Below are 144,179 nucleotides of genomic sequence, written 5' to 3'. Positions count from 1 at the left end.
GCTTCGGCTGGGGAGGGCGGGATATAAATAAAATTTATTATTATTATTATTATTAAACACATTGAGGTCTTCAAGGAGAGGCAGGCCAAATCCAACTAAATTCCCCTAAGGTTTGCAGACTTCTCTTAAAGGTGTTTTCAGATTTTTCCACATATTCTGAACAGCGGTCATTTCTTTTAGACCACGCTTTCCTTCAACTCTCCAGCCATACTCTTTACAAGATTTCCCTTTGGCAAATAGCACGGTATGTATGGTGAAATTTTTCTAACTTTTCAAAGAATGGTACAGACAACCAATTTCACCCGGAGTAGTTAGGCCATGTATGTGAGCTCAAAGCTAGCCCCTTTCCATTCAGCCTGCATTTAGCTGAACTAATCCATTTCATTGTCAGGTTTACAAGCGAGAAGACACTTCCATGTCTGGAAGGTTCTCATATAGAAGCCCACCACAGTCCCAAGTGATAACACATGTTCATCCCTGTCCTTAGGGAAGCACATTTATTATGTGATGTAGCTTGAAGCAGCCAGAAAATAAATGTAAATAAATACTTATGGCTTTGAAGTTCTGCTAATGATTAAGTAGTTTATCATGCACTGATGAGTTCTCTTCCAGCCAGCTTTCCTACGGCCAAACTGCACTGCTTCCTGTTCCCCTCTGCACCCTTGTGTTAATTACTTTGATTAACTACAGGAGAGACTTTATTAAATTTACTGATTCCACTGTCTATAAACCAATACCCTGTAATCCCTCTGCATCAATAACCAGCAGGAGACCTGGTAGCTACAAACTTTCTGAAAGAATCACACTTCTTATTTTTTGCTTGTGATGGATGAAATTTCTATCTATATAAGCCCAAAGCACATCTGAGTTCTGCTCGAAGGAGTTAAGTAAACTACACAAACCTTTGAAACTCAGAGGATTCCAATAAGACAACCAAGATGATAAATCTCACTTTGAACATCACTGTGATTGAGTGGAGGGGTCAAATACATTGCAAACTGATCCCTTAGATCAGTGGGTTTTTTCAAATCTACTCCCAGGAAATGCTTTCTGCAGTAATTTGTCTATGGAGGCACCCTGCCAAGTCTCTAACCCAACTCAATATTGCAAAATAAAAAGGAAACATTTAGCTATAGGAGTCCTGTGCCTTGCATATTCCCATACCCCCAGTGGACCCATGAAAGACTCACTCCTCTCACATCCCCTGCCAGGAGTTGGTCCCTCTCTCATGCCAGGGTTCCTTGTGGGAATTCCAGAAATCCTTAATTATTGCTTTTTTTAGATCGCGGACAGGGCACTGTGTGGGGAGGGGGCCAGAGTCAGGACAGTGCCCCTGCATAACTGATCAGTTTTGAAAGAACATATACTAAGTTCCAAGAGGCTTTCATGGAACTTTAGACCCTTGAACCACAGACCTGCATGGAGCGATGATGCCGCACCCTCAGTGCACTCGCCGAAACCCAGCGCCCCGGAAAATGCCATTGAATAAGCAGCTCGAAATAACTTGACCTCCAAGGAGGACCAACATACACTGCACAACTTGTCCCAAATCAGCCACAGGGTTTCAAGAGTAATAGGCTTTTCTGGTGTCTGGCACTGCTGGGTGCCTGCGGCAGCGCCATCCCATAATTAGATTTTTCACATGGAAAGTATTACAGGGTTCTGGCAACCAAAAGCATCTGCTAAAGTAGGAGATAGCCACCCTGTGGATGCTCATGGTCTTAATGGGCAAGCCTTTCCTCTTGAGGAAGACCAGGTATTTTAGAACATCAGATTCATCAGCGGAGTGCCTATGAGAGCAACAATGTGTGGCTCTAAAGCCTTCAAAAGATGACCATGCTCTTGTATAGGCCTGCAGTGTGGTGGGTGCAAGTGCCTGTAATACTCCCTCTGTTGTCCAGTTTCCCAAAGATCTTCCAGGAAGAGATCTGGTAGCTGGGCAGCCTCGGATGCCAGGCCACAAAAACATTCCATCTGGAAGCAAGACAAGGCATCCACGATGTCATTGTGACCTATTGACATGGGTTGTGGGCAATGAAATGGGTTGTTGCATATGAAACTTAAGGTGGAATTTGGAGATCATTTTTCCAATAAACAATAAAATAATGGAGGGACTTGTCTGGGGATGAAGGGTAGAACTAAGTCATTGGCTCCCTTCCCCCTTCGATGTTTAGAAAGATGTTTAGCACAATGAACATTTCAACAAAGATATTGTGAGAAATTGTATGAAATCATTTTGATAAACAGCATTGTCAAGAAAGAACGAATGGATGCTTAGTGGTATTTTCTGTGGAGGGCAGGTGTTTTGTTAAAAAAATGAAAACAAGGGTCTGATTCAGATGTTAGCCTTTTTCTCTCTTCTCTTCTCTTCTCTTTTTTTCAATGAAAGTAGAATGAAATTGTAGTTGAAACAAACGTAATACGGCCAGGGACAAGTTTGAAATGGTAATGAGAACAGAAAAGACAAAACATGCATCCTTTCCAGTGCCAAACACTTTAATGAGGATAAAACAAATTTAAGATTGTAATCTCAAGTTGCTTATTGGGTGCCAGCACTGATACTACAAAAATGTGCCAGTCCAGCACTTTATATCAAGCACAACAGTGTAGAAAATTGCTCATTTTGAAACATATTATCTATCTCCTGAGTCACCCAATCCAAATAACTCTGGGATGTAAATCTTTCCTTTCCTAGTTAATTGATTCTGATTTTGCATTACTGCTACCTCTCATCTGAAACAAATTAGTGGTTTATCAAGCTGTGACCGCATTACCAAGTCTACCATCACATAACCCGAGCTGGTATAGGAAGTAACAGACAGGGCTGGTTTCATTCAGCAGGAACCAAGGCATCAGCTGGAGTTGTAGCTATTTTCTGCCATTAACTTCAAAGATGATAAACTGAAGGACAGTTAGACAAAATTGAAACCCCATTATGTTGCCTGAGTATAGCCTTTGGAAAACAAAAAGCAAAAATCCTAGTGAGACATTCTTAACGCAAAATTCCCAACAAAAGAAAGAAATTCCTTCCAGTAGCACCTTAAAGACCAACTAAGTTTGTTATTGGTATGAACTTTCGTGTGCATGCACACTTCTTCAGATACCAACATGGCTACCTACCTGTAAAATTCCCAGTACTGGATATCTCCAGAGAAAGTATTGCTCAGTAGATTACGTGCGCTGCTTTCACCTGGAATACATCAAACTGGCACTAGATATTTAACTGGCACGGTTTGCTATAACAAAAGGGATCGCTAACCTGGATACTGAATCTTCTTAGCTTCTTCTTCTTCTTCAAAGAATATAAAATAGCATTTTTTTAAAACAAAACAAAACAATGAACAGTTACAAGATTACGAATAGAGAGCCAAAACCGTGCTGGTTTTACATTTTCTGAGTTTCTACAATTAGAAAAGTCATCCCCAGATGGGGATACAATGTATCCTATTCCCAAGGGTTCAAAGGCTGCCTGGAATTACTTGACAGTGAAGGAAAAGCACTATACAGAAACTCAGAAGCACCCCTTTCTTTATCACTTCACATTTCTAAAGGCTAAGCCCTGGCATTTACTCTGAATTAATTTCACAGGAGTACTATTGATTAGTTTACTGGAAGCTTTATGCCAGGGTCCACAAGCACTAGTTCAGGAAAGGCCTGATATACCGTAGTTTTCACACTGAGGTACCTATCCCTTGCTTACACACTAGAAAACATGAATGGCATTCATAAAACAAAAACAAAGGCAACCTTGTTGGTCCATAAAGGTGAGAAAGCCTCAGAAACTCTCAGTCAGTCAATGCCTTTATTAGGGCCAACCAAAGTGCAACGATACAGCTCACAAGCTAGAGAACTTGAAAGCTTTCACACTACTTTGAAACATTTTGGGTTGGTGCTAATAAAAAAAAGTTCATTTTGAAGAGTTTTTAAATATAAAAACATGCACACAGCTGTCTCATTTATAAAAGGAAAGATATGTCTTCTCTGTTAAGTGGTTTTTATTATAAAAGGTTCTTTTCCTTTTAAAAAATGCTCTAACGAAAAATTTCTTGTAAGTAAACTTATTTATGTCTGTAAACATCAAGCGATATAGAACTGTTATTAAAGCTGCGTTCTTGACCTTTTAGTTCTGTTGCAAGTACCGCTTTTCTGTGCATCTATGGTTAGATATTACAGTGAATGTCAACTTTGGAGTATGTCCAAAAAATATAAACATTCCTTCTCTCTTTGGCATACAGATATGAATGTTGAGCTGACACCATTATATTTAGGTGGCTGTTCATGTTCACCAGTGTATTTTGTAGTTTTTGGATGCTCACAAAATGCATCTGAGATTGTCAACATTTACCCACCTTTTGACCTTGCAATGTAACATATGGAAATCTGGAGCCAGTGCTATCAAGGGTCTTCATGTGCCTGAATCTTCTTGTGCCAAGGAAATATTCATCATTTGTTGATCATAGCAGCCAGGTGTTTATCTGACTTAGGCAGCATTCCTAGATACAGTGGTACTGCTGGTTAAGAACTTAATTAGTTCTGGAGGCCCGTTCTTAACCTGAAACTGTTCTTAACCTGAGGTATCACTTTAGCTAATGGGGCCTCCCACTGCCCCCGCGCCACCATTTCTGTTCTCATCCTGAAGTAGAGTTCTTAACCCGAGGTACTGTTTCTGGGTTAGCGGAGTCTGTAACCTGAAGCATCGTCTGTAACCCAAGGTACCACTGAAACTCCGACCAGTGTGGCAAAACCTCTGCTACCTTCAGAATCCAGCAGGTGATTTGGTCCTTCACATAAGGCTGATCAAGTTAGCTTATCAAGGTGGCCCTGTGCTGCATGTTTTGCAGAGGTGCAGCAGCTCAGCTGGCTAATTGACGGATTGGAAAGAATAGTAGAATCATAGAACTGTAGCCTTGGAAAGGACTCTGAGGAACATCTAGTCGTGTAATGCAGGAATATGTAGCTGGCCTGAACCCTGACCTTGGCCTTACCAGCACTATGCTAAAGAAAAGTAATCTTCAAAATTTACTTAGGTAGAAGGTCTGATTTGGAAAAATACTGAAGCTGTGCCAGCAGAGTACATTTGCGGTTGATTTCCAAAAGCGGTTGGAAGGTATTGAATCAGGGATAAATTAAGCCCAATAGCTTTTTCTCGTTCTTCCATTTTGTATGGAATACGGTTTCTTTACTATTCTTTCCCCACAGCAGAAAATCTGTAAGTAATTTCGAATGCTAGAGAGAAAAAATCAACTAAATAGATGGATAGCTTCACCCAGCAACTGCATTTAGTTATTGTTTGTACAGCAAAAGCAGATCTACAGTCCCATTTTCTTCTCTCCGTAAAGCTTTTTTGCCTTTCAGCACAGTCATTTACTGTAGTTTCCTTCAGCTAAACTCAAATCACCTCGCTTTATTGACTTTATCAGATGGCACTAAGTTTAAGATCTGCTAACTGAGCCATCAATGTTATTGTGTTGCATTTGACTCCATGGTGTCTGAGAGCTCCGCTAAAGAACATTTTCTTTTGGAACGCTACCAAAATTGTCATATGATGAAGGACACTGTGTTTAGTTCCTCTGACTATACCTAGGCAAGCACTAACCATCTTTTCCCTTCTTAATGCTATCTAGGTGATGTCTAAAAGGAAATAACATGTAGTTAGACAGCTCACTGCACTGATTTTTTTTTAAAAAAATCCTTCTAAGCCCATTTCTAGTTTACCTATCCAAATCATTTTACTTGGATGTTTTATGGCTTAAATAGCGGGTGGGCAGATTCAATAGTCTCAGTAGTCGCTTCGTTCTCCAGTGTTTCAAAGCAAGTGTTGCTACGTACTTTGAGTCTCATAGGGTGATGAGACTCTGTAATAAAGTCAGCACCATCCAGGGTTTCCCAGTTAAGGACAATACACACTGGCCCAGCCTGGGATGGGTGAATGTTTGCAAGCTGGCATGTCAGCAAAGAGGCAATGAGGGAGGGAACTCACATGGTGGATCAGGTCTTTGAGCAGCTGGGTAGACAGACCAGGCTATGAATCTTCACAGGGCCAAAAATCACACAACTGGGTCCTTGCACTAACTGATCACTACCGAGCTTGAAGATGCAGTGCTAACCTCCTGAGGACCAAATTTAGTGGCAGGGTAAAGAAGTGAATCTAAGAAAATGCTCTGCGAATTGAAAATACACTGCTGTTTCACATGTTTATGAGACATGGATGGCTCACTATTTACCAGCCAATGCAGATCCTCTATGCAGAATCCACACAGCAATTGTGCACAAGCACAAAGCAGCACTCAATCAAGCCCAGCTGCCCATGACATCAGTGAAGAATACTACTGTATTAAGGAACTGAGCATTTAGAAGACTCTCCAGAAAATGTTTATTCAGCCAGATAAACCATACATGGCTCCTTATCTCTCTTGGGAAACTACGGAAGATAAAATTCAGCAAGAGTAGAAGCAGCTCCTTGCAGGGTTCTCTCTTCTGTGCAGCTGTGGACTGTGTTGTCTGTCTTTGCAGCTGAAAGGTCTTGGCCGGGCATAGGCGAAACTGGCCCTCCAGATGTTTTGGGACTACAACTCCCATCATCCCTAGTTAACAGGACCAGTGGTCAGGGATGATGGGAGTTGTAGTCCCAAAACATCTGGAGGGCTGAGTTTGCCTATGCCTGGTCTTGACTGTCTTTGCAGCTGATCGCCCTGGGTATCCCACACTAGATCTAGCGGCTCTTACCAGTGACAATAAGGAAGGTATCCCTGACTGAGAATCTCCTGATGATTCCTATTTACAGTAAAGGCTTTCGTTAAAAAAAAAAGTTCCCATTGATTCAAATTAAGAACAGAAGCCTCCTCTCTCCTGCTAAGGTCAGGGGAAGTCTTTCCATTGATCTGATGTGTCGGAAGATCCCAAAGGGAGGTTAATTGAATATCTGCCTGGTGGAAGTTAGATAGGTGTGTTAATAATTAAGATCCTAGTTTTCAGTTAAAACCTCTCTCCTGTCTGTTAGCAGAAGCTTCGAAGAAATCTTGAGCACAATGTTCTGTATCTTATAATTGCTTGGGAAATATAATCACTGTTAACTTAAGCATTTTTCTTGTTTTGCTCCAGCTTCAAAGAGCCATTGTTGTGAGCACTGTTGTGCTCAGCTAATGCTATGCTTGCTAGGAAATCTAGACTGAATATAAATTAAGTCCTAAACATACTTACTAGGGGGAAGGCTGCACTGATATAATGGGACTTACTTCTGAGAAAATGATGCATGGTTCACATTAGTCTAAGTGCAAAACAACAGACATACAAGCCAATTAAATAATATAACAGCATACTAAAACCAAAGCAATCACCAAATCACAGCAACCAAAACAGCAGTGAGAGATAAAAAGATAAATATAGATAAATATATGTCTAGGGGGTGCACCTTTGCTCACATCACTCGCCAACCCCCTACCATGCCCTCATATTAACTTCCTAGAGCTTTCTCTTCCCACCCGACACAACCACTAAGCACTCATTTCAACTTCCCAACCCTATTCTTGATGCCACTTCTCTCTTCCATTCAATAGCCTCACATTGCACCCACTTTTACATTCAACATGACTACTTCTCGCCTTTTCTGTAAACCCCGCCCCCCCCCATTGTATACAGACCACTGCCATGGTAACTTCTTGCATCTTCCTCCTTCACATTGCAAATGCTAAGCAACCCTTTTATCTTCTGCCCAGTTACCTCTGTGCCATGATAAAAGGCATTGAGGGGGCCTGGCCCCCTTCCAAAAAATATTGAGGGGGTCAAAAACAATTTGGCCACCTAGAGGTAGTGTGCCTGCCCATCAGGATGTTAGATTTAAACCTCTCCATGCACCCCCAGAATTTTGTGTGTGTGTGTCTGTCTGTCTGTCTGTCTATCTACACACACCATTTTGCTAGCACTACCAAATTTGGTTGGATCTTGTGACATAAGGAGGAAGACACCAGACCTCCAAACAGAGGTTTAGCCACCCCTGACTTACACAATATTTTACATAAGCTTTTCCTTGTGGTTGAATCTATCAAAAGGGTTGCCCCACTTGCATAGTTTCAGTTTTCTTCTGTTGAGGTTATTCTAAATGCCTTTCCCCAATTGTGTCTCACAATTCCATTTTTCTAAGAACTCCAGGCATGCAATATTATGTTGCTGGGAAAATGTGCTAGCATTTCCCTTTCCACTCATCACCAGAATGCTCTATTGCATTCTGTGAAATGTAGCCATACATACGGTATGTTATGGGCACCTATTGGTTAGTGTCTGTGATGTCAGTGGTAATCAGCAGCACAACTTTCTCTTATGTATGTACGGTTTAGAGACCCTAAAAGCTGTGCAAATGTATCAGTGTTGTCAGCTATATTACAGTTTGCATGTGCAGAGGTTCTGGTCACAGGACCTGCTCAGAGGTCAGAGATAGGATCTGCTGCACAATCAGTGTGTGTCTATTGAACAATGTGCTGCAAATTATTAAGGCGGCAACTTCTGGCCCAGAACTTCTTGGTATCCTTCTGATTAGAAAATAATTATGTAGCCAAGTCCTCATAACTGTACTATTAGGAAAGAAAGTGCAGAAAAGGCCTCAGACTAATCAAGTTTCCTGTTTATGCAGAATGCTTGCCAATAAGCTATCTATCTATATCCTTTTTTAAAAAAAAATGTATAATTATCATTCCAAGGGAATTAAATCCAGCTGATTGACAAGAAAGAGGAAAGAAAACTTGACAAGGTATTTTTGCATTACAAATCTGAAGCCAGAAGCAAACAAGGTGTTGTGTTCCTGATATTTACTACTCATCTGTGATCATAAATCACATGTTTTAATTAGGGATTTATGCCAGTGATTTAGCAAAAACAAAAACACACACAAAACAGGCCAGAGAGTGTTTTCCTTCGAATGAGAAGGTTTGGAATAAGAAAACAAAACTAATAATGGCAAATAAAGGAAGAGCATAGAATTTCCATATGCCAGCCCTCAGCCCAGAGTAGCAATCCGGTTATGTCTGGCTGGGGTCAGTTGTTGTGTACCTGGGAATCCATTTGCCCAGCCACTTTTAACTGTTTTCTTTCCAGATCAGCAACATCTATCTGTGGTGCATGTATAGATAATATCCAGCTGTGTGGATGGTGTCCTTCATTGGCTTTCATTTGCCTAGGTTTGGCCCCTGACTACCACAAATCCATAATCTGCTAAGTCAGCCAAATGTATGGCAAGAAAATACCATCAGCAAAAGGATCAATGAAATATGTGGCAAGGTTAGCTTTGTTGCTTGCTATAAGAATGTAAGGTGAGACCTGCCGAATTAGACCATCTAGTCCAGCATTGTCCTCTCAGTAGCCAAAGAGATGCCTATGGAAAGCTCACAAGCAGGACCTATGGGCAGCTGCACTTTCTTCACTCATGTTCCCCAGAAACTGCTATCCAGAAGCACATTTGAAGTGGTGGTGGTGGTTGCTTTTTCAATCAAGTGGTATATAAATTTTATGGAAGAAAGAAAGAAATGACAATACTGGAGATAATGTAGCAATTAGGGCTATGCACAGCCCCCTCCATCTGCCCCATGGCCTCAACCTAGGGATCAGGGTGACCAGCCCTGGTCTGACCTGGGAACCACTCACCCCATCCTAGATACAGTTCTGAAGTAGTGTGCAGGCAGGGTTTTTGCTTACTTGGGATACTTTTTCAAAAATAAAAACCTAATTAAACATACAGCTGTGAGTGGGGCTGGGGAAGGAGGCATTGTACTCCACACACACACACACACACACACACACACCACACAAACACACTGTGAGGACAGGCCTAGTGAGTACAGCAACTCTTCCTCTTAGCTCTTGAGCCAATGAGGCAGTTGTGAGGACTGAAGGTCTACCCACAGTTGTTGAAGCCTCCTCCTCCCCCAGATCCTTTCTGAGAAACCTGAGACTCTAGGGATACAACTGTCTCTGCTCCACCCTCTTCATATTTCTTCTGGCTCTGGGAGACCAGAGTGGAGGGGAACTGGTCACAGCAGGAGGGGGAGACCCTTTTTCAGCAGCCTGTCTCAATTCTGCCTCTTGGCCTCCCTCTGCTCCAGCCTCTGTTTCTGACCCTGATTCTGAACTGCTCTCTGCCCCAGTGTCTTCCTGCTCACTAAGCCCTGTCACCTCTTCCACTACTCCTCTGCATTCAGTGAGTACATGACAAAGACAATGATCACGCTTCTGGCTCATGCATTCAGACACCACCACATATCCTCAAGATCTAGTGAAATATAATCATTCTGACCAGTCTCTTAGTCCTGGGCTCTGACATTCTTCTAAGAGTTCCATCAACCCTAAGAAACAAACACACTGCCACCTAGTGCTTTTCATCTCTAAATGTCCAAACGTGTTTTTTTTTAGTAAATAAAATTCATGCCAGTTTTACAGATGGTGAAATCGAGGGAAATTGTTCCTCTGGCTGTTTCCAGAGAATTGCTCTGAGATACAACAATAGCTCTTTTGTGGGTGACAGACGTCCTAAATCTGTGCCACTGGCACATACATTCCTCATGATGGCCCTGAGTCTAAATGGGCTGGGCAGGAACTGTGTGGGTGGAGAAGCTGCTAATCTAAACAGAGATGGTAGCACTAAACCCCCTGTAACAAGTGGGATATTTTATTTGAATTCTTTCCTCCCCTGTTTTCTGCTCAGTGTTACAATCTGCAGGAAATCAGCTGTCTAGGAGTGCTGTCCACCTCCAGGTGGTGCTGAACTGCAACTTCCATCATGACCAATGGCCAGGGATGATAGCAAAACCTGAAGGTCCACAGGTTAGACACCCCTGCTATAAAAGCATCCCAGCACTCACCTGGTTAGTTAATAGAAGAGTCAGTATGCTCAGGTCCCCACCAGGATAGTTATTAGAGGACATATGACCATTCATATTCCCATTAAATCTTCCCGTTAGAAACTTCCCTATGCTCCCTGTTCAGCACTTAATTTTATTACTATTGGATTTTCACACTACGCTTCATCCAACACAGTCCAAGATGCCTGCAGAGATGTCCCACATGTACACACATACAAAAAGCAACAAACAGATGCATCAGATCTGCTTTCCAGAGAGCTAATTTAGAGATTTTTCTTATCCCCCAGGACATTTCTCAAAAGAAGTAGAAGAATAATTTAGCTGCAGTGATCTGATTGTTTGCTCTGAGCTTCAGAACATTTAAGCAAATATAGCAGTAACATGAGGACGATACAGTTACTGAAACGGCAATTCCTGCCATCCAAGACACATTGTTGGGAGGATGCAAACAGGGCTGCTGCCTCCCATGTCATTCTTCTCCCAGCTTGCTCAAACAAAAACACCAGCAATCAGGAAATGATGCAATGGGACAGGCACAGCCGGGGAGTGTTGCAAATGCAAATCGCAGCAGTAGCAGAAAAGGCAAGCCTCTGGTGGGTCTGGGAGAGGTCCCAGAACGTTTTGTGAAAAGACTGCACAGGCACACAAAGAGACCAAATGAGATTCTAAGGGAGAGAAGGTGGTAGAGAAAGAAGAGAGGTTGCAAGGGAAGCCAGTGAAGGAAGGAAGAGTAAGAAACTAATTCTGGATTGGTAAACCCAGTGCTAAGGCAGAAAGAAAAGAGAGGAGGGTGGGGGATGGGAACCACCAGCTACAGAGAATAGCAAGGGGTGTGGGTAGAGGCAAATAAGCTAAACAGAGGGGTCCACTGATGACATGGGGTTCCAAATCCTAGTGGTAAGGGTCCTACCAGGATCTCTGTGAACTTCAGCTATCGTCTGAGGCTCTGAGGAGTCTTGGGACCTTAACAGCGAATTCTGACATGTGTTAAAAACACACATTTTACCTTTAGAATTTGACATATCTCCAACAATTAAAATTGTCCCAAGAGAGTGCACAAATTTTAAAAGCACCTTCTCTATATCCATTGGTTGTGCCATGGATTCTAACATGTTCCCCTTCAAGACACTCCTGTTCTCCATGACAGCACAGAAGATATGAACAAAGAACACCATGGCCCTTTGGTGGTAGGCATCCATCCAGCATGTCTTAACTAGCCTTAACTATTAGAGTCATCCCTTACCCAATTTTCAGCATACCGGTACCAGCAAGCCGAACCTTCTTACATTGCCTTCTGCACCTATGTACAATACTTGTGTGAGCTGAATTAAAACCACCTGTTACATCATTCTGAATCCAATTGTCACATCACCATGCTCCCTCAGTTGAGCTTGTCCAAAGAGGCAAGATTTCTGGGCTGGAATGTGGAGTGGGGAGAGGTGGCCTGTTCTGCCTTGCATAAGCAAGCTTTTGGATTCTACCTACCTAAAGATATTTAGCATTCGGCCCGAAGTCTCCCAAATTCAGCATGGACCATCCTCAAACTTCCATTTCCTACAAATCAGTCTGTTGAAACATTTGCTAACTATGAGCTGTAGAACCTACAAACACACCCCGATTTCCCATTATAATGGCATAATATGATTATATCCCTCAACACAGGGCTATAATAACAACAGAACACTCCAATGGCCTTTGCTATGCCTCTGATTCTTTTCAAAAGCTTGCATGCACTCATCCATAATCCTGAAGAGAATGTGCTCCATCCTCAGCAGTGCTCATAGAACTGTCAACAACCTTGGCTTCCTGCACTTGGTTTGACATCCAGCCGTGATGCTGACAAAAGCAGAAGCTAAAATACTTAAACTAAAAATCTGAGAGATGTTGTTGCTCAGTTGTTGACATTTTTTGTGATTAACTACTAGGATCCAGATCCTAAATGTGGCACTGTTTGGATATATTTCACATAAATATTGACACACTTCATTTTTTCTTATTTGAGTGCTGTTTATTTAATTTATTATTATTATTATTATTATTATTATTATTATTATTATTATTATGTACGCTACTAAACCCTGGCTTTTTTCAAACACATTCATTTCATTAGCAGCACACATTGTACACACTGTCCATTCCCATCACATATTGACTCAAAACAGCATGGTAGTTCGGTTGAATATTATTTATTACAGTGATCTAGGGAACTTAGAGGTCACAGAACCACCAAATAACACGTTCTCTTTTCCTCAAGGCAAGTAATTAGCCTTCCTATTGCCAAAGGGCTTCCTGGCTGCCCTGTCATTATTATCCGAAAGAAAGAAAGAAAGAAAGAAAGAAAGAAAGAAAGAAAGAAAGAGCACTCACACTTTACATTGTGGGCGTACTTTGCTGGATCGTGCCCAGTGCTACATTTCTCAGGGAACGTACTGGCAAACAGGGACTGGCTTGCCTCTCAGTTTTACTATTTGGAGGTTCACGCCCAGCCTCAGTAGTCCAGTTTCACTGCTGGGAGGTGGGGCCAGTCCCATTTATATAGGGGGTGGAGCCGACAATAGCCAGGCAGTTGGCTCAGGAGATTCACCCACGCTACTCTCCCTTAGTTTAATGTTTTCTTGTTTGCAGGTTAACTTTTTCTTCCTGTTTAGCGGACGCTGCTATGGTCTTTGACTGGTTGCTGTTGAAGGACCAGGAAGACATTTTCCTGCATTGGCAGGTTTTGGCTTCGCCATAGCAATTTGTCACAACTTTGGCGGTTTATGGCCTTAGGTGGAATCCTTTAGTCTTTTCTTCCCTATAATGGGCAGGGGGAGGGGGTTGACCTGGAGTCATTTTGCATACTGCTGTCCTTCAGCCCTGGCAGGCTTATTTGGCTGTGTTGGCAACAGTCCCAAGTAGTGCAAGTGGGAGGGAGCTCTCTAGCTAACCTCCCCCAGCTCCACCCATAATGCTTCAGCGTAATCCTAGATCCAGCCACCCGGCACCAACTCCTACAAGTGGTGGGCCAGAAAAATAATAATAAAGGGGAGAGCCATGGCTGTAGCAATAGTGGGGCCTGTAGGGAGGGGGACTGAGGCCCTGGCAACTGACAGGTGATGCTAGGTGCTGTTACCAGCTACTTTTGTTCCTTGTGTGGCTTTTCCAACCCATCCTAGAACCAAAGCACAAGGGCAGCTTCCTATTCCCACCAGCATCACCAGCCGGATCAAAGCTTCTTTCTTCTTTTCAGTCTAACTTCAGCTATATCCAGCTGAGAACTCACCTCTGTTTTAGAAGGCAGCATGGGATTAGGCAGCATTTATTTATTTATATACCACGATGCACCTTAAAAACTCAAATACAGTAGTAGAATATACACAGTAGTAGCAGTAGCAGTAGCAGAATCTACACAGCCTTCCTATAACCTTGAATCAAATTTCCCCATTGCAGCTCTCCCCCCCCCCCCGACAGGCAGAAGTTCTCCTGACAGGTTCTCTTCTCCATTCGTATAAATCCTCCAGCCTTCAAACGCAACTGTACCCAGCACACCCATGCTCCTAACAGAGAAGAAATTAGTCCAACAGATGTCATCAAGCAGGCCATCGAAACCTGAAGACACCACTGTTAAAGCTGCAGAGTCTAGGAGGAGCTCGCTGTGGTGGTTCACTGTTTCCAAAGTCCAGCAATCAATTAAACACATTTCTTCGTAAGCTGAGTGGTAGAGATGTTTCTTTCATTCTGTCTCCTCTCTTCATGCTTCCTGCATTTGTTATAACTTTATTTCGTTACTTTTGCTCTTTAATTACTCCTTAAGTGCCTTTTTATTCATGTTCCATTTAATACAATTATACCCAATGCTTTATTTTCAGTATCGATTAGAAGTATCTGTGTCTCGTACATAATGTAGCAATTCTCAGACGTTCTCCTTTCTTATTTCAAGTTTTCTAGATTGCATGCTTAATGAGCTCATCTTTCCCAGCTTGCTACATTGAATTTGAAAACACTTTGACACTCCTTCCCTTTTGTCAGATTACACCTCCAGTTATCTGTTACACCTCCAGTTATAGGTCCAGTCGTGGCCGACTCTGGGGTTGCGGTGCTCATCTTGCTTTAGTGGCCGAGGGAGCCGGCGTACAGCTTCCGGGTCATGTGGCCAGCATGACTAAGCCGCTTCTGGTGAACCAGAGCAGCGCACGGAAACGCTGTTTACCTTCCCGCCAGAGCGGTACCTATGTATCTACTTGCACTTTGATGTGCTTTTGAATTGCTAGGTTGGCAGGAGCAGGGACCGAGCAACGAGAGCTCACCCCATCACGGGGATTCGAACCGCCGACCTTCTGATCGGCAAGTCCTAGGCTCTGTGGTTTAACCCACAGCGCCACCAATGTCCCTTTTTAGGACGAGAAGCTTGGTATTCCAGCCATGGAATTTGGGCTGCATGCGATATCAACAATGTTTGAAGGAAATAAGCATATTTAGGGCAGAGAATAATGAATCAGAATACAAATCTTTAAGCATATGGAAAGTGGGGAAAGGGAGAGTAAGGACAAAAAAACTATTATCTATTGTTGCACGTCACCTCAGTCTCCAAATGGTGCAAGATTCCAGGGGTTCCAATTATGTTTACCCAGGGTCTGTGTTTCGTTTTGGAAATGAGGCACAGCAGAGACTGTTGTGTCTTTATTACATATGGTTTATTTACGCATATATGCAACCAGAGCCTACAATGGAGGGCTTCATAGCATTAATATTCCAAGAAGGTCTTCCTTCTTCCACAGCTGCAAGCTTAGATTCAAACTGACCTCAGCCACAGCTCTGACCCTCTCTTGCACTTGCTGCATTTTACAGACCGCCGCCTTTAGCAGACTGCAACCTTTTTTCCCTAGTTCACATCATGAGAAACTCCAATCCTGAACTGAACTCTAATACTTCAAAACTCTCCTTTAGCTTCCAGACTAACTCTGACTTGAGGGAGGAGCACCTCCCATTTGGCTTTCTTAATGGCTCATCTCCCAGGTGATTACTAGGCTGGCCTTCCTATTCCCGCAACTGAATCTGTACTGGATCCTGGAATTAAAAGGGGATCCAAGAATTCAGCCTAACCCCCCCCCCAAAAAAAACCCCTATATATTTGGGAAATTACTGTAGAATAGAGCAAAGCTGAGTAGTTTCCAAACTAAAGGAACATGTGAGCAAGAGCAAAATATATAAGCAATGAGTAAACATTCTCTTATCAATGATTAACAGAGAACTTTTAGGGTGCTTTAAATCAGGCCCTCCATTAACACCTTGGCCAAGCTGCCTGAGGCTGATGGGAGTCAAAGTCCAACAACCTCTGTAAAGCTGTATGGTCCACAGCTGTGTTTTAAACGTAAGGTGGCTTCCCTAAGAGTGAAAGTAGTGCTAGATAATGCATTCCTGTGGAACTTCCCAGCTCAATCAAGTTCCGATTTAGCTTAATAAAGAATCAAGAACTCTTCAAGACAGCCAGTGCCACCCTTCAGTCTTAATTGTGCTGATGTAATTCCACACAGTCACATCTTCTGGCACAAGTACAAACTTAGATTTAGACATTTGAAGGGAAAAGGCTGTCTCATTCAAAAGACTGCCTGAAAATAGCAGTTGATCAAACTGCACATTCTTAATTATTGACATTTTGCCATAAAATGTTAATTCATGCTGGGGGTATTTCAGACTTCAAAGCATTTGATATTCCTCCTTCCATAATGCAGCTAACCTCTTTCCAATCCAATCAATGGATTTTATTCAAGTGCAAGACATCAAAGCTTTGTCAACATTTGCCTTGTTTCACATTAATTTAAATCACAACCCACCACAAATTAGAATAATTTAGCCCTGGGCTGCAACCCTATACACACTTATCTGGGAGTGAGTCCATGGGAAACAGTGAGTTTTACTTCCAAGTAAGTTCTCTTCACATTTCCCCCACTCTCAAATCTGCATCTTTTCCAGGAATAGGTGATAGGCTGTAGGGATTCATATTCTCCCTCCCTCCCTCTGTTTTCTTTTCTCTATAAGGTGTTTCAGACAGGGGACATTCCCAACCCAATCTGGGCATGCAAGAGATGGAACCTGGAATTTTCTGCAAGCAAAGCAGATGCTCTGAGCTGTGACCGATTCACAAGGAATGCTCAGATAATTACCTCTGTTTGAATACAACACACTGAGGACAATATTTCTAGGCCATTAAATGGAAGCAGTCAGGCCTCAAGAAGGACTCAAGTCTTTAGCATAGAAACAGGACCAAGAGCTGATTCTCACACTATACACGGTCGGGTTCCCTTCAGGTGTTGCCCAGGAATGACCAGGGATAGTGGGAATTGAGGTAACACAAAATTTGTTGGGCACAACATTGGATGCCCGTGGCTTATAGTTTTCCAGATGATAAGCTTCAGCAGGCTCATTCAGACTTTCCACGTTGAGGGACTCTAGCTTGTCTGCTGAGGAATATCTGTGCTCTAAAAACAATTCATTTATGCTCTAGGGCAGTGGTTCTTAATTAGGTAAGTACTGTGGACCCCTTGTTTTTCAAAAACGAAGCCATGAACTCCCTACTTTTGAAAAATTTGATACCTCTTTGGTAGTTTTTGTAATGTGAATAGTGACACTGGCCCCCGGGTTGGTGGGGTCCACGGACCACCAATTGGGAACCACTGCTCTAGAGAGTTATTGCAGGATAGTGGCCAGGGCTGTTGGCTCTAGGGATAACTAGACGTAAAAGAGTACAACACTCTTTAATTAGTGATGCCCTCTCTGCTTCTACGTCTACTCTGGCAAAACTGTTACAAGGCCCGATAATCTCATCTACAACATCAGAGCCGTGGGGAAAGGAGAGAAGTGGAATCCATGTTGCACTACCAGGATTCCTTGAACTGGTTTCCGCTAATGGAACCGAGTACTTGAATCCATCCCCAGGGGTTCTTTCACCTGATCATTTCCTAATGGGATGTATGCTCTCATATGCCAACAGTGCCCTTCTGCATTCTACGTAGGACAACCAGGCCAGTCTCTACTCAAAAGGACACAAAACTGACATCAGAAATGGCAATCTCAACCAATGGGATAACATTTTGGCCTCTGAGAATACTCTATAACTGACTGTAAAGTGGCCATACGGGAACAAGGAACTTCCGAGGAAGACTGCAGTATGAAATCATGGAGTTACAGTTCATCAAGAGGTTCATGGTTATAACTTGTACAGTGGTACCTTGGTTCTCAAACTTAATTAGTTCTGGAAACCAAAGTGTTCCAAAACCAAGGCACGCTTTCCCATAGAAAGTGATGCAAAATAGATTAATCCGTTCCAAACTTTTAAAAACAACCCCTAAAACAGCAATTTAACATGAATTTTACTATCTAATGAGACCATTGGTCCATAAACTGAAAGCAATAATCAATATGCTGTACTATAAAATAAATAAGACAATATTGTAGATGATAAAAATTAAAATTATTTTTTTTTCTTACCTGCGCTGATAGTCATTGTTTGGATGGAGGGCTTTTATCCATTTCCGCAGTCACACAGTAGCTGAACTGGGTTCCACACAGTCTCAAAAACAAAAACGCAAAATAAATAGCAAAAAAAAAGCACCAAATTTAATCCATTCTGGAAGTCCATTTGACCTCCGAAATGTTCGAAAACCAAGGCACAGCTTCCGATTGGTGCAGGTGCCCCAGAAACAATAGCCGACAGCCGCATTGACATTCGGCTTCCAAAAAACGTTTGAAAACCAGAACCCTTACTTCTGGGTTTTTGGCATTTGAGAACCAAGGCATTTGAGAACCAAGGTACCACTGTAATCTGAATTGAGACGAACGAATTTTATCAACGCTACGTTTGTTACTTGACCTACCAATTCCATGAAGTCAGTGGGTTTGTGAATGGTGATTATAATGACAGCATTATTTTCACTGTCAGTACTTATCCACTTATCTGTCCAACCTCACTGTTTACAATATCTCTCTACCTCTGTGTATGTGTGCGCACACATGCGTGTGTGCACTCGCGCATCAGCACATACACACACAGATATCTGTAACTCAGTATAAAACTTGAAGAAGGCCGTAGTCCATGAAAGCATATGCCAAAATAAATGTGTTTGTCTTTAAGATTCTATATATTCATTGTAGGTTTTGTTAGAACAGAATAGTGCACCCACCTCTCTGGGAATTCAATAATCATATAGAAGAAAGGATTTCAGCAGGTGTAGTTTGTCATGCAAAATTTTTCTTTCCTGCACAGTTGGCCTGTCTTCTGCATCTGGCAACCCTACCGGGCCCTCACTTCTAAAAACCAATACTGCATCTCTTGAAAACACATCCCACAGCCTGAACTCACACATTGTAGGGGAAGGTTGGTAGCCATGGAAAATATGTCTTTCATGGAATCTTATGTGTCATTATCTTTTCTCATTTTTAAAAGGAAAAAAATATTTAGTCTTTATTGATTTTCACTTTACTTTGTATATCCAAACAGATGCCAGGTGTACACATTAACAACAGAGAAAACAAACACCTCTACAAAAAGAAAAAACCAGGAATCTTTTTAAAAAGGAAACAGGAATCCATACAGCTCAGAAGACAAGCAGCAGTGGTGTAAATGGGTGACACAAAAAATCCAATAAAAAGAAAGTGACGATAAAACCATCTGGGATTAAAACAAACAAACAAAGGAAACAGGACCTTTGGAATTACTTGTATAATGTGATGGAGGGGGCGCTTCTATTATTTCCTTTTGTCCTGATAAAACTAATAGATCATACAATGAATTTGTTCGCTTTTGAAAGACATTTTAAGAACCTACGCTTCTGTGTCCATTTCTCTACTAATTCTAGGTGCCCTACCTGGTGGTACCAATCTTTCAGTGATGCTCCCTTCAAATCCTTCCCAGGAGCACAGTTTTGGTTTATGTGAACAACCTGTAACAATCTGCAATATCAAATATACTTTCTTATCAGGGAAGCTTGCCTGGCGCCTTCATTACACAGCTTTAGGCACCAGGCAAAAACCAGGCGTTCATCTGATTAACATTCTATGGATTTTTGAATGTGTTTGTGGGAGGCAGATTATGGGTTTGTTGTTAATTATGTATTTTGTATTCTCATTTTGTATTTTTCTTTTGTGAATCACCCTGGGATCTTTGGATGAAGGGCAGTATACAAAATTAATAAATAATAAAATAATTATTTTAACTCACATGGGAAGGCCCGCCGAAGCCATAATATGATCAATCCTTTTAGCAGATTTCATGATAATAGCTTCATGCAAAGAAGTCAGTACATGATCTGTGATTTGCCATGTGGAAAACAGTCAGTCCTCTCAATTAAACTGACCCTGTGAATTGCCCCAAAATTTCATGCTGTGGAAATTTTAAGCTCTTGGTGTTTTGCCGAACAGATGGCAACATATTCCAATATACTACTCAGTAATTAGAAAATGGTTGAAGTTTATCCAGTTGAGAGAGAAAACAACATTAGGGAAAGAAAACCTCAACAATTTAGAAAATTGCAGGATTAAAAATAAACCTGAAATTCTATTTTAATGCTACTTTGGGAACTGGAACATCGAGCACATTTAATACAAACAAGCAAACGAGTTCCATGATTATTAGTGTCCTTATCACTGAAATAAAGACGATGGATTGGACTTGATGCCAAGGCTCACAGAAATGGTAGTTCCTCTCTTCTAGCAAGATGAGGGACTGCAGGTGGCAGAGGTGGTGAGAGGATCACCACAGTAATTCCAACTGGTAGGAAGTAAGATGGACAAATACTTAAAGACAAAGTCACAAATGCAGGCATTAAGTCAAAACTGGGAGTGTATCAATAGCTTGGTTCTCATCAGGGAGATGTGTAGCTCAGAATAAAGCGCAGGAGTAGGTTCTGATAGTGCCAAGGCATCATATGTTTCCCAGGCTGCTCGACAAACTTTGCTCCGCTCTGCTAAGTGGCAGACAGAAGGCTCATATGTTTGCTAGTACTTTGGTTGCACTCAAAGCACTGACCTTGTTGCTGTTCATGCAGCTCTGTCTCTGGTGTTAAGGTGTGCCAGGGACAAAGAGCATAGCCGTGCAAACCCAAGTATGTTTACTCTTAAACCTGTCCCATTGAGTTCAATGGGCCTCATGTCCAGATAAGTGTGTGTGTAGAATTGCAGTCTATGTGTCATAATCCAGTCATTATGAGGGTCAATTCTTCTTTCTTTCTTTCAAAATTTCTATTCTGCCCTTCCTTATAACTTTAAAACTGCAACATACATAGAACAGATTTTTGTAATGATAAATGGAAACCACTTGTTGAATTTATGAAATATAAATATGACATAAATATGGACGAATACAATACTTTTGAAAGGATGTGTCTCTTACTGTTTCTCTCATTTTCTCTTACACTCTCTCCTAATAGTAGTAGTATCCTAATTAGAAAAACAAATGGTGTTTGTGTTATTAGAGTGATTCAGTCGAAGATTGATGCTCTAAACTATTTGTGTGAAATCTAAGCATAGAGACCTTATGGGATGCACCGCTTTAACTCTCAGAGTCCAAACTAGCAGCAGCAGCAACAGCAATTTCATAGGGCTAGCAGCTGTCCATGTCTTGCACAATGGGCACCTTCACCTGCATCCTTTGCCAGTTCCTGCATCCTAATATTCCACTCAATTATCCTATGTCTTGATTGTTTGCTTGACCCAGCATCATATGAAAGCCACACATGGCCAGTGTCGTGGTTGGATACCTGTCAAAAGCTATAGAGCTCAGTTCCAGGGCCGCCGCCTCCTCCTCCTCTTGCCATTGTTGCCTGCTCACTTTCTCACTCAGCCAGTGGTGGGAACCAGGTCCAGGAGAAAAGTGAATGGGTGATGGCAGGTTGGAGGAGGTGGGGCTCACTGAAGGAATCTTACCTAACACTTCCCACAAATCATGGAGCCAGCACTAAAGCCAGATATAAGAGCATCAGAAGAGTCCTGCTAGATCAAGCCAAAAGGTCCAGCTAGTTCAGCATTCACAGTCGCCAACCAGAGGCCTATGGGAAGTCAACACAGTGGACCTAAGCCCTGCAGCAACTCCTCCCATTTGCACTTCCCAGCAACTGATATTCAGATACTTACTGCCTCCAACAGTGAGTATAGAACAGCCTATGTAGCTAGTAGCCATTGATGGCCTTATTCTCCATGTTTAATCCTCTTTTACAGCCCTCCAAGCCAATGCTACATATTGTGGGAGTGAGTTCCATGGTTTGAACTAAGCACTGTGTGTAGAAATACAGACCCTCCAAGTGTCCCTATTTTCCAGGGACATTCCAGATTTAGAGAGGGTCACCCCGGTTTCTGATTTGATCCCAGAGTGTCCCACTTTTCCTTAGGATGTCCCTATTTTCATTGGAGAAATGTTGGAGGGTATGGAGTTATCCGACCTCCGAGTCGCCTGAAGGCAATCCTGTATAGGGAAGTTGGTTTTTTAAATATTTAATGTTTTATTATGTTTTTATATATGTTGGAAGCTGCCCAGAATGGCTGGGGCAACCCAGTATGTGTGGGGTATAAATAGTAAAATTATCATTATGGAAGGGGCTGTCCCTATTTTCATGGGGGAAATGTTGGAGGGCATGGAAGTACCTTCCTTTTGTCTGCCTTGAAGCTTCCAGCAGTCAGCTTTCTTGGAAGGCCCTGGGTTGCAGCATTATGAGAGCAAGAGGAAAATGCTCACACACAATGGATGAGACCTTTCTCCTCAGGCTCTACCAGTACTCCAGGCATGTGCTTTTTCCTATTCAACGTCCTTCCCTACCTGTTTGAACCAGAGCAAAAGCTCTTTTCATATCCTAGCACGCTCTCAGCATTCCTACACTGGGACGCATTTCTAGGTGCTGTGCTTAATCCCAAGTGTATAACCTGGTACCTGTCCTAACACTGTCCCCTTTTCAGTGGCGTAGGAAGGGGGATGTGGGGGGTGCGGGTTGCCCCGGGTGTCATCAGTGGGAAGGGTGACAAAAAATAACTCCCACACCCACCGCACGCCCCTTCCTACGCCACAGCAGGAGCACTCTCCCCTCGAGTGATTTCCAGAAACCAGAAGCATTGCTCCATCTTTGCAGGCAGAATACAGCCTTTATGGCTAGTAGACTTCGACAGCCCTCTCTTCCATGAATCTGCCTAAGCTGCCTCCTCCTCTCCATCTTCCTCCCCTGCTCGTTTTGGCACAGTAAGTCTCTGCAGAGGAAAACCCTCTGCAGAAACCGGGAGAGTCCCGGCTCGGTCAGCCAGGCAGAGAGACAGGCTCCCCCTGGAGGTCAGGAAGGAGAGAGGGGATCTTCCTGCCAGGTTTGAGCCGCCTGGAAGGTTTCCAAGGCTTGATCTGGTTGAAATGGGCTGAAGCTGCTTGGGACAGGTTTCCATGAGGGCTGCTTTTCTGTACTCTCGGGGGCAGTGTGGGAGTGAGTTAATACTTTTTGCTGGGTCTGGGTTGCTCTGGGTTTTATGACTGCATGGTGGAAGCTGCCTTTGGAGGTCCGTTGCCCTAAAAAGTGGCTTTTGAATCTCTGCAATAAGCCAGAAACCCACCACCTGGCCCCATTTCTTCCTGTCTCCATAAGCGGGCTGCATTCCTCTCGCCACCACCAACATATGTCCAGCCACAGTCCAGCCGCTAGCTCCTATGGTAGGGGGGGAGGGCTTGGGGAATTGAGGGGGAAGAGTTTGGAGATCCACACTTAGGTAAGCATAAAGGCAGAGGCGTAACTAGGTGAGGCGGGGGGCACTGGGCCTACAGCGTGCCTGAGCCACATATCTCTCCTGAGGAGGCGGCGGTGGGCGGACTGCCTGCAAGCTCCACACTTCTTTTCCAAGGAGCGTGGGCCTTGCGTCTGCCCATTGCCTCATCCACCCTACAGCTGAGGGGGAGGCTTGGGAGAGGCTCCACGCAGTGCACCCTGCCTTGGCTTGCCCCGCCTCCATGGGTGGACCCTACAGCTGAGGGGGAGGCTTGGGAGAGGCTCCACGCAGTGCACCCTGCCTTGGCTTGCCCCGCCTCCATGGGTGGCTCACTCTGCCCCCGGCTGCAGGGCGCGCACTGCCCCGGGCACCTGAGCAGCTAGCTACGCCACTGCCCCTTCTCTTCCAAAAAGATTCCGTTGTGGTGCAAACTCAGCAGCAACACCAGGGAATCGAATTATTTGTCTGGGGTCTCCTTTCGCGACCTTTTCGTGACAAAGGCTATGCTCATTTGCAAAGGACTCTGGGCTCCTGCATGCTTAAAAGAGCAAAATATTCAATAATGATAAAGCATTGTTTTTTCGCAAGCTGCAGGTGACAGCAACACAGTTTCCCCTCCGGCCATGAATCCTAACTATCCAAAAGAGGAAGCGTTGATTTAAATCCATACAATATCATTTAAACTGTTGCAAGTTCCTCTCTGAGCGGCTAGTTGTTCCATTCTGTGTTTGGTTTTCAAGGCAGCTGATGATAAAACTAATGCCTCGGGAGATTCTTTTGTAATCGCTGCTTTTCTATAACTATTTCTTTCCCCACTTGCTTAAAGCCCGCGTTTCAGAGCCACTCTGCATGCAGACTCTCGAGGAGCCAGGTTCACTTCTAAGCCTCGGATTCAAAGGCTCGAGATAAAGAAGGTTGCAATGACCTGAGAGAACACACTATATTTCCCTCTAATTGCTTTTTGTGTGTGTGTGTGTGTGTGTGTGTGTGTGTGTGTGTGTGTGTGCTGTTCCTCTTCTCCTTGCCTCCCTCTCCCTCCTATCCGAATGTTTAGTGGCTGAGACCTGCTGGAATTTCAGGGCATGGAGATGCAGGAGGGCCAGAAGAGGAAAGTAATCACTTTCTGGCAAGGTTTTTGTCAAGGCTGCTTAAACCCCCAGAGGACTCTTAGTGGCAAAGGCTTGGCAAGGCGCATCAGACAGCATTGTCACTGCTGCAGTTAATTCAAGCCTGAAGCAGGGGCAGGCTTAGTGGGGGGAAGAGCAGGTGCTGGGTTTCACTCACACCTCCAGATTCACAATGAAGCGAGGACAAGGGGGTAAGAGGGGGCGGGGTGTGAGTGCCTGTGCCAAAATATGAATGACAAAAGAAAGAAAGAAACACAGAAAGGATTGCTGCGTTCCATACCGCTTCCTCTCAGTTTTTCAGCACTCAACACAGCCATCCTTTGAAATGCACACTTGTTGTGCATTTTTGCAGTGTGGATCCCCAACCAAATAGCATGTACAGAAATGCGTAGAATCATAGAACTTCAGAGCTGGAAGGGATCCTGAGGGATCATCTAGTCCAACCCCCTGCAATGCAGGAATATGCAGGTGTCCCACATGCGGACCAAACCTGAAACCTCGGTGTTATCAGCACCACGCCCTAAGCAACTGAGCTATCCGACAGCATACTGCTAGGGCAAACTGTGCATAAAAACGCATATATAGGTGAAAAAGACATTAAAAATGCATGGCATTGTGGGAAATGTGCATATAGGGCCAAAGCAGCTCTTTGTATTTCCACATCACATTTCCACATCCGCTTCCTGCACTCTCCCGGTTAAGCCTTGCTGCATCCATGTTTAATGGGGTAGGGAGGTTCTTCACACAGCAATGGGCTGTGCCTCCCCTCCCCTTGGAGGCACAGCTTGGGTGAGCTGCGAGGGGAGGCACTTTGGATGAACTATCTGGGGGAGGGGAAAGGAGATGGAGGAGGTGTAGATGGAGGGAAATTGTCAGGTGGTGGGGAGGACGGTTGGCAAAGGAGTAGACAGGGTTCATGAGTAGAGTGAGCAAGGACAGCAGTCCCTAGTGGGTAAAGGGCTAGGAGGGGTTGGTGAATGGAACAAACAAGGGTGGCAGCACCTGGTGTGTGTGTGTGTGTTGTAGTGAACCACAGGCAGCCAATGTAATGCAAAGAGCGGGATGTCAGCTGCTAAGAACAGAGTTCTTCACTGTTCGCTTCTCTCCTGCTCTTCCCCCATGACTTATTCCCAACGGCTGTGTAAATCTGTATGCGGAAATCTCTTGTAAAGCCACCCACTGCAGCCTAATTAATGGAACAGAAAAGTAGCCACATTTCAGTCTCTTCCCTAAGCAACCCAAGCAACCCTTATTAAATTACCCCTGACGGATAATTCTTCAGGTCTATTATGATGCCTCCTCTACAATATATAAAGCATGATGGCAACCTTTATGCTCAGCCATTAAATATATTAATTGATCGCCTAGCATTTACGCAATTACTCCATTAATTCTAAATAGCATATTGCAGACCTTCAAAGGAGGCGTCTTTTTTTTCTTCTTCTTCTTTTTTTAGGACCCTGAATTAGGGCGACAGTTAATCTTAAGTATCCTGGGACGACAAAATACGCTTTCTTCTACCTGAATCAATAATCCTTGCCCCTTCTGATCCCTCTTGTCTCATCCACCTTCAGAATATGATGCGACCTAGGAGGATTTTAAGCAGATGTAAGATCACAAACTACAGTGACTGGAGGCAGCCTAGCAGTGGTACATTTCTTTGGTTACAAAATGTTCTAGCTTATTCATAGCATAGCCACTTGGGTGCTGTTGAAAGCAGGCCTTGGACTTCTTAGCATCCTATACCCTTTTAAATGGGTTTGTAGGAGGGAAGTTATTGTTTTGCTGTTTCTGTTTTAACCATATATTTGTGCTTTTATCTTGCATTTTTATCTCATGAACTCCCCTGGGATATTTGGGTGAAGGGTGGTATATAAATCTAGTAAACAAACAAACAAACAAACAAATATTTTTTTAAAAAAATCACGGTGTCCCCTCCCCCACCACCACCACCGCCAAAAAAAGATTGTTGCATAGTGTGGTCTATAGTCAGAGAATACAGGAGTCATAGTTCAACAACATCTAGAGTAAACTCCATTGGCTACCCCAACTTAGGTAAATAGTATCATAGGTTTGCAGAGTTGGAAAGCACCAGAAGGGTCATCTAATCCAATGCTCTGCAATGCAAGAATCTTTTGCCCAATTTGGGGGCTTGAACCTACAACCCTGAAACTAAGAGCCTCGTGCTCTACTGACCGGAGCTAAAAGACAGGAAGTGATAGAGATCAAACAAGTTGAAGTGTATTTTTCCTCAAGAGATACACCACCATTGGGAATGAGAACTCACACCTTACACTGTGGGCGCCCTTTGCGGGATCGCGCATGGTGCCTCAGCCTCCTGGGGACCTACGGGCTGATTGGGCTGGCCTGCCTCTCAGTGCTATTCTTTGGAGGTTCCCGCCAAACCTCAGTTCGTGATTTAGCACTGCTGGAGGTGGGGCCAGTCGCATAAATAGGAGGCGGAGCCGGCAGCAGCCAGGCAGTCGGCTCTGGAGCTCCACCCACCCAACTGTCCCTTAGTTTGATGTTCCTTTTGCAGGTTAACTTCCTGTTTAGCGGTCTTTTGACTAGTTGCTGTTGAAGTGCCAGGAAGAAATTTTCCTGCATTGGCAGGTTTTGTCTTCCCCATAGCAATTCGTCACAACTTTGGCAGTTTAAGGCCTTGGGCAGAATCCTTTAGTCTTTTCTTCACTAAAATGGGGGGGGGGGTGAAGTGGTGACTCACCGTCGTGCACGTGGCAGCAATTCCAGGGTCCCCTCTTAAAGGGGTTGTAAATGGGTGCCACTGGCCATACACTGAAAACTTGTCAGTGAACTCTTCTGCATTGTGGGGATACGGGATGGGCTGCCTGCATACACACGCGTCTTGCAGTGCACCTCCCATATCCCATTCACCCTGAGGAGCCCCAGTTCCCCTGGCTGGGGGGCTGGGAGGGATACACGCCCAATGCCTAAGCCAAGGTTTGCCTACATTTGAAAGTTTCATAAAGTTGTGGCCAAATTTTACTTCCATAACACGTTGTCATGAGTCATTATTCATTCAGGTGGTCCCTGGGGCCGGGGGGGGCGCCACCTGGTCATGCAAACACTGGCCTGCAAGTGCTCCAACTGGAGAACAGCCTTTACCAAAGGTGTCATGGGTTCTGAAGACACTCAAACTCAGGACGAAAGGAAGAAATGCGCTAAGAGGAAGGCACGCTTGGCAAACCCTCACCATGATCAACTCCTGCCCGGAACCTATGTCCCCACTGTGGAAGGACGTGTGGATCCAGAATTGGCCTCCACAGTCATTTACTGTTAAAACCGTGTTTATGGAAGACAATCTTACTTGGCTATGAGTGATCGCCAAAGAAGAAGAAGAACTCCCATCAGCCTTAGCAAGGATGCTTAATGGCCAGAGATGATGGGAGTTGAAGTTCAGCAACATTTGGCAGGCCAAATGTTCCCCACAGCTGCCATAGATAATAGTGGAAGTGCTGCCTGCAGCAACTGGAGTGAAGATTGTGTGTTAAAAACCTCTAAGACAGCTTGCTTAGGTACTCCATAGCATGGTACCCTGGCTCAGTGATGGCAGAGTCCACCTTAAGAAGAGACTGGTTGAAGTGAGTGTTCCTAATAATGTCAATGAAATCGAGAGAAAGAATGATGGCAGAGGGTTGAATGGAGGGAAATGAAGTTATAGTTAATTCTTCCAGTGTGCAACATAAATGAAATGCCTCTTCAGAAATTTAATGGCAGCAGAGAACCACAAATGCGCAAAGGTGAAATAATCAGTCTGCATTTGTAACAGCTACCAAAGGGAAAAGGAAAGGAAAGGATGAAATGTAAAAGGATCCCTTTTCAGTTTTTTTAAAATGAACTGCATTACATATTTTAATGTCTGCATATCCCTTGGGGTTTGTATATTTCGGTCACATAGTTATCCAATTAAAATGAAAACTCAGTGTGTTATCCTTTAGGCGAGGACGGCTGCCAGCTGCAAAGTTTTATAAAGTCTTTAATCTTGTCCATAAATATTTAACAAGAATTGGTTGGTACACAAGCTGAAGAAAAGTACAAAATCAAAGGCAGGAGCTCGGAAATAACCCCTGCATTGTATGGGTGGAGGAAAAATTCTTAGCAATAATATTGCTCTTGTTTTTTAAAAGCAAATTAAAAATATTATTAATATGCATGCAGGGAATTTGCTAGGCTCGTATATTCTTTCCCCTTTGAGCTTACAGGCTGCTAGAAGCATTTGCAGAAGCTCATTTCCTGGAACAGATCTCCTACTGGTAAAAGTAGTTCAAGGATCATAGGCACATCCCTCAGTACTTGAGAACACCAGCACAAAAATTTAGACCTTTATCCATCGTGGCTGATCAAAGAAACCAGTGGGGAATAGTTGGCTAGCCTATTGGCCAAAATTGTTGAAGGATGGAATTCAACACAACTAAGAATCATAGAGTTGGAGTGCAGTGGTGGCCAAACTTGGCCCTCCAGCTGTTTTGAGACTACAATTCCCATCATCCCTAACCACTGGTCCTGTTAGCTAGGGATGATGGGTATTTGGCCACCACTGATCTAGTCCAACCCCCTGCAATGCAGGAATTTCAGCTAAAGCATCCATGACAGATGGCCATTCAACCTCTGCTTAAAAACCTCCAAGGAAGGAGAGTCCACAACCTGCTGAGGGAGACTGTTCCACTTAAGTGGCTTATATACAGCTCTCTGGCCAAGAACCCCTTAAACCAGAAATGGGGAACCAGATGTTACTGGATTCCAGCCGTCATCAGCTCTAGCCAACACCGTCAGCATTTGCACAATTGCTGAGAGTTGCAGTCCAACAAGGTCTGGAGAGTCCCAAGTTCCCCATCCCTGCCCTAGGCCAAAGGAGGAGAAGGAAAAGGAAGGTTGGAAGCTGTGCTGCACTTAAGGGAAGGGGAGAGTTAATTCACTGTGCCTGAATATGTCACAAGGAGTGTCAAACATTATGATAAACTCTTTACCAAGAGTTGTGTTTTTCCTGCCTCTCCCAGAGCTTTGTAATTAGGGGTTGGGTTTTATTTCAGTCCACGATGCTGCATTATATACCAGTGTCAATTTTGCACAGGAAAGCAGTGGGGAAGTCTGCCATTGCAAGAAAATGGCATCTGCAGTGAGCCGAAAAGGGTTGCCCTTCCTCTTCCAGAGCTGTATTCCAATTCCAATTGTCTGTTCTTATCTGCCCAGAAAGTCATTAATATTTCAAGACTAAGAAGGTCATAGAAGTTCTGGGCTGCAATGTGCAATCTCCTATTACATCAAAGAACAGATGCACCAGTGGCGTGCATTTGGGGGCCAAATGTTTTGAGATGTAATTTTAGAGTCCCTGCAAATATTACAAGCTGGCAGAAGGGTTTCTATTATAGCTGCATGCTTCAGAGTTATCAATAAAGACAAAAAGTTCAAGCAGGTTCACAATGGGAAATAGCATACTTGGATTCCATTAGATAAAGCGGAGAAAGAGCTAAAATTACCAGAGCTGACTTTGCTGCACTTTTAAATTGAAAATTTCAGCACCGCTTTGAAGCGGCTAGCAGGCGAGACTTGGGCTTCCACTCTGCTTTCCAGTTCTTTGTGTGACCTTGGGAAAGTCACTTGGGTGTGTGTGTGTTTTACACTTCTCTTCAAGGTTGAGGAAGACAACGTTTGACGTTTCACAAAGGTGTTTTAAGGTCAAGGGGATTCCTGGAAAAAATGACTTTTTAATGAACTTGCAGTTGCTGCATTCCACTACAGTGTCCTGTTCAACACACTCATACCCCACAAAATATTGGGCATCTGGCCTCCAGGAGGTAATACCGTATTTTTCGCTCTATAGGACACACTTTTCCCCCTCCAAAAATTAAGGGGAAATGTGTATGCGTCCTATTGAGCGAATGCAGCTCCTTGGCTTCAACGATAGCAATGCGAAACCCCCAAAGCACAGAGGGTGTTACTTTCGCTGAAGCCTGGAGAGCAAGAGGGGTCGGTGAGCACCGACCCCTCTCGCTCTCCAGGCTTCAGGGATAGATGCCTGAAGCCTTTGGAGCACTGCGGGAACTTTGGAGCGCAGCGGGTTCCTTTTGCTGAAGCCGGGAGAGCAAGACTCTTTGCTCTTTGGGGCTGGGGGGGAATAAGATTGTTTTTCTTGATTCCCCCCCTTAAAAACTAGGTGCGCCTTATGGTCCGGCGTGCCTTATGGCGTGAAAAATATGGTAAATTGCATTTTGATGATGATAATAATAATAATAATACAAAAAAGATATAAACAGATTTAATATGTGTTAAAATGTCAACACATCCGATGCAGCGGTGGGTGTGGAGGGAGGAGATTGTTCTGCTGGAACAGGCCCTGAAGGGGTCTTCACCTGCTCCCCTCTCTCCTAGAAGCCTTCCCATAGAGGAACTGATGGTAGATCATTGTGCTTTTTTGCAAGAGGCACAAAAGATGTTGGTGCTCCTGAATCTCCATCCTGGTGAACAAGCGTCAAACTTGGATGGAGATGCAGTAGAAGATCAACTCAATGAGTTCTGCGGATGGTCCTCTCTGGAGTGTTGGATGGTTGCGTCAACAGAGTCAGAACTAACATGGTGACAATGATGTATTGCAGGCAGTTGGTGCAATGGACGCTATTTGTGACAGGGGCTCATTGGCTAGCTCACCATAATAATGTGAAATATGGCCCGTATTAACAAAGCACCTTTTAATAAGTGATCGCTTCTCATTTATTTTAATCACCTCATCCATTTTAATCACCTGCGACCTGCCCTAAACTGTGTATGGGGGCAGCTGCTCAGTATACACACTACTTGTTGATTCAGTGCAAATCTTGTCTCTTAAATCCGAAAGCATTTCTTAAAACACCACAAACCTAAATCTAGAAATGTGATCAATAAACTGTGAACCAAACAGAAACAAGGGATCATTTGTCATATTTAAAAAGGGAACGGAAATGTAATATAAATGTAAAGCCAGAGGCCCATGTCTCTATTTCCAACCTGCTAGTTTCCCAAAATGTTTTCTATGGCAGCAGAAAATGTGAATGTTTTATTTTTATTATTACTACTGTTATTCAAAGAAACTGCTGCACTTAAGAACAATCACTTATTCCATGAAATATTTTGTTTTCTTATGCTATGCCAGAAATGATACAATATCAGGCATTTATATACTGCAATACTGTATATAATTCGGCTATAAAAGAAGACACGTCCAAATGTGTTTCTTTCCTTCCCTCTCCCCACATTTTAATTCGCTTTCTAGTTGAAACTTTTACCATTTGTGGAATGAAGGCAGGCATCTGGTTGTTGTCTTATAAACAGCTGGAAGGGAGAACCTAATTTAATTAACAATATTAAGTGAGGAGAAATGGAAAGAGCAAGAAAATTAGTCATGATTTGCCATCAACCCTTCCTTTAGATTTGCAGGAATGAGATTACATTTAGAATAAACAGCTGCGTCGTTGATCATCATCTCCAGTGTTCAAAATTATGAGCCTTTTAGATTCTCCTTTTTTGAGTCTGACAACAGAATTTAGTAAGGGCTACACATTGAGCAGACATGTACGACGTCGTAGTTGTGAATACATTTCCACTGAATGGAGACTCAAGGCTAAAACAACGTGTAATCACTGTTCAAAATCTAAATATCGCAGATCAAAAGCCACAAGTGACTGGAGATGCCAGGAAATGTATTTAGTTAATTGAGTTTATATCTGGCCCTCCCTTGGAGGCTCAGGGCAGGTAACACATTTTGCTATAAATAACGTAAACGAAAGTGAATAAACTGCAAATTACTCATCTCCATCTGACAACACAGGAGATGTGGTGTAGTGGTTAAGAGCGGTAGTCACGTAATCTGGTGAACCGGGTTCGCGTCTCCGCTCCTCCACATGCAGCTGCTGGGTGACCTTGGGCCAGTCACACTTCTCTGAAGTCTCTCAGCCTCACTCACCTCACAGAGTGTTTGTTGTGGGGGAGGAAGGGAAAGGAGATTGTTAGCCGCTTTGAGACTCCTGAAGGGGAGTGAAAGGCGGGATATCAAATCCAAACTCTTCTTCTTCTTCTACCACTTTCGAAGTATGCTTAGGGTAGCATTCCAGCAAATCTTCGGGGAAGCTTATTTATGCAATGCGAATGTGGAGCACTCCTGATACCTCATGGGTAGGGGAATACTTTCTAGCTGGTAGGCCAGATCCTTAAGTCACCTAAGTCCATGGGCCAGTTTGACAGGTAGGTGGGGGCTGCCCATCTGTCAGTCAGTGGAGATCACAATGGTGGCAGGTGAAGCCTTATCCTTTGCCTCAGGGGTCAGCAACCTTTTTCAGCCATGGGCCTGTCCTCCATTCTCAGACCATGTGGTGGGCCGACTATATATGGGGGTGGGGAATGAATGATTTCCTATGCCCCACAAATAACTCAGAGATGCATTTTAAATAAAAGCACACATTCTACTCATGTAGAAACATGCTGATTCCCGGACCGTCCGTGGGCCGGATTGAGAAGGCGATTGGACTGCATCCAGCCCCCTGGGCCTTAGGTTGCCTACCCCTGCTTTGCCTGCATATCTAAAATCAACCCACATCAGCAATGACACAGGGCTTTGTAGGTGGAACATAGGGAGCTGTCTTATGCTGAGTTATGCTGTTGGCACTTCCAGTTGCATACTGTCTGCACTGACTGGCAGCCCTGGAAATGCCATGGATTGAACCTGGGATTTTGTGTATGCAAAAACATGTGCTCTACCACCAAGCTACGAGCCTTTCCTGCTGAGCTTTGAGGCTCTGAAGCCTGGCCATGACACACCAGCCAGGACAGTTTTCCTTTTATATATTGCATGTTCATTGCAGCATCTGAGCCTACTCCAGCTGAGGAATCACACACCTCCTCCCCAAGCTAGTGAGCACCAACTGAGCTGTGGGTCCTTGCCTGCCTTAGCCTCCTAGAGCGTACCTCCTGCAATCCGAATAATTCAACCAAAATAAACAAAACCAGTGATGTCCATGCCATGAAGGGAATTGAACAGGAGTGATGGAGTTGCAGTCCAATAATATCTGGAAGGCCACAGGTTTCCCCAACCTCTAGAGTGAGTGTGAAATATTGAACAGAAGCAGTGGTCTCTTAAGGTATGGCTTTAATGTGTTGTGAATATGTAAGGCCTTGAGATATATTGCCCCTTTAGTGAAGACTTCAGATTTGGGGGGTGGGGTATTAATGGTTCTAGTTTTACAGCTATTTTGCTCATCATTCCATTTTGTGGAATGTGTCTTTTGTATTCTAATGTGCATGTACATTGTCCTGGGCTCCTCTGGTAGGAGGAGCAATTCGGAAATGTCATAAACAAACTGAATGATATGTCATAAGCATTTTGGTAAATATGGATTTGCCATATGGAAAACTAACGGAACCATCAGAAAACGTGGCGAAGGACACAAATGCCAAGAGCCGAGGTTTCTTGGTTGGAATTAGCTGCTTAAATGCCAAATACGTATTCTAAATGGATTGGGGGAGGGTAGGAGAGGGAAGGCTGATCTGATCTGAAGGAGAGTGCATAGTTGGCAGAGATGAAGACGTTGCAAGGAAGTGGAGGAGGGGAATACATAAAACGCAGCACTGATTTCATTTCCTCGCTTCATGTTACACATATATATCTCCTGATGAATATTTTCCCACATGGTCTTTCTAGAAACCAGGAAAGAATGGTATTTTAAATATTACTGCAAGCTAAGCTTGACCTTTAAATATTAGCATTTAAATATTAATGAAATAGCAGAAGGAAATCGGATTGACAGGTGTAATACAAGTCAGACAAAATAGCCCAGTAAAATTATATGCTGCTTTGAAGTTCCCATTAGTGATAACGAGGGATGTGCATATACTTCTGCATGCTGATCTGAAAATGTACTTGGGGGATAAAAAATCCAGGCTGAATAAATGAACAGGAAATTGACTTAGAAGTAATTATTCTTCCTCCATAACTTTTGGGGCAAAATTCTTTAAATTGCACAAGTTCCTTAATGCACATAAGTGGACCTGCTCTGCATTTTTTTTAAGGAAAAAGATTGGCTTCTTGTCACATTCATTTCCTAAAATACCATACTCAGAAGGTCCTTTTCATTTCACAAATTCAGTCAAATCTCCATCTTTCACATCACCCCAGCAAACTGTCCTGTTTCTTGTTAATAAATGAGCACCTCTGAAATATGCATGGATCTCAAGTATAGTTTGGCTTTAGTGTTAATAAGGGAGCAATCACTCTTGGTTCAATCCACCATACAGTTCAATGTGCTTAAATCCCACAGAAATCAATGGTACATAATTACAGTTAAGAGTGGCCTGAAATTACTCTCATTGGCTGCAGATGAGAAACAATAGGTTGAGAAAGAGAGTTTCATTATCTAACAGAGGTAAGCAATTTTTAAAATAATAATAATAAAAAATTGGGAGGTATCCGATTCAGATCTCACAAATTAACTTCCAGGCCCTGAGTCATTTGCTTGTCCAAGATGTTCATTTTCCATCTGTTAAATGCTCATAGACAGGGGTCACCAATGCAGCACCCACAGGCACCACTACCTTTTATAGTGCCTGAAAAAGGTCCCAGTAATCCACAATACATAGGGGACAGTTTGCTCTATCTTCCTAATTCTTGGTTGTGCTTGCTTGACTTCTACATTGTACACAGCCCCTTAAACATGACCACATTTCACTGAATGTAAAGGCTTTCAAAAGAGGAGAGATGCAAATAACTTTTCTCTGTGAGCAAGCACAGTGGTGGTGGATGTAGGTGTGTCTCTTGATGGGGGACCTGCTTTGAGGAATGGGCATGTCTGTTCCCGTTGTGATCCTGTATCTTTTTCTGTTCTTTTAGATGTGGCAGCCATTTTGTGCAAAGCCACATTCCCATGGCAGCCATTTTGTGACTGATGCCTATGGCACTTTCTCAAAAATCCAAATGTGCCCACTGGCCCCAAAGGGCTGGTGACCCCTTTTTGTTACGGATTTAATATTGCTTATTGGTTTATTTAATCTTAAAATTTCTGAACCACTAGACGGATCTCATGGCAATCGACAACAACATATAATAAAAACAAAATGTAATCCGTTCGTATGACAAGAAAAAAATAAAACAGCAACAGCTAAAATCCCCAAACAGACTACAGCCTGAGCAAATAAATAAGTCTTAGCCTGGCAGGGTAAAACACTGTAATCTTGACACAAGTGAAACCTCTCCTGGGTGCTTATTTTGGATTTTAGGTATGCATATGCCTCAGGCTTTAGTACTAAACCTTCTGCTCAGGCTCTCTGTGAGGATTTGAGAAAGGCTGTAATACACCTGAAAACCAAACCCCAGGCACAGAATAGTCCCTGTTGGCTTTAAATTCATGAACTGAGATGCTTTTGCTGAATCAGCGGACACTGAAATTGTGCAACATCTCCACAAATTAGATGGACCAGGTTGATCAGGTTATCTCGGGGCACATGCAAGTTTCATATGCCTCAATTTCATCCATAACGTGACACGTCTGAAATAACTTCCTTCATCCTCGCAATCTCTGTCATGGATTTATTTCTCTTGACTCACATTATTCCAGGCTCAGGATTATTATTTTTCTTTAATAAGTTGTCATCTCACCAATTGAAATGCTAGGTTCTTTTGGACTTTCTGCCTCCTGGTGTGCTATAAAATATTTATTCTGTTGCCATTGAGAAGATGTGTGCAGGTTTGGATCTCACTTAATTTTGTATTATTTAATGTCTTGAGGTTTTCCAGGGCATATCAGCTGCCTCCATTTCTAGCTTGCTGTTATTAAGGTCTCAAAGACTCAGTGAGTCCTGGAGGAAAGTATAACATGTCTGTTGCCTTCCCCGAACCTCCCAAAAAGTGAATTCCATCAAGAAATTATGTAATAATTACCAGCAATCTTTTACATCACCCTTCTGGTTAATGCACATTTATGAAGCATTTTGTGGGTATTGGGCACACTGTTGCTGTGCATATCAGGACTTCTGATTAATGCACTGGAACAGGGAACCTGGGTTCAAATCCTACACTGGTTTTATCTCAACAAAGTTCAAGTGGGAATACGCCTGGCTTTTTTTAAAAAAAGGAACCAGCTTTTCATATATATATTTTTTCTGAATGCTTTTCCTGAAGGCTTGCTGCTACTTAGTGTTAGGAAAATCTCCCTCAGGACTGCTGCTCATGGCATATTATGTATAGATATCTGGAAGGTTCCTTTCAGAAATGGATTTAAATATTAAGAAAGCCCTGATTTGTATAGGAATGTGGTTTGTTTAACCCACTGCAACAGCCAGTGTAGTGGTTAGTATGTCCAACTGCACATAGTTGAGTTCAAGTCTTCGCTTACCTATAAAGCAGCCTCTGTGATCTTAGATTAACCAAGTTGACATACTTAGAATCATAGAATCATAGAGTTGGAAGAGACCACAAGGGCCATCGAGTCCAACCCCCTGCCAAGCAGGAAACACCATCAGAGCACTCCTGACATATGGATGTCAAGCCTCTGCTTAAAGACCTCCAAAGAAGGAGACAACACCACTTCACAGAGTTGTTGTAAGAATAAAATAGAAGAACCTATGTATGCAATCCTGAACTTCTTGAAGGAAAGGTGGGGTATAAATGTGTATAATGAGAGCTTTGCCAATGAATGGAAATTGAAGCAGTGGATTCTTTGAATTATTATTACCATTATAACTTTTCATTTCTTTGCACTGAGAGAAACCATTATGTTAGTTCTTGGGGGACCCAATCCTGTCACTTTATTCCAATGTATCTGTTCTTCGGCGTTCTAGTACAGTTGACATGCCATTTCTTTTGCTGTAGTACACTGCAAAGGATGTGTCTTTGGTAGTAATTTTCCACCTATTATTATCATATATGTAGCATGAAGTGTATCTGCAAAACCTCCTCCTCAAATTTCATATCTATCAATAGCATGTCCAGAGACATTGCAAGAGCTTCCACGGTCTCACTATGGATCCATTTGAATGAGTTCAGAGACCTTCTGAAATCTGGTGGGTTTTGTAAAGCAGTTTGCAACCCCATTAACCCCTGTATCCCCAGATGTATCAGCAGCCTCTGCTTTCCTTAAGGTAACCCTTTCCCTCATTGACTTGCAACTGTGGTGGCTAGCCCCAGAATGACTACATCCTAAGTTGCTGCAGGAAAGCTTGCCCATGGCTTCATTGCTCTTTTCTTTACCTGCTACTCCTTCTCTGTCCTAACTCCCTTCATGCTTGAAACTCCGTCCAAATGTGCTATTCTCCATGCTTATAGCCTCTGGCTCCTTCAGCATATCTCCTTCTCCAGCAGAGCTGCCCTGTCTGGGCTCTTCCGGTCTGTTTAACTCACCTCTGCAGATGATCATCGGGCTGACAGCTTGAACTGAGCATTTCTGCCCCAGCCACTATTGACAGATATGCACAACCAAAGACCGATCCAATGTTCTTGGGGTCAAACTAGAGGTTCACATGGCATACAGCTGCTTATCTTGCTTTCCCCCCTTCAATAACCACAGGTGTGGGGAGCTTAATTCTTACAGCATGTGAAGTAAGGTGTCCCCATGTCTTTAGTCCAAGCCTTCCAGCCACACTGGAGAGAAGAGCCAGCCCAGTATATTTTGGCACCTGAGACAAACCACAAAATGGTGCATCCTCTCCACCAGGGAAGAAGGGGTAAGTTAAGATCTACCTCAGCAACAAGGGTGGGAGGAGGCCAGCAGCACCTCCTATTCGCCAAGAGGCCGCCGTAGAGTGGCATAGGAGTGTGCTGCCAAGGAGATGGTAGATCTAGCTTCCAAGGAGTGTGCTGCAATCATTCCTTGGAGGTCAGAATTGCTGCGCCTGTGAATTCTGCCACCTGAGGTATTCACCTCACCTTGCCTCATGGGTGACCTGGTCCTGCTGGGAAGATCTCCCTTTTGGGAGAATGATGTGATAAACCTCTGCACCATATGCTCTGCTCTCTCTCCCTATCTCCTGTCAATATTTATTTTTTGTTCCCTTCTCCTTTGGTCCGAGTAAAACCTATTAAGCAAGTGCACTTGCACACACAGACACTGAAGCTGTTACAATTTCACCTCTACCATTCTCCTCCTGCTCCCTTTCTCCCTTGCATACACATTTGTGCATATAACACAAGAATGGACTTTTAAGGCTGGGTGGTCAGGAGAGGATTAATGGAGTCAAAAGATTGAAGTTTGACAGACGTGGGGTGCTGGTCAGGACCTCACCCATGATGCAACAGCTACTGAGGGGGGGACTCCAGAACAGATTCAATGCTCTCCTCAGACCGCACATTGTGGGAGAACATTGTGATAGTTGTCCCTCATTACTGATTTTTTCTTCTTCTCATGGACTAACCTCTGATAAGATTCATGGCTCCTCAGAAACCTGTTCTTTCATAGAAGTTCTGAAGCCATGGAAAATTACTGTTTTAAGGGGACTGTCCAGATGGTTCTGAGTTTAGGGGCTGCATCTTCTGTTTCAGCTCTTTCAGTTGGGCAGGGTCTCCGCATGGCTAACAACTGCAGCTATGGAATCAAAGTGGGCCATGCAGCCTACATGAATGGCTCCGCTTGCTTTCTTCTCAGGAAGCTGCCTATGCAACAAACAGCCCACCCTCCCAAATCAGAGAAGCTGGATATATTTATTATTATGGTGTGTATATAGTGTGTGTGTGTGTGTGTGTGCGCACACACACACACACACACACACACACACACGAAATTTGTTGTGCCAGCGTGTAATACATAATAGAAGTGTCCTTTCCTACTGAACTGAACTAGACAGTTCATGAGCTTTTTTTCGACATAGTATTTGTATGATTTAATTTCTGGCTGGCTAGCTTTGTACTCTGTCTTGCACATCTTTTCTGAAGCCTGTTATCCCTTCAAATTCTGTAGAGTTACCCACCAGAACAAGAATTACTGAACAAGTTAAAGCTTCAGGTTGTATTCCCAGACCTGCCTGTCTCTCCATCCTGATTTTTTTTTAAAAAAAAATAATGTTATATATATTGCTCTCATCTATTAAAAAACAGTGCCATCTTCTGGTTTTGTCATTAAAGCACCTTTCTGTCAGAAAGAAGCGCCGCTTCAGTTAATGAATGTGTTTGATCTTGAAAGTTAAGCTTGCTTTGAACTTTTACAGGAAAATGCCATTGATAATAAAGCAGTGCACTGCTGAAAGTACATAGGCAGATTTATTATTGTTGTACTACATAGGTTAAGTTTAGGAGCAATGTTATTATAGTCATAGCTCTGCTCTGTACGGTTTTGACAAACTGAAGACACAGTTAGGTGAAAGTTACATAAGTGACTGAGCAGCAACATTACCCACCATAAGAGTCAAAAATTAATTTAGAAAACAGAGGGAGCTTAACATAAAGGGCAGAAACATTAACTAAACAGCTAAATTATGAAAGACTCATTCCCTGCTGCCAACACAATATCCACTGTTATTATATGGTGTCATGAGCCTTGGTTCTCTTGATTATTTTGAATGGGTCTACACTATCGCTGTGGTTCTGCTTAAATGAGCATCATGGTTTGGCTTAGATGAGCTCAGGGGGTTGACAAAAAGAGCCTTCCTGTTCCTTCCTGGACCCAGGCTTTGGAAGTTGATAATAATAATAATAATAATAATAATAATAATAATAATAATAATAATATATTATTTATACCCCGCCCATCTGGCTGGGTTTCCCCAGCTACTCTGGGCGGCTTCCAACAAAATATTAAAATACAATATTTTAAAAGCTTCCCTAAACATTAAGTTGGAAGGACCAGAGAAAGAATTTGGGGTGAGTTTGCTGAGAGAATCAAAGCTACACTAGATAGAGCCCGGATAAACCATGGTTTGATGTGGCTTAATGTGGGTTTTTTTATCCTACCCCCCCCCCAGTCCCACTCACTACTTTGAACACTCAGAACAAGCTGTTAGGGGGCCGGATGCTTAATCTTTTCTTTCCACATATTTACCTACTCTAAATTGTCTCCACTGAAGCTGTTATATTGAAGTGCCTCTTGGGTGTTTCCAGGGCCAATGAAAAGCAGACACAAAGGATACTGATGTACCTGGGTCCAAAGAGCCTAGAGGCGCCTGACTCTGAGCTTTTAGAATTAAAGTTCTGGAACAAAATGTGTCACCACCTTTCAATGCTTTTAGCCAATGAGTGAAGACAGAGCTACGGTTAAGGAAAATGTAAAGCCCTACAAGCCCAAGGGAAGACACACACACACACACACACACACACGTTTCAAAATGATCCAGGAAGACTAGGGGTCAGCAACCTTTTTCAGCAGGGGGCTGGTCCACTGTCCCTCAGACGTTGTGGGGGGCCGGACTATATTTTGGAGGGGGGAAATACAAAATGATCTTGGACAAAATGGACTGTTTCAAGAAGTGGCAGAGAGACATTTCTAGATTTGTCTGGCAGGGCAAGAAGCCCAGAATAAAATTTAAAATATTAACTGATGCAAAGGACAGAGGTGAATTTGCCCTGCCAGACCTTAAACTTTATTATGAATCAGCAGCATTTTGCTGGCTGAAAGAATGGCTGCTTCTTGAGAACACAGATATTTTGGATTTAGAAGGTTTCAATAATGTTTTTGGGTGGCATGCATATTTGTGGTATGACAAGGTTAAAGCACATAAAGCATTTAAAAACCATATTGTTAGGAAAGCATTGTTAAATGTCTGGATAAGATATAAGGACTTACTTGAAAATAAAACCCCAAGGTGGTTGTCACCGATGGAAGCAAAGGCTCAGAAAAAGCTCAATATGGAGGCCAAATGGCCAAAATATTGGGAAATTTTGGAACAAGAAGGAGACAAAATTGAAATTGCAGAGTTTTGAGAAATTAAAAGATAAAGTGCGAGACTGGCTTCATTACTATCAGATAATGGAGGCATACAATTTGGACAAGAAAATTGGCTTCCAGGTGGAAAAATCAAAATTAGAAACAGAACTGTTAGAACCTAAAACTAAGATTTTGTCAAAGATGTATAACTTGCTGTTGAAATGGAATACTCAGGATGAAACGGTGAAATCTGCTATGATTAAATGGGCACAAGATGTTGGTCATAACATTATGTTTGCTGACTGGGAACAGTTGTGGAAAGCTCCTTGGGGGCCAGAACTAAAAGGAAATATTGGGTCATTCAGTCTTCATAAGGCCTGAGAAGGTTGCTGAGACAACAGCTCACTATTGGAGAGTTCTTAGCACCCCTAGCTAGAGGGTGCTCTCCAAGGTGCTACTCAGTGGTCTTTTGCACTGCACTGCTCAAACGGGATTTCTGGACTCGCCTCACTTGGTGCCTGCTCTTCAAGGCCCAGCAACCTCACTTAGACCAGTGTTTCCCAACCGGTGTTCCGCGGCACACGAGTGTGCCGTGAGACGTTGCCTCGTGTGCCGCGAGATGCCTGGAGGGAGGCGGGCGAGTCGGGCGGCGAGAGGCGGGGCGGCGGCGGCGAGGAGAGGCCGCGCCTCCTGCTGCTGCCTGGCGCTCCTCCTCGCAGCCGGCAGCGCTGCCTGGGCGCCTCCGCGCGACTCTGCCTCGCTGGGTTTGGTCTCCCAGCAGAGACGGGTCACACGCGCACCTCCCTCCCTCCCTCAGCCTGCGCGGAGGGAGAGCCAGAGAGAGGCATCGCTCCTGCGTGGCGGGAGAGGGAGCAGCCGGAGCGATGCCCCAAACGAGCTGAATTCCGAGCGAGGGACTGAGGGGGGAGGGAAAAAACTTTCACTTTCGTGCGTCCCTCCCGGCGTGACGCTGCGCGCTGACGTCACGGGGCGGGGCTTTAATGGTGGTGTGCCGCGAGATTTTTTTTCAGTAAACAGGTGTGCCGTTGCCCAAAAAAGTTTGGGAAACACTGACTTAGACCATGGATTTCCCCAAACTCTACATGTTCAGCACACACCCCAGGTCCCCAACTCAAGGGAAGACAGGATGCCTGGTGGCTTTAGTTGTGAGTTTTGCAGAGGAGGCTACCCCATGCTTGTAGGCTCTCTGGATCAATTACTGCGTAGCAGGAACTTGAGTTTATCAGCTCTACATTTGTTAGCACAACACTCCTTCACAAAATGCTTCACCCACTGTTCATAACTACTGAAAGGAACAGCAGAAACACATTTGTCCCCATGTAACTTACCCGCCTTGCCCATGCTCTGTGACGTCCATAAATCTACAATATGTGCACTCGTGTGCACGCTCTCTGTAATACAACACAATCCAATGTTTTTTAATTGTAGGAGGAGACTAGTCTGTATGTTAGCTGAAACAAGCCAGACCCTATCAAGTTCTATGAAACTAAAGTTTGTGTGCAGCTCTTATTATGAGCTGCCCTGAAATCTTTGTTAGGGTGGCATATGAACACTGCTAAAAAACAGCATACCGTAAAAAGTCCCTGCACATTTCCCCCCCATGGGGTGAGAAACAGCTTTCCTGCCTTTGCAATGGGGGAGAAATTTATGAGCCCAGGGAAATATACTTGCATGCAATCAAAGACTTATGAGCAATCAAATGCTGATTTTGTCATCTGTCTTACTCCCACCCATAACACTCTAGCAGGTTGCCTTCCTTCTTATTTTTAAAGCTCCATGTATTATGCATACATTTGGTGGTGTTGGTTTTTTCAGTACTACCAATTTTGAATTTGGTTAAATACTGTTCTCGGTATACATGATGCAATGAAACCACAAATTCCAGCCCATGAGTGCTAGCTTTTGCCAGAAAAAATGGGAGAGCTATTGTCCTGTACAATCATCTGGTGGAAGGCTGTTCATACAGATGAAATATAAGCACACATCTATGGCAGCCCTCCAGTTCAGATTACATATGTTTTATACCTGTTTGGGTGCAACAATATGGGGTACAGCTAGGTGGTGGGAAATAAAGTGGCATCACAACTATTATATTCTAAAGTCCTGTTGAATATTGCTTTATATAAGTTGCTTAAGTTAAGTCTTTATTATGATTTATTTGGATTGGATTGCTATAAGATGTGTGATCTTGTATATGTTGTTGGGGTTTTTTGTTGTTGTTGTTTCTGCTTGTGAACCTCTTAGTGGTAATGTAGAAAGGTAGTATACAAATTAAAAGCAAAATGAAATGAAATGGAAAATCACCAGAGTACCATCTGATCCTATTCATGTTTATTCAGAAATAGGTCCCATTGAATATATGTATGTGTGCAGGACGGCAATCACAGAACACTAATGGTCTGGACTCTGGTCTGTGCCATCAATCTTGAAAAACACAGTGCTTTTAAGTCTCAGACAAAGGGGGAAAGCTATTGTGCTGACTAAGCCCGCACTGGATCTAGCCTTTGAACATTAGAAAAAGCTTCTGTAGATGAATAGATATACACCACAAATTGGCAAAATTAGTACAGTTTTGCTGGAACAAAGAACAGTAATTCTTTCATTAGGAGATTTGGAAATGAGTACAGGCACCGCATTCTAGGAAAGCCTTTTACCCCAAAGACAGTTGTATTATTAAGGATCATGTACCTGCCAAAACTGTAAATTATGAGTTGGTTGCTGATTCTGCAGCTTTTGATTAACCCTCTCATTATTCACTTGACCCAACTGCAACAGCACAGTCTGCACTAGGGGTGGTATCCTAATACGGGGGTGTTTAGCTGTTTACACACAGTGGAAGAAGGGGAGGCTTCACGGAGACAGTTTAAGAATACATTCCAAACAGAATCTGGTTTGAGGAATGCATGAGTCAAGTTGCAGGTCCGATATTTAAGGCAGGAGTAGCCAACATGGAACTCTCCAGATGTGCTTGGACTCGAACTCCCATCATCCATGATCGTGCGCTGGCTGGCACTAATGGGAACTGGAGTCCAAGGGCACATATCATTGGCTCTCACTGGCTAAAGAATGCAAACTTCCCCTCTTCCTGTTCTGGCATGGCAGCAGCTAGGGCTGGTTCACCCATGGGGCAAGGTGAAGTGTCGGCCTCAGGTGGCAGGATGCCTCAGGTGGCAAGATCCACAAGAGCATCACCTGCTGCTCCCACACTGGCAGCAACGGCTGTGTTGCACTCCTTGGAGGCCAGATCTGCTACCTCATCAGCAGCTTCCCCCACCCCCAGCGCTGCTTCCACAGTGGCTTCTTGGCAAATAGAAGTCATTGCTAGGGAGGAAATGGCAGGGGGTCTCCTGGGCTCTGCACCTTCCAGGCATGTTTCAGAGTATCCCACCCCCTGCAGAGACTGCTGTATTTGATTCCCATTTTTGGGTACAGTTGATTTGATTCCTGATGTAGATCTTCACTCACCCCTTCTTTCCCCAGGTTCCCAAATTCACCGCTGGGGGCAGCCTTCAAAGGCATACACATGACTCAAAAATGGCCTCTGTTGATGTGCCCTGTGTCCAGTACCAAAATGAGGTGTGAAATAGGTCAGTTCTTCCCCTCCCCACTCCCAAAACTGGATAGAATTAAATATAATGATGTGCACTGGCAACACAGATTATTAGGAAGGCAGAATGCAAAAGTGATGAATGGAGCAGGAAGCGCACAGGGCTTGCCCTTGATCTCCATTTGATATTTCAGTATTGAGCTGAAAGTGTGCTAAGTATGTGTACTATAGGCCCCTTGGCTGCAATGAATGAGTCCAACATTTTAAATAAATCTGGCATGTGCATGCCCTAAGAATGATAGCAGTTATCAACACAGAGGGCTTCCCCCAGAATAATGCCAGCCAGAGCTGTCACTGGAGATGTTTATCATTCAGAATAAATGGGTAACCTAATTTCCTAATGATTATAATTCATAGCATTTATTACCAGATGAGTGTGTGTGTGTGTGTATTTATATAATAGACCTCAATATCCTATACTGCATATCCTAGTAATTTTAAGCGTCTGCAAAAGAAGCATACATAAAAAGCCACTGGCTGTTGCAACACAGATTGTGAAATCTAATCCAAAGAAATGAAGGGCAGAACCCTTAAGGCAGTGGCTGGGGCTCTAATTAACTTTATCTCTTGCTACGTTCTGAGCTGCTGTTTAAACTGCCCAGAAGTGTAAGGAAGCTGCTGTTCAATCAAAGGAAATGAAGCTCCATTGTGAAGCCACAATCCTTTGCACATGCATACAGGGGCGCAGCAGGTTAGAATGTCTATTGATTTGCATAACTAGAATGAGGTGTGCTCCTATTTTAGCCAGTGGTGGGGAACCTCAGGTCCTGGGAGTGAATTAAGCACTCCAGGCCTCTCTATCTGGCACTCAGAACAAGGCCCAGGCAACGTCACTCCCAGGCCACACCCCTCATTCCCAGGCAACACTCCTTACCAGCCCTGCTTTACACCCTTGTTGTGTATTTCTGCCTGGCTGGAATGTGCCCTTGAACTTCGACAATCCTTCTTGCTTCCTTGGATGGGGGATAGTGTGTGTGTGTGTGTGTGTGTGTGTGTGTGTGTGTGTGTAGAAACAAACCTTCTGTACGAATATAACATTAGCATTCATTGGTTCTGCCCCTGCCCACTGCTGGCATGTGCCCGCCCCCTCACCCCAAAGATTGTCAAGAATGGAATGCAGCCCTCAGGCTGACATAGGTTTCCCCTCACTACTCCCTTTTACACAACCCCTTTTCAGTTATTCATTCTTTGTACGATGACTTTGTAGGATTTGTCTGCCTTGTAGCGCTAGGCGGGGTATAAAGAATAAATTGTTATTATTATAGGCTCCTTTTACAGCCATCTCATGGTAGGATTATTGCAGATACCATATTGGCCCGAATATAAGCCACACCAGAATATAATCTGCACCTTTAAAATGGGGGGGGGGAGAGGAAAAAAGTAAAAATTCCCTAATATAAGCTGCTCCATTCCTCGCTACTCCTGGGTGCATACTGGGCGCGGGGCATGTTGCATTGCCTGCGGCCTTTCCCCTTCCTTGCCCTCTCCCTTCCCAGCCTTGGGGGAGAGGACGGGGGACACCTGGAGCTGTTTGCCCCATGCTCCTGGCTGCATACCGTAAGGTCACGAATATAAGCCACACTTTAACTTTTCACGGTTGGAATTTGGGGGGAAAGTGAGGCTTATATTCAGGCCAATACAGTATTAAAATTGTGCAGCATGAAGCAACTGGATGCATAAAAACTTATTCCTTTTTGTGGGAAACATTGTCCAGACCCATTAAGTTTGATTAAAAACTTGACTTGCAGAACTTTCTTCAAAACAGTATGAAAAAAACAGTAAAATTAAACAGTTTCATAACAGTAAATCCAAACAGTTCCATAAGATCATGTGCATGTCCAGCACACACTCAGCATCTTAGAAATAACTTCAAACAGGATTGAGATCAAAACGCTGTCTCTTCCCCATTCTAACCTGAGGCTCCTGGAGTGAGCTCCATTATCACATCTTATTCCCACTTTGACTGGAAACAAAAGACCAAGGCAACTCCCTTCAAAGTGGAGTGTTTGCAATTCAATACCGTAATCACCTGATCTAAGGTTAAACACCAAGTCAGACCTAGCAGAGAACAACTATATAGTGGTAACCCTAACCCATGGAAAAATCCCCATGTTAAACACATTCAGGTATTCTCCATTTCAGTGTGAATTAAAGAATTATACTTAACAAATCTTTCCAGTTTTGTGTGTGTAAAGAGCTCTCCCTGTATACAGATGCGCAGATGGGGTTTCCTGTAGATGTTCTAATCAATGTACTTGGTTGCATGTTATTCCCTGTGCATTCATTCTACATGAAATGAATGACTGAAAAAGGCTTATGTGAAAGGGCTTAAGAGTAAGTACACTTGATTCTAGAATTCTCATAGGAAAACCAATAAATGTTCTCTGTCTTGTGTATTCCTCCATTTCGAACAGTTTATATGTCTGCATTAGTCATGTAAATAAGGTATAGGCGTCCCTGAACATCACTGTAAATAATTGTGGAATTGCAAAAGCAAATGTATATTAAAACATTGGGTGTCTGGCAACCTTAAATCTGAATTTCAAACAATATCTTTAAATAGAGTTTAGTAGCAACCTTTCTACCTTATCAGCAAATATAATTTCCAAGAGTCATTATTCTATCCAGTTATAGAAGAGAAAATATCTCCGGAAAGATTTCTGTAAGGGATAAACATTGGAATTCAAACTCATCAGTTTTGATTTGATAAATTGCTCTTGATTGGATTATTAACTGGCACACTTCTAATAAGCTAGAAAAATCAGGTCATGGGAGCAAAGTCAGATAAAGCTCCATCCCTGAAGACACTGGAACTTTCCTCCTGGTGGTCTGAAGAGACCAAATTTTGGTATGTTTACTCTCTCCCTGACAAACCAGGGTTGCTGCCATAACCAGCATTTGAAACAAATCCTGATTATGAATTATTAACCTGTTTAGTGTTAACATAGAATTAGAATTTACATGCAACACGAAATCATAAATTCAGGTAAACAGGGGAGGGGAAGGCATTTGTGCTGGAGAGGTCAGGAATATAAAAAGTAGCTATACATTTCAGGGGTGGACAATCAGCAAGTGACGGTTTGCAGTGAGCCAGTATGACAACTGCATTGGAAAAACATTTAGAACAGAAATTTAAGTAAGCTGTCCACAAAAGTATACCATGCGCCTGTCTTGACGTCAACATTCCCCAAGTTCATCATGTGCAGTTAACTAAGTAGACCAGTAGACCTAAAGGATCACCTTACCCCATAGTTGCCCACTTGACCACTTTGACGTGCAGAACTGGCACTTTTACAAGTGCCACATAATGTTCATTCTGCACTTGCAAGAAATCAATCTTAAAATGTAGCAGCATCTGCTCTCTGGAATTCCCTATACATTGCCATTAGGCAGGCGTTCAATGCATTGTGTTACGACAGCTGCTAGAAACTTTTCTGTTTATGCAAGTCTGCCTAGACATGTAATTTTATTGTGTGTATTTGTTTAAAAATGCTGGTTTTATTTTATAATTAATTATATAATAACAGAAATTATAAGTGCATAACAAACACAATTAGGGGGTGTACATCAAAGAAAAACTGTTGCCCACTGAGCATGATCAAGAGGAGAACCATTTTTATAAATCATAAGGTTCAGATTTCACATATTGATACAGGCAAAGAACTCACTACTACTTAAGTGAGGAGAAATTCTCCCCAAATGGCATGGAAATGTTCCAGGTTTTCAGATCATTTTGAGACTTTTATGTATTATTCTCTCCCCTCCTCACCTGGTCCCCCCCCCTCCCCTATGTGTGTTTGTTTCAAAAGTTTGATTTTATTGATAATTTCTTACATATATTTTATATTGCTTTATAAACTGCTTAGAAGTTTTTGTTGATTAAGCAGCATATAAATACTGTTAAATACTTGTTGATTTTATCCTGGTTTTAACACACTTGAGTCTTGGGGTACTGGCAAGCTGACAAATTAACAAAACAGGCTGAAAAAATACCAAGGGGATAAAATTCACCATCTAACAGAAATCACTGACATGTGTCAACTTAGATAAGATCTTCCAAAATATCATCATCCTTGGCCGTTGGCAAGTTTCCGCAGAAATTCTCGATGTGTTGACAGCCACAGGGGAAACTTCTCTACAGGGAATGTGCGCTGATAGGCCTATTGAGAGGACATTCTGAGGCAATCTCTGAAACTTTCTGGCAGCTTGTCTTGCAGCTTTGCTGGAGGGCCACTTTGAAAAAGAATCTGGAGTCTGCGCTGAGGCTTCAGGCCCCGCCCCAAAGCAACCTGCTTCCGAAGTGAATGGCTGCAGATACTGTTCATCACCTTGCACTTGCCTCTAGAGATGGCAGCTAGAAGGGGCTGGATGGTACCACTTAGGGGCTTAGTTTGGTCCAGGGGATGCCTGGCACTAGCACTCAGTCAAAAGATGCTGCATTAAGACAGGGGCAGCCAATATGGTGCCCTTGTGGACCACAGGGTGGGCAGGAAGGCCTCACCTGACCTCCAGTCACCTGCATCGCTGCTGCATAGCAGGATGGGGAGCAGCAAAATGGCAGCAAGGCTGGTGTGCTGCACAAGCAGAAGTGCCAGATTGGCATCTACACTGCACCAATCTTGTACCTTCCAGTTCTCCATCCTAATATGCTGCAGTGATGCAAGCATCCAGAGGTCAGGTGAGTACTGCTACCCTACCCCACTGCTACTCCCTCCACATATTGCTGGACTATAACTGTGATCATCAGCAATCGCTGGTCATGCTTGTGGGAGCTGGAATCTAACAGCATCTTGAAGGCATCTCATTGGCTATCTCTGCAGTAAGGCAGAAGCAAAAAAATGATCTCTTTATAAGCTTGACCCTACTGTGCTAAATTCTTGCAGCAAACTATTCACACGAACTTGTTCAACAGCAATGAAAGCAACACAACAATATAGTCACAAAAGTTTGGTGGCCCTTCTGGGATAGGGTTCACCTTTTTTGGGACGAAAACTGAAATTGGCCCAAAATCTTAAGCCAGCTGCACTCCCTCAACCTGAATTTAGCATGTGTCTATCTCGGTTTAGAAAAATATGAAGACATAGTGTAGTTGTTGGGGGTTTTCTGCATGTGTTTTAATAAGTGGTCTGGAGGGTTAGACATTACAGAAGGGTCAATTTCTTCAAGCCGACAAGGTTTACTGAATGGGCTTCCCAAGCCCTCCAAATAGAAGAGAGTCACTGCTGTAAGGCAGGCAAGGTTAAATTCGTTGACATCTTCCTGTGTTCCTTTGGGAAAGGATGCTTCAGCAAACTGTCAAGATTTAGAATCACAAATTGTGACAAGTGGTGCTTGAAATGTCTCTCTAAGCCAGATAGAATGAAGCCTGCATGAAGGATTTGCACCTCCAATTAGCGGCTTCTTACCTTCAGTGACAACTTGAAATGCATTCCCAAGGTTACTCTTACAAAGTTGTCACCTAACAAGCCTTACTCATTCCAGTCGTCCCAAACTTTTCTGAAGTCTCCCCTCCTGCCAAGAGAAAACATTTATGTTTTTCTTAAGCAATCTATAAACTCCAAGTACTTAGTACAAGTTTAAAACAGTTTTTAAAGCATTAATATATTTTAATCATTCATATATACTTTACCAAACAGAAATCAGAAAGCATGGGAAGAAAAATAAGCATGTATTTGGGTTTCATTAAAAAGAATCCGTTTTTTCTTCATTCCTGTACATTAAAACCATCGTCTTTCTGCATTGAGAAGTGGTAATATATAAAAGGTAGCAATAAATTATTCCGATTTCTAAGAACACATCACTGCTGTTGGCTAGTGACAATGAAAGTATTACAGAATAACTGTTCTGTTTGCACCACCTACTGTCCAAAAAAGTATGTGGAACATATTGGCTTGATAGGACTGATGGGAACTAAAAGAAGTGACATTAGAACAAAAGGTCACTCAGTGCCAACTGCTGAAAGAACAGCTGGAAAATTCAGTTACTTGACCAAGTGAAAAGTAGCTGCTCAACTCTCATCCCAGGAATGCAGCCAGAACTCCTAAATTGATAATCCGATTCAAAGCTGAAAAGCTCATGGTACAGGAGGTCTGTCTAGCACCAGTGAAACAGATCGGCCCTCTATCAAAAATATTGCAGTGAGACACCTCTACCACAGTGCCATGATTAGTGAATGTTTTGCAGCTACAGGCAGTTTTCCACACAACCTTGTGCAAATACTCAAGGCCAAAGCAAGACATGTACCTAGAATGCATGATCACCACTGCCAGCCCACATCTCTCAATAACATTGAGTTGAATCAAACCCATGACATCACTTGATAGCAGCCAAACAACTGGGTCAGTATTTAGGTAACTCTAGTGTCTGCCAGTGGCAGACTTGAGGCTTTAAAATTTCAGTAACACCCTGTGCTATACCAAAATTCAGTGCCCCCGCCTCTCTTGCCTTCTGTTGTTCATCATTGTTTCAGCACGCCCTGCAGTGCCCCAGTGTGGGCAAACCAGTCACGCTCCCCTAAATCCACCTTCGAGTCTGCAATATCCTTGCATGCACCATTTGCCCATATTTGCTAGAATAAAGATGCGTTTCTCGTATCCACAGCATGCATGCCTATATTTTGTGGTCCACTTTTCTGAGTGACTCACCTCTCTCACCATCCTCATTCTGCCCAGAATCCCTCTGTGCTGTTCTCTTCCAACTTCCACTCTATTTCCATGTATCCATGAGCTTTAGAGGGCAGCCCTCTGTTTTAAAGACTGGTTTAAAGAGAATAATGGTTTTTTTAAATAAGGAAAAAAGGGGGGAACCCTAAGAAGGGAGAGCAAGAGCCCTGAAGTTGCCTATCAATGCTTAGTCCCTAAACAACTGTGGAGTGATATACTCTACTTCTACTTACACTACAGTGGTGCCCCGCAAGACGAATGCCTCGCAAGACGAAAAACTCGCTAGACGAAAGGGTTTTGTGGTTTTTGAGCTGCTTTGCAAGACAAATTTCCCTATGGGCTTGCTTCGCAAGACGAAAACGTCTTGCAAGTTTGTTTCCTTTTTCTTAACACCGTTAATAAGTTGTGACTTAATAAGTTGTAGCCTTTTTTGAGGTTTTTGGTGATTTTTGAAGCTTTTCCAAAACTTTTCCGACACCGTGCTTCGCTAGACGAAAAAACTCGCGGAACGAATTAATTCCGTCTTGCGAGGCACCACTGTACAGTAGTTATTTCTAAATTTGATTCTGTACAGTATTCATAAACTGCAAATGTACATATGCACTTTTTATGGGAATTTGGGTCGTCTTTTTTATTGTGCTGCATTTCATGTATACTATCTAATGAGTTTTGCTTTGAAATCTGGAAATAGTTCTTAAAGAGACACAGTCCATACCACATTCTGTGATCTGTCACTGCCTGGTGCTTTTGAAGCCTCATTCCTTAACAAAACAGACAGCAATTTCTGCATGATTGGCCTGGACAAGAATCTCTTGCTAGCTACTGGCACATTATGCCATTTCACTCATTTCACTCATGCCATGCAGTTACAGGCTGATACCAAGTTGAAGAGGAATGCAGTCTAGTTTCGCTTTAAAGTGGTACCTCGGGTTACATACTCTTCAGGTTACATACGCTTCAGGTTACAGACTCCGCTAACCCAGAAATAGTGCTTCAGGTTAAGAACTTTGCTTCAGGATGAGAACAGAAATTGTGCTCTGGCGGCACGGCAGCAACGGGAGACCCCATTAGCTAAAGTGGTACCTCAGGTTAAGAACAGTTTCAGGTTAAGTACGGACCTCCAGAATGAATTAAGTATTTAACCCGAGGTACCACTGTATTTCTGTTTTCCACCTACCAAAACAAAAATCACCTTGCAAGTTTTTCCTAAGGATGGAGATTAATCTGGATAGCGGCTGCAATTTACACTTTCAAAATCGGAATCTAGCATGGTATGTTTCTTTGACCCTGAGGTCGGGGGTTCTTTAGCTGTGATTCCTGGACTGCAGGGGTTTGGACTAGAAGACTCTAGGGATCCCTTCCCCTCTACATTTCTATGAGCCTATGAAAAGCTTCCTCACTATTCTGTGATACTTTCATTTGGTCCTAAAAACCACAAAGTTCCCTTTGCTTTTTGAAAGAAAAAAATTGTTCATATAATAAACATAAATGATTCATTAGCCTGCATTAACTTTGCCCATGAATATTAAGAGCGCCTCCTGCCAGTATATGTGTGAACTTTGAACAATATTGTCCTTGAACCAGTTTACATACCTCTCTGGTGCTTTATGTGCATACTGGGGCCTGCTTTGCTACATAGCTGGGGCTTGAAGATAAGAAATTATACCTTGCAGAGGGGTAGCTGGGTTCATCTGCCTAGCATAATTTTTTGGTGGGTTAAAACCCACTTCATTAGATGCATTGAGTGTGATCTACGCTCACGGGGGCACAGAGAATAGAAATGTTAAGGTTAAAGGGCAACGAAATGCAAAAAGCGCCGTTCGATTGGAGCTCAAATTGCATGCAAAATGGCCGTTGGCAGCATCAGCAGCAGCATCAGACGGGGATGGCACAGGGCATCTTAGCATCGCTAAGCAAACCGGCCATGCCGTCTTGGCTCTGCAAAAGCATTCCAGTGCGTGTGTCTGTCTGCTCAGAAGTCAGTCCCGTTGAGTCCAACGAGGTTTGCTCCCAGGTAAGTGTGTCTGTAGCACCAGTGACTTGAGCGGACAGCTGCAGAATGTGGCTTTGCTCTCTGGCGACCTGCCCACCCCGTTTGGCTCAACTGCCATTGAAAGACGGAGCTCTGAGGCAGAGAAGCAGGGAGAACCCTGCTCGCTTTCACTTCCCAGCTGCCTGCGCTTCTTCCTCCGAGCCTCTAGAGGCCGCTGCAACCTGCCCCTTTTGGGCGGAAGGAGGAGAGCGAATGGGCACCGGAAGCTCTCGTGCGCCGGTCTCCGCCGCTTCCGGCTGCTCCTTCCTTTTTCCTGCCTCCCTTTCCCTCTGCGCACGTGGGGTCGGCGGTGGCGTTCGGTCTCCGTAGCCATGGCGGCCAATACCGGGAACCTGCCGATGCGGCTGCTGCGCAAGAAGCTCCATAAGCGCAACCTCAAGATTCGCCAGCGCAACTTGGCCCGGCAAGCGGCTGATGGCGCGATGGGCCCCGGGCCCTCCGGTAAGACGGCGGCCGGTGGGGAGACAGGGACACGGGCGCCACGAAGGGAAGCTAGAGGGAAGGAGAGGAGACCAGGGACGGGCTTTTTCTGTTTCATTTGTGCGTTGGTTTATTGGATTTCTACGCTGCCCTTCATCTGGAGGTCACAGGGCGGGTGGCTGTATAAAGATGCAAAAAAATACATAACAGTGTAACGAGCAAAAACAGCAACCTCCCCCCCCCCCCCAGTTTAAAAGGGTAATAGATTATTGAATTAGCCAAAGGCTTGGGAGAAGAGGAATATATTTGCGCCCGAAGGTGATACGTGGCTCCCTCCCACACACATTTTTTGCGCCCCTATCAGGTACAGGGGGCAACAGTGAGTGTCTTGTATTTAAGAACAGCCCGCTGGATCAGGCCCATTGCCCGGGTAAGTTCAGCATCCTGTTCTCAAGGTGGCTGACCAAGGGGCTGTGAGAAAGCAAGATTCGAACACAAGAGGGCTCTCCTGTGTTTGGGGGCAACTGGCATTCAGAAGTTTGGCTGCCTCTGACCATGGAGGCAGAGCATAGCCATCATGGTCAACGGAGGGAGAAGCAGATTCCTCCAGGAATTTGTCTAATCCTCTTTTAAGGACATATGGGTTGGTGACAGCCGCTGCCTCCTGTGGGAATGAGTTCCATAGTTTTAACTATGCACTGCATGAGGAAGTGCTTTCTTTTGTCTACCCTAAATCTTCCAACATTCAGTTTCATGTCATAAGAACATAGGAAGGCTGCCTTATATCGAGCCAGACCAGCTTGCTCAGTATTGTGTACACTGACTGACAATGGTTGTCTGGAGTTTCAGGCTAGAGTCTCTACCAACCCTACCTGGAGATGGTGTTGGGGACTGAACGCAGGGCCTTCTGCTTTCAAGGCAGATAGTTACTCTACCACCAACTTCCCCAAGTTCTTAGAGTTCTAGAGTTGTGAGAGAGGGAGAGAAACTCAATGCACTTCCTCCATGCCATGTGTAATTTTATAAACTCATGTCATGTCACTCACCTTTTCTCTAAACCAGACATATCCAACTCCTGAGAGACTGTGACCTACTCGCAGTATAAAAAAAAACTGGCAGTGATCTACCCATTGTCATTGGAGGCAGGAGGAGTGCATGGGGTGGATGGATTGCACAGAGTTTTTTAGCGGACAGCTCCGTAACTTTTTGTGCATGATAAGGATCCTGTGATCTACTAGGATCAGCCAGGGATCTACCGGTAGATTGTGATGGCACAAGTGCTGCAACCCTTGTAGAGGAGTCATTCCATCCCCTTGATTGTATTTGGTTGGCATTCTCCGAATCTTTTCCAGCTCTACAATATCCTTTCTAAAACATGTGCACACTTACTTTTTGTGAGCAAGAAGAGGTTGTCCATTGGGTCCAATAGAGAGAGTGTATGCACCAGTAGTAATTAACTAGAGGAGCTATGAATGTGATCTGGCTCTTAAAATTCATGTGTGAAGTTGTTGTTGTTTCTTAAATGGTATCAGACATTGCTTTGATTTATTATTGTTTGTCTTGTTAGGAGCAACAGTTGAGGGCATCGTGGAAGACTTTTCCAGCATCTCAGAAGCAGCAGCTGAAGAACAAAAAACAGAGGATGTGGAACAGACTATAGTAACACCAAACAATGGTGAGGCTGGAAACACACAGCCTGAGTTGAAAAAGAAGAAGAAAAAGAAGAAAAGAAAAATTGTGGCTGATACAGAAAATGGTATTATATCTCTTACTTTTATCCACTTGTAAAAATGCCTTGTATGGGGTACTCAGGTGCCCAACAGTTGCCTGTTAGGTGCTTGGGAACCACAGTGCAAGGGGATTGCCAGTCCTATGTTTGTAAGTTGCCTTGTGCAGTTTCAAAGTTTACCTTGTCTGGTTTCAAAGTTTAAAGAAGTAGCACCAGTGCCTTGCAAGTGTGAAGCTTCTTCAAAGGGCAGCACTGGGAGGGAGAAGCAGCTTCTGTTGAATGGAAACCTTTTCCACCTCCTAGAGCAAGGCGCACACTCATCAGCTGATGGGCAGTTGGGAATGCACCTTGTCACAGCAAAACAACAATCAAGCCCACTTTAAGATATGATTGCTCCTTTGAAGGCAGAGCCTTACCTCGTCTGCAGCTGATGTCATGTGTAGGGCAGATGGGGAGGCCTCGTAGGCTAAAACTGGTTCTCCATGATGTGGGAATGCGGCCAGTGGCTAATACCATAGTGCTGTCTTCTTACTTTCTGGGACTTTTTAGTTAGTCCATATTGGAAGAGCAGTAGATAAACTGGCTGTTCATCTGATTGAGCAACACAATTCTGCCTTCTCTGTTTTCTTCTTTGTTCTCTTCTGCTTTCTAGGTGACTACTCCACATAGTGCAGAACCAGCTTTTCCCTCCTTTTGCAGCTTAGATGCAGAAACTTTGGTGGTGGTTTATATGTGGCATAAGTACATTTTTGCCCATAGTTTAAATGCCAAAACCAGAGATCAACAATGTGGAATTTCCCCCCTAGCCCTTTCAATGAATGTACGAACTACACTGACTGCCGTATAGATTCTTGCTGCAAACTGCTAGTTCATATGTACATGTCCGGTATTGGCATTGATTGATTTCTGTGCATTCTGTATACACAGAAACTAAGAAAGCAAAAATGGAGGAAGAATGCACTGAGGAAGAAGAGACCTTTAATGGGGAGCCCAAAGAAGAAAGTAGTGAAAGTTTGGATGAGAAAGAAATGTCTGAAGATGCTGATGGACCTGCTTTGCCTCTAGGACTAACAGGCAAGCTCCTCAACCCCCCCCCCCCGTCTTTGTTCTGTTTCTTGTTTAGTGAGATTTTGTATATCAAAATGTTCAGATGGTACTGGGTTTTCTCTTTTTTAAAGCGAACGTTAAGTCAATTGGTAGTTTCACTTATTGTCTGTGCACTGACCCTTGGGAGTAAATTTCATTGAACTCAGTGAGATTTATTGGACTGGGCTCCAGGGCTCTGGATTTTGATTTCTGTTGATCTTGGAGATCAAGTTATCCTTGCTTTGGTACCCGGCTGCAGCACTAACCCCTTGTCAGCAGTGGCAAGGCTTGATGGAGCAGTGCAGCCCACGCTATGTTTGCGGCTCCAGCATTCACATTGGTTAAAGTGGAAGGTGGGGTGGGCAGGAGGGGTGTCCCTTTACGGTGCCAGTTCCCAGCCTGTGTATGATTGCATGTAGCATTGTAGCATTAAATTGTCCAGACATGTGGAACTTTCCCATGTCAATCTGCACAACTCAAGCCAAGAGATATTGGCAAGCAAATGGTACACATGCAGTAGGCCATGAGTAGGCAAACTCAGGCCTGGGGGCCAGATCCAGCCCAATCGCCTACTAAATCCAGCCCGCAGACGGTCCGGGAATCAGCGTGTTTTTACATGAGTAGAATGTGTCCTTTTATTTAAAATGCATCTCTGGGTTAATTGTGGGGCCTGCCTGGTGTTTTTACATGAGTAGAATGTGTGCTTTTATTTAAAATGCATCTCTGGGTTATTTGTGGGGCATAGGAATTCGTTCATTCCTTCCCCCAAATATAGTCTGGTCCCCCACAAGGTCTGAGGGACAGTGGACTGCCCCCCTACTGAAAAAGTTTGCTGACCCCTGCAGAGAACAACAACTACCAGACTTTTAGAAGACATCTGAAGGCAGCCCTGTTTAGGGAAGCTTTTAATGTTTGATGTATCATAGTATCTTAATATTCTTTTGGAAGCCGCCCAGAGTGGCTGGGGAAACCCAGCCAGATGGGCGGGGTATAAATAATAAATAATAATAATAATAATAATAATAATAATAATAATAATAATTATTATTATTATTATTATTATTATTATTATTATTATATGGGACTTGCAGTTGTGTAACTCCTTCAGGCATTGCTGCAGTGTGGCTTTCATATGTGGAAAAATTAAACCATCTCAGCAATACGCTAAGCTTATTTGGTGGTCCAGAGAAAGTTGTGTGTATTGAGGCTGGGAATGTGTGTGTACTGAGGCTGGATAAGTTAGCTGTCGTCAGAATTTTCCGTGGTGTGCAGAAATGAAATTTGATACTGAAAGACCAGCTTTGTTCTACTTTAATAAGGCTTTGTTGCTATTTATTTTGGCATGTTGTCAATGGAAACTGACCAAGATCATTTCTGCTTTCAGGTGCTTTTGAGGATACGTCATTTGCTTCCCTTAATGGCCTTGTCAGTGAGAACACGTTGAAAGGAATAGCTGACATGGGCTTTACACACATGACAGAAATTCAACATAAAAGTATTAAACCACTTGTGGAAGGCAGGTAAGAAATGACTTGTGGAAGGCAGGTGTGTTTTGTATGGACTCTTTTTTTTTTGGTAATCGTATCAATGGCAACTAGCCACAATAGCTGTGTTCCGCCTCCACAACTGGACGCAGCAATGCTTCTGAGCACCAGTTGCTGGAGATCACAGGAGGGGAGAGTGATCACGTGCTCAGATTCTGCATGTGGGTTTCCCTGAGGCATCTGGTTGGCCACTGAGAACAGAATGCTGGACTAGATGGCCCATTGGCCTGATCCGACAGGGCTCTTTGTATGTCCCTATGAATGCAAAGTAACTAAGGAGATAGCACTTCGATAGCCACAGAATGATTTCTCCTCTCCTCCCCACCCCACTTGCTGTTACTGGGGTTGCTATCTTGTGCATACTAGCCGGATAAGAGCCCAGTGAATACAGGGGTAATATTTAGCATGACTCCCAAACACACCATATGGAACAGGGAAATGCACATCTGTAAGCTTAAGGAGAGGAAGAGCAGGGCCTGTTTGCACAAGGAACAGTCTGATATGCAAATGGGGCATCACAATTGGATATCACCCCATGGGACTTAATTTGAATAATTGCTTATAGGATCAGGCTGCGTTTCTTTCTATCTCATTGCTGGGTTGTGAGCATTGTATTAAAGCATGCCACATTAAAATCAGTTAAGGTTGTGGTGGAAAATTAAAATAGTGACAGCTGAAAGTAGTCCCACTTATGTATTTTGGAAAATGATTTTCTGTGTCATGTGTAATGCAGTTTAGGCTGCAATCCTATACCTAGAAATAAGCTCCGTAGGACTTATTTTTGCCTAGGCATGCATAAACACAAACTCCAGGATTATTTTTAATGTTTAGCTTTAAAGCTATTCTTATTTGATTTTAAATTGTTTCAGCTTTCCTACTCGTAAATTCAGTTCTTTGTACTTACTCTATCTGCAGAGATATTCTAGCAGCAGCAAAAACCGGCAGTGGCAAAACTCTGGCATTTCTTATTCCAGCCATAGAACTCATCTACAAGTTAAAATTCATGCCCAGGAATGGTAAGATTTTCTGCATTGCATTCTCACTTGAAAGTCTGAAGATAATTTTGGGGATAATTGTTTGCCATTATGGTCTCCTTTTTGCATCTTTCCCTCTGCCCCCTTCCAGGAACGGGCGTCCTCATCCTTTCGCCTACTCGGGAACTTGCCATGCAGACCTATGGTGTCCTCAAAGAATTGATGACTCATCACGTCCACACTTATGGCCTGATAATGGGAGGCAGTAATAGATCTGCCGAGGCACAGAAACTTGCAAATGGCATTAACATCATTGTGGCAACTCCAGGCAGGCTTCTGGACCATATGCAGGTAGGAAGAGGAGTTTGTAGCTCAGGGCTTATTTTGTGTGCCTTGTGATAGCTGGTGACACTGTTTAAATGCCTTGCAGAATACTCCAGGGTTTATGTTCAAGAACCTGCAGTGCCTGGTGATCGATGAGGCAGATAGAATCTTAGAAGTGGGATTTGAGGAAGAAATGAAACAGATCATTAAGCTCCTACCAAGTAAGCCAAACATTCAAATTGTCCTCATTCTTTCTTTCTTGAGATGGCAGGGAGAGCGGCGGTCTCAAAACACTTTATTTTTATTTTTTGCAGTTCTTTCTCACTTCTTCTGCGTCTTTTGCGTTTTCATTTTAAGCACCGTACAGAATTTTAAATGGATGTGCCTTCCTTACAGCGGGCTGGATAGTAACATTTGCAGAGTAATCCCATGCATATTTACTTAGAAATTACCTCCACTGTGTTCAGTGGATCTTACTCCCAAATAGGCATATCTGCATCAACATTTGCAAATAAATAAATAAATAAATAAATAAATAAATAAATAAAGTTTTTGGTGTGCTTCTACTTCAAAACTGGACTGCTATGAAACTATTTGGCTCATAGTTGAAAAACCCCCGTGACTGGCTAATTTTAGAAATATCCAGGTTATACAAAGAGCAAGTGTGTTTCTCATAGCATTAGTGTGTTTTATTTCATTCAAGATCTGTTGCTGTAATCCATTCAGTTGAAGTTGCTTCCTTTTCTCCCTCTCAGAGCGTAGGCAGACCATGTTGTTCTCTGCTACACAAACCCGTAAAGTTGAAGACCTGGCCAAGATTTCTCTAAAAAAGGAGCCATTGTATGTTGGGGTTGATGACAATAAAGAGACAGCAACTGTAGATGGGCTTGAACAGGTAACTATCAAGTGGTGGTGGTGGTGGTGGAATAGAAAGATACATTAGCTTCTTAGCAGAGTTTGTTTCATTTTTACTGTCCTGGACACTCATTTTTCTGCTTTTATCAGATTTCACTTTCTCCAGGTGCCCTTTGTTTTTCATATTGTCCTGGTTCTCATGTAACTCTTAAGTTATGGTTTAATTCAATTGGCCCAATCCGGCTCAGTGCCTTAACCAGGGTTTATTCACCATGACTAGGCCACACTTTTAAACCATGGCTTGTTGTTGTTTCATAAGCTTTTATTGTTGACCACATATAGTTCCACAGACATGCATCTAGCACAGGTATAGGCAAACCCGGCCCTCCAGAGGTTTTGGGACTACAACTCCCATCATCCCTAGCTAACAGGACCAGTGGTCAGGGATGATGGGAATTGTAGTCCCAAAACATCTGGAGGGCCAGGTTTGCCTAGGCCTGATCTAGCATCTTCATTGTATAGCTTTCACCATATGCTGAAGCTGTAACTTCACTCTGGACTTTGGACAGTTAATGCCTTTTGTTTTGTGGGACCCAGCGCTTGCTGAATTTGTATTGTTCTGCTCTGGTTATAATGGTTTTGCTTGTGTTTTTTTAATTCTACTGTAGCATATATAATTGTATATTATATTGCTGTAGCCTGCCCTAGGATCTTAATAAATAAGTGCTACGTGCAAACCCAAACATTGAGATCTGCATCCAAGTTCAGGTTCAGCCAGTGTACATAAGGTTTCTAATTACAGCTTACAGCGGATCGCTTTTTTCCAATATTCATGTATCTTCCATAACAAACCTGATTCCTATGCACCTGCAGTGGCATAATTACAGCTACGTGCAGCTTTGAAATAGTGTGGATTCCATGCTGCTGCCTGAAGATATTAATTGTCTACTATCTCACTTGGAATGGTCTTATACCAGATTTAGATTGGGCTTAGGTTTGTTAAATTTGTATATTGCTTCCTAATAAAGTCTCAAAACAATTTGCAATTAGGATAAAGAAGATAAAAACACAGTCACATGAAAGGCAGGTGCTGCCCAAGCGATGGGGGGGGGCAGGAATCATCTTTGCTTGGCACCAAGTGACTAGCCTTAAAACGTCATTCCTACAAAAACTGCAGGAATATATGAAAATTAGTTGGGGTGAACTTTAATTGTACTCATGCAGATTCTCTTTATAGTCCTTTTTTGTAAGGAAAATAGAATTTAAGGGGCTTAAAAGTAAAACCCACATTTCACTGAAATCTTTATTCAGGTGGCCTGACATTTTCTAAGACCATAATTTTTGAACATGTTCACTGGAAAATCCCACTGAATTTAGTTGGATTGCTGGCAATTGTGCATAGGATGGAACTGTAAGAAAACGTAACTGTTTTCTATGATGGGATGTCTTTCTTCCTGCAGCCCCCAGTCTTCTACAGAGGGTTATCCAACCCTCCGGAGCAGATTTTGCCATCACAGGGGGCAGTGGGGAGTTGCAGAAGGAAGGGGAATCCATTCTGGCAGTGGTGCCCTTTCTACTGGCAGATGAATAGCATTGGAATCGGATTTGTTTGTTTTTAAAACTCCTTTTTGATCCCTTTCCTTTAGTCAATGGGAATGAACCACACACCTTCACTTATGGTCAAGTAAGAGATTAGGAAAGGGGTTATCAGAACACAATTCTTTGGGTGCATTTTGGTAGAGTATGCTTCTGTTTGGAAGTTGTTAGAAATAGCACTGTAGAAGGCTATATGTACATAAAACCATTTTTCCAATCATTTTTAGGGTTACGTAGTGTGCCCTTCAGAAAAGAGGTTCCTCCTGCTTTTCACTTTCCTTAAGAAGAATCGGAAGAAAAAACTGATGGTGTTCTTCTCTTCATGTATGTCTGTGAAGTACCATTATGAACTTCTTAACTACATTGATCTCCCAGTCCTGGCCATTCACGTAAGTATATGTTTTGGAAATGACAATCTACTTTAAAACTGGCAGTGTTTATCCATGACTGTTTTGATCACTCATGATTTATTTTGGGTTAATATACATAAAGCTGATAATCTGATAAACCAGAATCTAGCAGTAATCCGTCACTTGTGAGTTATCGCGTGCTCCCTTTACACTGGCTGCGTTCAGAGGTAATGCGAAGCTGTGAAGTATTATTTGTTTAACTGTCCATGAGATGCATGCTGATACATGCCGCTCGAGTACTCCCACAATCTATTGCTAAGGTTCGTTCTTGGCTTCCCTGCTCATTCATGGTTTCTTTGAGAGAAAGAAACCAAAAGGGCTGGTTTAAGCAGTGCTAAGCCAGCTGCTCCATAGTTTGTTTCCCTGCTCACCTAAAGGAAGGTGCTGGTGTCCAGTTAAATGAACCATGTTTTAAGCAAACCAATAGCTTAGCGGTCATTATGATGTGATCAATGTTATAAGCCAGACTTTCTCAACTTGTGGGTCCCCAGATGTTGTTGAACTACAACTCCTATCACCCCTAGGTAGCAAGGCCAGAGCTCAGGGGTGATGGGAGTTGTAGTCCAACAACATCTGGGGATCCACAGGTTGAGAACCACTGTAAGGCATTTTGACAGTGTTCAACCAGTACATTTACAAAAACTTTGGCCAGCTAAGTGCCATCTTTAACTGACAGCTGATCTCAGACTTATGGGACTTCTAGGGCACACTGTGAATAATTTCAATAGTCCCTCTTTTTGGCAAGAAATTGACCCTGCTCTATGCTATCATGAGACCCCTTTTGCATCTGCAGCTGGGCGTTTTGAGCCGACTTGCAAGCTTGAATAATGCATGTAGCTTTGAAGTTACTGTAAATTGCAGGTGGCCTTTTATGAAGCCTGAGAGTGCATAACAAGAATGTCAGCATCTCAGCAAGATTTCAGCAATGGAGTCATAAATTAACCTTTAAATGTCATCAGCGGAACCTTTCTCTTAAACCTGCCTTTAAAATGCTTATGTGAAGAACTCGGTTTTGTCAGCAAGGTTGAAGTTGTTTGTTAGAATGTTGTTAGCTGACAGTTAACCATTTTAAGTGTGTGTGCATTAATGTAGTAAAGTGATTTCCCCCCCAGTGCCCCTACTGTGGAAGAAGCAGAGCACCCTTTGTTTCTTCTTAAATTAACACAAAAATGACTATTCAGGTAGAATTTACTAAATTAACTGCAATACTGTGCACTTTTTAGAAAGCAAAAAAAAAAAAGTTTTTCATTCTCTCCCATAATCGGACTTTTTTCTGTTTTGTTTATGTTTTTGTTTATGTTTATGTTTACAACTGATGCAGTTCATATTCTGCCAGTTTACCTAACCTGGAAGGGCCTGAGTATTTCCAGTGAAATGTGTCATTGCAACAAAACTTCAGGGCAGATTTGTGCAACAGTTTAACAGCCATTCAATGGCAGAGTTTTTTTATTTGTGGTAGAACCCATTCCTGTGTATAGGTTTTCCTATAACCTCTCTGGAATACAACTCCCATTAGCACGCCATGCTGGCTGAGACTAATGGGAATTGTAGTCTAAAACATTTGGAGGGCACTAGGTTGGTTAAGGATGTTTTATTGTATGAGCTGCTGCTGGTTTTCTTTACACCCCAAAACGGGTTCACCAAAAAAGGTGTACCATAGATTTATGCGGGGTCAGGGAGAGGAGAATGCAGACTTAACCATGTGTTATTGGACAACGTCTCTAACCATCTACCTGGAGATTTTTATAGTTCAATACTTTTTGAGTTATTTCCCCACTGAAGTAGAAAGTGTGATATACAACATAAATCAGTCTTGAACTGCTACTCTCAATGGCTATGCTCTGCCTCCCATGTTGGAGTGTGTCTCTGAATGCCAGTTTCTGGGAATCGCAAGTGAGGAAAGTACTCTTGCACTCTGGTCTCTCTCACAGTCTTCCTACTGTAAGGTAAAGGGACCCCTGACCATTAGGTCCAGTCGTGACCGATTCTGGGGTTGCGGCGCTCATCTGGCTTTATTGGCTGAGGGAGCCGGCGTACAGCTTCCAGGTCATGTTGCCAGCATGACTAAGCCGCTTCTGACGAACCAGAGCAGCACACGGAAACACCGCTTACCTTCCCGCCGGAGCGGTACCTATTTATCTACTTGCACTTTGACATGCTTTCGAACTGCAAGGTTGGCAGGAGCTGGGACTGAGCAACGGGAGCTCACCCCGTCGCAGGGATTCGAACCACCGACCTTCTGTTCGGCAAGTCCTAGGCTCTGTGGTTTAACCCACAGCGTCACCCGTGTCCCTCTTCCTACTGTAGGCTGCTCTTCTTGCATTTTCTCATAAAAAGCAGTAATTGCTGCCTTTTTCCATGCTGGACATTTCTTCTGATTTTATGTGGTGGCTAAAAGTGTAAACTGACAGCCAGCAATTCTCTGATCTAAATCTTGCCTTAGGCATGGATTTGCTGGAGTGTTTTTTTGCAAACTGCAGAGCCTTGGCATACTGGCTGCAATATGGGGATAGTAATGCAGGCCTTTTTTTACAGGATTCTTGTAAGAATTAAAAAGCACTATTTATTTCGCCGTGCATAATATATCACAGGTTATTTCCCACACAGTGGTGGTTCTGACACTTGTTCACACCTAGTTATGGCTTTGTAATGGATTTGGGGTTTGTTTGGCAGTATAATTTTTGACATAATTCTGATATATTTGTAGCCAGGTTGCTATTCATGCAGTGTGATGCATGTACATTATAGGGATGTGTTGGCTTTCAGGCTCTCTCTGGAGAATCCCATAGTTGCTTATGAACCTCATCATGGACATCTCACTTTCTTCTAGGGCAAGCAGAAGCAAACGAAGCGCACAACGACATTTTTCCAGTTCTGCAATGCCGATTCTGGAATACTCTTGTGCACAGATGTAGCTGCTCGAGGGCTGGACATTCCGGAGGTTGACTGGATTGTTCAGTATGACCCACCAGATGATCCAAAGGTAGTACAATTTCCTGAAAGATGTATGTTTTCAGAGGCGCTGTGGATTTAACCCACCTAAGAAATTCCCCGGTGTTCCTGAAACTAAATGAGACCGCAAATCTTAATATATTTATTTATGCATATTTATAACATGCACTTATAATATAGCAAGGTGGCATACGGCGTATAAGAATAAAAACAGAGCATCAATAAAATCCCTGCTAAGCTTGACTTCACAATTTAACATTTAAATTTTATCCATTACATTTCCTCCAAGGAGCGCAAGATGGCATGCATACGTTTCTGTCCCATACAGTGATTATACCCAATTTTGTTTTGCTTCTGCAGGGTTTCTGTATCCTGTACGTTCAGACTGTTTTCTGAGACCCTTCAGAATGTTTTTTTTCCCTTTTGGGGGGAAGTTATTTGCACAAGATTGCTCTTCTAAGGAAACTTAAAAAAAAAAGATAAAGGAACTGGAAAATCTGGTATATAGTGAGCAGAGAGCACCATTCTGCATATGGCAGAGCTCCTCACTCCTCTGTGTCTACTCAGCTGTTCTTTTCCTTCCCTCCATCGTCAAATCCCTATGCTGAACCAAAGATCTGCTTAAGTATCAAAAGTCACAATGCTAGTACCAATAGTTATTGGCATGTGGGGTGGCTTGCATCAGCGCAGAAACAGCAGCATCCCAGGAAGAGAGAGGCCAGACTTTCACGCTGCCTTCCAGTTAAATTGCTTGTTGCTGCATGATCAGTTTGCTGAAACATGCATGTAGCTTTCAGGATTGGAGCAGGATCCATGCTGCAGGTGTTTGCCTTCCGGTATGTGGAGACCAGTAACAGGGGGATGACCAGGGTGGGAGCAGATCTAGCTAGCATGTTCCTTTCCTCACACAGGCAATTCTATAATGGTGGGCATGGAATGCCTGAATAAGGCAAGAGTATTGGAATCATAGCTGGCTCCAGCGATGTTCAAGAGCAAGTTAGAGTGGCATTTAGGTGAGACATTGGGAGCCCAGAAGGAAAGAGCTAGTTAATGTGCTGCTGGCTGCCTGAGCATGCAAATGGTGACACTAATGAGGAGCAGCAAGAAATAAAGATCATGGGCAGTGGTGGGTCCAGGGTGTTGGGACCTTAGCAGCAGCCAGAAGATGCTAACTTCCAGCTGTGTCGGCTCCAACCAAGAAGAGTCAAGCTTCCAAACTCCTCCCCCCCCCCAAAAAAAAACCCCACAATGCTTTATTTTTCCCATTGTGTATACTTTTCCAAAGCATCCATGCTTTTCCTCTTTTTTTTACTAATTTATTTTGTCAAATCTAAGTCCATAACTGAAGTAAATAAGAATTTCATTTGGGGAATAGGAGACTTTTATGTAAGTTTAGTTGCGGATCTGTTTATGTATGAGCGCCCTTTGCTGTGCCTCTGTTTACTGTAAAAAAAATGTTAGTTACTCTTGCATTGTTTCTTTTTAAAAAGGAATACATTCACCGTGTTGGTAGGACTGCCCGGGGTATAAATGGAAGAGGACATGCTCTGCTGATTTTACGTCCGGAAGAACTGGGTTTCTTGCGTTACCTAAAGCAAGCTAGGGTAAGTCAGTGTGGAGCACTGCAGCTAAGCCTTAATGATTAATCAAATAATTTCTACCTGCCTTAATTGCCTAAAGAGTGTTTAACTAAATAACCTTAGTAGAATTGCAGAGCGGCTGCTGTAATGAAACTGCATAATTTAGAAGAAGCTTTCCATCATATGCATGTGGAGTTTAAGGGAGTAGAGAAAATATGGATGCACTGCTTTGATATCCTGGTTCTTGGTCCCATCGCATATCCAGCAAACAGAATCAGCTTCTAATTCCCATGATGCCAAGGATGGTCATAAGTTGTCAATAAAATTGTTTGTTTTGTATGTTTTGCATAGAATGGTGAGGGCTTTGATGGAGGCAATACCACCATGAAGATGTCAGGGCAGTGCTTCTGCATATATTGGTGGTAGCCCACAGGGGGTTCATATAAGCTTGTTTTCCCACCATAAAATGACTCACAAACACATCTTTTGCAGGAATTATGCAAATACAGAAACTTCCATGACGCATTTGCACAGGAATGCATCAGAGTAATTGTCCCCTGTTGGGTATAGAAATGTGAAATGTCTTTGGTTATGAGGGTGTTTCAGAATGCAATTACAAAACAGCTGCTCATGCTGTGTATGAACTTCCATTCCTCTTTGAAACATTTTTGTGTTGAAATCGCTCTCTGGATTTCTGTCATTACCAAAAAAAACCCCTGCTTTATTTACACTAATTTAGCAAGTGCAGAAGAATGGGATTTGGGGTGAGCCTCCATATGTTCTAGACAGCTGCTATTTGTTTTTAGTGACAGTTCTCTGAACTGATGTTTGAGCAGCACCTGCCTTTTCTGTATCTTCTGCATATAATGTAACAGTTTTCTTAATTATTCTTTTAGGTACCATTAAATGAATTTGAATTTTCTTGGTCCAAAATTTCTGACATCCAATCTCAGGTAAAATAAAAATAAAAGCGTTTCTGCCACTTGCATTCTTCAGCTTGCTTCACCTATTTCTTTGGAAAAATTTGTACCCCACATATCTAGGTAGCTAAAAATAAATACAAAAAGCAATCTAATGAATAAATCATAATAGAAGAACACACAGTGCACAAATTTGAAGCTATTGTGAGGTGTGAGTGAAACTAAATCTGGATGAATTTTAATCCTGCTACATTTAAAGTAACCGTAGCAACCTACTTATAAAACGAACATAGCACAGTGTGTGTCTTACGTATGTTGAGGCACCTGAGTGCCTTATGGTCTTTCTTATTAGTGTTTATTTGTAGCCTTTCAGAATATTTATACGTCCTCATGGAAGGATTTCTAATAGAAAAGAGAGTAAAATAATAACAGTTCCCACAGGGCAGTTGACAGTATATGGCCTGAGGGACTCAGGGCAGGCAGAGGAATGGGCCATAGCTGGAACAGACCCTGATGTTGTTTTGCACTTCCTCCCACAAGAATTTCACTACGAAGGATAAAATGACAGCATGTGAGTGTAAACTGAGTTGACTGCAAGATGTTATTATCAGAGAGGTTGACATTGGGGCGTGGTTTTAGAAGCCTTTCCTCTATGGCATTATATATTTTTTAAAAACCTGGAAGTGGAAACATGCTGTGTATATTTTTAGCAGTAGGTAAGATGGAGACCAGGATATATTTTTTTCAGAGACCTGGTAAAAAGTCCCACTGTAGAATGTGGAGTTTTCACAATTTGTTCTATGAAGGAAATTTATACCTAATTTTCAAATTCTATAGCCACATATTTTTGTTTAAAAAAAAGTAAAAGAACAGTATTTCTTGATAATGAGCTTGCATTGTTAACTTTGAAAACTACAATTTGATAAATGTGTGTACTATTCCAACTCTATTGCTCTATTCTTCCAAATGATAAATGTCAATGTCAGTTACCTGCAAAATGTTCAATTTCCTCATTTATTAGATGACTGTATAATTGAACGTTCCTTCTGCCTTTGTAATTTTCAGCTGGAAAAATTGATCGAGAAGAACTACTTTCTTCACAAATCTGCCCAAGAAGCTTACAAAGCCTATATAAGAGCTTATGATTCCCATTCTCTGAAACAGATCTACAACGTCAATAACTTGGATCTGCTCAAGGTTGCACTCTCTTTTGGCTTCAAGGTCCCACCATTTGTGGACCTTAGTATCCTTTTGTTGCAAAGTATTTCTTCCCCTTTCTATGATTCAGATGTGTTGGGGTCGACTGTTCACTTGTCAGTAAACCAGTTTGTGGGCTGGTAGTAGATCTGGTTCAATGGCAGTTTCGGAAATTCAGAACTGCAGGTGTAGATTTTAAACATGACATTTTCATGTGTAAAAGAAGGTGGAGGGCATGAGCTTTCAGCGGGTAGTGATAGCACTACTCTTAAGGAGGGCCTGCCAGGGCAAATGATTATGGTCTGCTTTTGTTGTTTCATTCCATCTTCTTTGCATCCTAAAATGCCCATTGACTTTGTGTTTACATGGACCAGTTATTCTATCCTTTGGAACACAACTGCTTCAGTCACAAGCTTGACATAATAATGGTATCTAATAGAGGGCTAACTTTGCTCTCCGTAGAAAAACTTAATTGGAAAACTCTGAGCGATGGCAGTCACTAGATAAATTTCTACAGGTGTTTTCTTCTCCCTTGCCACACTTGCAACCTAGTTTTGAAAATGTACTGCTAATGCTATGATTCCACCCCCCCCAAAAAAAAGAGGCCTTGGTGCCATCCTTAGAATATTAATAGCTTAAGCTAATTACATATTTATGCACTTGCATTCCTTGACACCATTTTCTCAGATGTAAACAGCAGCCACGGGAAGAGATTGCAAAAAAGAGGTGGCGGTGGAGGGTTTGGCTATCAGAAATCAAAGAACGTCCAGAAATCCAAAATCTTCAAGCACATTAACAAGAAACAATCAGATAGCAGGCAGTTTTCCCGCTGAGATGCTTGTTCCGTGTTCACAGAAATGGCTTTTGATCCTTCACTTAATTACTCTGTTCTCTGCAAAGCAAGGTGCATTAAGTATAGAATTTGGTATAGACTTTGAAGCACACACTTTTAGGACACAGTCCAGTCCTCTGTGATCATTGTACCTATGCGTGGAAGATTCCTTTTAGCTTTTCCCACTTCTTCCAGCCTATGCTCACATGAATTGGCTGCAGTTCTCTTACCCGGGAAAATAGAATGCCTCTTCCTGTTTCCCCTAATCCCCTCTGCAGTGCAGGATATTAGTATTCTTGATATACGTCTTGGCTGACCCTTTGCGGGTCCTCCGGGAGCTAACACTGTGGCTACAATGGATTGGAGCTCAAGTCTCTATCCACTGATACTATGTGGCACTTTTAAAAGGGTGCTCTATTTTCTTCCATGGACTCCCAAGTGATTTGGCATCTCTCGGAATTTTTAGGCTGTATGTACACAGATTTTGCAAGAGGTGATTAATACAATTCTTTTTTATGTACTCTTTAAGTTTTTGTACTCAGAGACTCTTCCTTGTGTTTTCTTACAAAGTAAACGTAGGTTGTCTGCCTGCTATGCCACATGGCTGTTCAGAAGCTCTTTAGAGGTTTGACAGCCCACTGGGGCCATGCTTAGAAATTGTAGGTGATTATTCCCCCCACCCCACCCGGTCCCAAGTGGCAATTCCTTTTTCCTCCAAAGCTTCAAAAGCCTTTTTGTAACTTTTGGAAGTATAAAGGATGTTTGAAGAAGAGAGAACCTTTATCCGAGACGTATATAAAGTGATATCTTACCTTGAATTGAAAGCTTTGAAGAAGTTTAGGGGTATTGCACTCTGTATGAATTTTTGAATTGAGTTTAAATGGTTAGAATTCAAAAGGTCAACTAAAATTATATATCACCATGTCACACGAATAAATGCCTTTAGAGTTCTGGGCACATAGCACACTTCTCAGGCTATTGGTTCTGCCACCAAAGCGGATTCTTTCCTTTTTAGTCCCTTTTGGAATAGGCTTCAGGCCCTGCAGCCGTGTTCCATTAGGGCATCCAGCTTGTGCATTTTAACTGCATGACCTGCCTTTTTCACGTGGCAGCAGGAGAGCAACATCAGAAGCAGCGAGGTACTTGTGAATCCAAGTGGTTGTGTTTGCAGTAACACTGAAAGCCAGGTTTCCTACTGATGAGTTGCTGATATAGTAATATATGTTGTGTTGGAACAAGCAACTGGCAGTTGTCCTACCCACACTCTCACAACTGGAATGTCAGTTTTGAAGGCTCGCCCAAATGCTCCGGAGGGTTGTGGGAACCCGTGATCTGGAGTTGGGGTAACATTCCATTCTGCAAGGAGAAATCCCTGGACTGCGAGGACATTTGCTGTAGAGCTATGTTGAATTCCACCCTTGGGATGGAATTCAACAAGGCGCTAAGTGGAGGAACAGGGTCTGGCCATGCAAGAAGACTTCCACCTTCTCTTCCCCCCTGTGCCCTCAAACCTATTCTGGTGGCTCCCCCAACCCAGATTTAAGTTGGGGTGGGGGGAGAATCCTGCTGAGTAAGCGAACCTCGTTCCAGTCACACAACTTAGTTGACACCTGCCCTCCTGGAGCCAGTTGGCTTATGATGCTATTTTTGAATTTTGTCAAATCTCAGAAGACCGCTGAGTCTTCTGAGGGATGCTCAGTTGTTAGAGATCTAATACAGCAATAGCTACCTGTGTGGGAGATGGCTGGAATAGCAACAGAGGATGTATGGCTGCTCAGAGAGCTTGTTCCAGGTAAGAAAACTTGGAGAGTATCTCCAGGCAAACTGGCAGAGCAGTTCTGCAGAGTTAGGTTGTTCCCCCTCTCAACACCTCTCCCTGCCTCAAACAAATGGGCTAGGAATACTCAAGGGCTTCATTTGCAAGGCTGAGCTACTGTAAAAATGTCTTCCTGTAGTCTCCTATTTGGAAGACTTGACTCCATAGATTCACAGATGCCTCTCGCTTGATTGTGCAGATGCATTTGACTTCACCTCTGCTTTTACTTACGGGATGATTTACAAAACTCTGAAAATAGTTTCATGAGTCCCAGGGGACTTTTGGCTTTTACTGAACGGCATCTTTCCTCGTGCTGCATGGCAAGCTGCTTTTGAAATGGAAACTCTTACATTGAGGGTTTCGGCTGCGATTCAGTTGTTTGAAGAAGAAAAGGGAAAGGGTCCACTGGGCAATCGTAAGTCTTAAGCAGCTCTTTGAATCCCACTTAATGTATACAGTAGCTTGCAGATAGGATAACAGCTTAGTCTGTTGAGCTCTGGCTCTCATATGAGTAGTATCACAGGAAGTTGTAAATACTATAAAAATGGACTGGAAATGTAAGGTTTCCTGTGCACTTTTCCCATAATCAATCTTATGGGTATTTAATAGACCTCGGCCATCGCGCACTCAAGGCTTGTCTCATAAAGGTGACTGATGGTTTGCACACTAATACTGTATTTCTTGAGGAATTGCCTCCCACTCAGAAAACCTTGACGAGGAAATTGGACGTCGTAAGCCGGTTAAAGGGAGGTTATCAAAATGGCTGTGGGGAGATTTTAAAAACAACCCCACTATAGACTCATAAAAGAAAACACAGTTGCTTTGCTGAAGCTTCCCATAATAGGAATTGAATAAGCCAGGCATGATGCAGGCACATCTTATAGAATGCTATGGTCCTGTGCTGCTTTGTGCAGATATAGAATAGCAATTACTTTCAAAATCATTCAAGATGAAGTGATACAGATGGGAGATTTATTGACCATGCAGCCAGAGTTTATCAAGTTGGATACTCTATGCCTCTCTATGGTTTCACAATAGTAACTGGGGGGAGGGGGGGGTTTAAGGCCATTTCAGATTACCATGACGCACAGATTGATAGTTCACTTTTCCAGATGAGCTAAATTACCATTTTGGGAGGTCTGCTTATGTCGATGGCTTGCACCATCTGAAACATTTCTTTAACCGCTCCCCACCAAAAAACCCTATTAAAATGTACTTCTTATGGGTGCATCCAAACAAACAAGAATTTGAAAAGATCTACCACTCACTTGTTGGGTTAGTGCAGTTTTCATCATATTCTGTAATGTGAAATTCGTACTTAAATTCTACTTGCATGCTTTCATGTGAAAAAGGCATGTTATTAGAATTGTAGAGTTGGGAAATTCTATTGAACCATAGAATTGTGAAGTTGGAAGGGACCCTGAGGGTCATCTAACCCAATCCTTTGCAATGCAAAAATATCAATATTTGGGCCCCTATCCAATTTGAAAACCATATCAGACCCTGCTTAGCTTTTCAAATGTGCTAGCAGTTTTTATTGCTGTGCCACTAAAAGAATACAAACCTTTGTGACTAATTTGGTTTGAAATGTCAGGCTCATCCCTTTTCCTCCTGTTCCACTTGGTTGTTCCACTTGATTATTGGAGCCTGTTCCCTATTCTCTTCACTGCTATTTTTGTAGCTGCACATCCACTTGTTAAGCACAGGTCTATTTTTAATGACTTTCAGGGGAAGCTAAACTTCATCCCAGAAGTTAGTTATCCTATGAAGAATTCTTGGGGTTCCCTCATCCCTCCAGTTAGAAAAGTTACATCTTGAAATTTCTGTTAGCAACGACTCTCTAAGAAATACTTCCCTCTCATGTCACGTGTGAGAGTGAGCCATTCACTTGAGTAGTTGTGACGTGAACTGGAGCTGACTCAAAGAGTGTAAGAACTGGCTCTGTTTTCACGGGATACAAGATATCGCAATACCTTGGTGGAAGCAGCCAAGTTCAACAGGCCCTTTATCATGCTGTCTAGGTTATCTGATTGCATTTTGCAGAGGCACTACCAACAGGAGAGAGATTTCTGGTCATATTCAATGTGCTAAGGAGATGGTTTGGTCAGCAGAAGCATTTCTGCTTGTCCAACAGAAAGGTCTCCCCCCGCCGTCCTCCACCCATTGTGCTGGGGTTTCTCCCAGTGTTTCCTTCTATCACCTCCTCATGCTTCAGTCACTGGACTCCTCCTAACCATAGTGGCAAAATGGCAGGAGTCAGAATTATTCTTCCTACTGATTTAATTACATTTCTGTCATTTTGAATGAAATGTGTTGCAATAGTTTCTATAACCATATACTGCTGCATGTGCTGGTCAGTTACACACCTCTAATACACATGCGCTCTGTGCCTGTTGTAGTTCTTCATTAAGCTGAATTCTGTGACTTATACAGTGTGCAAATTGGCATAAATGCATTACAGGCTTGTTAATATTTAGAGAGTCAAAAACTCAGAAAACACCTAAAGAATTATTGATCCACCTTTTTGGGATTTCAGCAGCTGTTGCCTAAGTAGATTTTTTTGTTAGCCATAAGAGCTGGTGGCTTTCTGTTGCTTTTTGCTTTAAAAGAAATCTGATATATTCATGAAGCAGAATTATGTGCCTACTACCTCACACAGTCTTGAGGAATATGCACCACGCACACAGATTCTGACAGTGGTCGAGAGATCCTGACCTGAGGCTGAGGAGCTGACTACATGTTGAGATGCTCTGGAAAGCTATGCTTTGAGAATCAGCACAACCTTCAAAGGCAATTTTGGCTAAGAACTCTGCTGTGCAGGTGATTGGAACACTGTTTCAAGGCTGGAACACAAGGAAACACTTTGCATGTTGTACAAGTAAGATACTTCCTATTGGCTAATACAGGGGTAGTCAACCTTTTTATACCTACTGCCCAATAATGCATCTTTCTTGATGGTAAAATTCCCTTACTGCCCACCAGTGCTCAATGGAAGGAGGATTCAGCTTGTGCCGTAGAACCCCCTACCGCCCACCAAGTCCCCATTCCTCAATTGATACTGTGAAAAGCACCAGATAGGAGCCAAGCTAGATTGAAAATTAGATCGCAATCTTCTTTGGGCAGGAATATTTGGTTGTTACTCTTAAGTACTGTGTCTCTCTAATGTTGCAGTGTCTCATCCAGTCTAATAATAATAATAATAATAATAATAATAATAATAATAGCAGCAGTTGGAATTTCCTTATACCAATCTTTAATTAACATCACTGATTTGAAGCCTAAGATGGGCACTATCCTGTCCACATATCCCAACTGAGTTTTCCATGGCCTTGTCTCCTTTGAGGCTTCCTTTCTAATACTGGAGGTCTGTATCTCTGGTCTAGATTTCCACTCCATTCTGTTGTTTCTGTGAGACGTGAATAGCTGGCGGCAGTAAACCCAAGCCTTGCACCACTGGGAGCAATATTGGCTGAGAGAGATTAATCCTTTGGCGCATGACTTTTCCGAAGGAGATCCAGTCATGTCCTATTTTTTTTTGCCCCCACCTTGTCTTCATCTGCTGGATCCTTTTCAGCCTCACCTTGTAATGCCGCCTCTCCTAGATGACAGGGCTGCCATAGTGCTTCCTTCCAAGCCAGCTCTCTCCTGATATAACCAAGTCTGAAACACACTTTGCTCCTCTTGCACCTGCCTTTCCTCCCATTTTCCTCTACGGCTCTTTTGCACAACCTGTATTCAGTGGTGTGGGTTGTTGCTGTTTGGCCTCAGGTTATTTGTAATCATAAAACAGTTGGGCAATTGTTTTCAGCCAAAGATCCATTGGTGGGAGAGTGCACATGCCAGTAGCGAGCACGGCTGGAAGCAAAAGTGGGTGGGACAATTAATGTAATTTCTACCTATGTATGGTAGGCTAGGGACACAGGTGGCACCATGGGTTAAACTACAGCGCCTAGGACTTGCCGATCAGAAGGTCAGCGGTTCAAATCCCCATGACTGGGTGAGCTTCTGTTGCTTGGTCTCTGCTCCTGCCAACATAGCAGTTTGAAAGCACGTGAAGTGGAAATAGATAAATAGGTACTACTCCAGCGGGAAGGTAAATGGTGTTTCCGTGCGCTGCTCTGGTTCGCAAGAAGTGGCTTTGCCATGCTGGCCACATGACCCGGAAGCTGTACGCCGGCTCCCTCGGCCAATAAAGCAAGATGAGCGCCGCAACCCCAGAGTCGGCCACGACTGGACCTAATGGTCAGGGGTCCCTTTACCTTTACCTATGGTAGGCTAGTTTCCAGGGAAGCAGGAGTCAGTATCATAGTTCTAGGACACCTTTCAAGCAGGCAAAAGTGCCTGAGGTCATGAAATTAGGCTGGTGAGAGTTCATGGCCTGCTGTGGCCTGGGGACAATTCCAAGAGATACATTTGGCCCCCAAAGACTGAGGTTGCAATTGGCAAAGGGTTCTATTATGATGCTAACAACATTTAAATAGTGCTTGTCACATTAGTCTCATTTTGCATCCCCCAAAACCCATCTATAATGCTGAGGAGTTGGGTATGTACACTCCTGAGATATTTGTTACACGGCTGATAAGCTTGAATGTTCTTTCTCTCCAGAACGATAGCGTTAGCAAAACTTTCTCTGATTAGAAGCAAACGGAGCTCTGCAGAGTCATCAGTTTGATGAGAATAGCCTGTTGTGCACTGATGGCTTTTTAAAGAAAATTCCCGGGGGGGGGGGTTAACAAACCCTTGTATCTGGCCTCAACAGCAGAAAATGGGCTGCTTAATCGTATCCTTAAACTATGCGGAGTTCCACTTAAGTGAATGGGCACCAAGAGAAAGCCTTGGCTCATGAAGAAAGCTATTCCGCCCTCCCCCAAACTTATATTCTCATTGTCTCAACATGCTGGAAAGTTTTACACTACCTATAAAAGCCTTGAAGGGTAGTTTTCTGGTTGTATATGCACTATACCTTTAAAGCACATTCCACCCCCACAGAATTCTGGGCACTGTAGTTTATCCCTCAAGAGTTACAGTGCCCAGCAACCTTTAACGAACTGAAGTACCCAGAACTCTTTTGAGTGGGGTGGTGGTGTTTCAAACATATTTTAAAGGCATAGTGTGTAGGCCCTTGAAGCTACCACCTTGCTGAAGCTGAGCTTGTCACTGCAAGGAACATGTGTGCCATTTCGGGCACCATGGGGGAAGAAAGGCAGGACATGAATAAAAACAAAATATATTTATTACATTTATAAACATTTCTCACCAAGTAGCTCAGGATGGTGTACACCAGGCTTCCTCAACCTCACCCCTCCAGATGCTTTGAGACTACAATCCCTGGCCACTGGTCCTGCTAGCTAGGGATCATGGGAGTTGTAGGCCAAAAACATCTGGAGGGCTGAGGTTGAGGAAGCCTGGTGTACATGGTTCGACCCCTCATTTAATCCTCACAAAAATTCCATGAGGTAGGTTACACTGTGAGGTCGTGACTGGTCCAAGGTCACCCAGTGAGCTTCATGGGTCACTCCAGGTCTCTCATCAGCCCCAGCCAACATGGCCAACGCTGATGCATGATGGGAGTTGTAATCGAAAGGCACCTAAAGGGCCACAGGTTCCCCATCACAGATTTAATTCATTTCCCATTCTTCCATAGCTGAACTGGAAAATAAACAAGGGACAAGGAGGAAATGTTCATTGGTTTGTTCATTTTGTGTGTCACCCTTCATTTGTAGATCTTGAGGAAGTTCACAACATAGAAATACTAAATGAAAAAGAAAGAAAATGAAATGCATAATAAAAAAGAACAAATGAGCCACAAACAAGTAACCATCTCTTCTCTCCCCCCCCCCTTATTTGTTATTTGTTAGAGAATTTATAAACTGCTTCCCAAGAAATGTTTCCAAAGTGGTGCATGGCCACTTTTTAATTTAGAAAAATACCCACAAACCTATATAGCAAAAATGAAATAAAGAAAACAATATTAAAATGAGGTGCTATAAAGCGGTATCTTCAACAGATTTGCTGATCTTCTTCTAGTGCATGAAGGTCAGCGTAATGATCTTCAGAGGGCAGAAATTGGAGATTAAGAAGGCAAAGATAAAACCCCAGTGAAAAATATTGACTTGGTTGATGAACTGCATGATTTTATCATGATTTGAAGTATTTCCCCCACAAAGCTTTGCAGGTTGGGTTCTGAAAGTGAGAAAAGGAGCAATCCCATAAGTTCTCGAACTACGTGGCAAATAATATCTCAAACCAATGATTCCTTATTTTAATATTACTTCAGTACCTTTCACAGAATTTCAATAAATGGTGGAACATCTCATAAGTCGGTTCTCAGCCTTCCCAATGTGTTATATGCATTTTGTATCTATGTTACCTTCTTTGCCCTAGCACTACATTTTCACACGCACCAACTCACAAAAGGAGTTTTTTTTTTAAATGAAGGTACCCATTTTTCATATATATTTTTCTCATGAACTGATGCTATCTCTGTCATGCCTCTCCCCATTATCTAGAGAAACATGGGTTCCGCAGAAGGCATGCTCCTGCTCTTTTGCCTTCACTGTTCATTCTTAACACTTCCCACTTTTCAACAAAAGAAATGATAAACAGTAATGAAAAAGTCGATTATATCAGCTGCCAAGGCACCAGGCTCCTTTGGACAGACCGGAAATTGAAGTGAGGATGTTCCACAGATTATTGCTTCAGCCACTGCAGAGAAAAAGCGAATTCAAACTGTAATTCTCCTGTGCCTAATAAGAGGCAACATTTTGCATAATAGTAATTGCATATGCAATGCGAACAACTTATTTCCTCCCTTCTTTTTCTTAATTGCTTTGTGGAAGAAGTAGGACCCACCTCTCTGTATTTCCCCCTCCTTCCATTTCCATTAAGTGGGCCAATTTGCTTTTCCATTACTTATAATTTATGAAAATCTGGACCTCATCTAGATCTGTCTTCTCTCTCTCAAAATTACAGCCTTGCTCTTGAGATGCTGAAGCCGGTTGCCATAGCAACTGCAGCATGATTATCTATGACGATAAACGCAACTTTCTCAAAGGACATTAAACAGTTCTTACCGAGAAGAAAATAACAGTGTCCTGTGAGATGGCCTCTTGCGTAGAAAACCAATTGGGAGACTGAGGGAGAGGTGACTTCCACAGATGCAATTACTTCATCCCACTCACTACAGCTAGTGCTGTTGCTCCTGTCTCAAAAGTCAGCCCTATTAAAACTGTTCTTGCCTTTGTTGTTGCTATCTGTCCCTCTAATAACCAACTCCGGTGGTTGAATGCCAACCAAGTTGGAGTGAAAACGGGGCTGCTGAAAAACAAGATGGAGGAATCAGCATCTTGTGAACATGAGGTATGCAGAAGTACAGGACAGCTTTTAAAAAAAAAACCACACACACCATACACCACCACCAGAAGCAGGAAACTCTTTCCCCATATAAGTCCTATTGCCTTGCTGTCTTCACAGCTTTTGATGGCAATGGGTTTTACAAGTTTTGCGTCACCATGGTGGAACCTCTTCCCGCAAGAAGAAGAAGAAATAAAAGGAAAATAATCTCTCTTCATTGTGTGTGTGTGTGTGTGTGTGTGTGTGTGTGTGAAGGTGCATTGTCTAGCAGGCATTGGGTTGAGAAAAAGACTGCTTCATATGTCTTTGGGGTCTTGCTAGTTTTGAGAATTATTTCTTTGTAATGGAATTATTTCTTTTGTAATGGAACTTTTTTGAAAAGCAGCATAAATATTTAAATGTGAAAAGTGGTGATAACAGAGTGGCTCTGGCAGTTCAAAAGTGGATTGTTTGGATTATTATGAATTACTAAAAATCAGCTATATTTGTGGAAGTGACTTAACCTAGCCCTGCTTTCACCTATGGTCCTGCCAATGTTGTTGGCCTCCAGTTGTCATTAGCCCTCCATTAGTAGTCATTAGGATGGGTAATGGCCGGGTAGGTGGGAATTGTAGTTGGATTCTAATGGGTTATTGAATATTGCTTTATTTTATATAATTTGTTTATTTTAAAGTTATTGTAACTTTTTATATTGGGTCAGATTGTTACTATTAATGCTTGATGTTTTATTATTATTTTTATATGTGTTGGAAGCCACCCAGAATGGCTGGGGCAACCCAGCCAGGTGGGCAGGGTATAAATAAAATTATAAATTTATTTATTTATTTATTTATTTTCCAATGACATTTAAAAGCTCACAGGTTCCCAATTCCTGGATTAAAGACACTCCATGGAGTTCCCACCGTAACAGGTGAAATTACTTCTAATGTTGTTGGCATCTGTCCATCTCAGGAGACAATGGAGGAGTGTGTCTTGGGGGGGGGGGTGAAGTCAAGCTGTTAGAAGGTTGCAGAACCTGCTGCGGCTGTAGAGACTAATATGGGAGAGACATGTTTTGTTGCAGCTGGGGCAGATTAAGGCATCCAGTTTTTGTAGATCAGCATGGGATTGCACTGCAAATCTCCCTAGGAAGGAAGCATAGGTATAGCCAGGATTTATGTAGGGGGCGGGACAGGCTTTATGTTGGAGGCAGAACCTCAGTTAGTTTAGTATTTTTTATGGATTTCCTTAATTTATAATCAAGGAAATTTGGTCCCCTGCCACCCCCGGCTATGGACCCAATGGTCAGGGGTCCCTTTACCTTAAGCAAGCTATAGCTTGGGGCCCCAAGTGGGGCCCCCAAAACAATTTAAAGGGAAAAAAAACCTGGATGTACATTTCCAAAATATGAGATAAAAAACTAATAAAATAAAACCTACATACAGCAACAGTGTTTTGTGTTGTGCAGGCTCCTATGATGTAAGTAATGGGCCCCGCCTGCTAGCCTGCTCCCTCAAATATCACTGGTTTGCTCATTTCTATATTAATTACTTTGATAAAATACATGCTTTGTTATGTGCAAATGGATTTAGATACCTATTAGGTTCATAAATTACCATACAGCATATATTCAACACAAAAAACCAGCGGCAATTTGTTGTTGACAAACTGGACAGCTAGACATATAAAGGGCCCCATTAACTTTAGTAGCTTAGGGCCTCATCAAACCTAAATCCGACCTTGCGTACCCCCGGGGTAGAGAAAGCAAGGCGCGCGCGGCAAGCAGCAGCACGTGGCGCTGGCAGCGGGAGCGGCCTTTCCGAAGGGGGCGGAGCGAGCAGCTGCTGCGCTTTGCGCGGCTCGGCTGCCGGCCACCTGCCCGCCGGCGGGAGTTTCCCAAGCACTTCGGAGGAGCGAGGTGCGTTGATTGGACCCGCCGCCTCCTCCGCCCGCTCCCTTTTCGCTCAGTTTGGCGCGCCGGGAGCTCTATGCGGGCGGCGGCGGCGAGCGGCTGCTCTTCCCGCCAAGCCGGCCATGCCGCTGAACGGCTCCTCCTCAGGCGCCGGAGGAGCCAACCGCACCTCGTCCTCAGACGGCGGCGAGCCGCTGTCCCTCTTCCGCCTGCTGGTGCTCAGCCTGCTGGCGCTGCTGACTGTGGCCACGCTGGTGTGGAACCTGCTGGTGCTGGCCACCATCGTGCGCGTGAGGGCTTTCCACCGCGCGCCGCACAACCTGGTGGCGTCCACGGCGGCGGCCGACGCGCTGGTGGCGGCGCTGGTGATGCCTCTCAGCCTGGCCAAGGAGCTGTCGGGGGGCGGGCGGCGCTGGCGCCTGGGCCGGGCGCTGTGCCACGCGTGGGTCTGCCTCGACGTGCTCTGCTGCACGGCCAGCATCTGGAGCGTGGCCGCCATCGCCCTCGACCGCTACTGGTCCGTCTCCAGGCACCTGCGCTACACCCCGCGCGCGCGCCGCCGAGCCTCGGGCGCCCTCATCGGCGTGGCGTGGGCGCTGGGCGCGCTCCTGGCGCTGCTGCCGCTGTTGCTCGGCTGGGGAGGCAGTTCGTACAGCGCCGAGCAGCAGCGCTGCCAGGTCAGCCCCGAGCCCGCCTACGCCGTCTTCTCCACGGGGGGCGCTTTCTACCTGCCCCTGGGCGTCGTGCTCTTCGTCTACTGGAAGATCTACAAGGCGGCCAAGTTCCGCGTCGGAGGCAGGAACGCCGTCGCGCCCCTCCCAGAAACGGGGCAGGTAAAGCACCGCCGAGGGGGGGGCGAGGATTAGTGTGCAGGGAGGACGGGGGTGCGACGTGGTATGTGAGGCTGCGTTGGAATCCGACTCCCCCGCAACGCCTCTTTCTGGTCTGTCAGGGGTTGGGCTAGATGACCCGTGGGGTCCCTCCCAACTTTTGGGCGGGGTTCGCGCGCACAGCGGGTGGGGGAACGTGATATGCGAGGCTTCGTTGGAATCTGGCTCCCCCGCAACGCCACCCTCGGATCTGTCAGGGGGTGGGCTAATGACCCTCCAACTCTGTGGGAAGCGGGGAGTCGCGCGCAGCATACACAGAAGGCCCAGCATACACAGTAGGGGTGGTTGAGCAATAGGGCAATAAGGGCGAACGGTGGGTCGGAGAAGTTTAACAAGCATGAATCTCAATCTGCGTTTCACCAGCAGGCATCCAAACAATTCAAGGTTTGATTGTTGAACTTGGCCGTTGAGCAGGTGTAGACAGCATTTGCTGCAAGCCAGGGTTATTTCGAACCAGCGCAGTTCAGACTTTGGTTTCAAAGCTCCGGGATTTTAGATCTTTTCAAAAGCAACTGAAGCTGGGAAGGAGAGGCATTCATTCGCCCTTTGGAAAAGTTGCTTCAAGCAGCCTGAAACGTCTATGCAGCCTTGAATGAAAACTTCTTTCTTTCTTTTGGAATCAAGTTTTGAAACTTGCAAGCTGAAAGATGTAAGCTGGAAATTTGCAGCTGGACGCAGCTGGAAATTCAGGGGGCCACAGTGAAAAGGGGAGGAAGTGCGTTTATGCGGAGCTTTTGCTTAGCTTCTTGAGTGTGAAGAGTAGGTTTTCCAAGCCTGCTTGGAAGTTCTGCGCTCTGCTGCGGGGAGTGTCTACCTCTGGTGTGGGGTCAGGAGAAAGTTACTCAGTGTTATTTATGCTCCGGGGTTAGCTCTAACCTTGGGAAGAGTTTATAGAACAGCTGTAGGGACTTCTGGATGTATTAGAAACAGCAAAAGTGAACATCAGGACAGAAAGGTTCAGCTAGGAATAGCTAGAGGATGAGAGTGGAGTGGCACATCTGAGATGGAAAGTAGAATAATGCAGGCATTAGACAGCCAGTGTGGCAGGATGAATGGGGAGGTGCAAAATTACACAGCTGGTTTGAAATCTGTTTTCATCTTATGTGTTCCTTTTTTTGTGTGTGTGCAGCCTCAAAAGCTGATGCTCATTGTGTGAAGAAAGAAACCATTGTAAATACAAGTATTTGGTGTACAGTGCTTCTAAGGTTTTACAATGCTTTAAGATGAGGCAAATAATAAATGCTTTCCATTGTTTTATCCTTTAGCACAACCAAAGCGGAAAAAGGTTAATATTTTTATTTATACAATGCGGCCCAATTATGTACATGTTTACACAGAAGGAAGCCCACACCATGTTCAATTAAATTGAGTTTGCTGTCGTCTTCATCTGCAATCCTAAACACACAGTGCCATTGAAGGCAGTAGAAATAAATTTATGAGTTAAGTATTATGCTGTTTAGGATTACGCTGTTAATCCTCAAGATTCTTTAATAGTGTCTGTGTCCCCTTTCATTTTTTTGATGGGGTGCTTTTTATTATAAACAATCTTGGGACTCATTCTTTGGTAGGAAGGGAATTACAGTGGGACCTTGGTTTACGAACTTAATCCATCCCGGAAGTCCATTCTTAAACCGAAACCATTCTTAAACCAAGGCGCACTTTCCCTAATGAGGCCTCCCACCGCTGGTGCCCTTCCACCGTCCGGCTTCTGTTCTTAGACCGAGGTAAAGTTTGCAAACCAGGACACTACTTCCAGTTTTGCGGAGTTCGTAAACAGGGCTGTTCTTAAATCAAAGTACCACTGTATCAATATCGCTGGCATGCACACATCTCCCCCAGCTCTCTGCACTGTTTTGGTGTATTACAGAATGGTTTAACTATGTATTGAATTATTCTGTCACGCATACTTGCTTGTGGCAAAGAGTTTGGAAATGAAGTCTTTCTCTTAGAGTCATCATTTGTCTGTCCATCTATGCATCAGCAGCTACATAACCAAATCCACCTGTGTGCATTTCTTAACTCACAGCCACTCGTGAAGATGAATTGTGGGGGAGGTAGAATATGCAGGAATGAACTTTGCATGTCACGTAAAGGAGATAAGAGAGGAGAGTGGGTGGTCAGGCCTGTTTATTACAGTCTCCTCTTTCCTAGCCAGCCAGGTGCTTCTAGAATGCCTACAAAGGGAGCTCACTTGCTGCATGGCTCTTTCGCTGCATTCCCTGAGCGCCTGGTATTCAAAGGCCTACTGCCTCTGAATAAGGAGGTTCTACTTAGCTATCATAAGGAATTGCTATTGATAGAATTGTAGAGTTGCAAGGGTGCAATGCAGAAATCTTTCACCCGATGTGAGGCTTGAACCCATGGCTCTGGGATTAAGAATCTCATGTTCTGCCGACTGAGCTATCCATATTAATATGTACTACCATTTCTCATGCTGGTCACAGTCTCCATACCATTGAAGTCAGCAACAAAAGTTTACATTGTCTGGGCTTGATCTTCAGTGCCTGTCGTTTCAGTTCATAAATGATCCCAGTTGATTTCCCTATAGCTTCCTTGCACGGCTTGATGTGAATGACTGTGACAGATTCCAGCTTTAATTCATTCAAGTGTGTCCAAAATCCATGGTAGCAATTTCCGGGGGGCGGGGGTTAGCCATGTTAGTTGGTTGCAGCAAAAAGAACAATGAGACTTGTAGCAAATTAAAGACTAACAAAATGTATAATTGCATGATAACTATAGTCCACTTCATAAGATGCATGAAGTGTTATCTTGAGCTACACACACACACACACACACACACACACACACACACACTAGTTTGTGAGGACAAGAAGATGGAATTGTTTCTTTCCGGGGGATGATGACTGTAAAACCGAGAGGATTTTTATCAGATTCTTTGTTTTGTTTTGTTTTTTGGCTTACTGGTATAATGATGCAGTTGTTATCAAGAACAGTTTTGGAAAACTCCCGCTGTTAATTACAAAACTCTCATTGCACTTTTCTGCATTACAGTCCCACCACTACATGGGCAGCCTAGAATAATACTGCATTCATGTGATAACATGGCTGTAGTCCACAAAAGCTTAACCTTCTGACTTTTTTAAAAATTGCATTTCCTATGTCATTGCCTCCATAATTTTCAAGTTTGCAATCATTTGCTTTTTTTGTAGGCAGAGAAAGAACTTTGATAGATACCATTTTTTGTGATATTAAAAACAAAATTTGTATAATGCTGTGTCTGGAAATAAGATACACAGACACAAGAGAATGTGTGCGCGCACACATACTGAAATTTGAGAGTGCAGTCCTTGGGATTAAGCCCCATTGAAAAATTAGTGGGACTTATTTCTGAGTAAACATGCACCACGTTACTAATGTTTTGGTAAACTGCAACTTGATGTGTTGGACAAAAATCTTCATTTCTTAAGGCAAATACTTAATAGTACTTGAAAAATACTTCTTATCATATTAAGCAAGGGCGGAGGGAATTGTGGATCGTAAACCCCAAGGGGCCCTTAGATCTTCATCATGTCACCATGTGGGAGGGGAAGGTGCAGCAAAGATAATGGTGCTGCCTTTATTAGATTAGTGTATTATCATGGTAAAGCTGTTGCGTGTTTTGCAACTTTCAATTTATCTGAATGTGTGAATTGGCACCTGAATATAACGGTTACATTTTGGGGAATGCACATACAGATCTAGTTGTTGCAAGCAACAGCAGGTTGCTACTCACATTTATGTCAAAGTAACCTCAGCTGAATTAAATGGGCCTTTCTTCTATGTAAATTTGGATAGGATTACAGCATAAGTCTCTTAGCATCCTTGATTAGGAAAGCGCTCCACTATCCCCAGTCCATTTTCCTTTCTTGATAGGCAAAAGGTCCTTATATACAGTCCCAACCCAAAATGAATTTCTTTATTTTAAGCCTGTCTTTTTATTTCATCGTGTGCACACCATTGTCTTGAAACCTTTCTTTCGTGCTTGGCTTTACAGTGGAGCAGTTTTAATTATAACTAACAATGCCAGCTACTAGTGCTACTGATGCTTCAAGTGAGCAGAGTGATAGTCACTGCACTCTCTTCCAGTGTAATCAAACTTGCCTGGGCAAGGACTACGAAGCTGGGTTCTTCATTTTCCTGGTATTCTGATATGATCTATGAAGGAGATTGATTAGTCACATTCCAGATAGAAATAGGTTATTGACATTCTGCACATTTTTGGAAATATGTTTGTTGGAGTTCTTTATTCTCTGTGTCCTTGTTTCAATATTGAAATAAAACATAGAAGGAATGGACAAGCGATAAGAAACATTGAGCCAATGTTATCTTTTTGGGAAAGGAAGAGGTGTTGTGCAGAGTTAACAAGACTTGGGGTACCTGCAAGCTATCGCTATTTCACAGGAGTGGCTCAAGCACACATAGGAACTTTAGGCTTGCACGTTTTAAATGGATTAAGGAGTTCTATTGCCCTAGTGCAACAAATCCACTTAAAAAATAATAATCCCCAGACTTTCTACTGTTAGGAAAGTGACAGGGAAACACAATGAAAAGTGTTAGATGAACAATTGATTAATGGGGTGATGTATAAAAAGCCTGCCAGCAAATCAGGAATGCAGGACAAATGCTCATTGCAGCAAACAAATCGGAATGAATGCTCAATAAAGACAATATAATCTAATCTCCTGATTTGTGCAAGCAAATCATGATGAATGCTCAATAAACAGGTTGTCTGGTGGGGCCCCTAATCTTTGCACACAGGAAATCGATTCAGTTTTTTGTTTGTTTGTAACTGTGGCTTCAACCCTATATCTGCTTGGAGGAATGGGGGGGAGGCCCCCTTAAATTCAGTAGGCCTTGCACATGCAACAGAATTAGGACATAAAATGGACAATATATTTTGTTTTAATGTAGTCCCACTGCCATCAATGGGATCACTACAGGTAAGGTTGCTAGCAGGATAAGGTTTGCTAACATTCCTGGCAATTAATCATCTGAAGGGACAAGCCTTTTATGTTAGGATCAAAGTAGACCAGGGTGCTCAGTTCTGGTTGCCAGGACTTTTGATGCAGGTAGAAGCAAATACAAAGGAGAGGAGGCTGCAGAAAAGGGTCCAGGATGACAGGAAACACCTGAAGCAGCAGGAAGGAGAACAAATCAGTGAGGCAGACTATATTTACTGCATGTCCTGGAGGCAGTAAAGTCTGAAGTGAAACTGGCAGGTATACTCCCAGCCCCACTTACCAATTTCTGTTACTATAGCAATTTCGGTTTTTTCCCTGTGCAAGTTCAACAGAGAAGCATTTGCTTAGGCTACTAATATAGATCCAGGGCAAAGATCTGTAGTCATTGATTTATTGGTTGAGAATCATGAGAATAGTAATGCAGAGAGGAGGAAGAATAGGCAAATAAATGCCCTTCTATTTCCTAGCATAGGTTTCAGAGTCATGTCTCTCACTTGTAGGAAAAGACTGCACTATCCACCCTGATGACTGATAAGTTACTTTTTTTTTTTTATAAAATTTTTTATTGCGTTTCTTTCCATAGGTTAACAGATTAATTTACATAGCAACATACAAGAAACATATTTTTTTTAATATATGAAGAAAAGTAAAAAAAAAGAAGAAGATAAAAGTTAAATATCATCAAATTCACTTTCTTTTGGACCTCCTCACATCCTCTCAACATTGCTTTCATTATTCTAACCAGTGCAGCAATTTATTATCTTATTTCACATCTTATTGTACCTTTGAGTTTATTATGTTACCAATTTCGAAAGTTTGTAATTTGTTTTCAAGACTTTTAATAAACATAATATTTTGTTTCTAAATTATCTCGTTTTTTCATCATTACTTACTTTATCATTTACTTAGATGAATTGCAGAAGCATGACGTTTCTTAATCGTGCACAATCTTAACATTCAAACAACTTATAGTATTTTTGCAAATAGTCCTTAAATTTTTTCCAGTCTTCCTCCATTGTTTCTTCGCTCAGATCTCGGATTCTGCCAGTCATTTCTGCCAACTCCATGTAGTCCATCAGCTGCGTCTGCCAGTCCTCCAGTGTGGGTAGATCTGGTGTCTTCCAGAACTTTGCAATAAGAATCCTTGCTGCTGTGGTTGCATACATAAACAAGGTTCTATCCTTCTTTGGCACCTTCCGGTCCACCATGCCCAGAAGAAAGGCCTCTGGTTTCTTAGAAAAGGTATATTTGAATACCTTTTTCAGCTCATTATGTATCATTTCCCAGAAGGCCTTTACTTTCGGGCAGGTCCACCAGAGGTGAAAGAATGTCCCTTCTGCCTCCTTGCATTTCCAACACTTATTATCAGAAAGATGATATATTTTAGCCAACTTGACTGGGGTCATGTACCACCGGTATACCATTTTCATAATGTTCTCTTTCAAGGCACTACATGCCGTGAATTTCATATCGGTGTTCCATAACCTTTCCCAGTCCTCAGACATAATGTTGTGTCCTACATCCTGTGCCCATTTTATCATAGCAGATTTAACTGTCTCATCCTGTGTGTTCCATTTAAGCAGCAAGTCATACATCCTCGAAAGTACCTTAGTCTTTGGTTCTAGTAACTCCGTCTCCAGTTTCGATTTCTCCAACTGAAAACCCACTTTTTTATCCGTTTTAAATACCTCTTGAATTTGAGCATAATGTAACCAATCTCGCACCTTACTTTTTAATTTGTCCTGGCTTTGGAGCTTCCAGTTATCTCCAACTCTTTCAATCAATTCCCAATATTTTGGCCAGTAGGCCTCCATATTGGGCCTTTTTTTAGAGATCTTGGCTTCCACTGGTGATAACCACCTCGGGGACTGATAAGTTTCTTTTTGCTCACACTTAGCCTTTCTGGGGCTGCTACCCTCCTCTCATACTAAAGAGGTTCAAAACAGTCAGGCCCTTAGAGATGGAACCCTGAGTTGGGCAAAGCAACATTAAATGCCTATTAATTTCTCACTTCAGTGATAATGATTATGTTTTGTCCATTCCTTTGTAGTTGGATTACTGAATAAAGCTGAGGACAGACAGACAGAGCATTCTTTAGGCCTGGAGCAGTCCCAGAAAGAGCTGTACCTCATGTTGGGTCTCTGCTGTTTGTCAGTAAAGCCTCATACAAAGAGTAAGATCCAACAAAGGCTTCTCCTTACTATCCTGCTGCTTCCCCTACATGGGAGCATCTCCAGCTGATTTGGTGGGCTGAAGTGGGAGAAAGACCAGACGTCCCACTGCATGAGTGGATTTCTGTTGCACAAGCATGGGGAAGTCATTGGATGTCACCCGGAAGCCCTTAATTGGAGCTGGGTTCAGCACCAGAGCTTCTCCTCATTACTGTTCATCAACCACTATCAGGCAAGTCCTGCAGTGCTGCTGCTGGTGCTTGTGGTTGTTTTAGTTTTCCAGTAACATTTTCCAGCAATATTAGCCATTCAAAGAGCAAACAGATTGGGTCATTCCAGTGTTGTGTGTATGATTCAAGTCAGAGGGTGCAACATTTTGAGGCAGACTAGTGTATTCTTTTTTTGGAGGGGGACCCACAGGGAAGGGTTAATTGATAAAAAAAACAATCTTTCTGCTTTCTCCTGTTGATGTTAGCCTCTGCTAGATTAAACCACCCTGGGCTCTCATGTGATGACGGTCAGTTCAAAGACATCTAGCAGTGGAAGAACGGGATAGAATCCATCTTGTTCATTCTATGGTTTATTTATTTATTTTTAAAAAAATATTTATTAAAGTTTAAACATTACAGAGAGAAAAAAGAAAAGAAAAGAGAAACAAAAAAGAAATACAGTGGTACCTCGCAAGACGAATGCCTCGCAAGACAAAAAACTCGCTAGACGAAAGGTTTTTCCATTTTCGATTTGCCTCGCAAGACGAATTTCCCTATGGGCTTGCTTCGCAAGACGAAAACGTCTCGCGACTTTGTTTCCTTTGTCTAAAAACAAAGACATGTTTTGTTTATAAAGTTAATTTATTTTCCCTTCAATTTTTGAACTGCTCTTTACAGTATGTGTGACTTTAAAGAGCAGTTAATAAACTGTTGTTGTACCAAATTTGGCTTTGTTTGGACTTTTTTTGACCATAGGAACGCATTAATTGATTTTCAATGCATTCCTATGGGATTTCGTGATTCGCAAGACGAAAAATTCGCTAGACGACAAAACTTGCGGAACGAATTAATTTCGTCTTGCGGGGCACCACTGTACAAGCAATAAACAATTACAAAGCCTCAGAAACAAAAATAAATACAGTAATACAAAACATCAACAATACAAAAAAAAGCAAAAAAGAAAAAGCAAAAGCATTTAAGGAACCCAAAAAAAGAACAAACAAAAATAAAAAGAACCCCGTATTCTCATATCCTTATCTTTCATTTGCTTATTTCCTCGACTTCCTCACACCTCCTTTTTTGTATTCTAGTTCAATTAATTATTCCAGCAAGTTCTTTCCCTCTTTCTCAAATTTAGTTCCATAATTTATCTTAACACATTTTAGCCTTAAATTTACCCCTTTACCCAATATCAATCTATTCATACTTAATTCTTTATAGTATTTCTACTAAAGTCATGTAGCTTCTTTCCAGCATCCTTCTAACATTCATTAATTTTAGAATATTTCTGTAAATATACTTTAAATTTTTTCCAATCTTCTTCCACCGACTCTTCTCCCTGGTCTCGGATTCTACCAGTCATTTCCGCCAATTCCATGTAATCCATCAGCTTCATCTGCCATTCTTCCCTGGTAGGTAGGTCTTGTGTCTTCCAATGCTTAGCGATAAGTATTCTTGCTGCTGTTGTGGCATACATGAAAAAAACTCTGTCCTTCTTTGGCACCAACTGGCCCACCATGCCCAGGAGAAAGGCCTCTGGTTTCTTTATAAAGGTATATTTAAATACCTTTTTCATTTCATTATAGATCATCTCCCAGAATGCCTTAATCTTTGGGCATGTCCACCAAAGGTGAAAGAATGTACCTTCAATTTCATTACATTTCCAACATTTATTATCGGGCAAATGATAATTTTTTGCAAGCTTGACTGTTGTTGTTCATTCTATGGTTTATTCCATTAGTTATTGATGCTGCTGTAGTGCCCTGTCTGTGGGGTGTGTGTGTGTGTGCGCTTTGGACAGGGGGATACATTTCTATAGGTTAGAGGAGAGAGGGTCAGTTTTCCTTTGGCTCTCCCATCTAGCCAAACGTTGGATCACTCTAACAAAAGTGCCAAACAGTATGACTAGGATTTTAAAAAGCCCATTTATGTGCAGATGTTCACCTGGAGACATTGCCATTTTTGCTTTCCTTGTGTTGCGTCAGATGTTACTTTGCACTGCTTGAGAGCAAGGGGAATAGGTTTAGGGCAAAATGGCTTGAAAGGCATAAATCCATGCACAAGACCTCACCAGCCTTTGGATTCTGACTTATTTGAGGTAGTGACTTATTTGAGCAGTAGTTTGTGCTGTATGTTGCAGGAGTGAATAACGGGGCAACGTAGTTCTGTCCTGATCTTTATTTTTCTTGCCTCCCTCCACCCTAGCAGAAGTCTTGCAACACACACACACACACACACACACACACACACACACACACACACACTGGTTGAAGTCTAGAGTTTGGGCTTGGGCACAGCTGGTCTGTCATTTGAAAAGCAGTGAAGGGGTGTGTGTGTGTGTGTAGAAATCCTTTACTTAAACAAAACTGTCTTGGTAATAATTCCTGTTTGCTTTTATGTCAAGGTGAAAGAAGCTTCTCATCAGCCACAGATGGTGTTTACAGCTCGTCATGCGACTGTCACTTTCCAGACAGATGGAGAAACATGGAGAGAACAGAAAGAGAAGAAAGCGGCTATGATGGTTGGCATTTTAATTGGTGTGTTTGTACTTTGCTGGATTCCCTTCTTTGTCACAGAACTAATAAGCCCCCTCTGCTCCTGCACCATAGCACCAGTCTGGAAAAGCATCTTCCTCTGGCTTGGTTACTCCAACTCCTTCTTCAACCCTCTGATTTATACAGCTTTTAACAAAAACTACAACAATGCATTCAAGAACCTTTTTGTGAGGCAGAGGTAAAAATAGCAAATGGGGGGGCATGGCTGCCAGACCTATTGGATTGTACTAAGCTCACTTACACAAATTTTGTTTGCTAGGTAATTCCGTTTGCATATTTCGCTTGACTGTGGGAATTAAGCAATAAAAACGAGTTATATATCAGAAACATAGCCCATTACACACCCTCCATTGCAATGCAGCCCAGTTTTCTAGAGAAGAAATCCCTAACCATTGCAAAAGTCCTCCTGCCCAGTTGGCTGCAGCTCCCTATATGAAAAGGGAGCAAATAATTTCAAGAACCCCACTCCGATCACAATTAAGCCTGTGCAACAAGCTGTCCTGTGTTGCCTTGTAAAGGCTAGACCGTATTTTTAAAGTTGTTCTGCTCATTTGCCAACGGCCAGTTTTAGTGTCATCAATAACTTTTACTATGAAACATTTATGGCGGGCGTGGTAAGGCACCAAAAACAAGAATTCCAAGAGTTACAAGGCACTACAATACATAGATTGGAGGTAAGTAAAGTGTCAGCAACAAATAAAACCCCTAACAGTATTTGTTTGCTTTAGTAATTCTTCAGATATGAATCAGGATAAAGATCATTGACTGCTAAGATACAAGAATCATTGAACTTGGGTGGCTGAACTTTTAAAACTTTTAATCGCAGCAAAACTGAGCAAAAACAATTATGTGAAATGGCACAAGGAAGTGTTGGGTTAAGGTAGAGGATGGAGGCAATTTTCTGAAGACTACAGCAGGGGAGCACTGAAACTAAATTCCCAGCCACCAAGTCCAGAGCCTTACATTCAAATCAGTGGTTTTGGGGAAAATATAGATATGTGGAAACTTTCCTTTAGTAGCTGCAAATGACCCTATTAACTGGACTGGATTTGCCTCCATGCAGCCAGCATGTGTTTTATGTCTTAGCCCTGTTACCATAGTGCTAAATGCATTTTATGGGGAAAATCATAACTCTGAACATTGAATGGTAACTGGGGAGGACAGCGTATCGCTCTGCAAAGAGCGGAAAGCATATTGCATCAACTGATTTCCTTCAGAGTCATTTAGTGGTTACCACCATACTTTGGCAAACTCTTGGTGTTCTTTTCTTCCAGAAAAATATTAATGTGTATTTAATTAACAATAAGTGCAATCTTTTCTTGCAGCATCACACATATGTTTTACTATGCTGGGATAAATGTGGTAATGCTCTTTTACTCAGCTGCATGTTCAGCTATTACCTCAGTTTTAAGATCAATGCAAAGTTGGCATCAGGCTCTTTAAAATGAGTCTGATAGCTTAGTCAGTATAAAATAACTTAATTGTCAAATATATTTTAAACAACAGCATGCAATATATACTTTGGTGACATCAATGCAGACCGAATTCTCAAGCTTTAAACTATTGCCTAGAGGTTCCAGGCTACCTCAAGATCCTAGTCTCTCCAGGAGCAGAGACTGGGAGGTTTTTGTTTTGTTTGTTTTAAATCCATTTACTGGTACAGGAAGAAACATCTGCATCAGCTTGGTTTGAAAACTATGCCTATATCAAGTCCTCCCACCATTACCTGCTGCAGACTCTCAATATCCACATGTATTAAGCTGCTTGTTGGTCAGACAACCCTTCAAAAAGGCATATTACGCAATGTAGGGGACTGCAGGCAGGTGTGTCCCTATCGTATGAAGAATACAAAGAAACACAGAGATCTATTGTGTGATTAGAAGTGCTGTCTGCTTGTTTAGAGGGAACGTCTGATTCCCTTGCTTGTATTGTTTCGTACCCCACATACACCACCAGCCCATTGCAAAAGGAGCCCTACTGTCAACTTTGGAAGCAGGGGCGCTTGGATTCAGTAAAGGCATTTGCACTTTTTTCAGCCCATTTACCTCTGCAGTCTGGGACCCCTTTCAGTCTTCAGCTAGCACACGTGTTGTTTCTAGAGTGAACTCAGGATTTAGAAAATTCTAAAAGAGCTATCAGGTTCTGTCATTTGTGCTGAAGGTTTCTATGCTTTGGGCAGAATTTCAGATGCCAATGTTGTAGCTTGTCAGAGAAATGGGCAAAACATCAATATCTGCACTCATCCCTGTTAGTGAAGAAGTTTTTTTTATCATGAATAGAAGAAGAAAAAAGCTTAGAAAGCAAGTTAGTCAGCCAAACAAATTTGGAGCTTTTGATTTATACATATTTATTGTTTAACACATATGTTTTCTAGTGCACATGAAATGTTAACTAGTGCAAAGGTAAATCATTTACAAAACAGTGTCACTTTACTTTCTATGTGTGTGCATATATAAAAAGACAAATAATATATCTGAACTGCTATACTGCATTAAATCTCAAAAAGGAATACATCTAGTCATTGGGCTGGATCAGAATGAAAATGAATTCAATCATATAAATGAATTGCTGTCTGAAGTTCTTCAAGAACACTTGTCTTTCAGCTTGGATAAAAGCATTTCATTTTTGCGGCATTCCTGTTGATAAACAAAGAGAAGGAAGATTTTAAATATTAAACAAGACATGTCAGTTAAATGATGATACTAACAGTGCAAACCTGCATGGCTACAAAGAAGCAAGGGTAATTAAATTCAATGGGTCTTATTTCCAACTAAACATATAGGATTACAGCCCAAATCAGCTGTCTGTCTTTTAACACATGCTGTAGGTAATACGGAAGGCAAGGCAGGTGGAATTTACTGTTAAAGTGAAAAGGTGCTGGATGAGACTGGTCCGTATGAATTATGCTGGAAAATAAGAATATCTGAAAAAACCAGACGAATGCATCTGATTGTTCTTAGCCTTCTGCTACCAACTACATTACCTAGAATCATTCACACCAGCCCTTCTGAACCTCATGCCCTCTGTGTTTAGGAATAACAGAGATTATGTGAGTTGTAGCACCAAACATCTTGCAGGGTACCAGGTTGTGAACAGCTAATCTGCATTCTGCCCACAAACGTACAGCGCTAGATGACTGGGAGGGGATGGGGACGGGACACTGTGGCATCACAAAGTAGTGCTGAATCAGTGTGTGTGTTATTAAGCCACCATGTCATGGTCAGAGCTTTTGAGACAAAGTATCTCTGTGTGCGTGTTTTCTCTCTCTCTCTTCCCCCAACCACCACTGTCCCATTTACCTCTTTAAATTCTTTGACCGTTTTGAAGTAGAGTCTTTGTTTCTCCAGTAGCTCCAGATATTCGTCATTTAGCTGGTCCCTTCTCATTTTGTTTTCTTGCTTTTTCTTTTCCATCTGTTGGTAACAAGGGGAAAGTATTATGGTGCCTTGGAACGCGCAAGACCAAAAACAAAATACCAGATAAACAAAAAGTGCTCCCTGCATCTGCACTTGTTCCAACAATAGAAACATTTGGTAGTTTACAACTAGGAAAGAGCAGAAATATAGCAAAGGATTAAAAAGTGAAATCACTATGAAACCTTTAGTGCCACAAGTCAGTTATCTTGTGGTGAAGCTTATCCAACACCCCTTTGCTTAAAATCTCAAAAGTAAGTAACTCATGAGGCCCCACCTTCATGGTTTGCATTCATAAATGAAAATCATGACCAAGTGAAAATTTGCCTTTCTGCTCATGGGATGTTTCTTTCCTACACTACCTTGTTCAAGGATACCTACCTGCATTGTGGTTTCAACAGGTGTACTGACTCCCTACTGGACAACCCACTGTATATGGCCCACACTGGTGCTTTGTGCTAGAAGTGCTCGTCTCACCCCAATGGGATGAGTTTAAAAAATGGCAAGCAGGAAGGAAACACCTTCTACTTTGTTGAGTGAGAGTGGCTGTAGCAAAGAAGCTTGTTGGGTTTTTTAAAAAAAGGTTCAGCATTTTCCACCGGAGAACATCTACAAGGGGTCCTTTCAATGCAGAGATAGCAAGAAGATCAAACTTCCCTTGGGTTTATTTTTCCTTTTGCTATGCCATCCATTAGACTAGAGAAACTTTATAAGCTTGACTAATTAATTTAAATCCAAGTTTAATCTTTAGTCGGAGATGCTCTGTGCTCAGATACTGAACTGCCTTTGCCAGAGTCAAGCCAATTATCAAGTGCAGTAGTACTGCCTACCCTAAATAATAGTGACTTTCCTACACCTTAGGTTATCCCTTGTTCTATTCAGCACATCTTAGTTACAAATGATTAAATCTACAAACTGAGAATGGCCATTTATTTGAAAGAAGGATCTCTGTGAATGAAAGAAAAGGGAGTAATTTAAAGAATAATGCAAGGGAATTTTGGCAGATATGTGATCTGGGATAAGAACTGTGCATGTGTTTTAACGGGTGAAGGCTGCATGATGGAGGAACACAACACACACTTGATTATGTTCCAAGGCAATTGCTTTCAGGACCAAGTCTATGAATCCAAATCATTTCCATTGTGCTTGGCATAGAGATGCATCTTCAACCTGTGTGTTCTATTTCAATTGCTAGAATGTTGCAGTATGCTCACAGGGTAATAATGAGCATATTGTAACACCGCAGGAATGAAAGCATATTCCAGATGTTCTGTAGGTTTGTATTTCATTGCACAAATCATAAAGATTATATTGAGGTCTAAGAAGAAGCACCACCAAAACTTATGTGAAAATAATAAACTAACCTTCATTCGATTCTGTTTAATTCCTTCTACGATTTGTTCCATTTGCCGCAGAAACTGGTCTCGAGCACCAGAGGAAGCCATGGCTCTGAAATGAGAATGGGGTGCACATGGCACGAGGGCATTAGACAAAGGAGAATGGGTACCAAAGTCACTTGAGGAAAGAGTGAGAGTCCACGCAATATGTCTGCAGCCTAAATGGTAAATCATGGAAGTCAAACTTTGCTTGCAGTTGACAGAAAAGACAAACTTGGCCTCTTTGGATCCAGTGATGCTTATTCAATGCCCACGGATTTTGACAGAATTCTTAGGGCTAGCCTATTAAAGTGTGCCTTTGTCTGACAAAAGAAATAATAATTTAGGACTGTTTTCTATATTTCCCCTTCAAAAACAAGAAGCAGCATACTGTCATAGTTTCAGAGAAAAGGCACTGAAACAAGTATTACATGAACTATTTAGGAGCATAATGTGACACGCATAATTTCTTGAATGGGATACATGACTTAATTTTTTTTCTTAAGACCATTGAAACTTCTGGAAAGATTGTAAAGACATGTGACTGTTTCTTTAAATCAAGGGCTGGTCATCGTAAGGGAGGCGAAATGGCCAAGCTGTGTTAGTAAAGGCTGTACCCACAAAAAAGAAAGGACTACTTACTGCTGGAAGTTGTCATGAATTGAATTCAACAAGTTAACCTGGGAAAGAAAACACAAGGATGCATTTTTATGCAAAGTTTTCCATTTAAAAAAGCAAATGCCTTTTAAGCAATAGGGCTGGTTCAGAAAATGATGCGGCTTGGCTAATGCATGATCATACAGGCTTTGCTGCACTAAATTACTTGATTTGCAGTTTAATGTGTGTGAACCAACTCGTTCAAAAACATTGAATCTGAGGCCTCACTGGGTTACCACAAATTTCTTATTGTATTCACACATACTTTCAGACATGAAGTAATGAACATGCATTTAATGAACCAGTAATATGTTACCCTAAGAACAGTACTTGAAATACAACATTGTGAGGGTATTCAGAGCATTACACACAAACATGTGTTGGTAGGGAATTTAGATGACTTCAGACAAATTATGTGCCTATTAACTTTTATATTTTCAGGAGCATATATTCAATGTTTTGTGCTCCTCACAGCTAGCATATGTGTTCAAATAAATATTGGGCTGCTGCTATCCTATTTATCAAAACATTATCAAAGCCATCTCATAAGAAATTGAAGTACCATGTACAAAGGGATATGCAACCACAGAGTTACAAAACCCCAGTGAATTCTGGGCAGCAATGACTGTACTCTTGATTTTGTGTTTTGCCACACACCCCATGGCATCCGCTATTTGAAAAAGGGTGACAACCCTGGACTAAGCTGTAGACAAAACTTCTCCTTGCCTCACAGAGTGCTATTGCACATTTTTTGCTCCGCTAGCATTTTTCTTGCCTTGCATTAGCTGCTGAAAAGAACACAATCGGTTTCCTATTTGTGCAGCATAACAATGCAAACCACAGCAGGTCTTCCAAGAAACCATGGGTCTCCCCCTCCACCCCGCCCCTTTATAAATAACACTTGACACGAGACAACACATTGCCAAATTCAACAGGGCAATCAATCACATGCTTCACTTTATTCAAAGCAAAACCCTGCAGAACTGCTGCCTGTCAGAAGAATCAAAATCAGGATAGATGGACCAATTGTCTCAAGTCAGTTTGAAGGAAGGTTCATAATGTATTGACCTCTTTTTAGCAAAAGCCTTGAAGCAGTTGCATTCTGACATGATTACCTGAGGAGGCCCGCATTAGAATCCACTGCTTGATTTAATCCATGCACTTCAGACCAGCCCCCTATAATCAATCTCTGTGACCTCCATCCCCACTGAATTCTCCTCAGCTCATCCCATACCATTAATTAGGATCTGCTGGCCTTCTTGGAGGGCTGAAGCAGGAAATGGGAAAATCCTCTTTGGCTAGGAGAATCCCATTCAGGAGTCAACCTGGGGTTATTTTTATTTATTTGACAAGATTTATGTACACCACTTAACAAAAGAAACTGTAAGTGGGTTACAGGAATATGGCTTCCTTGTCCATGCATTCACACAAAAGCACACACATTCCTCCAGTTCACTTGTTTTTCTCCATGTTTGCTTTAGCCTTTGAAGACCACAACTTTTTGTGTAATCAGGCGCCAATAAGCAAATTTAGCAGAATCTAGCTGGCCCACAATTCCATGAAATCTCAATTCACCATTGGGGACAGAGGAAGCTGCCTTAGAGTCAGACTACTACAGTCAGACAATTGGTCTATCCAGCTCCGTATGGTCACCAACTGGCAGGGGGCTCTCTAGGACTGTAGGCAGGGTTTTCTCTCTGCCCTTCCTGGTGATGTTAGGAGGGACTGAGCTGCTGCATTCTGTGATCTTCTGCATGCAGAGCACATGCTCGATACCACTGAGCTCTTGATACACAGTCAGGCAGTATTTATCAATTTAACACTTGGCATTTTAAAAGACGACTTTTAAAATAACTACATTCTCAGCGCTGTCATAATCACGTCAAGGAAAGGAAAAGATAATGAATATTTTAACTGCACATCGGTTATAGAAATAATGCCTCTCATTAAGAGGCATCTCTGAATTTATGTCTGGTTTCGCTCTCATCAGTGGAGGGTGAGAGTAATATAATTACACCTTGCCATTTAAATTTTTGGCAAGAACTCCTATGTGGAGGAGACAGAGGAGACATTCTACCCACGCTGAGTTACATTAGAACTAATTAACGCTATATGGCACACAAAAGCATTGTGCAATTCTTAAAAAATAATAATCCTGTGAAGTGATGTCTCCCACTAATGATTTTCCCCCACTAAGAACCTGCTGGGGGAAGAACCTGCTGCCCTCCAGATGTCGTTGGACTCCAATTCCCATCAACCCCAGCCATCATGGCTAGTGGTCAGGGGAGATGGGACCTGTAGTTCAGCAACATCAAGGAGCGCCATGGGTTCCCCATCCACTCCTGCCTTAAGGAAAAACCTTTTACAGAACAGACAGAAGAAACCAAACAGGAACCCAAATATAGTCACCATAGTTCCCCTTATTGCAAAAATAACGGCTTATACTGCGGGTGGGGCTTTGTGGTCAGCTAGAACATCTGATCAAGCAGCTTACCTCTTTTTCCAAATACACCTTCTTATCATCCAGTGTGTTGTAGAGGGTAAAGAACTGCTTCGTTTCTTTGTGTGTTGCTGAAACTGCAAATGAAGGGAAGATTCTTATAGCGTGATCCCAGACATGCCTTCTTAAGTAAGTACAAGAGACTCCAGTAAGACTTACTCTGGTTAAGTGAGTATAAGGTTGCAACCTTAGGCTGCACTCCTAAACACAAGCTTCTGGAGAAGAAGTCCCAGTGTCACCTGCACTCAAAATTGGGTGACTGAGAAAGCTGGCTTTCATGATAATTTTTAACTTAAATAAGTTAACAGTGCACAACATGAAAGGTGTACAACGTTAAAGGTTAAAAGGTGAACCTGCTGTCATATGTAAGGCTGGTTCTCCACCTATTAAGGAGCAGAATCTCTCCATGGCTCCTATTAGCTCTGTAGAAAGAAATGTAAAGGCCTGAAAGCTAACAGAAGGATAAGACTTCCATTTGTGCACAGTAGCTTTCTCACACCCCTCCCTACACACCATACTCCCCTTCCTGTAAAACCACCCCAAAAACCCAGGGGACCTTTTGAGCTGCCATTTCATGGAAAAAACAACTGTCTCAAACATCCTCCAAGGGTAGGGAAACCCTTTAGGACTCCTCCATGAGCCTATTTGGATCCCAGCCAAAACCTGGAAATACAATTTTGCAAACATTCTTTTCAACTTTTCAACATTGTCATAGAAATCCAAGGAGGGAAAGAACACACTCCCAAGTACTCAGCCAACCTATAAAAGGCTGGCAATATATCTTAACATAAAACCAACATTCTGTGAATTGTAGCTCACATAAATTTATTGGGAGTGACAGTATTTCAGCTTGTAAAGCAAAAAGGGTTATTCTAAATGATTTGCAATGCTCATTTAGCGTAGATCAGGCAGGCAAAAGGTAGAATTCTCCTAAATCATCAATTCACTACATTAAGTGTGGCTGGGACAGTGATACAACGATGGTTCCGGTCTAAGGAGAGGTAATGTACTTTCTGACACAGAACACTCTTTATAGCCATTAATGGTACTGAATAGCCTGAAGAGGCAGAGCGGTAAAACCCATATATTATTTTGCTTTGGCTGCTGATAAAGCTTCAGTGCGCGTGCATGTATGTGCACCCCCCCAACAGATGTTTTGGAGAAAGGCCAATGAGAAATGACATTGCAGATGAGTACCCTATTCCGGGAAAAATTCAGAAGTATAATAAGCAGCCATGGAAACCACTTGTTCAATATAAAAGATCACATTGCTAATTTTGACGAGCACAAATTTGACATCCCTGTAACTATAAGAACTAGACATCTGTTTTTACAGAGACAATTAAAAACCCCTCACCATGGTTTGAGCAATTTTGGGGGGAGGTGGGTGGGATACAACAATCACAACATGTTCCATATGGCAAGAAATTGCCTACCTCTGGGAGTAAGACATTCAAGCCCTTGAATTACAGTGGTGCCTCGCAAGACGAAATTAATTCGTTCCGCAAGTTTTTTCTTCTTGCGAGTTTTTCGTCTTGCGAAGCACGGTTTCCCATAGGAATGCACTGAAAATCAATCAATGCGTTCCTATGGAGACCGTCCGGGGACAGAGGGGAAGCGCCGCTCTGTCCCCTCTTTTGAAGCAAGGGGCGGAGGGGAGAAGATCGCTTCTCCCCGTTGCCGCCCCTTGGTTCAAAAGGGGTCCGGGGAGAGAGGGGAAGGCGCGCAGATTGCGGGGCTGGCAACGGGGAGAAGCGATCTTCTCCCCGCCGCCCCTTGCTTCAAAAGAGGTCTGGGGACAGCGGGGAAGACGCGCTGCTCTTCCCCGCTATCCCCGGAGCTTGCGGGGCAAGCTTCGTTTTGCGAAGCAAGCCCATAGGGAAATTTGTCTTGCGAAGCAACTCAAAAATGAAAAAACCTTTCGTCTTGCGAGTTTTTCATCTCGCAAGGCGTTCGTCTTGCGGGGCACCACTGTATCTACAATCTGAGTCAAATTGTCAAATGCCCATGTGGGCTTGCTTACCAGTGGACCCCCCTAACCTTAACCTATCTCCCCAAAGAGGGTGCAGCAGGTAGACATGTCCTGCCCTGCAGATTTCACCTACTGTAAAGGAACACTTTCCCCACGATCTCTGGAAATGGCAGAGAGCCAGGCATACATAGAGGATCCAGAGCAGAAAGTTCCATTAAGGGAGGTATGTGGAAAAAACTAAGTGAACAACTGGGGCAGACAGAAAATGAGGGCCAAGGGCAATAGGAGTTGTTTACCTCTGGGTACCAGAAAACGACAGGTTCCTATGGAACGCAGTACCTCTGATTTTCTTCTTCTGTCACCTTTGTCATTCCCCCCTCGTTTTTTTGGACAGCCCACCCCATTTCTCCAAGAACAAAAATTTTCACCAGAGGACGAGCATTTGGGAAACAAGCAGGCTTTCGTTGGTGGACTCGTAATCTGGTGAACCGGGTTCGTGTCCCCGCTCCTCCACATGCATCTGCTGGGTGAACTTGGGCTAGTTACGCTTCTCTGAAGTATCTCAGCCTCACTCACCTCACAGAGTGTTAGTTGTGGGGGAGGCAGCGAAAGGAGATTGTGAGCCACTTTGAGACTCCTTAGGGTAGTGATAAAGCAGGATATCAAATCCAAACTCCTCCTTCTCCTCTTCTTCCTTAGGCTTACTTAAACCCCTAGCCAGTGCTCCATGAGCAGAAGAGCTGTTGCTGCTGAAGGGGTTTCCACTGAAGTAGTCAGCCACTAACAAGCAGATGAAGACTAGTTTGCATCAACCGCGTTACAAGTGCACTGGGATCATGGGCCTGGAGAAGGTTTCCTCACCTTGCACTGCATGCGTATGTACGAGCGTGCACCTATTTGTGTGCATGCACAGGCCCCACACACATTGTTTCTGAAGTGGAAGAACAGAAGGGATTGGAAACAAATATGAATGCTGTACATCACACATATTAACTGGTGTATTAGTGGGGAGGGCAGCCCTGACGTACCCATTGCATGTAGTGAGTTGGTTGTTGCTATTGCTTTTCCCCCTGCCTAGTGACATAAGGAACAGTGTCTTAATATATAGACTGTGGAACTAAGTGGCAGAACCAGCTACGAACATTCAAGAACCTACCCCCAAAGCGCCAAATCTTTGGCCCTGAGGGCATTTTAAAATCCATGTTTTGGAAAAACCCTGCCTGTCTGCGAAGGCGTACGATGTGAATGTCAAACAGCCAGTGATACAACAACATTAAACAAGAAGTGGTTGCCATGCTCCATAGGTTTATAGTGCTTAGCTGTGAGGAATGCATTTCTGCCTGATATACGTACCCTGCCCATAAAGTTCAATAAATCTTTTCTGGTACTGTGTTAACTCAGCTCTGCTGGGAACCTCATCAATCTTGCGTTGTAAAATTGCTATTTCTCTGTTTCGTCGGGCCTGAGGGGAGTTGAAAACAATATACAAAACAAAAACTGTGACTAGGTTTCTAAAAAACAAACTGACATTTAGAAACAACCTGATAACGGAATCAATTGCTGCCATGTGGACCCCCTGCCCTCTTGGCTCCACTGCGAAAGGTGACGTTTTCCAAATAATTACCCCCAAACTGGTATTTCCAACTTTTAAAACATCCATTACAGAAGAATCCGGGAGTCTCGCGTGAACCAGAAATTTACATTGCACAGGACAGGAACACATTTAGCAAATACATCTGCCAACCCAGCTAGACTTACGGTTTGGAAAACTCACCAGAAGCAGTCTGATCTTCTGCAGCTTCTCTCTCTCGGTTTTGTACTGCTGGTCTATAATTTTAGCGGGTTCCTAACATTGGAGACATAAAATAAAACTGATTTCCAGCTGACCAAATTCAGTCAAGACTATGATGACAAAGGGTCACTTATTCATACCGGGCCCAGAGTTTATACTGGTTCTGCACCAAAGTTAAAAACATACCGAGGGGAAGGGGTTCAAGAAAGCTATGTTCTGTCACATTTTACTGGATCCAACCAAACATGTTAACTTGTGCAACTACATATATAGCGTATTCACCTAAAAGCAAGCTGCCCAGAGAAGCAGAAGAACATTCCCCATCACGAGTCCATCCTGGGTAAAGTTGAATCTGTTCGGGCTCTGCTTGTTGTACAGCTGTTAAAAACACACACACTAGCAGGTGGAAGGACAGTGGGGTTTGGAGAAGCACACCAGTCAGAGTATCAGAAGACTATTCAACATAGTCCTCCTTGTGGAGAATAAAATCCTGGGTAAGCTATCCTGGAGTTCTGATTTGCTCCAGGAAAGCTCAAGTATCTTTTTGTTCATTATTTGGACATTCAGTAATGAGCTGCAAGTTTACAGACGGCTTGCTTTTTCCTGTTTAATACTAACCCCAGTTTGCCATGGCATCCGAATCGGCAGACCATGGTTAAGGCTTGTCCTCCAAACCAGAAATTAGAAGCCAAGGTCTGAAGTGGGTTTTTCTTGGAGTGCAATAACTCTGCAGTTTGATTTGGACACTACAACCAACTATGATTAGTGCAAAACAAAAGAGAAGTTTTCTGGAAGAGAGGATGGACTGCAAGGTTTTAAGAATCATCTGAATTGAGCAATCTTCTTGAAGGTGGAGTCCAAACTCAAGCCTCATGTACTTTTAAATTGGGCAACAATTTAGAGGTCCTCTAATGGAAAACACCTGCGTGCCACATCCATTGTTAAATGTCCACCATGTGTCCTGATGTTTCTTTTATTAAAATACACAGGCAAACAGAATCAGATTTGCTATTCAGTGTACATAAAAGAACAAACTACCCCCCTCCAAAAAATACATACACTTTTGGGAACTGACTGTGTTCCAAGTCCCAATTCTTGTGTATAAGAAATTGCCTTCGATAAGAAAGACATGAGTTCAAATATATAAAGTTTTGTTAAAGTGAAATGAAGTGTTCATTTTAAGTAACCAGAGAAAGTGAATCACATCAAAAGACACACACACACGTTAGCACCTTTAATTAACAGACTGGCAAAACAAAAAATTCAGGCAGCATTCCAAATGAGGGCAAACACTTCTAAATGGAGCAAAGGGACCGCAAGCATTTTAAAATTCTTAAAAAATATATATGGGAAGAAGATTCCAAAGCTCAGTAAGAATGCTTAAATATTTTCTGTTTACCTTCTCTTCTCCATTTCCAGCTGCTTCTGTTTTCAAACTTTCAATGTTTTGCTGGAGGCGTGCCATCTCTTCCTAGAACAGCAAGAAAATAATAATTGTTTCTTTTCATTAGGAATCAACGTGTGCTCTTTATGGAAACAGAAGCCAGAGACAGTGTTTTCTTTTCGTAAAATATGCATCAGAAAGAGCCCAAAAACGTATAGACATTCTGTGCTTAGGGCTCCAGAGGAGGTGAATGTTCTGCATTATGTAAAGTAGCACACTCTATTGTCAAGGGGGTGGGGGAGAGAGAGGGGAAAACACACAGTCTGACTCTTATGCAAATGAACCCAAGTCAGAAGGGCAAGGGAATAAGTTCGAGTTTTTTAAAAAAATCAAAATACAAGCACCACCATGACTACAGCATCTTGCACAAGCCCTACTGTCCCTAACCATTTCGAAAGCGCTTTTGCAGAAGCAACACTGAGCACACTGCATCCCATAATGAAAATAGCCACCCCAAAATATTAAGTTACAGGGGTTTAAAATTCAATTTGTATTCTTGCCCCATTCCATTTCTTTCCTCCTTTCTCATACAATTTACACATTTTATAACTCCTGATATTGATCACTTTTTCAAGGTACCTCGCAACAACCACTGATTATGGTTTCAGTCCAATTCACACATTACCTTGGCACCTAGGTGGTGGGAGCGCCACACAGCAATCTTAACAGATGTCAGTGTTAAGACACTGCAATGTTCATAGGTTCCCACTGCACACGTCCACCTGGGAACTGTGGAATGGGAACCAGCCAGGTGACCAAGGCAAATGGAATTTTTTTTTAAAAAAAGATTATATTCTGCTTTACTACAAGGTACCCAACAGCGGCTTAGCTAGACGTCTGGGGCATCACATGCGCCCTGCACCTGGGGGCGGGGTGAGCTGGGGCCTCAGCTGTAGGGCAGCTGAGCCTGAGGGGGAGGCGGTTGGCAGATGCCAGCCCCACGCTGCTGTTTCGGGCAGCAGGGAGCCTGCAGGCACCCGAGCCACTGCGTCACTCCCAGGAGACATGTGGCTCAGGTGCACTGTAGGCCACGCCCCGTGCTAAGTCTGGGCTCCCCTCCCATGATGTGGTGTTTAGTGCATTGTCGTGGTGTTTAGTGCGTCCCCCACTACACCTCTGGTCCTCATGTTGACACGGAGCCCCTAACCACATGGAAGTAGTTTTTCCAGTTACTGCGTTGCAAAAGCATTCCTAAGCAACAGGAATTAGCAAACATGGTCCATACATGCATTCTGCTGCATATACAAAGAAGCACAGGAGTACATCTGGATTATGGATCCTCAATCTGGATCCTTAAAAAGAATTGTGTGCAGGCACCGACTTGGAATGAAGCATCTAAAAAAACTTACTCTGCAATGTGCTCTAAATTCTTGCTCTTGGCTTTTGAGGTTCTCATTCATCGCCACCAGTGCCCGAAGCTTCTGCAATACACTAAATTAAAACAACAACAACAACAACACATTATTTACTCTCGAGCATTTAGAGACATTTATTCTAAGAAAAATGAAGCATTGGGGAGTGGGGAAAACAAAATATCTTAAAGAAGCAATTTAGGGCAGCAACAGAGGTGAATAAAACAAAGGTAGAATCTCACAGAAGAAACGTTCTCCTATATTGCTGCTCACAGTTTGGATGACTCCATTATCAATCGAGTGCACCTGTTTCTCATGGGTTAATTTTGAAGGAAAAAAGAGAGACCGGCAAATCTCAGGGTCTTCCAGTTTGAATATATACCATTTTCATGGAAGGATACAATGGACAGGATTCAATCAAACTTAAACATTTCTTAATACCCACTGATTTAAAAGGCAGAAACATTTTTATACTGCTCATCATAATGAAAAATTCCAGCTCATTACAGAATCTACATAAAAGCCAGTACATTAAAACAATAAAACACACAGGTGGATTTCAGTGTTGCACTAAGGAGATCGTTCTGTCAGTGCAAGCATTGCTACTTGCTCTCCCTTCCAGTACACTGCTGGGAGTAAGGCCTATTGAACCTAATGAGGCTTACTTACAAGTAGACCTGCACAGGACTGTGCTGCTAAGTCTCCCATCTGGAAGAAAATACGCTGACTTTCCTTAATAGGGTTATTTTAAGGCTCAGTGAGCAAACAGTAATTCTTAAAATAACCTTTTTTGATGCTGGGTGTTTTTGAACATTCAAGAAGTGCCAGATGTTTTTCCCAGCCCCTAATCCTTGAAAATCAATGCAAGTCTTAATTTGAAAATGATGTTTAACCAGCCCTGACTGTTGGTTCGGCTGATCAGAGTTGTAGTCAAAACCATACAGGGTCACCAAGCTGAGGAAGGCTGACAGAGTTTGCAAAATAAAGAACATTCTGCCATGAAAGGAAACATTTGGACTAGAATGTGTGTGTGTGTGTGTGTGTGTGTGCGTGCGCGCGCGCACACACACACACACACACACACACAAAATATAAACTATAGATACAAAGACCCCACCACCACCACCAGGGACTACTGCTGAATTAACACAATTCATTGCAAAGGGGACAGGGAAGGATGGAGAGGAACTAGACACATACTTTGAATCTGCTTGGGATTCCACTGTTTCTAAGGCTGCCAGCTCCTTGTCCAATTTTTCACTGTGATTCTTAACCTAAAGGATTGGAATTAATAACACATGGTGTGAAAATGTAATAAAAACCAATTTAACCCAAAAACAAAGCTTTAAGCAAAGCCCTCTAAGAATGATAGGGTTCTATTTAAAACTCTGGCAAGCACTACCTGTTTTTTCCTCAAATAGCACGACCAGTTGTTCTCATAAAGGCACCAGGAGTAGCTCACAGGGCCCTTGACCGTCACAATTGGATGTAACCCTTGGCATTAGTGTTGAGATGTGAGCCTAGGCTCGGTACAGTTCTGCTGTACCAGCGCAGTCTCCTCCAGCTGCCTACAGAGGTGAGTACTGGATTGCACACTTGCCTACCAGGATAGTGAATGGTCCCCTCTCATACCAACTTGTACAGGATTTGTTAAGGTCTCCCCCCCCTTTTTTTTTTTGCAAGGGATAAAACACTGGTACATCTTGTGCACAAGTTTCTTTCATCTTTCCTATTTCTTGCTGCAGTATCATTACAAGACAAAAGTCAATATGGCATTATGCTTGTCTGGGACAGATTTGGATAACCAGCAGGAGGCAGCTTTTACTAACGTAGCAGAACCTTCCCTAACAAGCAACAATGGAAAATGTGATATTCCGGGCTGCCTCTTACTCTTATTTGCATAGGTGCGGGTGCACATTGTTACAATTATTACAATTACAATTATTCAAGTTCATTTCGGTCCAGGTGGTCAAATGAAGAAGGTGACAGGGCTCTTATGCAACTGAGCAGAAGAATGAATTTCAGCAGGTGTAGCTTGAATTACATCCCAAAATTCTCTTCTACACAACAATTAGATGTAGAGGCCTCTTTTGCATCTGGCCAACACAGAGTTGACAGAGACCAGTCTAAGTAGAAGAGGGGAGGACAAAGGGAAGAACGAGCTTACCTCATTCAATTTCTTCTTAGCCTCACTACATCCTGCTTGCAGGTCAGCACATTTTGCCTGCAACTGTTTTCAAAAGAAGAACACAGGGGGAAAGTCAAGTTAAGTGATCACCAATCTGGTATTTTAATCAAAGGCAGCAACATTTCCTAACAATGGCATGCCTATACACACACCAAGAAACATGCTGGAACTATACTTAATGGTTCTTCTAATATCTACAGAAGCATTGCTCAGGCTGGATTGTAAAGAAAACTTATAAAAGTAGCAGTGAGAAACCTCAGAAACAAGGCTTTTGCTTATGAAACACCCCATCTGAGAAATAGGTCTATGCAAACCATATACACTGCATGGTGAACTGTAGCTATTCATAATAAAAAGGACAATATTTTACAACCTCTTTACCAAAAACATTTCATGCCCACTTCCCAGATTCATGTTTTATGTCCCGAGGAATCAATTAGCAATGCAGCAGGTGGATAACATTTGTTTTACAATGCCCCAGGCAAATTCTTTAAACCTAAACATGTTGGGCTGAATCAATCTTAATTTTGTGCACCTTTGAGGTTCTTTGCTTGTCCCTGCACTGGCAAATTTATTCCTGTCCTCTACAGTGCGGTGCTTTGTAAGAGTTTCTGATCGCATGGAGGTTTCAAGCAAACATGGGTAGAAGCTCCCTTCAGACTTCTCCCACTCAACACAGGAAAATTTGGAAGAAATAAGGCAGGGCTGGTGTCCACAAGGTGTCAGTGCTTCCAAGATGGATGAAATGTTTCCTGTTTCAGCATTAAGCGTGAACAGGGCCATAATTTTAACTATTTTCTCTTGCAGTATATTATTGTAAGTGTCTCTTATAGCTTCCTTTGGTTGCTTATCCATGGACAGAAAGAAAAAACAAAGGCTCTCCCTTCCAGTACACTGAGGTCTCTCCTGAGGTCTAAACTTACAGTAAATTTCCACTTTGAGAGTCTGGAAGCTTTTAGAAGCAAGTAATGTGTGAGAGATAAAGTTTACACCCATGTATTTATGTATATATCAACAAAGTTCTCTGGACAGCTATCAGCTGAACAAGAACGGAATGTAGCAGTTCCAGGATACCCCTTTTTTTTTTTGATCAAAACATCTGGATTTAGAAGAACAACAACAGATGAATTATACTGTGGGAGGAACTCTATTTACAGAATGCTCCACTGGAGGAAATTTGTGCATGAGATAGGCCTTTTTTGCTGGCTTTCACTTCCTGCAACAGGCCTGTACCCTCCAAAAACTGTTCTGGGCTTCAGGGGACTCTCGTCAACAATATGGAAGGTGGCACTTGGGACAGTTGGTGGAAATCAAGTGAAAATAATCCCCCCACCCTTCTTTGGTGGGAGCCTTTACTGGATCGTAGCTGACACTGCAGTTCATCTTTAAATAAAATTCACTGACATGATGCACAAATATTGGAAAAACATCAGGAAATATAACTCAGGAGAACACGTATATTAGAAAAAACCAGGTTGATTCTAGGAAATTGTATTCCATTTGGCTTCCTTAAAGTACAAAAGGGGGTGGGGAGGAATGGCAGATAGAACGGAACAGAAGGCAATTAAATCAGCGAATCCGCAAAGATTTTGACAGGCAAAACAATAATGTTAGCAGCAGCCAAGTGAGCACCAATGTAATGTTTACAGGAGCTAAGGACTGGATAGCTCAGTTGGTAAGAGCATGGTGCCACCAAATTCTCAGGTTCAATCTCCACATGGGACAGTTGCATATTCCTGCACTGCAGGGGGTTGGAGTAGAGCAGCCTTTCTCAACCTGTGGGTCCCCAGATGTTGTTGAACTACAACTCCCATCACCCCTAGCTAGCAAGGCCAGAGCTCAGGGATGATGGGAGTTGTAGTTCAACAACATCTGGGGACCCACGGGTTGAGAACCGCTGGACTAGAGGATCCTGATGGTCCCCCTTCCAACTCTTTTGATTCTATGATTTGTGGACCTTCCAGCATTTGGAAAAGAAAAAGAAAAAGAATCACAACTCCTTTGAAAGATTCTGTTAACGATGCAATTCTGTGCAGCTTTAAATGCCAACTATTTTTATTTATTTATTTCAGCAATTTATAGTACACTTAATCACGGTTGTCTCTGAGCAGTGTGCAGGAGTTCCAGTACAATACAGTAAGTCTAAAATGAGTTAAAACTATAATATCAGAATGTAATTTAAAAAACCTGCTGGAATTAAGAATCCCTAGTAGGCACTGGGAGTAGAACAGGGAGGGCACCTGTCTGACCTCAACATTTGATATTCTGACAGTGGAGAATTTAAATACTGCCTTTGCCTGTACATAAACACAGCTCACAGCTTTAATTCGGAATTGCTGGCAGTCAGTAAGCACCTGTTGCTTCCGTAGAGACAATCAAGGAAAGTGTGCAAACTTATGTACAAACCCTACAACTTATGTGCAAAAAATCCACGTAACCAATGCTTATTAAGACCCAGGTTACTCATGTTGTAATTCTCCTAAATGGATGCTGAAGTTATAATCTTCTCCGTAAGTGCAGAGTGGCAAAGTGGTTTACAAACCCTCAAAATAAGGGAACAACAACAACAAATCCCCACATACTTCATCCAGCTGCTTGGTTTTCTGTAAGATCTGTTTGTTTAAAGATGCCACCTTCCTTCTGTGCTGCTGGGCAGCTCCAAGTCTCTCTGGACGCTCCTCTGCAGAAAGTCCTGATTGCTAGAAAAAGATGGGGCGGGGAGAGGACACAATGAATGGAACACCCCCTCAGCACTTTGTCAGACGCACAGGAATCATTACTTGCCTAATCTGTGCATTAAGACTGCTCCATAAACCACTGGGCAGCCGCATACAAGTGTGCAGAGGTCTGGATGCTTGCATGTCCTGCATTACAGGGAGTAAGCAAGTGTGGAAGTTGGCAGAGCTCTTCTGGAGGCAGAAATGTGAGGGGAACTGGGCATGTTCCACTTTGACCTGCAAGGCTGACTCAACACATTTCCTCCATCCTAGAAAGAGATACGGTGCTGGGAGCAAAGGGCAGGTGGATAATACTGTTAAAATTCAACAGCACATCATTATATGGGGATGGGGTGAGAATTCGCAGCATTACTTTGAATTTCAGCACCAACTTCCCAGGACTGGACTGCAACGTTAAGTGTACTTAAGTCCCATTGAAACCAATGGGGCTGACTCTGTAGTGGGCGCTTACCGACGCCGAGCACCATGCCAAGTTTCCTACCTCTTTGTCTCTCACCCTCTTCGTAACTGGGAGCAATGTTCGCCTGGCACTGGGAATCTCCCCTGCCACTGATTGCCACTAGACTGACTTCAAAGTAAACACAGATAGACTATGCTGCAAGACTAATTCTCCCCGCACACATAGATTGACTGGAATTTAATTACTGTATTTAGCTGCTACCTCATTCTATGTTTTATGTTCATGGAAAAATACAACAAATGTGGAAGGCAGCAATCAAGATCATTTTGATCATGATTAATCTGATTATGATTATTCTTTCTGTAATGCTCCTTCACCCGCAGGAGTCCAGAGCAGTCTGGTATGGTAAAAGGTAAAGGTAAAGGACCCCTGGACGGTTAAGTCCAGTCAGTAAAATACAACAGTTATCCATTTAAAAATAACAACTTTTTTGCAGTTTTTGCTGCAAGCCACTGCTCCGTGATTTATTTTTCCTTTGTACTCATAAAAAACATTCTGTTGAAAGAAGGATATAACATCTGACCTGTTAAAACAAAGTTTTGAACAATATCATCTATTTGTGCTATTTACGAACTGAAACATGAGGTATAGCAAGTAGGGCTATGGAAGACATATGTTATAACACAACTGAAGCTTCTTGGCTCTTGCTTGAAATTGAAGTCCAAAAGGTTTCTACTAAAGTAATTTATTTTCAGAACCACACTAGACGTGTAGCAGTTTTAAGTGAGAGCCGACACATTCTGTTATCCTCAGATCATAAACATTTAGTTGAAAATTCTCTTGCATACTACAAAATTGCATTCACAGATGGATGGGAAAAACCCAGGAATTGTTTTTAAATTTGTCAATTAAAACATTCAGCAGTTGCTACGAACACCCACCTAAGTTCTTTTAAACTTGCCATTCATTTGTCAACTGAAGAGAAAAAGTAGCAGATCAATGAGGTGCCAGAAAATAGAAACAAAGTTATCTCTATTTCAGAAAAATAAGCATTTTAATTTTATTTTTTAAACTTATATACCACCCTTCATCTGAAGATCTCAGGGTGGACATTTATTTCCAAAATGGAAAAAAGACTATTTAATTTTTGTGGGAGCAGGTGGTTCTGCAATTTGTAAGGTACTTTATGTGCAAGGCACTTGACCCCCTGCCCTTATTTGCTCTCACAACTGTTCAACAACATCCCCATGCATGAAACTCTTTCCATTACCATAACACTGTTAAAGTTAACACAGTTAACTTATTAGTTATATACTGTCAAAAAGAATCCCAAAAGGAGTCCCCAAGTAGTTGGTATATTTAAATCAGGGGAAATAGCCAAGATGAGAATGGTAAAGCACTTTGAACATTTTAAAACTGCTACCAAAGTTAGAAACTATATTCTTTTCCCTAAGAGCCTCTCGATTCAGGCACAGATTCCAGATTCTAAGCCTAAACACTGCAACTGCATAATTCCCTCTCAATTCATGCAAGACTATGTGCATCTTTCTCCTTTTCCTCCCAAACACATCACTCATCTCTTTAGACCCAAGTACAACCAGGAAAGCCTGACCTTCCTGAATTTAAGACGTAATTAAGTGACTGCTCTATAGTAACCACTAAACTCAAGGGCACACAAACACACACCATTGCTTTAAGCAATCTTCATTGTGCACTGACAGGAAATCTATTATAAAAGCCCAAAATAGCCAAGCCAGATTTTCAAAAAAACCTACAACTAACAGAAAGGTAAGAGGAATGGGCTGAGGAAATAGATAAAAGGAGAAATCAGGATGGGAGGGTTTGTCTTCTTGCAAACAAAACACAGCTTGACTCCAACAACTATGGGTGAAATTCAAATAATGCACCCCATCAGTGGAAGCACCTGAGCAATGGGGTTTATCCTCCTCTGCTCCCTCAACTGGCCTGGGTGTGGGTGGGTGTCAGGAGGACCCCCAAAACAGCTCCCTGGTGGGGGGAAGGGAGAGGGAGAATTGCTCCATCTGGTCTGACTGAATGAGCAACATAATACAACATCAAATAGCTCCATATAATACAGCTGTAAAACTTCACAAACTGTTTCATGGCACGCGCACAAGGACATGGGAGAAACTACTCCTCTACAAAGTCATATGCAACTTTTAGCCACTTGTTTAGAAGACACAGAGACACAGGAATCTAACTGATTTTTATTGACGAGAACACAGATTTGTATGCCTTCACAAAGAAGCATTGGCAACACCAGCTAGCATCATTATTGTAGATATTGTTCTAAAGAATATATATTTTAAAACAGGAGCTGAAGTTTCGAAATTTGAAGACTTAATAGACAATTGCTCAGGTATGGTTTTCTTAAAACAGTTTAAAAAAAATCACCTACCTTTTCAGCATATTCTGATACTATCTGCTTGATCTCATCCGACTGAAGTCCAACTATCTGCCCTACAGTGCTTGCGGTCAGTCTGCCCTGAAAGTAGAACACAAGTCTTATGAAGGCACATGAGACAGCTTTTTGAAAAAGCAGGGCAGTTTGAATTGATGTAAATGCAATGTCTGTTTCCATGAAAAAGTGCCACTGTCCTCCATGAAAGCAGCAAGGCTTGGATGGAGAATAAGCAAGCAGAGCTGGCCAGGGCAGTAGGGAGATACTTGGAAGAGTGGGCATCAGCTAGCAAGCCTTTTTACCTTATCATAAAATCCATCTACAGGAATGGGAACAGGACAACATTTGCTACCTTAGCAAGGCTTCCATGGCAATGGCTCAGTTACATCAAGTCAGAGCACAGGAACTGCTGCTGCCTTGCTATCCTTGCTTAAAGTATATTTGAGAGATAAGGAGCATTTTGGACTCATATCCCAAGAATAGAAGAAAGGGCTGTGTATGTAGATGAGGCACCATGCACATGAGCCAGGTGGGAAGAGAATTCGGGTGACATCTGCTGGTCACTGAATGTAGGTAGCAGCAGCAGAAAGTTTGCATGTGTGCATAGAAGTGATAAGCATTACTATGAGTGAACGAAGACCTTGGCTTTGCTGAGGTATGTGTGCTGTGGGGTAGGGGAGCAGAAAAAAAATGTGTACAGGATGACAGTGGACTCTATTAGAACCGAGCCAAATGAGAAGGCTCTTCAAAGGTTCCACAGTCTTGGGAGACAGAAAAGATGTGCAAGAAGTACTTTTCTCTTACTGCTGGTGAGCAAATGAATCAGAAAGTCTTCAGCAAAGATATTAAGTTATGTGTTAACAGCCTGGTTTGTTCAGAAGCTGTTAAGCCAGGGTTCAGCAAACTTACCGCACCTCGGGGTGGTGTCTCCAGAGCCAATCGCGCGGCAGGCCGGAGGGCTCGGACGCGTGCGCACACGCTATTTCCAGCGCACTTCCGGGTCGGAGGAGCGCTGGAAATAGCTTGGGCACATGTGCACGGGCCTCCCCTGACCGGATGTGCACCGTAAATAATGCTTGCGCATGCGCACAAGCTATTTCCGGTGCTCCTCCGACCAGGAAGTCAGCAGCCGCACAGTGCAGTGCCAGTAAGAGCAGGCGGCGGCAGAGGGCCGGATAAACGAGTCCCTCGGGCCTTATCTGGCCCGCGGGCCTTAGGTCGGGACCCCTGCATTAAACCATAGTTTTGTAGTTTGGACAAAAAAGGGAACTGGGAGTTTTGGAAGTTTCCTCATTTGTTTCTTCTTTTCACAAAGCGAGGAGTGAAAAGGCTGTGAGCTTCCGTATCTTTGCTTAATAAGCAGAGATAACTCTCCTTATGCTTTTTGTAGGCAAGGACACAACCAACAAAGGCTAAACACCTTTTGAAAAAGACCACCTTTCAAGCTTAGTAGTCTTTTCCTTGTGTCAATTTACACTGCAAAATGTAAGGCCTCAGGCAGCCTGACTCCATTTAACCCTATTTCACGGGTTGTGATAGCTTTCAAGTCAATCTGCAGGTGCAGGAGGAAAGAACAGGGATGTGAATAACTTTAGTTGTACATACTGCAGAGTTTGCTTGATAGGTACAGAGTACAGCTAGGCAATGAGAAATATGCATCCTTTCCTTTCTTTCTCTACTGAATTGCAGTTCGCTCCAGTTTGAATTCATAGCCCCATGAAGAAGGGAACTTTCAGATATCAGAAATCAAGATTGAGTGATATCTGGAAAGAATTTTTTTTGGCCTGTGCTACCCTGTTAATAATACCAGAGTAGTGGCTGAAATAATACTTTTTTCCAAAAAAACTATGACTAACAAACAGAACTGCTTACCTCTTCTGTTCCCATTGCAGCCATCTCAGTCATCAATGTTTTAATACGAAGCTGATAAAAAATAAAAGTGCTGAGATCAGAACAGTTGTTTCAAAACATGTAGCACACGTTTTAATTTTTATTTATAGAAAAAATGTGACAAGGCTTGGAGGTTAGCAAAACAAAACAAATACACACACTTTCCCTCCCCTTTTCATACAAAATTCCTTCTCAACACTGTGATGGCAGCCTGGGAGCTACTGCAGACATGGCTCCTTAGTAAGAAAACAATGGATATACACCCCCCCCCCTTTTTGCTCACTTGTTTATTCACAAACAAACATAACACAAAATGCTGTGTAATAATCTGAAGTCTCTGCTCCTCTACTTTGGTGAAACACAAAGCAAAAGAAAACATCATTTTCTTTAGGCCCTCACAGCATCATTCTTCTTGGAACAGTCACACTTTACTTTATTTGAAAACATGTGCATATACCCAAGTTTATATACATGTGGTGCACCAGCTGTCAATAGCACTCACACATTTGAATGGCTGAGTTTCCGTATTCGATGCAGGGTTAATCCCATTTTAAGGCACCTCAAGACATTTAGAGGACAGCGGGACACAAATGCAATACATAAAATAAAGCTATCCACTGAAAGGCAAGTGCACCACTAAAGCCCTACCACATGCATTTTGTAGCACCAAACTCAATTTCAAGTAAGAGTGCATGTTGGTTCTGAGAATGCAAAATCTACAGATACAAAAAGGAAAGTGGGGGAAACCTCTATACCACCAGCTTCGTTTCATTTCGTGTATTAGGAAGTAGTAACCCTGAACTGAGCCTTGTCACAAATTATCAGATAATTCCACCTCTTCTGCAGCTTGGAGGTCATCTTCAGTGTAGGCATCAGCCTTCCCAGATGATGGAAGCCCAGCAGGCAGCACCATTTTCTTGTCTTCAACCTATTGAAGAAAAGGATGTTGTCTAACATTAAGAGGAAAAGGTGCATCTACAAAATCACAAGGCGGGGAGGGTGGGGAGAATTAAAAAAAAAAAAGGAAATGAACAACGTATGCTTTCAGAATATATTAAGGTAAGGCTCCAGAGAGCCTTTCATGGACACATTAAAACTACACTACAGTAATATTTCACACACAGCTATGTATCCAACACTGCTGCTCTGTTCATGCAGCAGACCTCTGCTTGTACAATTTAACTTCCCACCTCCTCTCCCCTGCAGCCCCTCCAGCACCCCCAAAATCTGCTCCAGCCCCCTGGAGCAGATTTTGGGGGTGCTGGAGGACTTTGAGAGCAGATTTTGGGCATGTGCAGGAGCTGAGAGGATGGAGGAAGTATTGCCACATGAGCAGAACTCCTTTTGCATAGCATCGGATGAAGCCCCGAAGAAGCACATAGTGGAAACAGTATCCTGAACAGGACCTCCTTTTCATCACAGTGGCTAAATTTTAACAAAAGCATTTGACAGTCTTAGGCTAAAAGCATGCAAGGTCAATAAGATATGATGAAGCATTGCAGCCATATTTTGTAGAAGTCAACAAAGGGAGTGAGATGCCGCTTTAGGAACGGCATTCTTGCTGCATGGAACTTTGGGGCCTCCCACAACATTGCAATGCATGTACATTTCTGCAAGCGGAAAATAAGCTCCATTGGCTTAATTAACTTCACTGGCAACTTTCTTGGGTGAAGTGCTCTTCGTTCTCTAATACTAATTTAACTCACATCCCCCACCAACCAGAGTGTAGCTTGAAATGTTAGGAAACATTTCTTTCCAACAGCGTGTGCTGAAAGTCTGCCAATCTGAAACTGCTTTGCAGGGCGCCACTGGGCTACATCATGCTTGCTAGCAGTTCCCAATAACAATAACAGAGGGGTTTTCTTTGTTTGTTTTCTGTTGCCTGTGAATTGCTAAACTGCATTATGCTGAGTTACTTTTGTTTTAGTTTTATTGCTAGCAATGGTTTTAATGTTTCCAGTGTGCCCCCCTGGGATCCTTGCATGCAGGGCTAATTACAAACATTGAAAAATAAAAACAAACAAAAATAAAGACTGCTGAGCCCCTTTGTCTGGAACAGGCAGTGACAAAAGTCAAACTGGCTCTGAATTTAACCCACAGTGAAAAGGATCATGAACAATTCTAGCAATGTTTCCCCACAATGTGTTGAATACAGCAGCATCAGGGTGGTGACCACAACACAGTAAGATTGGGTGGCCTAGAAAGAACAAGCAAACAAGTAGTTTTCAATATTATGGAAAATAATAATCAATTGCTGCATCACACTTCTATATACCGTATTTTTTGCACCATAACACTCACTTTTTTCCTCCTAGAAAGTAAGGGGAAATGTCTGTGCGTGTTATGGAGCGAATGCCTGCGGGTGGCGGGTGGGATCTGCTGCAGTCGTGAGCAGAGGATCCATGGTTCCCCTTCCTTCCCTCCTCCGTGGTTACAAAGCATGGATCCACATGGATCCTCAGGATTTTTGCATTGGGCTACTCCAAACTCACTGTCAGATCACATGTCTGTGACCACAGCATGAACCACAAAAATCATATATCCACTATTTCGTTTAGAATATTTTTTTTCTTGTTTTCCTCCTCTAAAAACTACGTGCGTGTTATGGTCTGGTGCGTGTTATAGAGCGAAAAATACGGTATATATAAAAACCTGCTTTGGTGTCTAGCATTTTTGTCCAACACATACTTTTTCAGCTGGATTCCAGATGAGGAAACAAGCTTACCTTCTCAATTTTCCCTTGTCTGCTGAAACCATACCTCCTAGAAAAAGTAAAAAGGGAGGGGGAAGCAAATCAGAATATGCAGCTGGATTCACTTTCATTGCAGAAGATGTGCTTTTGCAAACATGCCAAGACCAGCTCTCAGTGCTTTTTAGAAAAACAACAGCAGCCGCAGCAGCAGTTTGGGGTTAGTTATATTCACCATTTTATTCTGAGTGTACATTTTGTAATTTATATGCCATTAACAAGTAAACCATTTTTCCTGTTGCAACACTGCAATTCATCATCAAAGTCTTCCCAGTGCATTCTAAACCTCTGCAGTACAGCAGGTTTCAGGGGGGCTGAAAGCGGGTAAGGAGGGGGGTTGCCTTATCGTTAATGACAGTGGTGCTCCGAGGCTTGTCACTGAATTGCTAATGAAAGCCCGTTTTAATTCCAAGAACATTTCACTTTTGCCCCCCAAGGCATTAATCTGCCAGCCCTCCCTAGCTTTATTTGCTTTCTCTGAATATGCCCTTTCCACTGAAGTTCTAGTTTAAACATCTCCTTCTGCTGCAGCTGTATTTCACTCTCCCACTAGGGAGTAGTTCCACTGCACTCAGGCAACCAGGTTTTAATATGCTGCTACACAACCTATAAAGCAGAGGATACTGAGGAAGGCACGCTGTGCATGCCGTAAAGTCCCAGGTTCAGTCCTCGTCATCTCCAGGTTGATCTGGTGCAGGGGACCCAGTCTGAAAACCTGAACAGCCATTCCCAGCAAAAGGGAAAGTTGCAGGAAAAGGAGCTGGCTGGAGCAATTTTCTCTCCCATGAGAAAAGTTCACAACATTTGGAGCTTTTTAGGTCAGGGAAAAAGCTAAGTAAGGGGCAGGGCAGGAACTGACATGAGGGTTCGAACACCATGCACAATGTGGCAAAAGTGGGCATGGTGATAGAGTGAGTGTTCCCCTCTCTCTCATATAACACTAGACCCCAAGGTTGTCCTCCATTGAAGCTAACTGATGGATGGTCTACAGAAAGTCCTTCACAGTGCAGTTATAAACTGTGGCTACCAACTTTGATGGCTTTGAAAGGGGATTAGCCTTATGTTCTGTAGACTGCTATATACCAATGGCTGCTATATTTGTTGTAACTAACGAAGCCACGTAAAATCACTCTAGGCTCCATGATACTGCTGTGTTTAATCACTGCCGTCTGAGATCAGCTGGGTTCACGTGATAAAGGGAGTCCTTTAAAATATTTACATATAAAGGAGCAGCAGATCAGGGAGGTAACAGCTAGGAACCTATTTTCCTGGGGAGTATGCGAAAAGAGTGGAAGTTGGGATTTTTTCCCTATGCACTCTTCTCTCTCACCCCTTAGCCCCTAGAGAAAACTGTGACTTTTGCGCTGAGAAAAAAAGACAGTCCCCGTGAAGATTAATTTAACAATGCTGTTAAATACCAAATGTGGAAGACATGTTAATGTGAAAGATGCAAATTCAAGTGCCAAGAGCCAACTGGAAAGGGGGGGGGGGTCCACACCACATGTACACAGGAGGAATAATACTCACAAGAAATAACCAGTGATACTAAAGAGGGGGGAATAGGAAAACAAAAAGATGAAGAACTTGAAAAAGTGATCTGGCTTGCCATAGGGAGTAGAAGACACACTTAGGCCACAGTTTCAAACACACTTAGGCTTATTGTAAGTGTGCAAACCACCTGTATGACTAAAGAACTGCAGTGGAAAAGCTAGTGAATCAAAATGTCAATACATTTTATATTATAACCATTTCACCAGTTATTTGTGGCAAGCAACACATTGCTTTTGTGCTCTGTACACACTTACGATTATTCCAGGAGAGTAGCTATGGAAATCTGCTGTCACTAACCCAGAGTCTTTTGACACTTAAATGTGTTGTGGAGCAACATTTCCCCCCAAGAACGTGAGCAGACGGCATGATTAATTACATTACCATCCTGTCTTTCTTCCAAGCTCAAGATGGCATACGTGATTAGCACCCCCCACCCCCATCATGAACCTAGCATGGAGCATAGAGGGCTTTAGCCTTTTCCTTCCCAATCAGGATCAGGGCCCCTGCAACTCCATAGCCAACGAAGGCTCCATCTAAACATATGGGGCCTTTGCTAGTGGTGCAAACTGCAGCTAGTGAGAATGGGTGGCAAAAGATTAAAAGCTCCCCTACCCCTCACTGTACAGTTCCGGAATGGGTCCCCTAGCCTGATAATTTGCAAAAAAAGAGAAACAGCAGCAACAGCAAAGCTACACTATTAGCATCCCTTCTTAGTTGGCCCCTAGAAGACATTTAAGGTTCTCCTGCATCTGCCTACAGGGAAGAGAGAGCCACAGCATGCTGTCTTTCAGATCTTTTGTCTGCCATTATTGGAATCCTTCAGATGCCCCCAAGAAATCCTGGGTTCCCTGGAACACACTTTAACAAAATGAATATACCTGCCATATTCCAGAAGCGTAGCATGAACTTTAGACTCCTCGTCGACTAACTTTTCTGCTCCTGCTCGTCGCTGGTATTTCCTTTGTGGCTTGTAAACTTCCTGAAAGCCAACAAAATGAGAGCATAAACATGTGTCAAACTACAAATGGTCGGTAAGCAATCCAATGTCAACATTCTTTCTCCATAGAAACCTCCTACCTGGACCTTCTCAGGGCTTTTGTGGCTCCATAATACAACACAACACAGTCTGTCATAACATAATATCCTTCACTGGCTGCTCATTGACCTAGACTCACCCCTCCCCCTCCCTTTTGCACTTTCCTAGCTTATTATTACTATTATTAAGAACATGGCTACTCCAGAACATATGAATCTATTCAACCTGATCTCAGACATATCTGCAAGGAAAAAAAATACTATGCATAATTAAAGAGATGATTAATTCCGAGTCACTGCGGTTAGTGTTCATGCATTCCACTTCTAGCCTCTTATTGAATAATTATGCTTAATTACTACTCTCTTCATTATGGCTACTTTAGCCAGTCACATAGGAAAAGAAAATCGATTTAACATAATTGGGGTGGTGGTAAGAATGTGCAAGGAAAAAAAGTTGCTGAACTAAGTTCAAGGAAATCTCCCCCCCCTTTTTTTTTAAAAAAGCAATGCTTCAATACAGCCAAGTTGTTCTTGTGCACGGCTACAGTTAAAAAGAAAGAAGCATCAACGCCAGACACTCTTTGTTAAGAAGAAGTCTCAGAAAAAGCAGTGCCTTCAGATGACATTCCACACTTTCTTCCAGACACAATGACAAAGGCAGTTTACTCTCCCTGAGATACAGTGACAAACGAGATCATTGTTTCCACGACTTGGCTTCTCTACTCTGTTGACTCTGCCAGAGGAAGATATGTCAAGAGCTTTTTACCCTCCTTCCTTTTTTCTTTTAAAAATGTTTTGATCAATGTTGGCAGTTTTGCAAGTGGGAAATCTTTTTCAACTACAGCACATCAGTTGAGATGCAACGGAATCCATTCAAACTCCCGCGTTTCCGAATTCACAGCAGCGCAACGCTCTGTTTTGTGTGGCGTTTTAAAAGTGACATTGCGCCGGACAAAGGGAGACAAGGGAAGGAATACACAGAGCTGGTATTCAAAAGATGAGCACAATGGGATATCAATCTATCAAGCCTCCAAGAGCCACATGTCAACTCTAACTAAAATTAATATGGTATTATAATGGAGCAATGCAATCTAAAGGAACAGAGAAATAAAATCCTGTCACAGTAAACCCTCTGCAGGTTGGAAAGGAGCTGATTTATTGCACAACACTGTAAACATTTTCTTATGCGGTAGAGTTGCAATGATTATTTCGGCAGGTTTTTTTTTACATAAATAAACACACGTATTTATATATATATTCAATGGGGCTTATCCTCTAGTTAATATGTCCAGGAATGCAGCTTTAAAATCTTGTGTGTCTGACTCAGCTTGCACCCAACTCAAATACAGACTCTAACTAGGGCTGCCACTTGTACTAACCGAGCAGAGAGAGTCATTTGAGGGCTGTATATGCCAAAGTGCTGGGATTGTTGTTGGCATTCCGCAACTTGACCAGAAAATTCTCATTTAGTGTGCTACCAATGATGTGGGATGAAACATTTTCTAGCCCCCTCCCCACCGCCATGAACCCCAGGGGAGATCAATTTCTAAAAATGCATTCTTTTATAAAAACTAACTAGGAATGTAGTGAATGGATACCACAATGGATAAAACTGAGCACCTTTCAAGTTGCAATTCATTTGAAGAAAAGTTACTATCCCCAGGAAGCAGGTATGCAGATATATCATACAAACATGGTCTATGCATCTTTAAAAGGGAAGGGGGAGTAAATTAAAGCCAAAAGATATGCATAATCAAAATGACGCTAAATCCAATTATTATTTATTTGTAATCTGAAAACCCACACTGCTGAATGTCACACTTACAGAGATTTCACTAACTGCTTTCACAGACTTTTCTTTTCTTTGCATGAAGTCATCATCCTGCAAAGCAATTTAGATAGCTTTAAATACCGACATACAAACAGATTTAACCTCAACAGTGTCAACAAAGATTGGCCAGTTGTTGTGTCAACTTGTCCAAAGCTGTGATGTTAAAATGTACCAAAAAATACAACCAATCTTTCAGCAGAATACAAGTAATCAAGGGTCATGTACACACTTCAGAAGGCCCGACAGATTTTTAAAAATAAGTTTTAAGCTGGTGAAGAAAACTGACTAATGTAGGTTCCAGCCTAATCTCATGTTACACAGCTAGGAAACTACCAATGACAAAGTCCTATTCCAAGTTTGGGAACTCAAGGCTTTGTTTGATGACCATACCAAGCTTACCTGGCAGACTTCAGATAACAGGAAGGAATATATCAGGAGGCACACACCTTCAGGTAGCTGGGTATTAATTTGTTTACATATTTACATTATCATCATCAGTATTATTTTATTTATACCCTATCCATGTGGCTGGGTTTCCCCAGCCACTCTGGGTGGCTTACAGCATATCTAAAAACATAACAAAAACATCAAGCATTAAAAACCTCCCGATACAGGCCTGTCTTCAGATGTTTTCTAAAAGTTGTGTAATTCTTTATCACCTTGACATCTTAAGGGAGTACGTTCCACAGGGAGGGTGCTACTACTGTGAAGGCCCTCTGCCTGGTTCCCTGTAAGTTCGCTTCTCGCAATGAGAACACCAGCAGAAGATGCTTGGAATAGGACCTCGGGGGTGGAGATGCTCCTTCAGGAATACTGGGCCAAGGCTGTTTAAAAATTTAAAGGTCAGCACCAACGCTTTGAATTGTGTTCGGAAACGTACTGGGAACCAGTGAAGAGCCTTTAGGACTGGTGTTATATGGTCCTGGCGGCCTCTCCCAGTCACCAGTCTAGCGGACGCATTCTGGATTAATTGTAGTTTCTGAGTCACCTTCAAAGGTAGTCCAAACAGGAGATAACCAGGGCATGCACTACTCTGGAGAGACAGTCCATGGGCAGGCAGGGTCTCGGCCTGCATACCAGGTGGATCTGGTAGACAGCTGCCCTGGACACAGAATTGACCTGCGCCTCCATGGACAGCACTTTGAATTGGACATGGTAGCAAATAATCAGTGCAGACCTTTCTGTGGCAATCAATACCCAGTTGCCACATTTTGCACCCGCTATAATCTCTGAACTGCCTTCAAGGACAGCCCCTTGTAGACCATATTACAAAAGTCTAATTGGGAAATTACTAAAGCATGGATTACTGTGGTCAGATTACTTCAATCCAGGAATGGCTGTGGCTGAAGAACCAACCAGCGCTGGAAATAGGTACTCTGCACCTCCGCAGCAACTTTTAAAGGTGGGAACTAGGAATAGCCTTAGGCTACATAAACCACACTGAAGCTGCGATCCTACCTACTTTACCTAGGACTAAGCTCCACAATGCAATTTACATCTTAGACATATGGTGTTAATAGTAAAACATTAGCAGGAACTTGGCCCATCAGATAGAAAAATTCAGAGTATCTTCCCGCACTGACACCTTTAACATCACTTTCCATTTATCGACAAATGAGGCAGAGAAAGATGCTCACTAGTTTGCAGCTGCACAAATAATGAAAGGCACCAACAGACACAGGGAGATGCAAGAACCGTAAGTTGAACTTTCGACAACGTGAGTGAAAACCCCCAAAACACAGCCTTAAAAAAAAATATTATTGAACTATTTTATTCCAGTAGGCAGCTGTCATGTTAAGGTATAGCATTATCAACTGCCAGTCACCTTTTAATCACAGAGAAACAATACACCTGGACTTTCCTTTTCAAGGAATGGCTCATTCTACACTAAGAAGAGGTGGGCAATGTATTTTTAAGAATGGAAAACATTTTGGTGCTTGCATACTGTAGGTCTGTGTTGCCACTGCACAAACATATTCAAATACAATTTTGTGAAAAAGATCTTACAAGAAAAAAGTGACTTGTGTCAAGAACAGCTTCCCAGAGCATCCGATGAATGCACTTGGATGCACTGCAAATTCATCTACCTTTTTGATGCGCAACTGGGCATTTAATACTTAAGGAGTTGGACTGAATTACTCTACTCATATTTTCTGCTCCAATGCCAGCTCATAACGTGTGATCTATCCACTTATGTCCTAAAACCTATGAGCCAAATCAGCTGGGGCAGGTTTGCATCAATCCTATCCGTTTTAGAGACGGTTAAAAGAATCACTTCTAGTTCTGAATTACAAAAGACGCAGCCAAACATTTACCTCTGGCAGACTGTGTGTCTTCTGAAACTGAGATATAGAATATGAGCGGATGTAATCTCCCATTTCTTCACGGGTTTCTATTGCACGTTTCACAAGCCACTGGGAGAAAAGAAAAAGGGAAACCATCGGCATTAAAGCAACGCCTTGGATGGATATATATACTCAGGACAGACTTGGATATCAAAAAGGGACTGAAAAATAAGGAAAATCAACACTCTATAAACAAAGGGTTACACTTATTACAGCTACTTACCTTTCATATTTTGAAACATTTAGACACTGAACATGGCCATCAGTGCATGTTCATCACAGAAAACCCACTGAGTCTCAGCTTGACATTAAAGATTAGTGTGTCTGACTGAGACTAGATTCAGCTAAGCGTTACACAGAATAAAACCACTGAAATTAAATGACATAGGTATGTTAGGTCCATTAATTTCAATAGGTCTAATTAAAGTAAAACTCACTTCCGGGGGCGGCGCGAAACTGTAATGGCGGTCCTCTTCGGGCTCTGAAGAGGGGCTCCGCGGAAAAGGGTCGTTCGCTGCGGCATAGCGACGACCCATTAAGATAAACCACGGGTAGAGTGAGCCCGTGGCCGTGGGACTCGGCGGGCACCAGAAGCTGCTCTGAAAGCACAGAAGGGACCCCGTAAGGAGACCCGGAGTGAAGGAGGGGTAGCGGTGCTGTGAGTTCATCGCTCTTTCCGCGGAAGCGAAGCCGCGCGGCTGTTACAGATGAGCGCTGATCCTTCTTCCTAAAATCAACGCTAAACTGCAAGCAACATACCCGTGAGTAAAGGGGATTAAAATTTGGCAAAAGAAATTCGGCTAATTTGGCTGAAAGCGGGAGACGAGAAAAGGGAAGTCCGTCTTCCGACATTGCTGACAAGATCAAAGCAAAGCTTTTAGAAACGGAAGCATTTGAAACGGGACTTTGGGAAGTTTAAACTTTTTCGTGCTATAAAATCTGCCTATTTTATTGAGCTGAAGGTGGAAATGGACATTGACTAAAAGAAGCAGCAGATGGTGACTTTCCTCCTATCTTTTTTCTTCTTTGGGCTGTATTTTTAAAGAGCCAGATTGTCGGGCTGCCAGAGAGAGAGACTGTGTCAAACTGCGGAAACAGTTGCAAACTGTGCTAGAAAGTAATTGTTACATTTGAGCAGAAAAGTCTGATTGGGATACTGTTACAAGCACCTTTCGTGAAACTCTGTCGATTTATAAAAGGTGCTTTGGGAGATCTTGAATTTATGAAGGGACTTTTGGATTAACGAATTTACTGTTCTGAAACAATTTGGAACTTTAATGGCGGATTACTTCCTTCTTTGTCTTTGAAACCGGGTGGCACTCCCCCTACAGGGCTTTCGGATTATAAAATCCTGGGAACTGACTTTTGTTTTGAATTCCATCTCACTGGCTGTTTACTCCTGAATTCGTCTTTCCCATGGAACAATAGACAATTTGACCTTGAACATTGACAGATGTGTAATGAGTGGTGCAGGGAGAACAAGAGCGTCTAAAGCAAAGGAATCTAAAGAGGCTAAGGAAAAAGAAAAGGAAAAGGAAAGAAGACCAGCACAATTTGTACAAACAACATTGACCCAAGGACGCCGATCGTCGGTTCCAGCTGTACTGGTGTCTCATAGAGAACAAGGGGAAATAACTGAGAAGTCCACTGAGGAAGATATGGCAGCAGGTGGGTCAGACACACTATTAAAACAAATATTGGAGCAACTATCAAGTTTAAATCAGAAGGTGGACGATCAGTCTGTGAAGATAGATAAAGCAACTTCCTCGATCCAAAAACTGACTGACCAAGTTTCCCAGCACACGCAAGCCATAGAGAAATTGCAAGGAGCAACAGCGGAAAATCGAGAATTAGCTGGAGAAGCAATCCAGAAAGTGGGAGTCCTACAAAAAGAGGTTGAAGAAATAAAAGGAGAAGTTAGGCCCCTGCACAAACAGGTGGGTGAACAACAAGTCTATCTGTCAATGGTGGAACTGAAAAATCGTGAGAGCAACATCAAATTGAGAGGTATTCCAGAACTCGAGCAAGGAGACTTGATTGGATACTTAACACAGGAATTCTCGAAGTTCTGGGGTTTAAAGGAAGACACGGATTTTAGGATTGTCTCGGCATACAGATTGGGAAGACTGGTAAGGAAAGACAGATCCAGAGACTGCTTGATAATTTTAAGAACAAAGGAAGAGAGAGACAAGATCCTAGGCCTTCACTTCAAAAAAGCAATTGAAATACAAGACAAAAGAGTGGAAATTTACAGAGATATTCCGAGGCAGCTGCTGGACCTTAGAGCCACCTATACAGAATTAGCAAAATTGCTGAGACACAACGCAATTCCCTATAGGTGGGAGTTTCCACAGGGATTATCCTTCACCTACAAAGAAAGGAAGGTTAAAATAAGAACACCTGAAGATAACCAAAGGTTCCTTCACGACCACGGAGAAGATCTCCAAAAAGGAGCGGATTGGCTTCCAGTTTTACCAGCACCAGCACCGCCCGGAAGTGGGCCAACGCCTATACCTTCGGGATCTGAACAAAAGAAAGACACCCCATCTTAAGAACATCTTAATTAGAACAGGATGTCTCTGCAGCTACTTAGTTGGAACATAAATGGCGGGAATTCTCCGGAAAAAAGGAGAAGGATATTTCATATCCTAAAAAAAGAACAATTGGATGTAATATGTTTGCAAGAAACACATGTGACTAGGCTCCACAGGAAAGTATTAATCAATAAAAGACTTGGCCAAGAATTTATCTCATCAGACAAAGTTAAAAAAAGAGGTGTTGTAATTTATGCAAAGGAGAACCTGTCGCCAAAATTTCTATTTAAAGATGATCATGGAAGAATTCTCGCAATTGAAATCCAAACACAAGGGGAAAAGATTTTGATATTAGGAATCTACGCGCCAAATGATGGAAAATCAGAATTCTACAAGAAGCTGCATGAGACAATGATGGACTATCTGGACTATGCAAATATTATTGTGATGGGAGACATGAATGGGGTGGTGTCTACAAATATGGACAAATCTCAAAATCAAAACTTAACAACAGACGGCAGACTCCCTAAAACTTTCTTTGAAATGACAGACAATATGGACTTGATTGACATTTGGAGGACAAGGAACCCCTTGGGTAAAGAAGGAACTTTCTTTTCTGAGGCCCACTTGTCATGGACACGAATCGACCAAATTTGGATATCTAGAGGGCTGGCTCCGAAAACGAGAAAAGTGGAAATCTGCCCAAAAACCTGCTCCGACCATAATGCCTTAAAAATGGAATTGAGACTTTTCCCAACTGGATCCTTCAGATGGAGAATGAATGACACCTTGCTAAGAGATCAAGAGATTGTTAAGAAGGCCAAAAAAACGCTAAAGGACTACTTTGAAATAAATTTGAATACTACGGTGGAGAAAAGAATAATCTGGGACGCTAGTAAAGCTGTAATGAGAGGGTTTCTGATACAACAGAATACAATAAAGAGAAAATTTTGGAATGGAAAAAAGGAAAAAATTCTAGAGAAAATAAGTGAAGGAGAGAAAAAGCTGAGAACTAATCCGAAGTCAAAAGAGGTGCTAAGAGAGATCAAATTCCATCAAGCACAATATTCGAAATTGATTAACCAAGAGATTGAGTGGAAAATCAAACAAATGAAGCAGAGATCGTTTGAATCAGCAAATAAATGTGGAAAGTTGCTAGCTTGGCAATTGAAAAAAAGACAAAAGCTAAACACGGTCACAAACTTGGAGATTCAAGGAAAAATAGTTCAGAAACCAGAAGAAATAAGAAAGTGCTTCCACAGATATTTCAAAGAACTTTATGCACAGGGGCCTCAGAAAGAATCGGAAATAGACCAATTTTTGAGGACAAATGGACTATCCAAAATAAGTCAAGATAAAAGATCAATTCTCAACAGTAAAATAACTCAACAGGAAATTGAAGGTGCCATACAAAATATGCAACTTGGCAAATCTCCAGGCCCAGATGGTCTCACCTCCAAATATTATAAGACTCTGAAGGATTGTTTGATACAACCGTTGCTGGAGGTTTGCAACCAGATTATGGAGGGGAGAAGGGCACCGGAAACGTGGAAAGAAGCATTCATCACATTGATTCCTAAGTCAGAGAAGGAAAAGACTCAGCTTAAGAACTACCGTCCCATCTCACTCCTGAATGTGGATTACAAAATATTTGCAGACATTTTAGCAAGTAGACTTAAAAACGTTTTAAACGAAGTAATTCACAAGGACCAAGCAGGCTTTCTCCCTGGTAGACACATGTCTGATAACACCAGGAACATTATTGATATATTGGAATTGTTGAGAATTAGAAACACAAGGGCTGCTTTAATCTTTATTGATGCGGAGAAAGCATTTGACAACATTTCTTGGATGTTTATGAAGAAAAACTTGAAGGGGATGGGAGTGGGACGGGGGTTTGAAAATGGACTAGAAGCAATTTATTCAGAGCAAAAAGCCAAGTTGATAGTGAACAATGTGGTGTCGGATGAACTCCTAATTGAAAAAGGGACACGACAGGGGTGCCCTTTATCCCCTCTGCTATTTATCTCTGTTCTGGAGGTATTGCTGAATATGATTAGGGAGGACCAGTTGGTGCAAGGTATAGAGGTCGGAGCGAAACAATACAAACTGAAAGCCTTTGCAGATGACCTAGTCTTGACAGTACAGGAGCCAGTATCTAGCACAAAAAGAGTTTTGGAACTTATCCTGGAGTTTGGTCGGGTGGCGGGATTCAAGTTAAATAAACAAAAAACTAAGGTTTTGGTCAAAAATTTGACATCTACAGAGATAGAGGGGTATCAGAAAGAGACAGAGCTAAGTGTGGTTAAGAAAGTGAAATACCTGGGGGTATATTTGTCCACCAAAAATTTAAATCTTTTTAAAGATAACTATGAAAAATGTTGGTTGGAAATTAAAAAAGATCTGGATATTTGGTCAAGATTGAAACTTACCTTGTCAGGCCGAATTGCAGCTATAAAGATGTGTGTTTTGCCAAAAATGCTGTTCTTATTTCAAACCCTTCAGGTCGTGGACAGAATGGAATGTTTTGGAAAATGGCAGAAGGATATTTCTAAGTTTGTCTGGCAGGGCAAAAAGCCCCGAATAAAATTTAAAATACTAACCGACTCAAAAGAAAGAGGGGGGTTTGCCCTGCCGGACCTAAGGTTGTACTATGAAGCTGCAGCCTTCTGCTGGTTGAAGGATTGGTTCCTGTTGGAAAACACCGATGTCCTAGACCTGGAAGGGTTTGACAATGTGTATGGTTGGCATGCATACTTGTGGTATGACAAGGCGAAGGTTCATAAATTGTTCAAAAACCATATTGTCAGAAAATCAATTTTTGCCGTCTGGACGAAGTACAAGGACTTATTAGAAAGCAAGACCCCGAGGTGGCTATCACCTGTGGAAGCCAAGATTTTAAAAAAAAAGCCCAATATGGAGGCCTACTGGCCAAAGTATTGGGAACTGATTGAAAGAGTTGGAGATAATTGGAAGCTCCAAAGCCAGGACAAATTAAAAGGTAAGGTGCGAGACTGGCTACATTATGCTCAAATTCAAGAGGTATTCAAAATGGACAGAAAAGTGGGTTTCCAGTTGGAAAAATCGAAACTGGAGACGGAGTTGCTAGAACCAAAGATTAAGGTACTTTCGAGAATGTATGACCTGCTGCTTAAATGGAACACACAGGATGAGACAGTTAAATCTGCTATGATAAAATGGGCACAGGATGTGGGACACAACATTATGTCTGAAGACTGGGAAAGGTTATGGAACACCGGTATGAAATTCACGGCATGTAGTGCCTTGAAAGAGAACATTATGAAAATGGTATACCGGTGGTACATGACTCCAGTCAAGTTGGCTAAAATATATCATCTTTCTGATAATAAGTGTTGGAAATGCAAGGAGGCAGAAGGGACATTCTTTCACCTCTGGTGGACCTGCCCGAAAGTAAAGGCCTTTTGGGAAATCATACATAATGAGCTGAAAAAGGTATTTAGATATACCTTCTCTAAGAAACCAGAGGCCTTTCTCTTGGGCATGGTGGACCGGAAGGTGCCAAAGAAGGATAGAACCTTGTTTATGTATGCAACCACAGCAGCTAGGATTCTCATCGCTAAGTTCTGGAAAACACCAGATTTACCCACACTGGAGGACTGGCAGACGCAGTTGATGGACTACATGGAGTTGGCAGAAATGACTGGCAGAATCCGAGATCTGAGCGAAGAAACTATGGAGGAGGACTGGAAAAAATTTAAGGACTATTTGCAAAAACATTATAAGTTGTTTGAATGTTAAGATAGCGCACGATTAAGAAATGCTATGTTTCCGTAATTTATTTTAAGAAATGATAAAGTAAGTATTGATAGAAAAAACGAGAAATATTTGAAACAAATTATTATGTTTATTAACAATGTCAAAACTAAATTACAATTTTTTGAAATTGGTAACATAATATATTTAAAGGTACAATAAGATGGGAAACAAGATAACAAATTGCTGAACTGGTTAGAATAATGAACGCAATGCTGAGAGGATGTGAGGAGGTCCAAAAGTGAAATGCTGAAGGATGTTAAGGAAAGTTTCATAACATTTTTTCTTGTTTTTATTTTTTCTTATATATATATATAAAAAATGTTTCTTGTATCTTGCTATGTAAACAAATTTGTAAATCTATGAAAAGAAACGCAATAAAAAATCTTTAAAAAAAAAAAAAAAAAATAATTAAAGTAAAACTCAGTTGAATACCAACCCAGGATTTAAATTTCTGACCAGCTGTTGTGGCTGATGTTGACCCAGCCACTCCCTTTCAACTCAGCCTACCTCACAGGGTTATTAGTAAGGTAAAGGGACCCCTGACCATTAGGTCCAGTTGTGACCGACTCTGGGGTTGCGGTGCTCATCTCGCTTTATTGGCTGAGGTCATGTGGCCAGCATTAACTAAGCCGCTTCTGACGAACCAGAGCAGCGCACAGAAACGCCCTTTACCTTCCCGCCAGAGTGGTACCTATTTATCTACTTGCACTTTGACATGCTTTTGAACTGCTAGGTTGGCAGGAGCAGGGACCAAGCAACAGGAGCTCACCCTGTCGTGGGATTCGAACCGCCAACCTTCTGATCGGCAAGTCCTAGGCTCTATGGTTTAACCCACAGCACCACCTGCGTCCCTCCACAGGGTTATTAGGAGGCTAAAAATGTTGAAAGGACACAAATATGATGGAAGACAGGTTAGGCCCTTGTTTTTCTCACTTGTAGATATTTCTGGCATGTTTCACTCAGCCTTTGCCGTGCTTTTCCTCTGAACAGTGTGAGTTAATCTGTTCTTGATGAGGCCAACTCTGCCTCACAGGGACTAGAGGCAGGAGTGGCCAACATGCCGTCCTTCTGATGCTGTTGGACTCCAACTCCCAACATTGTCAGCCAGTATGCTCAATACTCTAGGATGATGTGAGCTGTAGTCCAGCAACATCTGGAGACACCTGGACTGGGCTGTATGAAACTCCAATTCCTGCTTTTCCATGACCATATCGCAAAAGTGCATAGCAGCAAAACCTGAGTAGTCACGAACGACAATCTGCAGGCCCAGTTTGGATGTGTCACTTGCTTATCAGGTTGCCCCAAGACTTAGCATGCCAATGGACATTAACACACTACTGGTGCACAGGCACAAGGCTTGGGACGTGTGACCTAAAGGAAAATCTTAACTCATGTTGTCATTGTAGATCAGGAGTCGGCAACTAGAAATCTCAGGCTAAGTTCAGCTCCTATTTGGTGCAACCAGGTCATCGCTGCACTTAGTTGAAAAATGCAGAAACAAACAAGGGCCATGGAAGAGTAGCAGGTGCTGGTCTCATTCTGGCTGTCAACCTACTTCTCCCCACTTTGTCAAACTGACAACCAGGCAAAAATAGTTGCTGACTTGCTCTTACATCTGCAGCTCTCAATGCTTTACTCTGCTTTGGTGTGTGTGGGGACGACGACGACCCATGCTCTCTATTTAAGCAGCCAGCTTTCCAGGCAAAGAACTCATCCCGGTTCACTTGCCACAGAAACACCCTCCTGGCTTGGTTTGGCTGAAACGTCAATTTTGCAAATGACGTTCCAGGACAGAGAAAAGCAAGCACATATAAAACTACAGTGGTGCCTCGCAAGACGAAAAGTATCAGTTCCGTGATTCTCTTCGTCTAGCGTTTTTTTCGTCTTGCGAAGCAAGCCCATTGACGAATTAGAGGATTAGCGCTATTAGCGGCTTTTAGCGGCTTATCAGCTTATCGGATCAGCTGATAAGCGGCTTAGCGGCTTAGAAAAAGGGGGGGGAACCCTGCAGGAACTCGCAAGACATTTTCGTCTTGCGAAGCAAGCCCATAGGAGATTCGCTTTGCGAAGCACCTCCAAAATGGAAAACTCTTTCGTCTAGCGAGTTTTCCATCTTGCGAGGCATTCGTCTTGTGGGGCACCACTGTATAAAGCAACAGTATTCCCATTTACATGGGCAATAGCAATACATTTGAACACTCCGAGTCTTGCTAATAATTGACTCAAATTTGGAAATGGGTTAAATGCTTTGAATTATTTTTATTTCAAAGAAGATGGTATAGAAACAATTACATAAAAGACTCTGAGATCCCAAGTTAAACACTAGGTTTAGAAGATGCCTCTAACTTGCTCCTTGTTCAGGACCTAATCAGAGACGGAACTATGCTTCCAATACAGTCTCTGCAAGCAACAGCGATGCAGTACCTCTTTCCATACACTTTTTGGTTACAGGAAATGCTGCAAGGCTACAAAAGGGATTAATCAATGGTGCAGGGATGGGGAATGGGTAGCCACCTAGATGTTGCTAGACTCCCATCATTCCTGACCAATGGTTACACTAGTTAGGGCTGAAGGGAGTTTTGAGCCCCACAGCATTTGTTTATGATTAGGAACACACATTCTACTTGGTTGTTTCCTGATCAAAACCATGCCCCAGTGGCTATTAGAGTTGCAGGGGAGAGAGAAAGAGGGTTACAATATGGTTTTTCATCAGCAGGCCTACTATACGGAGGTGTTGGGGGGAGCAACTTTTCAAGGAGCACCTACCTGCACAACAGGAAATATGTGGATGAAATCCAATCCCTGTATTTGATGAGGCTCCAAGCGATGAGGGCATTTCATTCTCGGCAAGACGGATACAATTTTCTCAGTCAAGGCACTGGAAAGAAGGTGAAGGATGACAGAGCTTAAGGTGAAACTGGGTGGAAGGAAAGTCTTAACTAGCCTGAAACTGCCCTCTAGTGGCTGAAATCAAATAGTAGATTTTAAAAAGTGAATACACAAAGCAATTTAGAACTGTCCTGATAAATGCTGATCTGTAGGACTGGAGGCACTTCTTTTTTAAACATCTTTAGACAAACTTGCAAACTCTTATTAAAAACATATACTGAGGGGGGGGGAATCAAGGTTGTTGTTTCTTTTTTAAACCTGTTGTTAAAAGCTTCTTATCAAACAATCAATCTTTACTTCATAAAATGTTTTCAGTTTCAGTCCAGGGAATGGTCTGTGATTACCTTATTCTAGAATGAAGCTAAGCAAGTGTGAATTCGATCCAGTGCACCAATGGGACACAAATCTAATCAGTTCCGAGCTTCCCAAGGTAGCGCACGGTAAAGTAACAACAGTTTAAGACATTCATGTGTTAATAGAAACACTCTACAGCCGTACCTTGGTTTTGGAACAGCTTAGTTCCCAAACGTTTTGGCTCCCGAACACCGCAAACCCGGAAGTGACTGTTCTGGTTTGCAAACTATTTTTGGAAGCTGAACGTCCAGCAGGGCTTCCGATTGGCTGCAGGAGCTTCCTGCAGCCAATCAGAAGTTGCACTTTGGTTTCCGAACGTTTTGGAAGTTGAATGGACTTCTAGAACTGATTCCATTCTACTTCCAAGGTACGACTGTAATTGTCACTGTTTTATTTAAAAGTCCTAACATTTAAATAGTGCAAAAAGAAGGAGGAGGCAGAAGAAAGTAAGTGTGGGCTTCTACATGTTCCTGCTGTACTTAAACATTTCACTTTATTTTCATGGTTGCTTTCAGGCTTAGGATGAGAAGAGATTTTATTACTGGGAGGGCACATCAGGGGCAGTAAGACCAAAGAATAGAGAGAACAACAGATTTGAAGGACCGCCTCTCCCCATATGAACCAAACCAGACCCTGCAAGCTTTCTCTGAGGCCCTTCTTCGTGTGCCTCCTTCATAAGATGTCAGGAGAGTGGCAACATGAGAACAGGCCTTTTCTGCAGTGGCTTCATGCTTGTGGAATGCTCTTTCCAGGGAGCTTTGGCTGGTTCCTTCATTACAGGCACCAGGCAAAAACATTCCTCTTCTCCCAGGCCTTTGGCTAATTAAACAAACAACGGCCTTTTAAATTGCAGTTTATTGTTAGTTATAATGGTATGCAAGTTTTGTGTTTTTCTATTGTAAACCACCCTGTGATGAAGGGTGGTATAGAAATTCAATACATAATAATAATTCTTAAGGCTTAGGTGACCACTTATGCAAGCTTCAATTACAAATATGACTGGTACTGAACACATCGCACAACTGGAAAGTAAGACCTCTTTCTGGCAAGCTCCCACTTACATTTTTTGGCCGATGGTAGAGTTTTCCTGAAACAGTAAGTCCACATCAATGTCGAAACTGCATGTTGTGATGCACCACGTCATGCCGCCTACCACCTAGAACAAGGCAAGCACACTCGTTTTATCCCTTGCAGATGTTTGGTGGAAGAACGCAGAAGTTACACAGAAGCATCTTGTGCATTTCTTTAAAAATGAAACACAAAAGATAGCCCCCCAATGTCACATTTTCACGATGGCTATGTTCTACCTCCAGTGTCAGTTGGAGGCAGTATTGCTTCTGAATACCAGTTCCTGGCAGTGCTCTTGGGCACTGTATAAGGGCTTCCACTCACACGGGGCATTCCTCTCCATCGCCCACAGAACCCCATAAAATCGGCTTGGGGTGGTCAGGGGAACCTCCAAAACAGTAAACGTCTAGAGGAGAGGAAGGTTTATTCCCTCCGGCAAGCAACAATGCTTATCCTGATTGCACATTCTGTCAGTTTTTGAACTATTTTAGCTGTTTTCATGGTATCTTTGCAAACTGCATTGAGACACATAAAAAAGAGATTTGTTTTTTAAAAAAAAACCTTTAAAATTGCACTCTTAATTCACAGCCATCTGGATAACATTTGTACTCATCTGTACAAATTAGCCCTTGCTGATATATTTTTTTTAACCAATTGAAGCATGCCTTGTGCATAATTTGTTACACTCTCACCTTGTCAAAGGGGGACAGCCCTTTAATTCTTGCCCTGAAGTATCCAGCTGCCACCAGCAGCTCTAAGATTTCACTCAGCTTAATACTTTGCTCTTCATCTTCACGGGTTTCAACCTAGAAGAGATAATAAACTGATTCTATGTTCAAAAAAACAAAACCATGTTCTTCTAAGTGTACATACTACAAATTTCTTGCAAAATATTTCCTTTTAGTAGACATACTGTTGACTACATTGTAAAACAGTTTTAATACTTTTATAGCCGGTTCTGTCCTGTGGAACTGGCTATAAAAATATCAATGCACATAGCCCCAAAGAATCCTGCAAAAACAAGATGGTGAAAGTCCGGCGTATGAGAACTGTTCAACTATTGCACAGATTTTTCCTCCAGTAGCATATGCTGAGATTTCTGATTCTGTCAGACAGAAGAATAATGAAGTAACCAATGTTCCTCAACTCAAGGAAGACAGGCACATTTGTCACTTATAACGACAATACAACCAAGTTCCCAAATTCTTTAATAAAACATTCTAAAACTTCTACAGCTTAGCCCAACCGTTACATTTCTAATACCACCACTGCAGTGTGGCGTTACTGATGTTTACAATGTTTTATATCTCTTGAGCTATTTGGTATTTTTTCAGAGTCCTGAATCTTGGCGCTTGAGGGAAAGTTCCACTGAACTAATAAGAGTCCCTGCACCAGCTTCTGCTAGCTCACCAGCTCTAAGAAATGTAAAGTTTGCACCAAAGTTGTTATTATCATGTGTTTTGAGGCACTTCTGACAGAAGCCCTTGCACTAATGATCAGATGAATTTGGCTGATAAAACAGCCATGTCATTTGGAGAGAGAGGGAAATACCATCTTAAAACACAAAATTATGTGCAATTTATGAAAGTTTTATTGTGTTTTTAATATTCTGTTGGGAGGTGCTCAGAGTGGCTGGGGCAACCAAGTCAGACTGATGTCATATAAATATTATTAGTTGTAGTAGTCGTAGAGAAAAAATGCATGTAGTAAACATCATATCCACTTCAAACCGGTGCTGATGTTACAAGTTGGTCTATACTTGCGTACAAGCTGGATGCTTGCAAAAGTCACAAAGCCATGTTATTCATACATCATAACAGACAGCCCTCCAGATGTTGTTGAATGACGAGTCCCATCAGTCCCAGCCAGGACATTCAGTGGTCAAGGATGATGGGAACTGTCTTAGAAGAGGAAGAAAATCTGTAGAGCTCCACAGTGACTTCCTCTGTATTACAATACAGAGCTGTATTTTGACAGAGTTTAAAAAATGTGTATGTTGGTAGACATGCAGCTCGACGTATGTGTATGTTGGTACTAAAGCACATTAAGGGAGTAAACTGCTAGAGAATGGGTCTCTCTGCTGCCACTCCCTGCATCACCCAGAACCTGTGAGATGTTCTTCAAAAGGATGACAAGCAACTACAGTCCTGGGACCAAGTAACTACTGAACACAGTGGGCCTTATTTCTCAGAAACCATGCATAGGGTTGCTCTGCTAGACAAAAAGCAGAACTTTACTTCTAACAATGATTTACTGTTTTTAATTAATGTTTTTCTATGGTTTTTATCAGTTCTCATTTTATATGTAAGCTGCCTTGAGTCGCATCAGAGTACCAATAAATTTGTTATAATAACAACTTTTGCCTTCTAGTTGTGGTGCGACATTGTGGACTGTCCGTTCACAGTACGACATATAACTGCTCTATAGAAAATGCTCACAGAAAATAAACACAGCTATCCAGTTCTCTGTGACAAACATTTACCATTACCGATTTCTGAACAGCAAAGGAAATGTGGTATTTCATTCCCCCACTCCCACCTCCAAAGGATCTACAGGGTATTTCAAGCACAAGACATGACACTCAGGGAAATACTCTCTGGAACAGACAATATGCAACTCCAAGCAGCCTCCTATTCTCCAGTTACACCATGGGAGTTTGGAAGGAGAGCTTTATTTCAGTCTGCACTCACCCAAATGAAGCTGATGTACTGCCTGTCAATACAGTAAGCCCACAAACTTACATGCATTTAACTTGCTTGCATTCAGCCACTGGTTTCTTCCCAACCTTTTTTTGGCCATGCCCCACCTAAGCATCTCTAAAAACCTGATTGCCCCCCCCCCAGAGCACTACTACCCCTGAATGTGCCCAGTGTATTTTCTGTTTAGACAGACTTTTCTGTTTAGATAACCTCTCCATTGTCACCGCTGTGTGTATTCTGATTTTAATTTTTAAAATGTGTATGTCACAATACAGTAGTACCTCGTGTTAAGTACTTAATTCGTTCCGGAGGTCCATTCTTAACCTGAAACTGTTCTTAACCTGAAGCACCACTTTAGCTAATGGGGCCTCCCGTTGCCGCCGCACGATTTCTGTTCTCATTCTGAAACAAAGTTCTTAACCCGAGGTAATATTTCTGGGTTAGCGGAGTCTGTAACCTGAAGAGTATATAACCTGAAGCGTATGGAACCCGAGGTACCACTGTATATATTTATATACTGTATATGAGGCCCCTAGAACCACAAGAAATGCAAAAAAATTCACTGTTAGCAACTCATTCTTGAATTGCCCCCCTTAAAAATCGAATTGCCCCCTGTGGGGCGTGTGCCCCACGCTGGGAACCACTGCATTCTGCTTTATGCATGTGGTAAAAAATATATAAATGAATAAAAAGGGCACAACGGGGACGGGGCATTCAGGGGAAATTTACTTTGGTAATCCCACCCTCCACTGAACCCATATGCGATTTTGACTTTAGGCGTGATCCCTCGCGTAAACTGAGGGCTTACTGAACTAAGCACCCGCCTAGGAAGACATCTGAGATAATAGCAATGATGAGCGCCTTGAGCATCTGCAGAGTGTGACACTGGCCCGGCAATTTATCCCCTCGCTGAGTTCTCCTCCCCCTCATACAAACAAACGCGGGCCCCAGGACTAACGTTTCCTGGAGAAGCCTGCGCCCCTGGCTGCGCTTATCCTATATACACGCTTCCTTCCGCAGAAGCGAACAGGACTTGCGGGCTCGCTTTGCAAAGCAAGCGCTGCCCGGAAAGCTCCCACCCCCAAGAGCGCTATGGGGAACTGCAGCCCATAGACAAAAGCGGGGCAGGGAAGCGCCCCCCGCAAGGGAAAGGCCAGCCTGCCCTGCGAGAGGGAAACGCAGCCCCGCCACTTCAGCCTTACCTCCTGAGGAGGCTGGTGCTCCTGCCCTCTGACGGCGCCCATGCCAGGTTCTCGACTCCCAGCTCGCTAATATCTCGCCGCGCGCAAAGGCTACACAACGCGCTTCTCCTTCCGCAAAGTTGCCCTCTCCCCTTTCCCGCTCATTGGTTTGTTCCGCCAGCAACCCAGCTCCGCCCCTTATCCGTACTACGGCACGCCACATAACGCGGACCGTTCCATTTTGTAAAAAAAGGGGGGAATGGGGGGGAGTGAGCACAGACCACTCATGTGACTTGCCTGGAACGGAAGACACGGAGCGGGCGGCGTCGCGGTTCATCCGAGGGGGGCTGGTCTCCTAGCAGCATTCCCGGGAAGTGATCGTCTGTATGGAGCTCTGCGGGTGTCACTGCAGAGCGAGGCGCCCCTGATTTGAACAAGAAGCATTGCGGCATAATGCTTCCGTGCACTGCATTTGAAAACGTTAAGCCACGGTGAAGCTGAGATGTGTCCATTGGATAACGTTTGAAGGAATTGGTTTATTAAATTTGCTAGTCGCTTGTCACCCAAAGGTCTCCAAGCCACTTACAGCAACACCCCCACCCACCCACCCCCATAGGGGGAAAGGGGAATCATCAGTATATTGTCTAACCTAACATGAAAAAATAAAAACAACACACAATATAAATAACAAACAACACTGATGATTCTCAAATAATAAACAATTAGCCCGCTAAGTAGCATTCTAATCCCCCCCCCCCAGTCTGGTGTCAAGGCCAGCTGTAGTAAATCAGCGGGTGGGTCTAGTATCCTCCACATAGCTGTCAACTTTCCCCTTTTCTTGCGAGGAATCCTATTCGGAATAAGGGAATTTTCCTTTAAAAAAATTCTGTCTCTGGGCGGATGGTGTGGGGGAAGCAATAGCAAGGCAAAGCAGGAAGATGGTAGCAAAAGTTTCAGCTCTTTTGCAGGTGGTCTGGCTACTGCTCCTCGGGCTGGTGGAGGCGCAGCAGGGAGAACACATAAAACCAATGTGGGGTTTTTTTTGGGGGGGGGGTCCGCAGGGGTCCGCATACCCCTAAACATTGTAAATCTTTGTACTTTTGTCCATTTACTGTATTTTTCCCAAATTGCACTATAAAATGGTGATTTTCTTGAGTCAAAATGAGAGCACCCCTAAACATTTTTAAGGGGAAAAAAGCACTGCATAAAACATCAGAATTTCTCAAGAAACAAGAAGATACCTATAGATTGTGACTAACGTCACCTGTAATTCTGGCTTTAAACACCAGTGGTGAGAGTGCATTTGAGCCAGACTAAATGGCAACTTGCACAGTTTTGGTATCCATGGAGCACTTTCAGGGAGCAGTGTTGTTGTTGTTTTTTCAGGGTCAAAAAACCAGGTTTGATGGTGCCCTTACCCCATCCTGCCTTGCACTCTTAGGCAAGGTGCTGGATGAGGCAAGAGTCACCTATCATCTTCATTTCTTCAGAATATCTCTGGGTCCATTGTTCACTATGGCAAAAACAGTTTGCAGGCATCAGGCCCATCTGTTGCAAAGAAAGGGAATCTGACCCTCTTTTGCAACATTTCCTTTCCAATATATTTCCAACATTTCCAAAGTATATTCACTATAAATCCTAAACACATTTGCTAAGGAAACTGAGTTCACATAGGCATGTTCATGACTGTGATGTCAAATGGTAACTTGTATGTGTGAAACAGACATCACATGTAACCGTGCAGAATATCATAAAATGTATATACTGATAGTGGAACGAGCTAGATACGTTTTGGGAGGACAGTTTTCTTTTCTCTTTTCCCTACAACAGACTATGCTGCCAAAGAGGCAGACCACTTGAAAGAACACACTTAACTTGGGGCAGTTCTTACGTCCACTGCAAGTCAATGTATGCTGTGGATTAATTCAGTGGCGACCCATTGTATGGCAAGCTTGCATTTGTTCTGAGTCCCACTGATTTCATTGGAACATCATTTTCAAGTGTTGCTGGGAGCACTGCCTTAGGTTTCAGAGGACTCTTCTCTTAATTCATTTACAGATAAACCAAATCTGAAAACATCCTGTGATGCAGTCCAATTCAAACCAGCTTCCATCTCACTTAAAAACCTGTGTACATGTAAGACATCCATCACATTTGTGCAGGTTACAGCTTCTTTGAATACAAGTTGGGAAGGTTGCAGGTCCTGGGAAACAAATCAGGTCATGGGCATTGGGTGAAGAAGAAGAAGAAGAACAACAAATTATTATTTATACCCCACCCATCTGGCTGGGTTTCCCCAGCCACTCTGGGCAGCTTCCCACAAAAGATTAAAAATACATTTAAAAAAATATACATTAAAAGCATCAGACATTAAAAATTTCCCTAAATATTCCTGCCCCCCATGGTGTGTATAGCAATGTAAAGATGCAATTTGAAACACAGCTGTGTTTGTGTGTGCAGAAATGACCTTGTTGCTGTTTAAGTTGCTGCATAACCTATGATGCAAATGGTGTATGGGTCATGGCCATGTACACAAAATCACACCTTGTATTAATGCATGCAGAATGGGATTAATAGCCTGGATCCTTAGTCAAGATCACTGGTGAAGATTAGACCCCTCATTTCATCCCTATTGAAAGAAGTGGGGTGACAATATGTACTCTTTCCCACATTCTAACCATGCTGGTGGCGATTTCAACAAGAGAAGTAGTGAGCTTCAGATGTTAGTAAACCTGCATTGTCATATTGAGCGCAAGTTCTTACATACGTTATAGAACTAAGAAAGAAAGAAAGAAAGAAAGAAAGAAAGAAAGAAAGAAAGAAAGATGTTTTATTCTCTGAATTAGTATCAGATTATTAGGCTGCATCCACACAGCTGTAAAAAACACTCTGAAAATGCTCCGGAAAAAAACTGCTTTAAAGCTTACAATGGAAAATTTCACAGAGTTCTGATTTCAGCTCTAAAACGCCATCTGGCGTCACAGTGTTATAACACATTTATAACATTTTATTTTTACTAATGTAGCTGAGTCCTTAATTTGGGTTTGCAATCCTACACACTCTTCTCTGGACCCATTGACCACATTGGGATTTATTTTTGAGTAAATATGTAAAAGATTGCACTGTTAGGATGCGAAGGTTGCAATGTTTTTCCTTTGCAAAAGGAAAGTGGGGAAAGGAATCAAACCAAATCGGAATGTTGCTTAGTTTTATCAGTACAGAAATTTCTACTCGGGTACTAGGCTTATCTGAAAGCAGCTGGATATCATTTCTGCTTCCCATAGTTATGCTCCATATTCACATTTGCTCATTTTGGAAGATTATTTCTAACGACACCAGAAGCAGAACTCAGTGTGGTATCTGAGAATCGCGCCATGTTCTTGCAGCTTCATGGCTCAGCGCTCGCTATCAGCGGTACCTGTAATTCTGATTTGAAAATCAGCAGCACGATAGCACTTTCCTTGTTGGCGTATGGAAGAGGCATGATAAAATATCTCCCACTCTTCTGCAATGATGCTGACTTGTGTTCTCTTTGGTAATAATAATTACTTGTTAGCAAGCCAAGCAGGTAGCATGAACTGTTCTGCCAGATCCACCTAACATCTCTTGCACCTGGCAACAGTTGATACCTGACATTTCAAAGGAAAACAGGCAAGGAAAACAACACACATAACAAATGTAAGACTTGTTCACACATGGGTTTCCCTTTGAGGGTTGTAACCTCAGGTGCTGTAATCTTGGGTAACAGCAGCATCAGCTATTTTGACTGCAGGAAGAATATCTGGGTGCCTTCACAGATAGATACTCAAATGTAAATGACTCAAACTTTTAATGTTTGACATTTTCCTATGTTTTTATATGTACTGTAAGCTGCCCAGAGTG

At 42.7% G+C, this 144,179-nt stretch overlaps 3 protein-coding genes and 1 long non-coding RNA gene across 6 annotated transcripts; 2 read left to right on the top strand and 2 right to left on the bottom strand.

The window, feature by feature from the left end:
* Positions 1 to 54,099: 54,099 nt before the first annotated feature.
* Positions 54,100 to 70,801, top strand: DDX18 (DEAD-box helicase 18). Of its 2 annotated transcripts, none has more exons than XM_081199743.1 (14): positions 54,100 to 54,295; positions 55,851 to 56,030; positions 56,931 to 57,077; positions 58,474 to 58,609; positions 59,549 to 59,649; positions 59,759 to 59,958; positions 60,038 to 60,152; positions 60,687 to 60,826; positions 62,610 to 62,771; positions 65,623 to 65,775; positions 67,235 to 67,348; positions 68,221 to 68,277; positions 69,310 to 69,487; positions 70,129 to 70,801. In XM_081199743.1, the coding sequence occupies exons 1-14, from the start codon at positions 54,166 to 54,168 to the stop codon at positions 70,272 to 70,274; spliced, it is 1,959 nt and encodes a 652-aa protein (XP_081055869.1). In that variant the 5' UTR covers positions 54,100 to 54,165; the 3' UTR covers positions 70,275 to 70,801. The 2 variants fall into 2 exon arrangements, with proteins under 2 accessions (XP_081055869.1, XP_081055868.1); XM_081199742.1 differs by having other exon boundaries at positions 55,842 to 56,030.
* On the bottom strand, positions 62,781 to 65,616 carry LOC308590355. The gene is made up of 3 exons (XR_014009757.1): positions 65,077 to 65,616; positions 64,103 to 64,714; positions 62,781 to 64,065 (listed from the first exon to the last, which is right to left on the bottom strand). It is a non-coding gene; the product is annotated as an uncharacterized lncRNA (long non-coding RNA).
* A 10,467-nt stretch (positions 70,802 to 81,268) lies between the features above and the next one.
* Positions 81,269 to 94,294, top strand: LOC308590224 (5-hydroxytryptamine receptor 5B-like). The gene is made up of 2 exons (XM_081200037.1): positions 81,269 to 82,166; positions 91,969 to 94,294. The coding sequence occupies exons 1-2, from the start codon at positions 81,456 to 81,458 to the stop codon at positions 92,299 to 92,301; spliced, it is 1,044 nt and encodes a 347-aa protein (XP_081056163.1). The 5' UTR covers positions 81,269 to 81,455; the 3' UTR covers positions 92,302 to 94,294.
* Positions 94,295 to 94,441: 147 nt separating this feature from the next.
* CCDC93 (CCC complex scaffolding subunit CCDC93) lies at positions 94,442 to 140,476 on the bottom strand. Of its 2 annotated transcripts, XM_081199757.1 has the most exons (24): positions 140,319 to 140,476; positions 137,110 to 137,223; positions 136,411 to 136,505; positions 134,873 to 134,984; positions 125,745 to 125,843; positions 123,424 to 123,480; positions 121,442 to 121,542; positions 120,540 to 120,557; positions 118,989 to 119,025; positions 117,099 to 117,191; positions 116,246 to 116,296; positions 114,371 to 114,457; positions 111,396 to 111,512; positions 108,793 to 108,855; positions 107,826 to 107,899; positions 106,623 to 106,704; positions 105,229 to 105,300; positions 103,812 to 103,883; positions 103,391 to 103,499; positions 100,060 to 100,142; positions 97,551 to 97,588; positions 96,897 to 96,981; positions 95,419 to 95,532; positions 94,442 to 94,755 (listed from the first exon to the last, which is right to left on the bottom strand). In XM_081199757.1, the coding sequence occupies exons 1-24, from the start codon at positions 140,358 to 140,360 to the stop codon at positions 94,702 to 94,704; spliced, it is 1,869 nt and encodes a 622-aa protein (XP_081055883.1). In that variant the 5' UTR covers positions 140,361 to 140,476; the 3' UTR covers positions 94,442 to 94,701. The 2 variants fall into 2 exon arrangements, with proteins under 2 accessions (XP_081055883.1, XP_081055884.1); XM_081199758.1 differs by lacking the exon at positions 120,540 to 120,557.
* Positions 140,477 to 144,179: the final 3,703 nt, after the last annotated feature.

Source organism: Podarcis bocagei (genome assembly GCF_964188305.1).
Source record: "Podarcis bocagei genome assembly, chromosome: 1".
NCBI lineage: Eukaryota > Metazoa > Chordata > Lepidosauria > Squamata > Lacertidae > Podarcis > Podarcis bocagei.
The sequence above is the reverse complement of the archived record's forward strand: the minus strand, read 5'-3'. Positions and strand labels throughout refer to the sequence as shown.

Coding starts and splice junctions, on each gene's coding strand:
- CCDC93 (XM_081199757.1), bottom strand. CDS start 140,360: ATGGGCGCCGTCAGAGGGCAGGAGCACCAGCCTCCTCAGGAG. Junction 134,985..136,410: donor TCTACCATCGGCCAAAAAAT/GTAAGTGGGAGC, acceptor CCTTCTTTCCAG/TGCCTTGACTGAGAAAATTG. Junction 103,884..105,228: donor CTGGAAATGGAGAAGAGAAG/GTAAACAGAAAA, acceptor CTCCAATGTTAG/GAACCCGCTAAAATTATAGA.
- LOC308590224 (XM_081200037.1), top strand. CDS start 81,456: ATGCCGCTGAACGGCTCCTCCTCAGGCGCCGGAGGAGCCAACCGCACC. Junction 82,167..91,968: donor CCCTCCCAGAAACGGGGCAG/GTAAAGCACCGC, acceptor TTTTATGTCAAG/GTGAAAGAAGCTTCTCATCA.
- DDX18 (XM_081199742.1), top strand. CDS start 54,166: ATGGCGGCCAATACCGGGAACCTGCCGATGCGGCTGCTGCGCAAGAAG. Junction 56,031..56,930: donor TGTGGCTGATACAGAAAATG/GTATTATATCTC, acceptor CTGTATACACAG/AAACTAAGAAAGCAAAAATG. Junction 57,078..58,473: donor TTTGCCTCTAGGACTAACAG/GCAAGCTCCTCA, acceptor TTCTGCTTTCAG/GTGCTTTTGAGGATACGTCA.